This window comes from Staurois parvus, unplaced genomic scaffold, assembly GCF_062004578.1.
Source record: "Staurois parvus isolate SC_StPar_1 unplaced genomic scaffold, SC_StPar_1.0 ptg000024l, whole genome shotgun sequence".
NCBI classification, from domain to species: domain Eukaryota; kingdom Metazoa; phylum Chordata; class Amphibia; order Anura; family Ranidae; genus Staurois; species Staurois parvus.
In genome coordinates, this window is record NW_028317820.1 from 102,961 (window position 1) to 224,856 (window position 121,896).

Genomic DNA, 121,896 nt, shown 5'->3' on the forward strand with positions numbered 1-121,896 from the left:
ACATAAGGGGGGATAAGATCTCCATGTATAATACATAAGGGGGGATATGATCTCCATGTATAATACATAAGGGGGATATGATCTCCATGTATAATACATAAGGGGGATATGATCACCATGTATAATACATAAGGGGGGATATGATCTCCATGTATAATACATAAGGGGGGGATATGATCTCCATGTATAATACATAAGAGGGGATATGATCACCATGTATAATACATAAGGGGGGATAAGATCTCCATGTATAATACATAAGGGGGGATATGATCTCCATGTATAATACATAAGGGTGGATATGATCACCATGTATAATACATAAGGGGGGATATGATCACCATGTATAATACATAAGGGGGATATGATCTCCATGTATAATACATAAGGGGGATATGATCACCATGTATAATACATAAGGGGGGATATGATCTCCATGTATAATACATAAGGGGGGGATATGATCTCCATGTATAATACATAAGAGGGGATATGATCTCCATGTATAATACATAAGAGGGGATATGATCTCCATGTATAATACATAAGGGGGATATGATCTCCATGTATAATACATAAGGATGGATATGATCACCATGTATAATACATAAGAAGGGATATGATCTCCATGTATATTACATAAGGGGGGATATGATCTCCATGTATAATACATAAGGGGGATATGATCTCCATGTATAATACATAAGGGGGGATATGATCTCCATGTATAATACATAAGGGGGGATATGATCTCCATGTATAATACATAAGGGGGGATATGATCTCCATGTATAATACATAAGGGGGGATATGATCTCCATGTATAATACATAAGGGGGGATATGATCTCCATGTATAATACATAAGGGGGGATATGATGTCCATGTATAATACATAAGGGGGGATATGATCTCCATGTATAATACATAAAGGGGATATGATCACCATGTATAATACATAAGGGTGGGATATGATCTCCATGTATAATACATAAGGGGGGTATGATCTCCATGTATAATACATAAGGGGGGATATGATCTCCATGTATAATACATAAGGGGGATATGATCACCATGTATAATACATAAGGGGGATATGATCTCCATGTATATTACATAAGGGGGATATGATCTCCATGTATAATACATAAGGGGGGATATGATCTCCATGTATATTACATAGGGGGATATGATCCCCATGTATAATACATAAGGGGGGATCTGATCTCCATGTATAATACATAAGGGGGATATGATCTCCATGTATAATACATAAGGGGGGATATGATCTCCATGTATATTACATAGGGGGATATGATCTCCATGTATATTACATAGGGGGATATGATCTCCATGTATAATACATAAGGGGGATATGATCACCATGTATAATACATAAGGGGGGGATATGATCTCCATGTATAATACATAAGGGGGGATATGATCTCCATGTATAATACATAAGGGGGATATGATCTCCATGTATAATACATAAGGGGATATGATCTCCATGTATAATACATAAGGGGGATATGATCTCCATGTATAATACATAAGGGGGGATATGATCTCCATGTATAATACATAAGGGGGGATATGATCCTCATGTATAATACATAAGGGGGATATGATCTCCATGTATAATACATAAGGGGATATGATCTCCATGTATAATACATAAGGGGGATATGATCTCCATGTATAATACATAAGGGGATATGATCTCCATGTATAATACATAAGGGGGATATGATCACCATGTATAATACATAAGGGGGGGATATGATCTCCATGTATAATACATAAGGGGGGATATGATCTCCATGTATAATACATAAGGGGGGGATATAATAACCATGTATAATACATAAGGGGGGATATGATCTCCATGTATAGTACATAAGGGGGGATATCATCTCCATGTATAATACATAAGGGGGGATATGATCTCCATGTATAATACATAAGGGGGATATGATCTCCATGTATAATACATAAGGGGGGATATGATCTCCATGTATAATACATAAGGGGGGATATGATCACCATGTATAATACATAAGGGGGATATGATCTCCATGTATAATACATAAGGGGGGATATAATAACCATGTATAATACATAAGGGGGGATATGATCTCCATGTATAATACGTAAGGGGGATATGATCTCCATGTATAATACATAAGGGGGATATGATCACCATGTATAATACATAAGGGGGGATATGATCTCCATGTATAATACATAAGGGGGGATATGATCACCATGTATAATACATAAGGGGGGATATGATCACCATGTATAATACATAAGGGGGGATATGATCTCCATGTATAATACATAAGGGGGGATATGATCACCATGTATAATACATAAGGGTGGATATGATCTCCATGTATAATACATAAGAGGGGATATGATCTCCATATATAATACATAAGGGGGATATGATCTCCATGTATAATACATAAGGGGGGATATGATCTCCATGTATAATACATAAGGGGGGATATGATCTCCATGTATAATACATAAGGGGGGATATGATCTCCATGTATAATACATAAGGGGGGATATGATCTCCATGTATAATACATAAGGGGGGTATGATCTCCATGTATAATACATAAGGGGGTATATGATCTCCATGTATAATACATAAAGGGGATATGATCACCATGTATAATACATAAGGGTGGGATATGATCTCCATGTATAATACATAAGGGGGGTATGATCTCCATGTATAATACATAAGGGGGGATATGATCTCCATGTATAATACATAAAGGGGATATGATCACCATGTATAATACATAAGAGGGGATATGATCTCCATGTATAATACATAAGAGGGGATATGATCTCCATATATAATACATAAGGGGGATATGATCTCCATGTATAATACATAAGGGGGGATATGATCTCCATGTATAATACATAAGGGGGGATATGATCTCCATGTATAATACATAAGGGGGGATATGATCTCCATGTATAATACATAAGGGGGGATATGATCTCCATGTATAATACATAAGGGGGGATATGATCTCCATGTATAATACATAAGGGGGGTATGATCTCCATGTATAATACATAAGGGGGGATATGATCTCCATGTATAATACATAAGGGGGGATATGATCTCCATGTATAATACATAAGGGGGGGGGGTATGATCACCATGTATAATACATAAGGGGGATATGATCACCATGTATAATACATAAGGGGGGATATGATCTCCATTTATAATACATAAGGGGGATATGATCTCCATGTATAATACATAAGGGGGGGTATGATCTCCATGTATAAATACATCAGTGGTTCATATAGTGAACTCGGTGTAGAGTTATTCCCCCTGAGGTCATCACAGAGGACAAGGGGCGCTCTTTATGTCTGGAGGAAAAGAAATGTAATCTCCAAACATGGAAAGGTTTCTTCACAGTAAGAGCTGTGAGAATGTGGAATAGAGTCCCTCAAGAGTTGGTTGTGGCCAGCTCAGTGGATTGCTGTAGGAAAGTCTTGGATTCTTTCTTGGATACACAGAATATAACTGGATATAACATTTATAGGTAAAGTTGATCCAGGGAATATCTGATTGCCTCTCAGGGGATCAGGAAGGAATTTTTTCCCAGCAGGAGCAAATTGGATCGTGCTTTGTTGGGTTTTTTGCCTTTCTCTGGATCAACTGTGGCTGTAGGATTATAACTTTTGGACTTTTGTCTTTTTCAGTCAGACTAACTATGTAACTATATAACTATGCAACTCACCTATGGACATTCTTAGGCACGGTAGTTTTTCACCATTTCATGATTGGGTGCCATTATAAGGCTTGATATGTATCTACTACTTTTATATTTTACCCAAAACATGACTATTATATTGTGTTTGTTTACACCAACATTCTTTTCAGTTTATTCTTTCCTGATAAAATGTGTTTGATAAACAGGTGCACAAATATTGTGAGAACATCATTGTAACTGATGTTAAAAAAGATGGAAAAGCCAAACAATTCTTCCATTCATCATGTTGCTTGTTTCTCTTTTGGGGAAATGGTGACACCCCCCTCCTTTCATTCTCTATTTTGCATTCCTACGGCATATTTTTCATTGCAATGTTTTGTTTGTGACAACTATTCCCCTTTCCCTTCATTCCAAACGTGACTTTGAACTGGTTTGGTGAGAAAAGAGTGACGATCCATTTGATCTGTACAATACCTGATCAGGGGCGGACTGACAACTCATGGGGCCCCCGGGCAATAGAGGATCATGGGGCCCCTTTGTCCTTGCCCAAACTCAAAAAAGCCTATGAAAAAGGTACCAGGGGCATCTCATGGGGCCCCCTACTGACCTCGGGCCCTCGGGCGGTGCCCAAGTTTCCAAATGGTCAGTCCGCCCCTGTACCCAATCTATTTATGGATCAATAAACAAAGATTTAACAACAAAGGCCCCTTTTACACTGACAGTCCGACCGGTCAGTTTTTCAGGCGGGCCCATTCAGACCATCTGTCAGTTTCTCAGGCGGGCCCGTTCAGACCATCTGTCAGTTTTTCAGGTGGACCCGATCGGACCATCTGTCAGTTTTTCAGGCGGACCTGATTGGACCATCTGTCAGTTTTTCAGGCGGACCCGATCGGACCATCTGTCAGTTTTTCAGGTGGACCCGATCGGACCATCTGTCAGTTTTTCAGGCGGTCCTGATTGGACCATCTGTCAGTTTTTCAGGAGGACCCAATCGGACCATCTGTTAGTTTTTCATGCGTATTCGATCGGACCATCTGTCAATTTTTCAGGTGAACCCGGTCGGACCATCTGTCAGTTTTTCAGGCAGATCCGATCGGACCATCCATATTCCCCTATGGGCCGGCAGGTGTAAGCGGACAAGTGTCTGCTGACACCCGCCAGCATCCGATCCTGTATGCCAAAAACAGATGGATGGGGATCTATTCTCCATCCATCTGGTGGATCGGATTGGATGGCAGTCGGATGGAAATGGACAGGTGGCCCGTTTCCATCCGACTGCCCCGTAGAAGACAGTTGGCTGTGTCTGCTCTGCACCAGGTCGGCTACCCAAGTCAGGGAGAAGGGGTTAATGCAATGATCTCCAAATTGTGGCCCAGGGGCCAGATGTGGCCCTTTGCTTACCTTCATTCGGCCCTCAGGACACCACTCCTCCCACTGATACAAGACGCTATTCCTCCCACTGACACCAACCATGGGGCCTATTTCCTGCAAGTGACACCAGTACCAACATTGGGACTCTATTTCTCACACTGGCACAAACAAAGGAGAACTATTCTACCCATTGACACCAGGGATGGGGTGCTATTCCTCCCTGTAATGATAACTCCTTGCCCCCCTTCCTGACCAGGCCATTTTTTGCGTTATGGCGCTGCATTACATTGACAATTGCGCGGTTGTGCAAAAAACACGTTTTTCTTTGTTTCTGTTATAAAAGTTTACAAATAAATAATTGTTCTTCATAAATTTAGGCCGAGATGTATTCTGCTACATGTCTTTGGTGAAATAACCCAAATTAGGATGTATTATTTAGTTTGTAGGAAAGTTATAGAGTTCACAAACTATAGTATAGATCTGATTATTGATCAATCCTGAAGTACTGACAGCCAATCTAATTTCTTGAGGTCCAAGAATGTCAGAACAGTACAGATATTCCCAAATGACAGTCCGACGTACTTCATAAGAGGAATGGCGAGTTTTTTGAAGTTGTATTTTTTTTGTCATAATTTTCTGGAAAATGAAAAAATTAAAAAAATTATTTTCACAATTTTTTTTTTACATACTGTCACCAGTGCAGTACAGCATCATCATATAACTGGCATGGCGGTGAACAGGGACACTGACTGGTGACAGTATAAAAAAATATATATATATATATTTTTTTTATTTTTTTTATTATTTTTAATTTTTTATTACATTTTTTTTATTTTTTTTAAGATTTTTTTTTCATATTTTACTATGACCAAAGTAGTACAATGTTACCATAGTAACATTGTACTACTTTGGGGAAGTGATCAGTATTTTTTTTTTTTACACAATTTGCTTATAGCAAAGAATTACTTTGCTATAAGCAAGCATTTACCAGAATGAAATCGATTCATTCAGTTTTTTTTTTTTTTGTGCTTAGCTGTGATTTGGTCACAGCTAATCACATGACATGTGCATGTGACCTGCTGTGACTATTCACAGCTAGGCACTAGTATACAATGGATGGTATGAATGAAGCCATCCATTGTATACAACTGTCATGTGACCTGCTGTGATTGGTCACAGCAGGTCACATGGTACCAGCAACGGGAGCCGGTACTCGGATCTGTCATCGGCCGTGCCCGAGGTACCCGGCCGGTGACAGATCGCGCTGCTGCGCCGCTCTGCAGTTGCGCGAACTGAGCATGTGCGGGAGCACGCCAAATGGCGTGCACCCGGCATGCAGAAGCACTTTTGCCGCCGCCAAACGGCCATTGGCCGGGCGGCAAATGGTTAATAGCAAAAAGTCAAAAATATTGTTTTTTTTCTCAAAATCGTCGGTCTTTTTTTGTTTATAGCGCAAAAAAAAAAAATGCACAGGCAATTTAATACCACTGAAAGAAAGCTCAATTCATGGGGGAAAAAAAAGACGTAAATTTCATTTGGGTGCAGCATTGCATGACCGCGCAATTGTCAGTTAAAGTAACGCAGTGCCATAACGCAACAAAAAGGGCCTGGTCAGGAAGGGGGGGGGGGGGGGTAAATCCTCTGGAGGGCGAGGGGCTAAACATTTCCCTTTGCCATGCATATCAGCCACATTTTAACATCACATGTTATATTAGTTATTTCACAGCTGGTCAGAAGTGTCTTGTTTCACAGACAGACATTCTATTGGAGGGGGCTGAGGGGGGATCTGGAAACCGCTCTTCTCTCTCTCTCTCACACAAGCAGGATTTGTCAGGATATGTCCAATGTCCATCGAGGAGCAAGGGAGGGGTCACATACACACAGACGTCCAGGGATGGACTGACAACTCACGGGGCCCCCGGACAATAGGGGATCATGGGGCCCCTGTGTCCTTGCCCAAACTCAAAAAAGCCTATGAAAAAGGTACCAGGGGCATCTCATGGGGCCCCCTACTGACCCTGGGCCCTCGGGCAGTGTCCTAGTTTCCAAATGGTCAGTCCGCCCCTGCAGATGTCCCAAACCTGCAGCCATCTCTGCCTCAAATGATTTTAAAAGTTCTCACTTTCCTCATGTACAACTTTACAGAGCTTTTACTTTAACCCCTTCCAGTCCGGACACTTTTCCCCCCTTCCAGTCCGGACACTTTTACCCCCTTCCAGTCCGGACACTTTCACCCCCCTTCCAGTCCGGACACTTTCCCCCCCTTCCAGTCCGGACACTTTCACCCCCTTCCAGTCCGGACACTTTCCCCCCCTTCCAGTCCGGACACTTTCCCCCCCTTCCAGTCCGGACACTTTCCCCCCCTTCCAGTCCGGACACTTTCACCCCCTTCCAGTCCGGACACTTTCCCCCCTTCCAGTCCGGACACTTTTACCCCCTTCCAGTCCGGACACTTTCCCCCCCTTCCAGTCCGGACACTTTCCCCCCCTTCCAGTCCGGACACTTTCACCCCCTTAAAGTCCGGACACTTTCACCCCCTTCCAGTCCGGACACTTTTACCCCCTTCCAGTCCGGACACTTTCACCCCCTTCCAGTCCGGACACTTTCCCCCCCTTCCAGTCCGGACACTTTCACCCCCTTACAGTCCGGACACTTTCACCCCCTTCCAGTCCAGACACTTTTACCCCCTTCCAGTCCGGACACTTTCACCCCCTTCCAGTCCGGACACTTTTACCCCCTTCCAGTCCAGACACTTTTACCCCCTTCCAGTCCGGACACTTTCACCCCCTTCCTGACCAGGTCAATTTTCAGCTTTCAGCGCTATCACACTTTGAATGACAATTGCGCTGTCATGCAACACTGTACCCATATGAATTTTTTAGCATTTTTTTTAGACAGATAAAACTTTATTTTGGTGGTATTTATTCACCACTGGGATTTTTTTTTTTTGGTATATAAATGAAAAAGTCCAAACATAGTTACAGCAAGGCAACGTTTCGGAGTCTCGTAGGACCCCTTCACCAGACATTTGGCTTTCTTCTCCCAGAAGATGAGTCAACCAGACAAAAACTATGACGTAGGGGACTGCAAATTACTAGCCATTAAATCAGCCTTGGAGGAGTGGCGCTTTCTATTGGAAGGGGCTGCTCACCCCAGGGGCGGACTGACCATTTGGAAACTCGGGCACTGCCCGAGGGCCCGGGGTCAGTAGGGGGCCCCATGAGATTCCCCTGGTACCTTTTTCATAGGCTTTTTTGAGTTTGGGCAAGGACACAGAGGCCCCATGATCCCCTATTGCCTGGGGGCCCCATGATCCCCTATTGCCCGGGGGCCCCATGAGTTGTCAGTTCGCCCCTTATCTTAGCCCATTTAAAACGAAATGGCACAGAACCGCTTGTGCAATTCATATGATGGAAACCGGCCCTTAGGCTTTCTTTCCCCTATTTTCATCTGGTAGTCCAGACAGCAAGTCTGTTGTTTTTAACAGCACATGCTCTCCAGCAGAATGTATCAGTTTACATGGATGAGACAAACCGCTTAGACTAGGTTCACACCTATGCAGGTTGAGTTTGACGTGTTTCTGCATTGAGTTTTGTGTTGTGTTTTTGATGCATTTTGAGGTTTGTTTGTTTTTTCTTTTTTTAATTTTTCTTGTTGCTAGGCAGACTTAAAACACAAAATGCAGCAAAACGCACTACATGCTTTTCTTCATCTTTTCCTTTGAAGTCTATAGAACCAAAAACGCAAAAAAAAAAAAAGTATTTTAAATGGAAAAAGAAACCACATCAAAAACACGGCAAAAACGCAATGCAGAAATGGCTCAAATGCAACCTGCGTAGGTGTGAACCTCGCCTTAGGGGCACTGACGGGTCTTGCAGAGGAGGAAGATCACAAACAGAAGTGTTTTTATTGTCAACCTTTCCATGAAGCTTAGTCCATCTTCCTTAAGGCGAGGTTCACACCTAGGCAATTTGCGTTTGATCCGTTCCTGCAGTGCGTTTTGCATTTTTTGCATATGTGTTGTTGATGCGTTTTGCATTTTTTTTCTTGTTGCTAGGCAGATTTGAAATGCAAAATGCAGCAAAAATGCACTACATACTTTTGTGCAGCGTTTCCATTGAAGTGTATAAAACCAAAAACGCAACTTTTTGCTTTAAAAAAAATAAAAAAACACGCATCAAAAACGTGGCCCTTTTGGAAAGGTTCAGGGACTTTTTTATATGCAAAAAGTTGCGTTTTTTATTCAATAGACTTCAATGGAAACGCTGCAGAAAAGTATGAATTGCGTTTTTGCTGCGTTTGCGTTTCAAAGCTGCCTAGCAACAAGAAAAATTGTAAAAATTGAAGAAAAAAGCATCAAAAACACGGCAAAAGCACAATGCAAAACGCAATGCAGAAACGGCTCAAACGCAACCTGCGTAGGTGTGAACCTCGCCTTAGGGGCACTGACGGGTCTTGCAGAGGAGGAAGATCACAAACAGAAGTGTTTTTATTGTCAACCTTTCCATGAAGCTCAGTCCATCTTCCTTAAGGCGAGGTTCAGACCTATGCAGTTTGCGTTTGATCCGTTCCTGCAGTGCGTTTTGCATTTTTGCACATGTGTGTTTGATGCGTTTTGCGTTTTTTTCTTGTTGCTAGGCAGATTTAAATGCAATATGCAGCAAAAACGCACTACAACTTTTCTGCACACACACCAGTGCCCCCATAACAAGCAGCTTCCTATGGGGGGCGCTGCTCGGGGGGGAGGAGCTAGAAGCACTGATGAGGGACCAGAGAAGAGGAGGATCGGGGCTGTGAAAAACCACTGCACTGAGCAAGAAAGGATGACATGATTGATATTTAAAAAGAATTTAAAACAAGGCTTTCCCCTTGATTCACACCGATGCGTTTGCCACAGCGATTTGTAGAAACGCAGTACAGTCCATTTAACATGATTTCCTATGGGACATGTTCACATCTCTGCGTTTTCACCTGGTGCGTTTTTTGGAAAGGGTCAGGGACTTTTTTAAAAGCAAAAAGTTGAGTTTTGGGTTCTATAGACTTCAATGGAAACGCTGCACAAAAGTATATAGTGCGTTTTTGCCGCATTTTAAATCCGCCTAGCAACAAGAAGACAAACCTCAAAACACATCAAAAACGCATGTGCAAAAATGCAAAACGCACTGCAGGAACAGATCAAACGCAAACTGCCTAGGTGCGAACCTCGCCTTAAGGAAGATGGACTGAGCTTCATCAAAAGGTTGACAATATAAACACTTCTGTTTGTGATCTTCCTCCTGTGCAAGACCCGTCAGTGCCTCTATGGCGAGGTTCACACCTACGCAGGTTGCGTTTGAGCCGTTTCTGCATTGCGTTTCTGCATTGCGCTTTTGCCATGTTTTTTTTTTTCATTTTTTACAATTTTTCTTGTTGCTAGGCAGCTTTGAAACGCAAAACGCAGCAAAAACGCAATTCATACTTTTCTGCAGCATTTCCATTGAAATCTATAGAATAAAAAACGCAACTTTTTGAATATAAAAAAGTCCCTGACCCTTTCCAAAAAACGCAGCGAGTGAAAACGCGGAGATGTGAACGTGTCCCATAGGAAATCATGTTAAATGGACTGTACTGCGTTTCTGCAAAATGCTGCAGAAAACGTTTAGGTGTGAACCTGGGGTTACCCAATTTTGGATTTATACTGGCAAAAGTATGTAGTCATAGGACACGCCCCCCTGCCACGCCCCTCTTAAAGGAGAATTGTAAAAAAATAAAAATGATAGGTTAAACCCACAAGTGCTTTTTTAACCTCTTCTATTCCTTTATATTGTCTTTGAGGTATTTACAAACGCAGCAATTTAGAAACTGAAGGAAAGGTTTAGCACGGGGAAACACATTTTGATAGATACGTAGTGAAGCCTTACATATAATATATGTAAAAATGTTAAAATGACTTTTTTATATGTTAAAAAAATCCGAAGAATATATTTTTAAAAATATAAACACAATTCATACTCTTCTGCAGCATTTCCATTGAAGGCTATAGAATAAAAGATGCAACTTTTTGCATATAAAAAAAGTCCCTGGCCCTTTCCAAAAAACGCAGCGGGTGAAAACGCGGAGATGTGAACGTGTCCCATAGGAAATCATGTTAAATGGACTGGAAAGACCCATCCAACGCTCTTAGAAGCGTCAGCTTTTTTGCACCCAGTGAGATGCATGGAAGGGAGGATCCGATGTTGTAGATTGTCAAATTCTGCTGCAGACGGATCTCAGTTCACTTTCACTTTCACTTTTCCCAGCAGATCTTGCAGTAGAGGATGGTTGGGAAGAAATAATCCGAATATGAGGATCAGAATATTGGAGTCCACCAAGGACGGGGTGACCGGTGTCCTCCTCCTGCTCCTCTACCACACATGTGAGTGATAGGTTGTAGACTATCCCTTGTCTTTGTGATTCCTCCAGCAGAGAAGTCCTGCTCAGCCCCTCCCTGTTTAATGTCTCTGTCCCTCTCCTCACTCTCCTCATCTTCTTTCTTCTGCTCTTCTCCTCTGCGGGAGATTCTACAACTCCATTAATTCCAGTTACCGATGGCTGGATTGCATCTCTCTAGAGAGTCAATCGAGAGTCAATCCAACCATCGGTAACTGGAATTTCTGCAGACACTGCGTACGATGGAGGGAAGAGGACGACACCGGTCTCCCTGCTCTGTCCTCCTCCCATGTCCATTGTGTATTATCGGCTCTATCCTTCCTAAACCTCAGCTAGGATAGACCATAGAATCATTGTCCGGGGTCGTCCAGCCGACAATTTCCATCATGGAGGACACTGATGGACAGAATAGACCCACCCATTCCATTTCATAGACCTCTTGGTTTGGGTTATGTAAGCATGTAAACTGGTTGCTTAGCTCCTAACTGTATCTGATTTCGAGGGACTATCCCTCATTTCGAGGGACTATCCCTCATTAGGAACAAAGTCCCTCTGCCCCTCTTTCCTCCTCGTTTGTCCCTCCTTTTGGTCTGATCTATATAGTTGTATATTTATTTTATTTATAACAGGTACTTATATAGCGCCGTCAGTTTATGCAGCACTTTACATATATATATTGTACATTTACATCAGTCCCTAACCCTCAAGGGTAGATATGAATATGAAAAATATATGAAAAATATGTTTTAAAATGCATTTCAAATATACTGTATGTCTTTAAAAATACAAATCTACATTTTTGGAATGCATTTACAAATATATGTAAAAATATATGTTAAAATGACTTTTTTATATGTTAAAAAAAATCTGAAGAATATAGTTAAAAAATATATATTTAAAAAAATTAATTCTAAAATAAAAATTAAATATTTTTTTTTAATATATTCTTTGGATTTTTTTTAACATATAAAAAAGTAATTTTTAACATTTTTACATATATTATATGTAAATGCATTCCAAAAATGTAGATTTGTATTTTTAAAGACATACAGTATATTTAAAATCCATTTTAAAAAATATTTTTTATATGTTTTGTAATAAAAACGCATTTCAATATGCTATATATATATATATATATATATATATATATATATATATATATATACACAGTTGCAAGAAAAAGTATGTGAACCCCTTGGGATTACGTGGAGTTTTGCATGAATTGGGCATAAAATGTGCTCTGAACGTCATCTAAGTCACAACAATAGAAGAACACAGTCTGCTGAACATAATACAACACAAACATTAGATGTTGCCATGGTTTAATTGCACATAACATGTAAACATTCACAGTGCAGGGAGGAAAAAGTATGTGAGGCCCTAGCTTAATGACTTCTCCCAGAGCTAATTGGAGCCAGGAGTGAGCCAACCTTGACTCCAATCAGTGTGATGATATTGGATGTGTTGCTGACAGCTGTCCTGCCCTTAAAAAACACACACCTGTTTTGGGTTTACTGGTTTCAAGAAGCACTGTCTGATGTGAACCATGCCTCGCAGAAAAGAGCTCTCAGAAGACCTACGATCAAGAATTGTTGACTTGCATGAAGCTGGAAAGGGTTACAAAAGTATCTCCAAAAGCCTTGATGTTCATGTGTCCACGATAAGACAGACTGTCTACAAATGGAGAAAGTTTAGCACTGTTGCTACTCTCCCTAGGCTTGGTCGTCCTGTAAAAATGACTGCAAGAGCACAGCGCAGAATGCTGCATGAGGCAAAGAAGAATCCCAGAGTGTCAGCTAAAGACCTACAGAAATCTCTGGCACATGCTAACATTTTTGTGGACACATCTACAATAAGGAAAACATTAAACAAGAATGGAGTACATGGGAGGACACCACGGAGGAAGCCATTGCTGTCCAAAAAGAATATTGCAGCACGTTTAAAGTTTGCAAAAGAGCACCTGGATGTTCCACAGCACTACTGGCAGAATATACTGTGGACAGATGAAACCAAGATTGAGATGTTTGGGAAGAACACACAACACTATGTGTGGAGAAAAAAAGGCACAGCACACCAACATCAAAACCTCATCCCCACTGTAAAACATGGCGGAGGGAGCATCATGGTTTGGGGCTGCTTTGCTGCCTCAGGGCCTGGACGGATTGTTGTCATTGATGGGAAAATTAATTCCAGAGTTTATCAAGACATTTTGCAGGAAAACGTACGACCATCTGTCCGCCAACTGAAGCTCCGCAGAGGATGGGTGATGCAACAGGACAATGACCCAAAGCATACAAGTAATTCAACAAAACAATGGCTGCAACAGCACAGAATACGCCTTCTGGAGTGGCCCAGTCAGAGTCCTGACCTCAACCCGATTGAAATGCTGTGGCATGACCTTAAGAGAGCGATTCACACCAGACATCCCAAGAATATTGCTACACTGAAACAGTTTTGTGAAGAGGAGTGGTCCAAAATGACTCCAGATCGTTGTGCAGGTCTGATCTGCAACTACAGGAAACGTTTGGTTGAGGTTATTGCTGCCAAAGGAGGGTCAACCAGTTATTAAGTCCAAAGGTTCACATACTTTTTCCTCCCTGCACTGTGAATGTTTACATGTTATGTGCAATTAAACCATGGCAACATCTAATGTTTGTGTAGTATTATGTTCAGCAGACTGTGTTCTTCTATTGTTGTGACTTAGATGACGTTCAGAGCACATTTTATGCCCAATTCATGCAAAACTCCACGTAATCCCAAGGGGTTCACATACTTTTTCTTGCAACTGTATATATATATATATATATATATATATATATATATATATATATATAGGAAATATTTGGAAATAATATTTTTAAAATATATTTCAAATATATTTTTTCTTCCATGTGGGGGTCTTTGGAGGGTGGGAGGATACCGGAGTACTCAGACTTCACTACTTATCTATCAAAATGTGTTTCCCCGTGCTAAACCTTTCCTCCAGTTTCTAAATTGCTGTGTTTGTAAATTCCTTAAAGACAATATAAAGGAATAGAAATGGTTAAAAAAGCACTTGTGGGTTTAACCTATCATTTTTTTTTTTACAATTCTTCTTTAAGAGGGGTGTGGTAGGAGGCGTGTCCTACGACTACATACTTTTGCCAGTATAAATCCAAAATTGGGTAACCCCAGGTTCACACCTAAGCGTTTTCTGCAGCATTTTGCAACAATGCAGTACAGTCTATTTAACATGATTTCCTATGGGACACGTTCACACTGCATTTTCACACAGTGCATTTTTTGGAAAGGGAAAGGGATTTTTTTTGAACGCAAAAAGTTGCGTTTTTGTTTCTATAGACTTTATTGGAAATGCTGCAGAAAAGCATGTAGTGCGTTTTTGCTGCATTTTGCTTTTCAAATCTGCCTAGCAACAAGGAAAATTTTAAAAAAGAAAAAAAAAGCATCACAAACACGGCAAAAGCGCAATGCAAAAGCAATGCAGTAACGGCTCAAACGCAACCTGCGTAGGTGTGAACCGCGCCTTAGAGGCACTGACGGGTCTTGCAGAGGAGGAAGATCACAAACAGAAGTGTTTTTATTGTCAACCTTTCCGTGAAGCTCAGTCCATCTTCCTTAAGGCGAGGTTCGCACCTAGGCAGTTTGCGTTTTATCCTTTCCTGCACTGCGTTTTGCATTTTTGAACATGCCTTTTTGATGTGTTTTGAGGTTTGTTTTCCTGTTGCTAGGCATATTTAAAATGCGGCAAAAACGCACTATATACTTTTGTGCAGCGTTTCCATTGAAGTCTATAGAACCAAAAACGCAACTTTTTGCGTTTAAAAAAGTCCCTGACCCTTTCCAAAAACCGCACCGGTGAAAATGCAGAGATGTGAACATGTCCCATAGGAAATCATGTTAAATAGATTGTACTGCTTTTCTGCAAAACGCTGCAGAAAACGCATCGGTGTGGATCGAGGGGAAAGCCTTGTTTTTTAAATATCAAACATGTCATCCTTTCTTGCTCAGTCCAGTGGTTTTTCACAGCCCCGAACCTCCTCTTCTCGGGTCCCTCGTTATTGCTTCTAGCTCCTCCCCCCGAGCAGCGCCCCCCATAGGAAGCTGCTTGTTATGGGGGCAGTGGTGTGTGTGCTCGCTCTTGAGCCCTGCTTTCTGCATCCACAAGACACAGCAGAGTGGGACTCTTCCGCGCCCCTACTCCCTTCTCACAGGCTGTGATTGACAGCAGCGGGAGTAAATGGCTCCCACTGCTGTCTCAGCCAATGAGGAGGGAAAGACCCAGGAGAGCTGGGACTCCTGTGCACATCGCTGGACCAATATCAGGCTGAGGCAGGGGCGGACTGACCATTTGTAAACTCGGGCACTGCCCGAGGGCCCGGGGTCAGTAGGGGGCCCCATGAGATGCCCCTGGTACCTTTTTCATAGGCTTTTTTGTTTGGGCAAGGATACAGGGGCCCCATGATCCCCTAATGCTCGGGGGCCCCATGAGTTGTCAGTCCACCCCTGGGCTGAGGTATTAGTGGGGGGGCTGGGGAGGGGGGCCGGGGAGGGGGGCCACTGAACACTGAAGGTTTTTTCTACCTACATGCATACAAAACCTTCAACCTTTACAACTGTTTTAACCCTTTCACTGCCATGCATGTCAGACTAAAGGTGGGAATACACGATTAGAAAATCAACTGATCGGTTAACCGACGACTGAGAGGCGTTTGTTCGTTGGTCGAAATCGTGGCCCACATTAACCAATCTAAAAAAATCGTTTGTCAGGCAATACGTAGTGTTGACATCTTCCGTACAAGTGGAAGTGATGCGGCGTGCGTGTGACCTTGTAGCCACGCCCTTCCGGCCAGAACGATCGATATACACAACGATGACCAGCAATGAGTATGATATGGTTTATTATATGACCTATATACATAAATAGTGATACATAAAATATAATCTGCAGAATTCTGGTCTCATCATCTCATTGGGCCAATCTACTTTTAACATTTGGATTTTTCGTTCGTGTCTACGAAGACATAAACCTCCGGGTCATCTTCTGTTTCCACTTATGCGTGATAGCGCTTGAGATTTTTTTTCGTACGACCGTCATACCACCACATAGAAAATCGGTCGTTCGTATGCGAAATGACAACATTTTTCACTGTTGTTCAACCGGATTTTTTCATTCACAATATTGTTATTGGTTAAAACATCCTGCTCATCAACAAAGAGAAAATCGTTCGATCAGCAGTTCCGCAAAATTTTTCGTACAATTTTCTTATCGTGTGTATGGGGCATCGTGTCAGAACAGAACTGCTTCCGGCTGGCCAGTTCAGAATCGGTACATTGATGGCAATGTCAGGCGTTCAGTGAACGAACACGTACATCCATCCGAGGTCCAGAACTCCCTGCGGCGATGAATGAATGCGGTCCATGGCTGTGGATGTAAACTGTTGTGGCGGTTGTGCCATCTCACTTATTCACTTGATGATAAATATAATAAGGGATTACAACCAGGGGCGGACTGACCATTTTGAAACTCAGGCACTGCCCGAGGGCCCAGGGTCAGTAGGGGGCCCCATGAGATGCCCCTGGTACCTTTTTCATAGGCTTTTTTGAGTTTGGGCAAGGACACAGGGGCCCCATGATCCCCTATTGCCCGGGGGCCCCATGAGTTGTCAGTCCGCCCCTGATTACAACCTTTTGTCTAGACATGAATTTAGCCAATCCTCATGCGGCTATTACCAATGATGTTAATACCAAATGATAACAACTATGCAAAAAATAAAGATCGAATTTATTTACCCAGAAAAGAAGATGACTACTAATCAGTTATAACAAAGTATAATGTAGCCGGTATAACTTTACAAGTAGTGATACTACGATGCAAATACAGAATGTTACCAATACATAGAGGTGACTACGGGAAAGAAACAGAGGATGATGGTGGCACCTTACGCAGACATCCTGACGCCTGGGCTCCAAGAGAGAAGTGGGGGTCTTGCTTTGGTGTTATGTACTCTTAAAAGTCACACCCTTCCACATATCTAAGGCTAGGTTCACATCTGTGCGGGGGGGGGGGGCAGAGCTGCTGCGAATCCGCACAAAAATCCATGCAGCAGCTCCACCCACACAGAGGAATGCAGACCAGCGGGAGGGCTCGTGAGGAGAGGAGAGCTGGTAATTGGCATTACTCAGAGGGGACATTTACACTGATCATCAGTGCACTGATGATCAGTGTGCCTTGATGACTAGTGTAGCCCCAGCAGTGCCACCTGTCAGTGCCGATCAATGCCACCTGCCAGTGCCCATCAGTGCCACATCAATGCCGCATATCAGTGCTTACCAGTGTACATCAATGCCACATATCAGTACCCATCTGTGCTGCCTTTCAGTGCCACCTATCAGTGCCAGTCAGTGCTGTCAATCAGTGCCGCCTATCAGTGCACATAAGTGCCGCCTATCAGTGCCACCTATCAGTGCACATCAGTGCTGCCTATCAGTGCCGCCTATCAGTGCCATATGAGTGCTGCCTTTTAGTGCCCATCAGTGATGCCTGTCAATGCCCATTGTAGCAATTGTACGTACAAATATGGATGCGAACCTCCATTTTGCCAAAGGTCCTCCATCTTGTATCATTTCTCACTCCAAATCAGCTCCCCCCTCCCTCTCTGTTGAGTGACACATGGTCCCTGTGTGCTGGGTTCAGAAGTGCACAGGACACAGTTGGATATCCTTCATGGTTGTAAACCCAATTAGCTGATGCCAGGGTGTCTGGCAAACTCTTGCTCTGAAGCTAATCATAAAGCCATAAACCCGTCAGTCACTGGACTTCAAAAACATTCCAGAATAACCGTAAAACATACATCCCATTTAAAAAAACACTTTTCCATATAATTTCATATCTTAAGATAGGGCATACTTACAATGAAGCAAAGCATATATTCAAATAGCTCAGTTTAATGCGAGTCGCCTGATATCTTACACCCCTAGTTAAAGTCTACAGGAGAGCAGAAAGCCATATAGTTCTAGCTGGAATAGTAAGATATGGCATATTTGATGTCTGGACATTCAGGATATTATTCTGCATATTAATCTACCAGTGGATAGGATGCTACATGTCCCTATGGAAGGTTATTGACCATGATATAAACTGGAAGGGACTTGGTCATAGCCTGAGTTCCCCGTCTAAACACCCCTCCCCAAATAAAGCGATTGGTTCTCTGCTGTAAGGAGACACCCTGCTGGGTTCCTAGAAAAAGGCTGTTATGCTTGGGGAAGAAAGTTGAAAGAGATCTCCCTTTTAAAACCAGGAACCAACTTTGGGAGAAAAGGCACCCTTTTGCTCAGGTCCCTTGAAGCTGCTTAAACCAAGGCTGACAGCAAGTATTCTACCTTTCTAAACTTCTTCTGTTATCTCTCTGTTGTGTTATTGCTCTCTGTATTTATATATATATATATATATATAAGTGGGATCCACACTGGATGCAGAGTCCAAGGAACAGCCAGTATTTACCAGAACCCCTGAAGGTAGGGATGGCCGATGATGCATGCTATTGCCAGGACTCAGTCCCTGGGTTCTCCCCACCCGCTCACAGGGCTGGGATTGAAGCCATAGGCAGATTGATGGATGTCTGTAGGAAGCAATTGAAAGCAATTAAAAGCCTGTGGATCCTTGCCGAACTCTTGAAGCTGTGTTGGGCCAGAGCGCCAAAGCCTTATAATTCACAGCTCATTCAGCTTCTAGTTTTAAGTTATGCAAAAAGAACAGAAGAATAATAAACAAGGAAAAAGAAAGAGGGAACAGTAAGAAAAGCAAAAACAAAAAAATGAAAGAAAATAAAAAAGGTACAGATTTAATGCTGCTCCAACTACTACTTTTACTTTACATACAGTATTACACTTTTGGTTGTTAAAGAGCAATCTATAGTCATAAACCAAAAAAATAAAATGAAAAAAAATAATAATAATGAAACAATAAATAGTTGCCCTGAAAACTATTGCTAACTGCATTATTATTATTATTATTATTATTATACAGGATTTATGGCACCAACAGTGTGCTCAGCGCTTTACAATATAACGGGAGACAATACAGCAACAATAAAGTTCAATACAAGAGGATTAGGAGGGCCCTGCTCCTGGACAGGGGTGGACTGACAACTCATGGGGCCCCCGGCAATAGGGGATCATGGGGCCCCTGTGTCCTTGCCCAAAAAAAAAAGCCTATGAAAAAGGTACCAGGGGCATCTCATGGGGCCCCATACTGACCCCGGGCCCTCGGGCAGTGCCCCAGTTTCCAAATGGTCAGTTTGCCCCTGCTCCTGGAAGCTTACAATCTAGGATTAAAAAACAAGAAAACAACAAAAAAAAAAACAAAACAAAACATTGCAGCAGTTACTTGACAAAAGGCAACTCCTCCCCCGTACTAGTAATCAACAGTATACATTTGTAGGTCAGGTACACAAAAAATGGAGAGAGTAAATAAAATTGATTGAAAAACTTTTAGAATTCTAGATAAACCTGACTGCACTTTATTACTCCAATTTAGAGGCTTCTCCCTAAAACAAAACAAACCAAAATACAATAAAAACAGCATGGGGGAGGGCGGAAATGATCACATCCATTCAATTTGCAGAGCTGTTCATCTGGTGAAACTGCATCTACATTTGTTCAGTTCAATGGAGGGGGGGGGGGGGGGGGCAAAAACAAATGTTATTAGGCTGTTCTCTCTCCAAGATTTGCATTTATGCAGATTTTTTTTTCAATCTATATTTATTTCAGGTACTTATATAGTGCCATCAATTTCCGCAGAGCTTTACATATATATTGTACATTCACATCAGTCCCTAACCCTCAAGGGGTGTACAATCTAAGGTCCCTAACGCTCAAGGGGTGTACAATCTAAGGTCCCTAACCCTCAAGGTGGGTACAATCTAAGGTCCCTAACTCACATTCATACATACACATACTAGGGACAATTAGGCAGGAGCCAAATAACCTAACAGCATGCCTTTGGAGAGTGGGAGGAAACCGGAGTACCCAGAGGAAACCCACACAGGCACAGGGAGAACATGCAAACTCCAGGCAGGTAGTGCCGTGGTTGGGATTCAAACTGATGACCCTAGTACTGCCAGGCGGAAGTGCCGACCACATAGCAGATAAAGTGAACCAGAAAAATACCCCTTTACGGACAATAGATAGAGCTGGTGGGAATGAATACTTAGTTACTATTATCGTTAGCTCCATCTAGTGGCCATAATGCAATACTTTCCTGATTCACTCTACCTGTATGAATGAAAAACATTCCACCTTATCAAAAAATAGCCTAATAACATTTGTTTTTTTCCCCCATTTTCATGAATAAATGAACATCCTGTTTCCAAAATAGCTTTGCAAATTGTTTTGTAAATACACCCGTTAAACTGAAAACTTTCTGCATTAATTGATGGCTAACACGGTGCAAGATCCCACTATAGCTAGACTGTGAAAAGGAGACTAGGGTCTCTCTTGCTGACTGAGTAGAGGACTGGGTAAGGTTACTGAAGGAAGGAGATGAAGAGCCGGCAACTCGTTCTTCTGAATATAGTGGTTTATTAACACAGCTGGAGTACGGAAGATACAGCGGCTTACTCGTTTCGGCTGTTAGCCTTACTCATAGTCATGGCTTTTGTAGCACCCTCTAGTGTTAGGAAGAGTGAGGTAAACTTATGGCTTACTCATAGTAGCTATGTGAGTCTGAATTTACTGTGTGTTCAGTGTGAGGTCAGGCTGGACGACCAGGCCTCTATTGCCTTCCCCTGGTTCTGGAGGTTCATGGAAACTTCTAGAAACTAGTGGGCGGAGGTAAGGAGGCAGGATCTGAATACTTAAGGGAATCTGGCCAATGCCCAGGCAGGATGCCTGGCAAGGTGGCTAGGTCAGCTCTTAAATATGAGAGGGCCCTGCCAGCAGGGGAGATGGATTATTGAGTTGCTGAACTGTGGTCTGGGAGGGGGCCCTGGGGAAGGGGGGCTCTGCCTCCAGACGGGAGGTTGAAGGACTGGAAGCTGAAAGAGGGAGCTCCACTATCCCACAGTCTACTGGAAAAGGAAAGCCTGCTTAGCCTGGAGGACAACTAACCCAGCAAAAAGCCTGAAAGCACTTTTGTCCACAGCTGCAGGACACAAGGGACAGTGTGATTACCTCTACACCCCCGGGGCTTACAAGGGAGAGGACTGCCAGGTACAATACTCAGCAAGTTCTCCCTGGGACAGTGCTAAGGACTGTTCTGGAATCCCTTGCTCTGGGATACTCTTCAGGGCAGCCAGGTGGGTGGGTAGTGTCCAGCTGTGGTCTGAAGAGATTCATCCAAGGGGACTTAGTGCTCCTTAAAGAGACATGGTAACTGATCCGCTAAGAGACTGATGCCTCTCCGGAGGGAGTAGAGTCCAGGATCTATCATTTGTTTTTGTACAGAAAACAGGAAGTTGTCCTCAAAGTTTGTGTTCTACTAGTCAAGTTGGACATCCCACATACCCCTAGACCCTATCCAAGTTGTTTCCCCTAAATAAAATAACAAAACAAGGCCGTGGATTGGTTACTGTCTCTGAAAGAAAGTGGGAAAAATGCGTGTTGCCTGGCTGTGCAGGGAGTAGGGGGACCCAATATTCAGCGACTCCTTAGGGGGTAGCACTACACTACGATTGAGGATAACAGTCAAAATGCGCAAGCTGCTGTATCTTCTGTACTCCACCTGTATTAATAAATCACTATATTCAGAATAACAAGTTGCCGGCTCTTCATCTCCTTCCTTCATGTTGTCCCTGGGTGTTAGGAAGGCACCATGACCTAGCGAACAGTCTGCTCGCCGCCTCTGGGAATCCATCTGGGCGTTGTCTTTCTTTCTACATGTCTGGGTAATATTATTATGCAAAATGTTATATTTACCTGGCTAAAAAAAAAGGGAGAAAAATTTTCTAAAAAAGGATGTTCTTTTGTCCCGGACCCATTTATTCCCTTTATAGCAATAGAAGAGGAATGTATGAGATACCTCCTCTTCTGTATATGTGTGTTTATGGTTGTGAATAATATGTGTTCTTTCGTGCAGAGTTTCAGAGTTCAATTCGTATTTATTCCTATTAATATATAACACGTTGCTGTGCTGTACAGTGAGATCTTTGTATATTTTGGCAGTAAAGACAACCCAATCTAAAAGATAAGAGGATTATTCAGCCTTAATCTAGCTATTGTAGCAAAACATTGACCTTTGTCCCAAATGATAAAAAGTACTGGAAAGCAAAAAGAAGAAGAAAGAACCCTAATCTGTAAACCCATATATATAAAATATATTTTTCATGATCTTCTGATTCGATGACATCCACTTTTCAGGTGCCAGTTGGTAGCTCTTCCTGTTGGAATGAGTGGAGCTCTTCTGCCGACATATGAATGTTCAATGCTGTAGTACTCTAAGCCCAGGCTGCGTGATGAGGTCACCTAATGGAGCCTGGAATTTAGGTATCTGAGTTGAATGGCACTGGCTGTCCTTTAGCCCAGAATACTACATCTAGTGGAGGAGAAGTATTGAAAGGGGGGAGGGCAGATCTGGATTTAAGGTGAATAATATTGCAAAAGCTGCAATAGACAGTTTTCTATAGGCCTAAGATGTTAGATCAGTCGTTCTCAACCCTTTTACTCCAGAGGAACCCTTGGAATAATTTTTAGGGCCCAGATAACCCCTGGTAAGATTAATCCATTGGGGGTGGATGGGAAAATGCCCCCTACATTGGTTGTGGTAAGAGGGAAGAATACTTCCCTTAAAGGGCTTTGGATCTGGGACTGTGCAGGCACCATCAGATGGGAGGTCAGTTAGTCACAGTTCAAGGAACCCCTAGCCACCACTGGAGGAACCCTATGGCTTCATAGAACCCTGGTTGAGAATAGTTGCATTAAATGGTGGTTGGGTAGAAATTAGAGAGTAGTTGGGTACAAGATAGAACTGGGCTGAGGTTAGCGGGGGCATTTGCCTCCAGGCCAGTCATAAATAAATGTGTTTGGAGAGTGGCCCCTGGGTGGAGATGCTTCGCTATTTAGACATCAGAGTAGAACTCTTGGTAAGATTAGTCCATCGGGGGTGGAGAGGGAAAATGCACCTTACATTAGTTGTAGTAAGTGGGAAGAATGCTTCCCTTACAGGAGTGACCAGAATGACACACTTGAAGTCATAGTGCTTGCTCCGCTAAGTGGCTTTGGACCTGGGACTATACAGGCACCATCAGATGGGATATCAGTGAGCCACAGCTCAAGGAACCCCTAGCCACCACTGGAGTAACCATATGGCTTCATAGAATCCTGGTTGAGAATGGTTGCATTAAATGATGATTAGGTAGAAATTAGAGAGTAGTTGGGTACAGGATAGAACAGGGCTGAGATTAGCGGGGGGCATTTGCCTCCAGGCCAGTCATAAATAAATGTGTTTGGAGAGTGGCCCCTGGGTGGAGATGCTTCACTATTTAGACATCAGAGTAGAACTCTTGGTAAGATTAGTCCATCGGGGGTGCAGAGGGAACATGCACCTTACATTCGTTGTAGTAAGTGAGAAGAATGCTTCCCTTACAGGAGTGGCCAGAATGACACACTTGAAGTCATAGTGCTTGCTCCGCTAAGTGCCTTTGGACCTGGGACTATACAGGCACCATCAGATGGGAGATCAGTTAGCCACAGCTCAAGGTACCCCTAGCCACCACTGGAGTAACCCTATGGCTTCATAGAATCCTGGTTGAGAATGGTTGCATTAAATGGTGATTGGGTAGAAATTAGAGGGTAGTTGGGTATAGGATAGAACTGGGCTGAGGTTGGGGGGGGTGCATTTGCCCCCAGGCCAGTCCTAAATAGATGTGTTTGAAGAGTGGCCCCTGGGCTGAGACACTACTCTATTTAAACATCAGAGTAGGACCCAAAGTCAATGACACATGCTGGGCATTATATAGCTACCTGCTGCATGTTCAGACCTGCAATTACAATGCCCACACTGACTTCCTTTTGTGCTTTGAGATGTCATGTGACCAAATGCAAAGAGCTGCAAAAAAGGTTGATGCTGAAAAATGTGAATCTGTACTGTATCATGAAAGGTCCACTTGCTTGTATTTGCCCCCAAGCCAAAGGGTTCTCTTAATCCCTGGTTGGGTGTGCAGGCACAATAGATGATCAACTGATTGCTGGGTTAGCTGGCTAGTATTGTCCAGCAATGGACAGCCAACATCTCATGTCATTGGGTACCCTTAGGTTTTTCGTCCTTTATTAATATTGTTCCTGCCCAAGCCCCTTTCACACGATCATAGATTTTACTTTATTTTGTTGGGAGGGAAGACAGCAACATATTTTTGGGCAGTTGGCCGGGGCTTGTTGTAATAGTGTGATTCCCAAAAGTTATCAAAAAAATGATGCTTTATTGCAATTAGCACATATTTAGACATTTAGGTAAATACCACAGTTAGCCATCACCACAAGATGAGACAATACCAAAAACCTAAAACAAAAATAATAAAAGAAAGAAGTCATGACCGGCCATGTACAGTTGTGACCAAAATTATTCAACCCCCAATGCTGTAAAGGGGTTTAGGGACTATAGTGTACATTTGGAATTGTATTCAGAATCAAATCCTACAAGGACGTTGTAACTACCCAAATGCAACTAAAATGACATCAATTGTTTATGTAATACAGTAGTAAATGGTTCTTATGTGGTTTCTTCATTGCCACAATTATTCAACCCCTTAAAGACTACCACTCTGAAGAACAGAGGTTCATACAGGTGCTTTCCATCAGGTATTGAAAACACCTGTGGATGTCACCGAGCAGCAATCAAGCATAATAAGCACCAATTAGGCAGCTTTAAAATGACTGTGATACTCAGCTCCTTCTAGACATTTACTGGTGTGGTTACAAACATGGTGAAGGCAAGAGAATGGTCCAGGAAGACAAGAGAAGAGGTGATTTCTCTTCACAGGAAGGGCAATGGCTATAAGAAGATTGCAAAGATGTTAAACATACCAAGAGACACCTTAGGAAGCATCATTCGCAAATTCAAGGCAAAGGGCACTGTTGAAACGCTACCTGGTCGTGGCAGAAAGAAGATGCTGACTTCGACTGCTGTGCGCTACCTGAAGCGTAGAGTGGAGAGAAGTCCCCGTGTGACTGCTGAGGAACTGAGAAAAGATTTGTCAGATGTGGGTACAGAAGTTTCAGCCCAGACAATAAGACGCACACTGCGTAATGAAGGCCTCCGTGCCAGAACTCCCAGGCGTACCCCCTTGCTGTCTCCAAAGAATAAGAAGAGTCGACTGCAGTATGCCAAAAGCCATGTGGACAAACCACAAAAGTTGTGGGATAGTGTTCTGTGGACTGATGAAACAAAATTAGAACTGTTTGGGCCCATGGATCAACGCTATGTTTGGAGGAGGAAGAACAAGGCCTATGATGAAAAGAACACCTTGCCTACTGTGAAGCATGGTGGAGGGTCAATCATGCTTTGGGGCTGTTTTGCTTCTGCAGGTACAGGGAAGCTTCAGCGTGTGCAAGGTACCATGAATTCTCTTCAGTACCAGGAGATATTGGATGGAAACGTGATGCAGTCCGTCACACACCTGAGGCTTGGGAGACGTTGGACCTTTCAACAGGACAATGATCCCAAGCATACCTCCAAGTCCACTAGAGCATGGTTGCAGAGGAAAGGCTGGAACATTTTGGAGTGGCCATCGCAGTCACCAGACTTAAATCCGATTGAGAACCTCTGGTGGGACTTAAAGAAAGCAGTTGCAGTGCGCAAGCCTAAGAATGTGACTGAACTGGAGGCCTTTGCCCATGAAGAATGGGCGAAGATACCCGTAGATCGCTGCAAGACACTTGTGTCAAGCTATGCTTCACGTTTAAAAGCTGTTATAACTGTAAAAGGATGCTGTACTAAGTACTAAGATTGAATGTCACTTGGGGGTTGAATAAAACTGATAATGCTGTGAGCACAGAAAAGACATTTGTGGTTATTTCATTATAACTGTTATGTTATATTTGTCTGACCTACAAGTGCCTCTTTAATGTAAATGTAAGCAAGATGACTGAATGATCAAAAGCAATGTCAAACTGGCCAAAACACTCAATTTCAGTGGGGGTTGAATAATTTTGGTCACAACTGTATATGTGTGTGCTGTAAAGACAACGACATAAGGTCTTATGTATATACAACACAGGCACATTGGAAACACCACCATGTAGGGGATGTACACGAATAATCAAAACATATGAGGCTGTGCATCAAAATTGCTATGCAAAACATTAGTACTAATGGAATATATGGACTGAGAAGCCCAGCTAGACAATGCTAAAATACTGGTATAGAATCCAACTCAGACATGAATCAAAAAGGGGGATCTATGCAACACATAAATGAACATGTAGCTGCTAATAGGTGCACCTTATCGACAACACTGTCCTCAGACAAATATTATTGCCTTCTAGAATAAAGGTAGATTGTAACTGATGGACTGAATGCAGTGTCCAGACATGAAAAAATGGAACTATTAGAATGAACTTGGTAACACTAGTGACTTCTCCATAGGACATCCGTCATCTGTAGTTGGAATGGCAGGGCCCTGCCAGTATGGTATGGGGATTCTTCACCGTCAGCGTACGGACTAAATGCCTCCCTTAATGTATGGTTGACGTGGAGGCAGTATGGATATCCACACAGTATAGCAGGGTGGATTTGATTTAAATCAAACTGATTTAAATCACGATTTAAATCACTAGTCAGTAAGGCTTGATTTAAATCCTAGTTTTCTACGTAAAGACTAATTCTTGCTGGTATAACTTTAATATGCAAGTAGATGATTTTTAGAATAACAACTTTTCATATTAGTTTTTTTATCCCCAGTTTAATAGGTTAATCATTCATATTTGGACAACTTTTCTGTTGTACTTAGGAAGGAGAAAAATAATCATTACCTTAATAATAATTTAAATAGATTTATTCATCTGAAACAATAACATTCCAGCAGATGTGATTTGCTTAAACATCCATGTTTGTTAACTAATTCAGCTAAACAAAATATATATATTTTAAGAAACTTAGACTGTCAGCCCCTTCCTCCTCACACTTAGTTTCACTTTCTTCTTGTGCAGATCTATTCCACTCCAAACAATCAGAAAAATATTGTTTCTATTCTATTCACTGAACTTCTTGAAACTTAGCACTGAAGGGGTTGATTCTGTATTCATAGGTTTGTAGAAGTTAGGATGAAGGTCTTTTTCTTAACTCTGTTCATGTTATAACATTTTTGCTGTGAAGAAGAGGCATGTGATCTCCGCTGAGTCAAATTCAGTTTTGAGAACTGCAAAAGTAAACCAATCATCTGTGATAATATCTTGTAGGCAGAGAAACTGCCCAATAATCTTACAAACACCTCTGGAAGAGCCTGACATTGTGAATGGATTATCGGAATTTATTTACCAAAAAAATTAAACATATACAGCCTTATTCTACATAATTAAAAAACTAATCTTTATTTCATGATGGAATAACCTTTGGATGGTAATATATTTTCAGCAAAAAGCATTTTATTTAAAAAAATCCGATTTAAATCAAAAAAATCCAATTTAAATTAAAAAAAAATCCGATTTTTTTGATTTTTTAAAAAAAATCATTGATTTTTATCCACCCTGCAGTATAGTAAAGGTAGGGTGCTGCACACCATCTAGGAAGTGTGGGATAATGTAACCACCCTGTGATAAATAAGTGACATGAGAGAAAGTCAATATGGCAGTCATTATGTAACCTCAAATAGAGGAGGCCCTAGGGCCATAATTCCTTTTCAGTATAACTAGTGTTCCACTCACCACCCGTACAGTGAATAAGGAACGGTGCACAATGTCTCCTGTTATTAGATTCAAGCCCGAAGTCCTGGAGGCAGCCGCCAGCATCGGGACTGTTAACAAGCGGGCTCCACTTCCATCCCAGGACACGTGTGGATTGATGAACACCCAGCAAGAGCGTGTGTTTCCGTGTCCCCTGCAGGATCTGGTGTATGGCGCCAATGCACCGGCCAGTAGTGACGTCACTGACGTGTGACGTCAACACGTTTTGCCGATGGGCGTATCTTATTCAGCTTTATCAGGACCGATAGAATGCATAGCTGGAAGTTCTACTATATCAGGCTAATCTCCACCTTTATATGCAAATACAAACTCACCAGAGCATTCCATTGGTAAACAGATAAAAAACGGTCATTGTAATAATAACAATTATGCATACCTGGCAGTAATCACGGATGAAGTCAATTTAGTTATAAATACTGTACCTTAGATCTAAATATATGTAGGGAAAACCTAAAGATGCCCTGTTAATGGAGAAGGAAATACTTTTTAGTCTAAATCCAATCTCTTTTGTTTCCCTATTGGTGCAGAAACACTTGGAGATCAAGTTCAACATTTAACCCTTTAGAATGTAAAGTGTCAAGCTTATAGATCCAATGTTTTTCATGTTTTAAGAGCTCCTTATCAAAATCACCTCTTCTCTGTGGGAAATTAAGGGCATAGATTCCTTTAACCCTAATATATTCTAATTTATCTCCATGGTATCTTGAGAAGTGTTGGGCTAGATTACTTTCTGGTTCATTGGATTTAATATCTCTGAAATGTTCTCCTATACATTCTTAATGTTGCCTTTTTGTTTTCCCAAAGTCCATTTTGTTACATGGGCAGGTTAGCATATATAATACTCTTGATGTAGAACAATTAATAAGGCTTTGGACTTCATACTGGGCCTTATTATCAGAGTCATAAAACCTATCTGTACAATCTACAGATTTACAGTTCTACCACAGCTAAACATCCCTTTAGTGCATGAAGTAAGCCAAGTAGATTGTTTTAAAGGTTGATAGTCAGAATGAATAAGTAAGTCACCAAGATTTGATGCTTTTCTAGCTCCCATTTGCAGACGATCCCCTACAATTCTACCTAAATTGGGACACTGTGTAAGAATCTTCCAATGTTTTTCCAAAATCTGTTTAACTTCCTTCCATTGTGCTCCATATTGGGTTATCATCCTAACTGGTTGAGGATTCTGTTTATCCACATTGCCGTCCTCCTTTGGGGACAGCAATGTTTTCCTATCAACATTATATGCTCGTTTTCTTGCCTTCCTGATCTGAGAATTAGAATATCCACGTTCCCTAAATCTCTTATTGAGGTCCTGTGCCTCCGTTATAAAATCATTAATATTTGAACAGTTTCTCTGACATTGCAGAAACTGTCCAATAGGTATACCCATAATCAGAGAACGTGGATGATGACTTCTTGCCTTAAGTAATGTATTAGCCACAGCAGGTTTTCTAAAAGTTTTAGTAACTAATCTGCCGATCTCAAGACCAATATTAAGGTCCAGAAAAGAAATTTGCCATCTGTCATGGACGAATTTAAGTTTAATATTCAAGACATTATAGTTTAACTCGTCCGTGAACCGATTCAAATCCTCAATAGACCCTTTCAAGACAAGGAACACGTCATTAATGTATCTCAACCAAATCTGTACATGAGTGAAAAACATTTGTGACCTATATAAAAATTGTTCCTTCCAAAATCAAAGATGTTAACATGCACACACTGGGGCCCAAGGTGCTCCCATACTTGTGCCTCTTATCTGTTGCTAGAAGCTATTTCTGAACTGGAAAAAATTATGATGCAATGTGAAATCCAATAGATCAATCATGTACTCATTCTGTCCACCCATTTTTGGGTAGAAGGTATCCAGAAAGTGACCGGCTGATTTAAGACCACACTCATGTGGGATGGACGTATAAAGTGATGCAATGTCCACCACAACAAGGATGGAATTTTCTTCAATTTCCAAATCCTGGATCTTGGCAAGGACATCCTTGGTATCTCTCACATAAGAGGATAATTTAGGAACCATATCTTTAAGAAAGAGATCAATATATTTACCTGTTCTTTCTAAGGGGCCGTGAATCGCAGAGACTATTGGGCCCCCTGGTGGATTAAGTAGATCCTTATGAATTTTAGGGATTATATAAAAGGTTGGAAAGTTTATTTCCTCAACCCTGAGGTATTCATATTCTTTCTTAGTTAACAAGCCCGCTTCTCTTCCTAAGGATAATATAAAATTTAAGTTTTTTAACCAGAGTGGGAATAGGGTTAGTATCTAAATTACGATATGTACTATGGTCACCTAGTTGCCGTTTAACTTCTTTCACGTAGGTCTGTTCTTTTAGGATTACAATATTTCCACCCTTGTCACTTCTCTTAATGATAATATCCTTAGCTTCTTTCAATTCTTTAACTGCCTTCCTTTCTCTCTTGATGAGATTATCACCCAGAGGCATTTTCCACTCAAGGCATTTTAAATCTGCTGACACAAGCTCAAGAAATGCTGCAATCCTTTTATTACTGTGTATTTTTTGGCATTTTTGTGGATCTAATTGTTAAAACTACCTTTGTAGTTGCATCCTGGTGGCCAATCTCATCATCTTCTTCCTGCTCACAAGATCCTCCCTCCTCTGCTAGGGAAACAAGCATTTCCAATTTCAAAGAACATACAAAATTAGTTATAAAACATCTGAATCGGAAATGTGATGTATGTTTCTTAGAAGCCTACATCAAACAAAATATTATTCTTCGTGGTTTAAGAAGTAAAGTTGTGCCTGCTGAACATTTACATAATGAAAGATTTCTGAGCAAATGGAAGGCCTTGTGCATTGACCAAGGGATTAGTGGTATGAAATTGATTGTGGAAGAAGAGAAATTGCAATTGGAGGAACTTGATATAGCTATTAAGGAAAGTGTTAATGGCTTAGATCCATTTAAAACCACCGAAAGCTTTGAGAAACAAAATTAACAACTTAGGAAAGAAGTTGAGAGGGTACAAAAAATCTTAGAATAAGGAAACAAACTAAGTTTAAACGAGATCTTAAAGATTGGGAAACAGGTGAGATATTTGTTCTCACTATAAAAAGAGGAAGAAGTGGATCTAAGGGTTGATTTTCCATTCTCATTCTAGATCTATTGGAGAAACTCCATCTAGTGAAAGTGACTCAGAGATCCTTGGTAAATCGGTATCTTTTTTTTAGATCAACGAAATGGGGATTTACCTTCGGTAGATCAATCCCAGACAGGCAAATGAATCCAAAAAAGAAAGGAGGAACAGATAAAAGGGAGGCAAAAGGAAGGCAAGGGCAGAACAAGGACTCAAAGAAGATAGTAGGTAGTAATCCTTATGATCAAAAGGTCATTAATTTAACTGACTTTCCACTCAAACAGGAACATATGTTATTAAATAAAGGGATGTCCTTTTCTCCTATGACCCCCATGGATGAATTTGAGGTCTTTAAAGATGTCAACTTATTTCTAAGGAAAGTGTTTCTTAGATTGGTACATGAAAAATCTGAGATTGCCTGTGAATCTGACTCAGATACATCCAAGGCACTTAAAGAATTGAAGGAAGCTAAGGATATTATCATTAAGAGAAGTGACAAGGGTGGAAATGTTGTAATCCTGAAGAAACAGACCTACGTGAAAGAAGTTAAACGGCAACTAGGTGACCATAGTACATATCGTAATTTAGATACTAACCCCTTTCCCATGCTGGTTAAAAAACTTATTTTACATTATCATTAGGAAGAGAAGCGGGCCTGTTAATTAAGAAAGAATATGAATACCTCAGGGTTGAGGAATTAAACTTTCCAACCTTTTATATAATCCCTAAAATTCATAAGGATCTACTTAATCCCCCAGGGTGACCGATGGTCTCTGCAATTCACGGTCCCTTAGAAAGAACATATAAATTGATTGATTACTTTCTTAAAGATATGGTTTCTAAATTATCCTCTTATGTGAGAGATACCAAGGATGTCCTTGCCAAGATCCAGGATTTGGAAATTGAAGAAAATTCCATCCTTGTTGGGGTGGACGTTGAATCCCTTTATATGTCCATCCCACATGAGTGTGGTCTTAAATCAGCCGGTCACTTTCTGGATACCTTCTACCCAAAAATGGGTGGACAGAATGAGTACATTATTGATCTATTGGATTTCGCGTTGCATCATAATTTTTTCCAGTTCAATTATAGCTTCTATCGACAGATAAGAGGCACAAGTATGGGAGCACCTTGGGCACCAGTGTATGCATGTTTACATCTTGGATTTTGAGAGGAACAATTTGTATATAGGTCACAAATGTTTCTCAATCATGTACAGATTTGGTTGAGATACATTGATAACGAGTTCCTTGTCTGGAGAGGGTCTATTGAGGATTTGAATCGGTTCATGGACAAGTTAAACTATAATGTATTGAATATTAAACTTACATTCCTCCATGACAGATGGCAAATTTTCTTTCTGGACCTTAATATTAGTCTTGAAATCGGCAGATTAGTTACTAAAACTTTTAGAAAACCTGCTGCGGCTAATACATTACTTGAGGCGAGAAGTCATCATCCACGTTCTCTGATTACGGGTATACCTATTGGACAGTTTCTGCATTGTCGGAGAAACTGTTCAAATATTAATGATTTTAAAATGGAGGCACAGGACCTCTATAAGAGATTTAGGGAACGTGGATATTCTAATTCTCAGATCAGGAAGGCAAGAAAACGAGTATATAATGTTGATAGGAAAACATTGCTGTCCCCAAAGGAGGACGGCAATGTGGATAAACAGAATCCTCAACCTGTTAGGATGATAACCTAATATGGAGCACAATGGAAGGACGTTAAACAGGTTTTGGAAAAACATTGGAAGATTCTTACACAGTGTCCCAATTTAAGTAGAATTGTAGGGGATCGTCTGCAAATGGGAGCTAGAAAAGCATCAAATCTTGGTGGCTTACTTATTCATTCATTCTGGCTGTCAACCTTTAAAACAATCTACTTGGCTTACTTCACGCACTAAAGGGATGTTTAGGTGTGGTGAATGTCAGATCTGTAAATTTGTAGATCGTACAGATAGGTTTTTTGACTCTGATAATAAGGCCCAGTATAAAATCCAAAGCCTTATTAATTGTTCTACATCAAGAGTATTATATATGCTAACCTGCCCATGTAACAAAATGGACTTTGGGAAAACAAAAAGGCAACATTAAGAACGTATAGGAGAACATTTCAGAGATATTAAATCCAATGAACCACAAAGTAATCTAGCTCAACACTTCTCAAGATACCATGGAGATAAATTAGAAGGTATTAGGGTTAAAGGAATCTATGCCCTTTATTTCCCACAGAGAAGAGGTGATTTTGATAAGGAGCTCTTAAAACATGAAAAACATTGGATCTATAAGCTTGACACTTTATATCCTAAAGGGTTAAATGTTGAACTTGATCTCCAAGTGTTTCTGCACCAATATGGAAACAAAAGAGATTGGATTAGACTAAAAAGTATTTCCTTCTCCATTAACAGGGTATCTTTAGGTTTTCCCTACATATATTAGATCTAAGGTACAGTATTTATAACTAAATTGACTTCATCTGTGATTACTGCCAGGTATGCATATTGTTATTATTACAATGACCATTTTTATCTGTTTACCAATGGAATGCTCTGGTGAGTTTGTATTTGCATATAAAGGCAGAGATTAGCCAGATATAAGTAGAACTTCCAGCTATGCATTCTATTGGTCCTGACGAAGCTGAATAAGATACGCCCATTGGCGAAACACATTGACGTCACATGTCAGTGACGTCACTACCGGCCAGCGCATTGACACCATACACCAGATCCTGCAGGGGACACGGAAACACACGCTCTTTCTGGGTGTTCATCAATCCACACATGTACTTGGATGGAAGTGGAGCCCGCTTGTTAACAGTCCCGATGCTGGTGGCTGCCTCCAGGACTTCGGGCTTGAATCTAATAACAGGAGACATTGTGCACCGTTCCTTATTCACTGTACGGGTGGTGAGTGGAACACTAGTTATACTGAAAAGGAATTATGGCCCTAGGGCCTCCTCTATTTGAGGTTACATAGTGACTGCCATATTCACTTTTTCTCATGTCACTTATTTATCACAGGATGGGTACATTATGCCACACTTCCTAGATGGTGTGCAGCACCCTACCTTTACTATACCGTGTGGATATCCATACTGTCTCCACGTCAACCAGGGGCAGACTGACAACTCATGGGGCTCCCGGGCAATAGGGGATCATGGGGCCCCTGTGTCCTTGCCCAAACTCAAAAAAGCCTATGAAAAAGGTACCAGGGACATCTCATGGGGCCCCCTACTGACCCCGGGCCCTCGGGCAGTGCACGAGTTTCCAAATGGTCTGTGCGCCCCTGACGTCAGCCATACATTAAGGGAGGCATTTAGTACGCACGCTGACAGTGAAGAATACCCATACCATACTGGCAGGGCCCTGCCATTCCAACTACAGATGACGGATGTCCTATGGAGAAGTCACTAGCGTTACCAAGTTCATTCTAATAGTTCCATTTTTTCATGTCTGGACACTGCTTTCAGTCCATCAGTTACAATCTACCTTTATTCTAGAAGGCAATAATATTTGTCTGAGGACAGTGTTTTCGATAAGGTGCACATATTAGCAGCTACATGTTCATTTATGTGTTGCATAGATCTCCCTTTTTGATTCATGCCCTGAGTTGGATTCTATACCAGTATTTTAGCATCGTCTAGCTGGGCTTCTCAGTCCATGTATTTCATTAGTACTAATATTTTGCATAGCACTTTTGATGCACAGCCTCATATGTTTTGATTATTTGTGTACATCCCCTACATGGTGGTGTTTCCAATGTGCCTGTGGTGTATATACATAAGACCTTATGTCGTTGTCTTTACAGCACAATCATATACATGGCCGGTCATGACTTCTTTCTTTTATTATTTTTGCTTTAGGATTTTGGTATTGTCTCATCTTGTGGTGATGGCTAACTGTGGTATTTACCTAAATGTCTAAATATGTGCTAATTGCAATAAAGCATCATTTTTTGATAACTTTTGGGTATCGCTTTCTGTCTATAATGTAACCGCTTTCTTCTTGTGAATTCCTTTTTCACATACCCCCCTTTTTTCCAGTCTGTTTTTGGTTACTTGGCAGATAAAATACGTCTAGCGATATCGATAAACATTTATGGCCTCATGCTCCCTTGTAGTTATTCTTGTTGTAATAATGCCTAGGTGAGAATGACGTAGACCAAGGGTGGACTGAAAACTCATGGGGCCCCTGGGCAATAGGGGATCATAGGGCACCTGTGCCCTTGCCCAAACTCTAAAAAGCCTATGAAAAAGGTACCAGGGGCATCTCATGGGGCACCCTACTGACCCCAGGCCCTCGGGCAGTGCCCGAGTTTCCAAATGGTCAGTTCGCCCCTGATGTAAATGGTCAGTCCGCCCCTGGCGTAGACCTAGTTGCCTGCAATCTCCTGGGACTGCATGTCAAGCCACAGTGCGCATGCTAAGCATGCTCCATCAGAAGACCTGCTGCAAGGACCTGATAGAGACAGCCAGTCTCCTGATGATAGTATGAAAAAATAATTAAGCTGCACTCCAAAGCTTAGCTCTTCTTTCTGTGTTTAAGTCATCAAAAAAGACTGCATATATTGATGTCTCCACTAGAAACCAACCTTCCTTGACACGATTAATCACTGCTGGCTTGATCACAAGGATAGGGACTTCCTATAACATTGTGAGCAAGCCAGCAGTGTGGCTTATATCTTTTATACTTTTGATTTAGAGTGCAGCCAGCCCCCGGGTTGTCCATGTGGGATCAAAGAAGCAATGTAGAGTGGAGCCACTTCGGTATAGCCTCCTGATGACGTAAACAGGAACATGGTGGCACTGAACCCAGGGTGTGGCAGGGGATCTGAGGATCACAGCAGGACAACACTGTAATTGTTGGGGCGGAAGTTCCCCCCAAGAGAGTACCTGTCATTTTGTCCACCAGGTTCTGTTGCTAGACCAACTCAACCCTCTGATGTTTGCTTTCACCACGCTGCCATGCAATTCCTCACTGGGAGCCCTTGGAAAATACACTGCTCAAAAAAATTAAAGGCACACTTTTTAATCAGAGTATAGCATCAACTTATTGAAACTCCTGGGATATTGATCTGGTCGGTTAAGTAGCAGAGGGGGTTGTTAATCAGATTCTGCTACTTTGGTGTTAATAAAATTAACAGGTGCCCTAGATGAGTAACAATGAGACAACCCCCATAACAGGAATAATTTACAGGTGAAGGCCACTGACATTTTTTTTCCCTACTCATCTTTTCTGACTGTTTTTCATTAATTTTGCATTTGGCTAGGGTCAGTGTCACTACTGGTAGCATGAGGAGATACCTGGACCCTACAGAGTTTGCACGGGCAGTCCAACTCCTCCAGGATGGCACATCAATATGTGTCATTGCCAGAAGGTTTGCTGTGTCTCCCAGCACAGTCTCAAGAGCATGGAGGAGATTCCAGGAGACAGGCAGTTACTCTAGGAGAGCTGGACAGGGCCATAGAAGGTTCTTAACCTATCAGCAGGACCGGTATCTGCTCCTTTGTGCAAGGAGGAACAGGATGAGCACTGTCAGAGCCCTACAAAATTACCTCCAGCAGGCCACTGGTGTGTATGTCTCTGGCCAAACAATCAGAAATAGACATCATGAGGGTGGCCTGAGGGCCTGACGTCCTCTAGTGGACCCTGTGCTCACTGCCCTGCACCATAGAGCTCAATTGGCATTTACCATTGAACACCAGAATTGGCGGGTCCGCCACTGGCACCCTGTGCTATTCACAGATGAGAGCAGGTTCACCCTGAGCACATGTGACAGACATGAAAGGGTCTGGAGAAGCTGTAGAGAATGTTATGCTGCCTGTAACATGGTTCAGCATGTCCTTTTTGGTGGTGGGTAAGTGATGGTCTGGGGAGACATATCCATGGAGGAACGCACAGACCTCTACAAGCTAGACAATGGCACCCTAACTGCCATTTGGCATAGAGATGAAGTCCTTGGACCCACTGTCAGACCCTACACTGGTGCAGTGGGTCCTGGGTTCCTCCTGGTGCACGACAATGCTCAGCCTCATGTGGTGAGAGTATGCAGACAGTTCCTGGAGGATGAAGGAATTGATACCATTGAATGGCCCCCACGCTCACCTGACCTAAATCCAATAGAACACCTCTGGGATGTCATGTTTCGGTCCATCTGACGCCGCTAGGTTGCACCTCAGACTGTCCAGGAGCTCAGTGATGCCCTGGTCCAGATCTGGGAGGAAATCCCCAGGACACCCTCCGTGGTCTCAGGAGCATGCCCCGATGTTGTCAGGCATGCATAGAAGCACATGGGGGCCATACAGACTACTGAGGACCATTCTGAGTTGCTGCAATGAAATTTCAGCAAAATGGACTCGCCTGCTGCATCATTTTTTCACTTTGATTTTCGGGGTGTCTTTGAATGCAGTCCTCTGTAGGTCGATCATTTTCATGTCCATCAAACGATGGGGAATCCTTACATTCCTAACACATTACCCCGTCCATGTCAGTATAGAGGTCCAGCAGGAGATTTTTCCCCATTGAGATCTGATGTGTTTTCAAAGTGTTTTTTTTTTTTTCTTTTTTTTTGAGCAGTCTGTATTTTTCACATATGAAGGATCATGTGACCTTGTAATGTAATTTCCTGTGTGACTTCATACTGAGTTTGCAGAGTTATCCATTTGGCTGTCTTTTCATCGTACAGTTTATTCCTCACATGTTTCCTGCCAAGTGTTTCTGTTTTCCTGCTCATGGCTGTATATCTAAAGTTCTCATTATTCCAAAGAATAGGAAGGTTTAGTAGAAGGGAAGCAGGAAAAAGAAAGAGTTAAACCATTCAGCCCTTCAGACATGGAGGCCCCAGCCCGCACATTCCTGGCAGACCTCATGGCTGTATCCCAGTTACCTCACATATTTTTTTTCCACTACTGAAAAACAAGTGTACACCCGCACAGGCACTCCCTTTCACATAGGGAATAGTACAGAGTATAACCCGAAATGAGGCGTGGAACTCACAGCAAGCTATCAGGACTCCATTTACACGTACGGATTTTAGAAATGTATGTAATAACTAAGGGGATCATTCTGGTGTCCCAACAATGTAATGAACAAGTATCACTAATGTGAACACTCCCAAATATAAATAACTACAATAAAGAAAAATAAAAAATAAAAACTTTCACCCTTGAAAGTGATATAATAAACAAATGACTCTTTTTCCTTTTTTTATCCCTAAATTTTCCCTTTTCAAATAAAGTCTACATAAATAAAGTAAAACGTAGACCTACAACACAACTGTGCAATAACAATCCAAAATAAATAAAATTATATAAAAAATAAAATAAATAAAATAAAAAAAGGGTCCCAAAATGTCTCTCAAACAATTCCGATCACTTCCTTTCCACCTTTACAGCTTTTTCTTGTGATATTGTATACGAAATATTATGATATTGTATCGTGAAAAAAAAATAAAAATTTATATAATAAATGTGCACAAATAAAATTACTCAAAATATGTGTAATGTATTTGTGACAGTGAACTCAAAACACTGCCACCACTACTATCATGCAACCAAACACATATGAATCCACGTAAAATTACCCAAAATACGTGTGATAAGTTTTCTTCTTTTTCTTTCCAATAGAAGATTTAATAACTGCTTCTCACAGGTGTGAAAGAATCCTTTCCACTCCTTATTTTTTTTTTTCACGATTTAAACACCGGTTAGGGAGTGTGCATGACACATAGTGCACAATTGTATGTAATTAAGATAATACACTATTTGCGGTTTATGTTTTTTTGAGGTTTTTCTACATTGGAGTATCATATTTGGAATTTCGTATACAATATCACAAGAAAAAGCTGTAAAGGTGGAGAGGAAGTGATCGGAATTGTTTGAGAGACATTTTGGGTCACTATTTTATTTTATTTATTTTATTTTTTATATAATTTTATTTATTTTGGATTGTTATTGCACAGTTGTGTTGTAGGTCTACGTTTTACTTTATTTATGTAGACTTTATTTGAAAAGGGAAAATTTAGGGATAAAAAAAGGAAAGAGTCATTTGTTTATAATGTAATGGACAAGCCTTGGTAGACTGCTAAATTTATTGTCATAGATTGCACATGTTGAACTTTTCTTTGCCATTTTAAATAAAAACACCTGAAAAGACCCCTCTGGCATGGAGTAAACTCACTGTTTTTGGATCAACTGTTCCCCCCTGTTTTTAGTATATTTTAGAATATAGTGGGTTGGGAGAGGCAGACCCTGGGCTGAAAATGCATACAGCCTCAGCCAATCCCTGGTCAAGGGGATGACCAGCCGGAGGCTTGGATGTATAAAAATAGTATGGGGCCTTCGAACAACAGGTTACTTGTCTTGGTAGAGAGAGATCCAGCCAATAGGAGCTGTCTCCCCTCCTAGGGTGCTAATCTGAAGACTACAGGAGGTTCATCAAGATCCCAGCTCAGGGAGAGCTGGGGGAACTGCTTTTAAAAAGGAGCTGGAATTATTTCAAAGGGAGTCAACTGTGGGTCTAGCCTGGAGGCTCACAATACAGGGTCTGGCTAGTATTGGAAAGAGGCATCCATGCATACAAGGACACATTGAGTAAAGACCTGAGAGAGAGATCTTAATGACTGTTGCTGCTTTAACCCTTTGAGCACCTGCTCCAGAATAGCTAATGTTGGACTGTGTTACTGTCTGAAGTTGCAGAGTTGCAGCTCTTTAATTCTTAAGCAAGAAGAGAGCTAAAAGAGTAGAGAAAAGGCAGACCTTGTCCTCGGCTACTCTGGGCACTACAAATTGGAGAGACTGCTCCAGAGTTGCTGGCTCAGGGCTGCTTCCAGAGTGGGAATCCCCTGAGTTGTATGTTCACAATCTCTTGTACAAGAGATCAATCCTGAAAAGTTTAGCTGCTATCAGAAAGTGTTCTCAGTTTGCTGTAACTTTGGAGTATCCCAAGACTTATCCTACCTCCAACCAGGTTTAACCAGCATTAAGCTTCAAAGAGAGATTTTCAGCCTGGTTATTGTATTGAGAGACAGGAAAACTGCTGTGTGCCTGGCTGCTTGCACTTACTAGAGAATAGAACTCGGGACAAACAGTGGGAACTGCCAAGACTCTGTGCTCTATATTAAGGCTCGACAAATCCCAGGCACCAGGTCGCCATAGACAGGGCTGTCTTTAAGGAGGGGCAAAAGGGAAACTGCCCTGAGCCCAGTCATTGTTGTGGAGCCCAAAGCAGTTGCCCCATACTTGCCAACTGTCCCACTTTACATTCCCTTTAAGTCTTCGTCCCACACTGTGCCCCAATATGTCACTGAGAAGTGCTGTCACTTATGCTACCTAGCTCTGCCCTGTTGCCATGACTCACATGCAGACCATGTCATCATTCACATGGAAATACATGGTATTGATATGTAAATAGGGTCGTTGGTTCAAATGGAGTCTGTATGTTCTCCCTGTGCCTGCGTGGGTTTCCTCCGGGTACTCCGGTTTTCTCCCAAACTCTTAAGACATGCTGGTAGGTTAATTGGCTCCTGTCTAAATTGTCCCTAGTATGTGTATGTATGAATGTGAGTTAAGGACCTTAGATTGTTTGCCCCTGGAGGGTTAGGGACCTCAGATTGTATGCCCCTTGAGGGTTAGGGACCTTAGATTGTACGCCCCTTGAGGGTTAGGGACTGATGTGAATGTACAATATATACACACACACCTGTAAAGTGCTGCATAAATTGACAGCATTATATAAGTACCTGTAATAAATAAAAAAATTGGAAATGGATGCTGACCAGGGGCATTGATATGTAATAGCGGGGCCATTCATATGAATATTATGCCCCCCCTGGGGTTCCAGCCACCATCACCTCTACTGAATGCTGCCCACTGGGGAGGTAAACAGGGGCATGCTTGAAAGTCCTGCCTGCAACTGTGGTCACTGAGCCTACCATCAGCCTGTTCTACAAAGGTAAGCAAAGTGTTGTGTGTGTGCGCGCGTGTGTGCGCATGTGCGTGTGTACAGAGGTAGGCAGAAAGGGAATTACAGTTTGAGGTAAGGAAGGTGGGTGCATAGATGAGCAGAGGAGGCATGTGGAGTTAAGGTGGGGGTAGGTTAGATTGAAGAGGATAGGTTTGGGGTACAGAGGTTAGCAGGGAAATTTAGGATGCAAAGGTATACTGACGGGTCGGATAAAGATGTATGTCACATGTGGGGCAGCCCAATTATCTCAATGGGCTGCTCTATGCGCTAGAAATGTGGAAATAATGCCCCCGACCCTTTTTCAAATCACACCAAGCCACAGCACCTTGAATTTTGGTGCATGTGCAGATGCTCAAGGGTGTCATTAGATCTGCTAAAGGGCAGCACATTTCTGTGGTGTCAGGAAACTGAATTTGCATGCATTTCCTAACTTGCATTTGTGGTCAGTGTCAAATCCTCCTTTACATTGGTGGTCCATGTAGAGGAGCCCCCCCTTAAATTCATGGTCAGTGTAAATTCCCCCTTACTTTGGTGGCCAGTGTAGAAATGTATTGGTTGTTGGTGTAAAATCCCTAATTACATTGGCCGTCAGTGCAACTTCCCCATTACATTGGTGGTCTGTGTAAATTTCCCTTTACATTGGTAAGTGTAGAATTTCCCATACACTGGTGGTCAATATAGATCCTGTCTTACATTGGTTATCGATGTAGAAATGTCACCTCCCATCCCCATCCAGCACTGCCACTGATCCCATCCACTCCAAGCTCTGCCACTGATCCCATCCCCCCACCACTGCCACTGATCCCATCAACCCCCCAGCACTGCCACTGATCACACTTTCCTCCCAGCACTGCCACTGATTCCAGGAGTCCTAGAATCCCTAGAAGTTTTCTGTCTATTAGTGGGTGCCATCACCTTCCCAGTCCATGGTATGCAGGCAGTGAGGAGAGGATGTACTGTAGCCTTCAGCAACCAATTAATGAGACATAATTAAGTGCTGTACCTTCTGGCAACCAATCAGTGAGCTGTAATGATGAGCTTTAACCTCTAGCAATCAACAAGTAAGTCGTAATGATGCACAGTAAACAAAAGCAACCAATCAGAGAGCAGTAATAATGTTCAGTACTCTCTAGCAACCAGTGAGCAGTAATGATGTGCAGTAACTTCTAACAACCAATCAGTGAACAGCAGCAATCTGCTGTAATCTCTAGCAATCAATCAGTGAGCAATAATGAAGTGTAGTAACCTCTAGCAACTAATCAGTGAACCATAGTGTGTGCTGTAACCTCTACCAACCAGTCAGTGGGCTGTAATGATATGTCCTCCGGGAAACAATTGCAATTGCTGCCTGATCTGCTAAATAAACTGATGTTGAGTCTAGTTGCTACTTATTGTATGTCTCAGAGCAGGTGAGAGCAAAATTGCATGGGGGCCCATGAAAATGTTTGTCCACGGTCCAATCAATATTAAAGACGGCCTTGGCCATAGAGAGTAGAAATTGCAGCCTGGCACCTGGATTCGAACACTGCCTCTCATTGACTTCAATGCAAAATTGTGTCCCATTGACTTCAATGCAAGAACACCTCCTAGTGACTTCAATACAAAATCACTTAAAAATGGAAAAACGCCTCCCATTGACTTCAATGGAAAAACGCCTCCCATTGACTTCAATAGAAAAACGCCTCCTATTGACTTCAATGGAAAAACGCCTCCCATTGACTTCAATGCAAAGACTCCTTTCAATAGCAATCTTATGTGAACAATTATCTTTGCATGCCACTCTACTCTAATATTTACGAATCTGGAACACACCCTGTTTGTAATGGCACTCAAAACACAATGCATGTGGATCGCATCTATGTGAACCACCTCAAAAGGAACACATAATATCTACTCTGTCATGCAAATTTGTAAGTTTGAAAGTGCATCCAGAATCGCATATGTGTGAACCAGGGTGGCTCCATTCACACCTAGGCATCATGGCAGAATCACTATGAACACAAAACGTAAGTCCAGGTGTCATTATTTTCAATGGCGCCTATGTGGTGTGGTTTTGCCGTGATTGTTGCATGGCAAATCGCATCACATGAAGCTTGTTGCCCAAAAGTTGCTTTTTCTCGGGTGCCAACACCCATGCTACACTAAAAAAAACCTACCTCTTAACTTTTTTTAGCTGGCTTCTAGATTCAAAGCAAATTTGTCCAGTGCTGCTGCGCGAAATATCTATATCTATCTATCTATAAAAAGAGAGATAGATTCCTAAAGCATTATAGTTTTATCTAAAGCAACATCACAGCAGTAGATCTCAAAACGTCAGATGGGGGTCATCAGATAAGGGCGGAGTCAGTACTCTGGTTAATTCACTTGTGCTTAACTCTCCTCTTGAGCTATTGTGGTCTGTTAACAGGCTGTAAGGAGATTGAAGAAAACATGCAAAAAGGAGCCAAGAGCTCTACTTGTTGGCTAAATGAATACAAAATTTTCATATGCAAAGTTTCATATTTGCCTAATAATAAATATTCTTAAACATTTTTTAGTCCTGGGCACAAGTAATATATAAAATATTTACGACAAACACTATACGTTTTATTTTCCAGGTTCTGGGCTGGAAGTGACCGCTCCCCCTTCTCAAACAGCTGTATATAAATCTCGTGCTGTTCTACCATGTACTTTCCGTGTGAATAGTCCCCCTATAAACCAGCAGTTCCTGGCGATAATCTGGTCTTTTGGAACAAAAGAACTGCTGAGAGTTGACAATAAGGAGAAAATGGTCAGTGACGGGGTGTCTTTCGACGAGCAGGCGGCCAGAAAAGGAAATGCCTCACTGACCATTCACAGTGTGACCATCACCGACCACGGAACCTATAAGTGTTTAGTCATCTACAGTCCGGAAAGATTGTCCAGGGACATTCAACTCAATGTTCGGGGTAAGGACCAAAATATCTCATATTCTCTACAAACTGTTGCACCTTCACATATTAAGAGAAAGGGTATTAACTTCCATGCCTTCTTCAGAAGAGAGACATGACAGTTCATGCATGACCCCTCAACCTAGTCCATGATCAGCTACCTATCTGTTTCCTCTCTTCAGTCCATGAGCAGATCCTCCTCTCGGAACGTGTTTGGTTGCTTCTCCTTTCTACTCTCCACACATCAGCAATACTCAGTTACTGCTCTGCCTTATGTGTGTCCTCTGTCCACAGTTAACACCCACTCCACCTCCTTCTCCTACATCCACAATCATCTCTGCCCCCAGGTTTATTCAGATTCCATCTACTTCTTCTCCCGGAGGTCTATAATAAGGTAACATCCATTATCCCCCTACTACAATCAGGTCTCACTGCCTTTTTTCTCTAACCTATCTGATCCTCTACTTTACTGAGTTTATACTCTAACTACTCCCTGCTCAGCTGCTACTCTGCCTTCTCCGCTCCTTCATGGTCAACTGCCACTTTTCACTGCTCACCCACCACAAAAGCTTTTTTACCAGCTCTATGCCAAAGGCTCAAGGTTGATTGATAAAGCCCTCCTAGTCCACAACCATTTGCTACTCTACCATCTTTATCCTCCTTCCCACTCATACACATTCAGTCATTGTTTTACCTCCTGTTTCTCCTTCATGGTCCACGAATGGCTCCTCCTTTACCCCAGTTCCAAGATCAGCATACTCTCTCCCCATGAACTATTAAGAAGATACAGTTGCAAGAAAAAGTATGTGAACCCCTTGGGATTACGTGGAGTTTTGCATGAATTGGGCATAAAATGGGCTCTGAACGTCATCTAAGTCACAACAATAGAAGAACACAGTCTGCTGAACATAATGCAACCAAACATTAGATGTTGCCATGGTTTAATTGCACATAACATGTAAACATTCACAGTGCAGGGAGGAAAAAGTATGTGAGGCCCTAGCTTAATGACTTCTCCCAGAGCTAATTGGAGCCAGGAGTGAGCCAACCTTGACTCCAATCAGTGTGATGATATTGGATGTGTTGCTGACAGCTGTCCTGCCCTTAAAAAACACACACCTGTTTTGGGTTTACTGGTTTCATGAAGCACTGTCTGATGTGAACCATGCCTCGCAGAAAAGAGCTCTCAGAAGACCTACGATCAAGAATTGTTGACTTGCATGAAGCTGGAAAGGGTTACAAAAGTATCTCCTTGAGCCTTGATGTTCATGTGTCCACGGTAAGACAGACTGTCTACAAATGGAGAAAGTTTAGCACTATTGCTACTCTCCCTAGGCGTGGTCGTCCTGTAAAAATGACTGCAACAGCACAGCGCAGAATGCTGCATGAGGTAAAGAAGAATCCCAGAGTGTCAGCTAAAGACCTACAGAAATCTCTGGCACATGCTAACATTTTTGTTGACACATCTACAATAAGGAAAACATTAAACAAGAATGGAGTACATGGAAGGACACCACGGAGGAAGCCATTGCTGTCCAAAAAGAATATCGCAGCACGTTTGAAGTTTGCAAAAGAGCACCTGGATGTTCCACAGCACTACTGGCAAAATATACTGTGGACAGATGAAACCAAGATTGAGTTGTTTGGGAAGAACACACAACACTATGTGTGGAGAAAAAAAGGCACAGCATACCAACATCAAAACCTCATCCCCACTGTAAAACATGGCGGAGGGAGCATCATGGTTTGGGGATGCTTTGCTGCCTCAGGGCCTGGACGGATTGTTGTCATTGATGGGAAAATGAATTCCAGAGTTTATCAAGACATTTTGCAGGAAAACGTACGACCATCTGTCCGCCAACTGAAGCTCCGCAGAGGATGGGTGATGCAACAGGACAATGACCCAAAGCATACAAGTAATTCAACAAAACAATGGCTGCAACAGCACAGAATACGCCTTCTGGAGTGGCCCAGTCAGAGTCCTGACCTCAACTCGATTGAAATGCTGTGGCATGACCTTAAGAGAGCGATTCACACCAGACATCTCAAGAATATTGCTACACTGAAACAGTTTTGTGAAGAGGAGTGGTCCAAAATTACTCCAGATCATTGTGCAGGTCTGATCTGCAACTACAGGAAACGTTTGGTTGAGGTTATTGCTGCCAAAGGAGGGTCAACCAGTTATTAAGTCCAAAGGTGCACATACTTTTTCCTCCCTGCACTGTGAATGTTTACATGTTATGTGCAATTAAACCATGGCAACATCTAATGTTTGTGTAGTATTATGTTCAGCAGACTGTGTTCTTCTATTGTTGTGACTTAGATGACGTTCAGAGCCCATTTTATGCCCAATTCATGCAAAACTCCACGTAATCCCAAGGGGTTCACATACTTTTTCTTGCAACTGTAGCTCAGTTGACCAAATAACACAATAAAAATTTTGATTGGGCGGCAATGCACATCTGTGTGTCCAACCACTCACCATTCAACTTTAAAGCAGGACTGCACTGCATCTGAGCACCACAAACCAAAAATGATATTTAATTCATTTTTATTCTTCAAATCAACCCCCTCCCCCCACATCCACGCTTCCACGCTTTATTGTGCTAAGAAATCACTTTGAAAAACACCTCCTATTAAGGGCAGATGATTCATTTACTTCCTGGAATCCGTCTGTCCTTAGCTCAAGCATGCAGACAGGAGGGAGTCCTTAAGTGCTTATCTGAGAACACCCCTCCTCCCCTTCTGAAGACTGCTGGGATGGATGACATTACCTGTCTAGGCCTGGAAACCAAAAAGTAACTGAAGAAATGTAAATAAAAGTATATATATATATATTATATACACACATACAAAATATATATATATGTTGACTGAGAGTGAAGTTCCACAAAGAGCACACAATTGCTTGTGATTGTAAAGACTATGGGGGGGGTAATTAACAAAGGGTAGTTATGATGGGGCAGGAACCTGGCCGTTTGTTGTATGCCCACATTAACTAAGCAGCTGGACTTATTTTAGGTCTCTCTGCAATACCCTCAGGAGTTTTTAGAAACTGGTACAGGGACCATTCCTAATTAGCAAAAGGATTGCAGTAGTTTTCAATGAAGAATACTTTCAAACATCCCCGCCAGGTCAAACCTGGAGTACAGGATGTGAGCTGTCTGCAGAGAGCTCACATCCCTCTCTCTGTCTATCTAGTAATTACACTACATGAGCAGAGCCAGTGAAGTTAACCTTCTCTTCCCTCCCGCACTCAGCTGAGTTCACTTGCTGCCTAATATACCTCACTGACTTTCAGAAGCCATTGTAAGGAGATAATCAATGTTATTCAGTTAGCATTAAATATCTAAGGGGAGCTAGTATTTTTTCAGTTAGAAAAGCTGAGCAGCAGCCTGGGGAATTAGCTGGGCCAAATTTGGGTCAGGGCTGAGAGGCTCTGCAGATCGGTTCCTTGATACCTCCCCCTGCTCTAGAATTTGGAGAAGATTCTAGAAGCAGTGGGAGGGGGTGAGAAGGGGCTGGTCTGCATACTCAGGGGATTCTGGCCAATCCCCAAGCAGGAGAGGCTTGGCATGGGACTAGAGCAGCCCTTAAGTATGACTGAGCCTGGTCAGCAGCAGGAGAGTTCTGGTGGAAGATGTAGAGAAGACTGAGATGCAGGAGTCTGGTAGGGGGCCAACTGGGAATGGGCCTACCTACAGGCTGGGACTTGGACAGCAGTATTGCTCAGCATCACTGGCCCTCAAAGTGAGGATCACCTGTGGAGCAAGGAAAAGAGCCAGCCCAGCAGAAGTCCTGAAGGCAGCCACCTATCTAAACCAGCTCACAGGAAAGAGACTGAGTGAGTAATCCCACACCCCCTGGGCCAGAGAAAAGAGCACTCTGGTGAAAAACATGATGAATTCCTTACCTGGGACTGTTATACCTTAAATTGGCAGGCACTGGATCCCCTTTTCCAGGGATTCCTCCAGAGAGCTGGATAGAAGAGGGCTAGCTGGGGTTTGGGGGTGGTACACCAGGAGGGGCTAGAGAGCTCTACAAAAAGAGAAACCCTTCTATGGACTTGTACATAGTTGCTAAGGAGTTTGTCCTCAGTTACAGTTCCCTTGAGAATCCCATAAACCTCTCAACCCCATCCAAGTTCAATACCCCAAATGGAATAGAAAAAAAAACAAGTTTAAGGACTGTTTACTGCCTCCTGTATGCAAGGTGAAATACAAGTCTGTAGAAAAAGTTTGTTGCCTGGCTATGCAGGACTATAGGGGAACCCAAATCTTTAGTGACTTCTAAAGGGGTAGTGCTACATTTCTATATATACACTCACCGGCAACTTTATTAGGCACACCTTGCTGGTGCCAAGAAAATCTCCCCCACTTTACCATTACACTACCATCACTAGCCTGAACCATTGAAACAAGGCAGGATGGATCCATGTTTTCATGTGTTTTACCCCAAATTCTGACCCTACCGTCTGAATGTCACAGCTGAACCAGTCTGCCTATTCTCCTCTGACCTCTGACATCTACAAGGCATTTTCATCCACACAACTGGCGCTCACTGGATATTTTCTCTTTTCCGGACCATTCTCTGTAAACCCTAGAGATGGATGTGCATGACAATTCCAGTAGATCAGCAGTTTTTGAAATGCTCAGACCAGCCCGTCTGGCACCAACAACCATGGCACGTTCAAAATCACTTAAATCCCCTTTCTTTCCAATTCTGATGCTTGGCATGAACTTTAGCAAGTTGTCATCACCAGGTTTAGATGCCTAAATGCCGGTGGCCAATATATATACTGTATGTATATATATATATATATATATATATATATACTGTGTATATATATATATATATACATACTGTATATATATATACATTTTTTTTTTCATACTTCACTACTTGGAAAGTTCTTCTCATGCCATGTTATTTTATATCCTTCAATCTTTTTTGTCTTACAGCTACACCAACGATCAAGATACACAAAAAGGGTTTTCTTAAGAATGAGAAAACCACGGTTGATTGTTCCATTACAGGTTTCTTCCCTCAAGAGACTCTAGTAGTCACCTGGCTACGGAATAATATTGAGGTCCAAGATGGACCAAAAATGGGGACATTTCAGACGAATGCTGATGGGACTTTCAGAGTCAACAACTCTATAGTCCTCACTCCTGTCCAGATCCAGGATCGTCCAACTATTACCTGTCGGGTGGCGCATGTGTCCCTACAAAAGTCCATCCAAGATGAATTCCCAGTGATATATAATGGTATGAGTAAGCTTGTGGACTTTATGTTGCCTGTTCTTTTCTCCTTCTGGGCGAGGTAACATATTGGTGTTACCTTGCTTCTGCTGTTGGAACTTCAGTTTTGTTCACTTTCTGGGTTTTCTGTTCACCTGACCCCCCCCCCCCCCTTCTCCCACCATCTACTATGTCACTACAGAACACGGTAGTGTTGTAACGGATGGAATTACTATTGGTGGACCAGGTATCTGATACACCCTGACGTATGATAGATGTTGAAGATACTTTGGCAGCCATAGCTCTTCAAGAGAACGATAATAGGAGGCAATGGCGGCCAAGTGGTAAGCATTAGTACTCTTCTTTTGCAGGATGGATTGCTGCTACATTTTTATTCCAAGGACAGTCATACCTAAAAACTTTTTGAAATTTTTTAGATGTCTAAATAAGGGATCAACCTAAGGTAAGAAATGTTATTACTGTATGTTAAGGTTGATACCCTAGTTTCGTATGTATGGTTCGTAATTTTATATGTACATCGGGAGGAAACCATTTTTTGTGTGAATCTATTGGATTTTTGCTTCCTGTGAAGTAAGACATTAGTATTTGTGTTTTGCTGCTCTACTGCTGGGTAGAATGGGGAAAGATTAGACCCTCTGTCAAGTTTTTATTGCTGTCTTTGTCTTCCTTGGGGAGATTCATCCCTCTCTTTGTCCTGATGACTCCTGTCACCGAAGAAGAAAGTGAATTAAAATCCCAAGTTTTGGCAATGCCTCAAGAACAAGAGGTAAGAGTAAATCTTGCAAAGGGGACACCTGATCCAGGGATAACTGCCTAAGACCGGAGTTCCCCCCTTTGGGAAATTTATTCTAGCTTCCGGTTGTGTTTCTGAGACAGGAAGTGAAGGGAAATTTCCCCAAAGGTACTCTGGAAAGAATTTTAAGCCTTCCTTACTCTATCCAAAAATGTGTGTGTGTGTGTGTGTGTGTGTGTATGTGTATATATAATATATATATACATATATCCATCTATATCCATCTATATCTATCTATCTATCTATCTATCTATCTATCTATCTATCTATCTATCTATCTATCTATCTATCTATCTATCTATCTATCTATCTATCTATCTCTCTATCTATCTATCTCTCTATCTCTCTATCTATCTATCTATCTATCTATCTATCTATCTATATATAAAGTTTTGGCTATACATACATTCTAAATCCAAACTTTTCAAGTGCTTTTATCTAGGGGGAGGCTGGTGGGGTCTGGTCAACAAACGTCCCATGTCTATTATGAGCTTAAAGCGTATCTACCCCCCCCCCCCCTCAAATTAAATGTAATATGATTCAGCTTACTAGATCTGGCGGCTGCATTCTTTTTTTCTTTACTGTTCTTTCTTTTATTTTCACTTGGTGATCCTGCCAGTAACACATATAGAGTGACTCACTCAATATCTATGGAGGAGCAGCCTCCTCACCTTAGGGCAGGAAGTGTGGTAGAACTACAGAGCACCTCCCCTTCCTCATTTCTATTACGTAGATTGGAGACATTCTGTTTCAGAGAAGGCTGTATTATTGGAATGTTCAATTTAATATTAAAGCAATACTGGATTTCTGGCAGGATCAAGATGTATTTTTCAGTACTTGCAAAGAAATGTTCTAAAAAAAAATAAAACAAATACAGACACCACATCTAAAATCTGCTACGCTGCAATACAGTACATTTTCATATTGGGGGGGGGGGGAGTTAGATATAGTTGACATGTCTTAATTTTATCTCACTGGGCAAGTCTGCTATTTGCACTGCTCATAAGGAAGACTCTAACTTATGAAATATCTTCAAAAACATATGGAGCCGCAATCATATCCAATATAAAAGAAAATCTTTTTCAGATAGACTGCTCTGTCTCTCCAATCTAAGCATTTAAAGTGTGATCTCTGTAACTTACAGTTGTGGTGAGATAGCGATAACTCCAATTTTAGTTGAATTACACAGGCAGTGACTCAATCCAGATGACACCTTGAAGATCTTGTGAAGTTTATTCCATAAACTGAGAGAATCTTACAACAATGAACATCGGATAGGTCAAAAGATCATAATGTGATCTGCTTCATGACATGAGGCTTGAAGCTGAAATGCATTACTGGGAAAAGGGGTGGAGCTATCTATACAGTATGAACTAAACTAGAAGAAAGAGAGAAGCAGAGACAAAATACAGAGAACACTTAAAAACATATAACAGTCATGTGAAACATGACATAGACTGTACAATAATGTAAAATGTGTTCGCAATTTAATTTTCTTTACATTTTTTTTTTAGTGGTCCCAAAAGTGCAGCTCACATCTTCAAGGACAGCGGATGGCAACGAGTATTTCTACATATGTGAGGCGCGAGGATTCTCTCCGGAACCGCTGTCTATAAATTGGATGGTGGATGGGAAAATGGCAAATCTGTCCAGAGGAAGCGAGGAAGGCCTTTTTAACAAGGAAATTTATTATCGGATTAATCTCAAGGAAGGCAACGTACCAGAACGGATCTCCTGTAATATTCAACATGTGGCCTTGGAGAGTCCATTCACTGAGACCCTGGAGGTCCAAGGAAACAGTAAGTCAGTTAATAACATTTGTAGATTATTATTGATTGATTGTAGGCAATAATCTCGGGAATATGGATGGTATCTGCATGAAAGACAGTTGTAAGCTGGCCACACACATTACAATCTCCTTTAGATTGACCAAGAACTAGTTTATGCTGATTAATGCATGTTCTTTCAGTACATGATTGTGGGTTCATTTAAAGTGCACTTATCCTTTTAGCCCCCTACACCCCGACCTAAAGTACCAACCATCTCCAGATTTACAGTTCCCACCATTCCACAGTCATGGGGTGTTAAAAACCAGTTGCCGACCGCAGGTAGCCGAATGACGGCTGCACTGCAGCTGACCAGTACTGGGAGGCCGTCATAGGATGTCCTCCCAGAACGCGCTCTCCTGCGCACCCCCGGGGTGCGCACCCGGGGATCTCCGTGATCGATGTTTCCTACAGACACAGCTGATCACATGGTGTGGTAAAAGGCCAGTCACAGTAGCCTTTCACCACGTGATCAGCTGTGTCCAATGACACGCTGATCACCGGGAAATGCAATTGCCTGTTCTCGGCTGCACTTTCTTTATGCTTTCAGAGCGTGAGGAAAGTACTGCCGAGAATCGGCAGTTGTCAGAGGAGGGATCGGCACCGATCATCAGGGCACCATATATCACACGCACACACAGTATATATTGTACTACATCACTCCCTAACCCTAGGGACACAGATAAGGGGGTTCCACCAGGCCTCCTGTAGGGGGCCTAGACCCCATCAATTAACGGGGGGGGGGGGGCCCGGCCAGCTGGCAGCTTTCACACCCCCATCTCTTACCCCCCCTCTTTTCTCACCTCCTTCTCCCCCCCCCACCTCAGGGGGTGGGACCAGGGGTGGGGCTGGGGGCCCCATCTATAGGCTGTATGGGGGCCCCATGATTTCTAACAGCAGCCCTGCCTATGGGTACTGTCTGAGGAGACTACAGCATACCCGCAAAGGTGAAAGGCTCTTGGAAGGTCCGAGTCACAGAGTTTAAGGAACTGCTGCTACTGTGAACAAACAGCCAATAAACAAATAAGAATCACATTCAGTGCCGATTCATTCTGCTCAATCCGCAGGGCACGTCTCTCTCAATGGACAGCATGCTTGCTGTGCGCATGCGGCAATGACATCTCCGGCGCTGCTACAGTAAATATCTTCTAAATGGTGAATGTATAGGAGATATTTATAGTACCTAGATGTAAGCCTTATTAAAGGCTTACCTGTAGATAAAACATAAAGAATTGGGTTTACTTCCACTTTAATGACCATGGTTTTGGAATGGGACGCCCACCAAGCTCATATAGGTGTGATTGTCAGGTGTCCACAAATGTTCAACCAAGCATGGAACATGATGAAAGGTGTACAACATATTGACTTTTTTCTGCTCGCAGAGGAAGATTTCCTGTCTCATTAGTCTACCCTGATGGTAAGGGTTGGTGACCACCATTTGAAATATTTACTGACGTTTTCACTATTATTAGCAACTTTTTCATCAGTTTAATTATCAGTATAATTGCTGTATTCTTGAAGCATTATTAATATGTGTTTTTTTGTCTTTCCCCTTGCAGATTATTGTGAACGACACTGCCATTCCGGGCTCATTGCTATATTTTTTATCTTACTACTCATATCACTTGCAGCCATTTCTTACTTTGTATGGTATTTCATCAAAAAGAAGAAATGTGAGTGGGTGACAATATAACTCTCTCTTTATATACAGTATATGTGTAGTATTATACTTTGTATTGTAGCATATGGCTTACTGTGCTAGGCAGTAAATATATATATATGCTATATATATGCTATTCTATCTCTCAGTGTTACAATACACTGAACATTCGATTTTTAGACTGATCATTTCTTTGTGAGTGGGCAAACATTCAAAATCAGCCGGGGATCAAATACTTATTCATATATACAGTGGGGATCGAAAGTTTGGGCACCACAGCTAAAAATTTGTATTAATGTACATAAAGAAGCCAAGGAAAGATGGAAAAGGCATCAAATTACAGATTAGACATTCTTATAATATGTCAACAAAAGTTAGATTTTATTTCCATCATTTACACTTTCAAAATAACAGAAAACAAAAAAATGGTGTCTGCAAAAGTTTGGGCACCCTGCAGAGTTAATATCTTGTACTGCCCCCTTTGGCAAGTATCACAGCTTGTAAATGCTTTTTGTAGCCAGCCAAGAGTCTTGTTTGAGGTATCTTTGCCCATTCTTCCTTACAAAAGTCTTCCAGTTCTTTGAGATTTCTGGGCTGTCTGTCACGCACTGCTCTTTTAAGGTCTATCCATAGATTTTCAATTATGTTGAGGTCAGGAGATTGTGAAGGCCATGGCAAAACCTTCAGTTTACGCCTCTTGATGTAATCCCCCGTGGATTTCGAGGTGTGTTTAGGATCATTATCCATTTGTAGAAGCCATCCTCTCTTTAACTTCAGCTTTTTCACAGAGGGCATCAAGTTACCATCCAAAATTTGCTGAAATTTTATTGAATCCATTTTTCCTTCTACTCGTGAGATGTTCCCTGTGCCACTGGCTGCAACACAACCCCAAAGCAATGATTGATCCAACCCCATGCTTAACAGTTGGACAGAGGTTCTTTTCATTAAATTCTGTGCCCCTTCTTCTCCAAACTGTATATACAGTTGCAAGAAAAAGTATGTGAACCCCTTGGGATTACATGGAGTTTAGCATGAATTGGGCATAAAATGTGCTCTGAATGTCATCTAAGTCACAACAATAGAAGAACACAGTCTGCTGAACATAATACTACACAAACATTAGATGTTGCCATGGTTTAATTGCACATAACATGTAAACATTCACAGTGCAGGGAGGAAAAAGTATGTGAAGCCCTAGCTTAATGACTTCTCCCAGAGCTAATTGGAGCCAGGAGTGAGCCAACCTTGACTCCAATCAGTGTGATGATATTGGATGTGTTGCTGACAGCTGTCCTGCCCTTAAAAAACACACACCTGTTTTGGGTTTACTGGTTTCAAGAAGCACGGTCTGATGTGGACCATGCCTCGCAGAAAAGAGCTATCAGAAGACCTACAATCAAGAATTGTTGACTTGCATGAAGCTGGAAAGGGTTACAAAAGTATCTCCAAAAGCCTTGATGTTCATGTGTCCACGGTAAGACAGACTGTCTACAAATGGAGAAAGTTTAGCACTGTTGCTACTCTCCCTAGGCATGGTCGTCCTGTAAAAATGACTGCAAGAGCACAGCGCAGAATGCTGCATGAGGTAAAGAAGAATCCCAGAGTATCAGCTAAAGACCTACAGAAATCTCTGGCACATGCTAACATTTTTGTTGACACATCTACAATAAGGAAAACATTAAACAAGAATGGAGTACATGGGAGGACACCACGGAGGAAGCCATTGCTGTCCAAAAAGAATATTGCAGCATGTTTGAAGTTTGCAAAAGAGCACCTGGATGTTCCACAGCACTACTGGCAAAATATACTGTGGATAGATGAAACCAATATTGAGTTGTTTGGGAAGAACACACAACACTATGTGTGGAGAAAAAAAGGCACAGCACACCAACATCAAAACCTCATCCCCACTGTAAAACATGGCGGAGGGAGCATCATGGTTTGGGGCTGCTTTGCTGCCTCAGGGCCTGGATGGATTGTTGTCATTGATGGGAAAATGAATTCCAGAGTGTATCAAGACATTTTGCAGGAAAACGTACGACCATCTGTCCGCCAACTGAAGCTCTGCAGAGGATGGGTGATGCAACAGGACAATGACCCAAAGCATACAAGTAATTCAACAAAACAATGGCTGCAACAGCACAGAATACGCCTTCTGGAGTGGCCCAGCCAGAGTCCTGACCTCAACCCGATTGAAATGCTGTGGCATGACCTAAAGAGAGCGATTCACACCAAACATCCCAAGAATATTGCTACACTGAAACAGTTTTGTGAAGAGGAGTGGTCCAAAATTACTCCAGATCGTTGTGCAGGTCTGATCTGCAACTACAGGAAACGTTTGGTTGAGGTTATTGCTGCCGAAGGAGGGTCAACCAGTTATTAAGTCCAAAGGTTCACATACTTTTTCCTCCCTGCACTGTGAATGTTTACATGTTATGTGCAATTAAACCATGGCAACATCTAATGTTTGTGTAGTATTATGTTCAGCAGACTGTGTTCTTCTATTGTTGTGACTTAGATGACGTTCAGAGCACATTTTATGCCCAATTCATGCAAAACTCCACGTAATCCAAAGGGGTTCACATACTTTTTCTTGCAACTGTATATACGCAAACACTGTGTATATATATATATACAGTCATGGCCGAAATTGTTGGCACCCTTGATATTTTTCCTGAAAATCAAGTATTTCACACAAAAAAGGTATTGCATTAACACATGTTTTGCTATACACATGTTTATTCCCTTTGTATGTATTGGAACAAATATAAAACAGAGGCAGAAAAGCAAATATGACATAATGTCACACAAAACCCCAAAAATGGGCTGGACAAAAGTATTGGCACCCTTAACTTAATATTTGGTTGCACACCCTTTGGAAAACATAACTGAAATCAGTCGCTTCCTATAACCATCAATAAGCTTCTGACACCTCTCACCCGGAATTTTGGACCACTCTTCCTTTGCAAACAGCTCCAGGTCTCTCTTATTGGAAGGACACCTTTTCCCAACAGCAATTTTAAGATCTCTCCACAGGTGTTCAATGGGATTTAGATCTGGGCTCATTGCTGGCCACTTCAGAACTCTCCAGCGCTTCTTTGCCATCCATTTCTGAGTGCTTTTTGACGTATGTTTGGGGTCATTGTCCTGCTGGAAGACCCAGGATCTTGGACGCAAACCCAGCTTTCTGACACTGGGCCCTACAGTGCGACCCAAAATCCTTTGGTAATCCTCAGATTTCATGATGCCTTGCACACAGTCAAGGCACCCAGTGCCAGAGGCAGCAAAACAACCCCAAAACATCATTGAACCTCCACCATATTTTACCGTAGGTACTGTGTTTTGTTCTTTGTAGGCCTCATTCCGTTTTCGGTAAACAGTAGAATGATGTGCTTTACCGAAAAGCTCTATCTTGGTCTCATCTGTCCACAAGACGTTTTCCCAGAAGGCTTTTGGCTTACTCAAGTACATTTTGGCAAACTGTAGTCTTGCTTTTTTATGTCTCTGTGTCAGCAGTGGGGTCCTCCTGGGTCTCCTGCCATAGCGTTTCATTTCATTTAAATGTCGACGGATAGTTCGCGCTGACACTGATGCTCCCTGAGCCTGCAGGACAGCTTGAATGTCTTTGGAACATGTTTGGGGCTGCTTATCCACCATCCGGACTATTCTGCGTTGCAATCTTTCATCAATTTTCCTCATCCGTCCACGACCAGGGAGATTAGCTACAGTGCCATGGGTTGCAAACTTCTTGATAATGTTGCGCACTGTGGACAAAGGCAAATCTAGTTCTCTGGAGATGGACTTGTAACCTTGAGATTGTTGATATTTTGCCACAATTTTGGTTCTCAGGTCCTCAGACAGTTCTCGTCTCCTCTTTCTGTTGTCCATGCTTAGTGTGGCACAGACAGACACACAATGCAAAGGTTAAGTGAACGTCTCTCCTTTTTATCTGCTTTCAGGTGTGATTTCTATATTGCCCACACCTGTTACTTGCCCCAGGTGAGTTTACAGGAGCATCACATGCTTGTAACATTCTTATTTATCCGCAGTTGTGAAAGGGTGCCAATACTTTTGTCCAGCCCATTTTTGGAGGTTTGTGTGACATTATGTCGAATTTGCTTTCTTTCCTCCCTTTTTTTGTTTTGTCCCAATACACACAAAGGGAATAAACATGTGTATAGCAAAACATGTGTTAATGCAATACGTTTCGTGAGAAATACATGATTTCCTGGAGAAATATCAAGGGTGCCAACAATTTCGGCCATGACTGTATATATATATATATTTATATATATATATCGCTCCCCCCCCCCGTGTACACCAGTCCATACACAGGGGCTCCAATAAATTAGTCTAGGGGATGTCTTTTTGAAATGTATTGCTTGAAGAACTTTAAACGGGAGATGGGTTTATGGTCACAGGGTACTCCAAAATGATCAAAAGCAATAACGGGATGTAACAAAGAACGGCCAGTATATCTAAGACTTTTTAAGAGCAGCCCCAGTCCATGTAGCAACCTCTTGCACTTAGATCTTTTCTAGCACAAACACATTCAAAGTCCACAACAAGGTCATTACTCACAATGTCCTAGGAGCTGTCTGCTACCCAGCATTTCCAGGTAGATCCTCATTGAAGGAGATAAAAAGATCCTTTTCCAGACCTGGACTTCAGAACAGTGCCCTCCAGCAAACACTTCCCTGGGTGGCCACACACTCTGTGCCACCTATATCCCCATGGTGTCCTACTTCTATGCTCCAGGGGTGGGGGTAGGTCCCAAGGCCAACATTGCAGCCAGTCACACTCCAGCCAACTCCTGGCCTATCAACCAAGGGGCCAAGGGAGAGATAGATTGTGATGTGGCCACGAAGATGCAAGTTGCGCAGCTTCCACTTTAACGGGGCCATTCGAAAATATTCCCCAATACACTCTTCAGCCAGTCAGCATGACAAGAAAATCGAAACTGTTTTAACAACTTGAGTTAGAAACAGAAGTTTCTGTTGAATACATTTGCACATTTTTGTGAAGCCACACTGCTGCACCAAATTGGCAAAGTGTGGTCCCAAGCTCTAGTGCATTCATAAGGTAGACAGGGGTTGGAGTTCATACAGACAGCTTTATTGCATTTCACACATCAACAAATTAGGCAACATTACCACAAATAAAAAATGCAAATGATAGAAATACATCTTAGTCTGGATCTTACACTATTCAATCCCCCCCAACACAGAAAATGTCCAATTCTGCAAAACAAAAGCTTTTTCATAAATAAATAGACCCCATATGTAAAAAAGATAGATTACAAAATATATTAAATCAATATTTTGGCCCATTTGTAAGGACAGTAAATTTTATTATAAGTACAAAGCTACAGTTATTTACAAATGAAATGCATTTTTTGTAATTTTATGTATAAATGGTGAAACATGAATGAAAAACATTTTTAAATTAAGTGGTCCTGTAACTGGAGGGTCACCTCTAGAGAAAAATCCCCTGTAAAAGAACAGGCAATATACTTACTTTTCCAGTAGCCTGTCTTGAAATGCCGACACTTTGCTGTTACCTAACTGCACCATGTGTTCGACACTTCAGGTCCCGGAAAGTCCAATAGTAAATGGAAAAGAAAGCAGCACTAAATCAACCTTCAACAATCTATAAGTAAAGCACTTTACAGTCTTCATAAAGTACTTCACAATTTAACCATCCATGAACATCACTAAAAGGGTACATGGAGCAGCTTTCCAGGAATGCATACCTCTAATTTACCCATTAACTAATTTAACCCATAAAAAAATATTAAAATAAGTAGTAAAAACATACGTTAAACAACATCCAGAAACGGCACCCCATGTCACTCTTGTTGGCTCTACTCTATGCGTTTCTGACTATGGTCATCATTGTATCTATAGCATGGTTTGCAGGCATCATGTACACTTGTTCTTAACTGTTTAAAGAAACCTGTACTATTAAAAAATGGAGGTTCCCATTGATGACCTCCTTTGAAAAATGCTGCTTGCCTGGTTCTTTTTTGTAGTCCTTGACCCAGAAAAATATGCAGCAAGTGAAGTAAGCACTCCTGATTTCCACTTTTGTTCTTGGTCAGTAAATCAAAAACTCCCTGAATCAGCTAGCCAGCAAGATAAATACCATTTCTCAGAAAGAGAACTGCTTTGTAGTGCTCTCATTTTCTTTACACGACTCTTGTTTTTTTCTTGACATTATTATTATTATACAGGATTTATGGCGCCAACAGTTTGCTCAGCACTTTACAATATAAAGGGAGACAACACAGCAATAATACAGTTCAATACAAGAGGGTTAGGAGGGCCCTGATCCTGGGAGCTTACAATCTAAGAGGGAAATTGGATTATGATTCTTAACAATAGTGATGGACTGAACACCCCCGTGTTTGGTTCCCGGTCGAACGTTTGAACCCAATGAACATTCGACCGCGTACTTCAAACTCGTTGCAGGTCCATGGGACTTGAACTTGTAAATTCAAAAGTGCCCATTGTGAAGGCTTATATGCAAGTTATTGGCCATAAAAGGGGTATGGGGACTCGGTTACTGCCCTGGGGGACATGATTTAGTGAAATTTGTTTTTTAAAAAGTACTTTTTTTTTAAAAGGGGCAGTCATTTTTCATTGAATAAAAAGAAAAAACCTGAAAATTATTTTAAATATCATGCCTAGGGGTCCCCTTAACCTCCTTAGCGGTATTCCCGAGTGTAGCTCGGGGTAAAATTTCAGTACCAAGAGCGGTAACCCCGAGCTACACTCGGGCTTACCATGCGGCGTTGCTCAGGGATTCCCTGCAGCACTTACCTTGTCCTTCGCTCCCGCGATGTCTCCCCTGCAGCATCCCCGCCCATCTCCTCCGGCCGATGCCGGCATCTGGCTTCCGTGTTCGTCGGGACGTACGGGCGCCGGAACCGGCGGCAAATTTGAAATTTTTAAAAAATGTCATTTTTTAAAAAATGATTATTATATACTGTAGTAAAACATTGCTGTTTCAATGCATTTCACATACATTTTGTCCCAACTGCTTTGTCCTGCGCCCTGCCTGCATTTTTACTGTTCTTTCTGCCTGGAAACTTAGAAAAGTCCATGGCGTCCAAAAAGCGTCCCTTTATGTAAAAAGTGGACCGGCTAGAGAACAGCGATAGTAAATCAGAACCACTTGCAGAATTGAGTGATAATGATTCGTGGGGGAAATTCGTCATCAGACACTGAAAACGATTTTGCGACTTTGCTCAGCGATGTGAGAACTTGGCGCTATATTTCACATTTCAGTGTTTTTGGTTTGATTATATTATTGAATTAAATATATTATTGTTATATTATTATTTTTTATGATTATTTATTAAATTATAATTTATGATTTCGTGTTTCAAGTTTTATCATACCCAGGATGTTTACTAGACTCTTGTTCGGACAGATTTCAGTGAGTTATTCCTAAAAATTACAGGCCTACAATAAAAAACTACATATTTCCATGCAAAAAAATGTACCGCTTTCAGCACAAAAAATCGGAAATAATCATACCGCCAAGGAGGTTACACTACTTGCAAAGTTGCACATCTGTACAATGTATAGAATCTACTGCAGCAGGACTGACATTTTTTTTTTTAATTACATTTTTATTAACAAGAAAACAAAAAATGAAAAACGAAAAATAAACCAGCGTGGGTTTACCCCTAAAAGCCAAACCAGGCCCTTTAGGCCTGGTAGGACTTTTAAGGGGAATCCCACCCCAAAAAAATGGGGGTAAAAAGCACTGGGTCCCCTCTAAATTCTTACCAGACCCTTGATCCAAGCCCAGGCCTCGCAGGGTAGGAAGGGGGGGGATCGAGCCTCCTAACCTCCCTGTGGCTTACCAGGCCATGTGCCATTGGCATGGGGACATTTTCCCCATGCTGATGGGGATAAGGGCTTCTTCCACTCTTCCCACTGGGCCAGGATTGTGGGGGTCTGTGGGGAAGAAGCCCTTGTCACCATCGACATGGGGATGCTGTCTCTATGCCGAGGGCATGTGGTCTGGTAAGCCATAGGGAGGGGGGGGGGCACTCTATCGTTCCCTCCCTCTTCTTGCCCTGCCAGGACTTTGCTCGGATCAAGGGTCTGGTAGGAATTGAGGAGGGGGACTCCACGCTTTTTTCCCCTATTTTGGGGGTGGGGTTCCCCTTAAAACTCCTACCAGGACTAAAGGGCCTGGTATGGTGTTTAGTGGGAACCACATGCACATTTTTTTGGAGGTGGTGTTCCCCTTAAAGGTCCTACCAGATCTAAAGGGTCTGGTATAGCTTCTTAGGGGGTACCCCACGCAAGTTAAAAAAATAAAAAGACTGTGGGGCCCCTCCTAACCTTCCTACCAGACCTAAAGGGCCTGGCATGGATTGGAGGTGGGGAAGGGGGGTGGTTCACCCACGCTGTTTCTTTTTTTATTCTATCTTTTTTTATATTTTTATTTTATTTCTTTTGTTTTTTTGGGGGGGGGGGGCAGAGCATTCTCGACACTGTCTTCAGCAGTGTCCAGCAGCACACTACACAAGGCTGCTGTGTAAGCAGCCTTATATAGTGTGGGGCGTGGACTTAGCCATGAGCCATGATTGGCCAATCATGGCTCTCACAGTGCATTGTGCTATGATTGGCCAAAGCATTGCACCTGACCTGGCCAATCATGGCTCTCAAAATGCACTGTAAGAGTGCAGTGCATTGTGGGGCGCTCAGGGGTCGAATAGCCTGCGGAATGCCCTTACCATTCATGTGTTCGGCAAAGTCGAACATCAAGACCAACACTAGTTCCCAGTATCTTGTATTTCTCAATAGAGTAGCAGAAGTGAGCAGATCCAAATCTCTTTGTAAGGTCCTAACTAAGTAGGCAGATGCTGTGTAAAGTCTTGCACAGGCTGCTCTCCAACAGACAGTAATGTTCAAAGCAATTGAGCGCTCTCCAATATAGCAGCTGATACACTCAGGTAACCAAATGAAACCTCTAAAAGTGCAATATAAATAATAAAGTGCAGCTCTAAAATAAATATAATCACAATAGAATCCAAATGCGAATATGTCTATGAGTATGTAGTGAGATGTATCCAGAAGTGAGCAAATATCAGTATGCTGATGCTTTGAAGAAATGATAGGATTGCGCACTTACCAGATGCGCATAGGGTATGCGCATTAATATATCCACCTCAGGGCACTTAGGTTATGAGGTATGGTAGGTGTATGTAGAACATCCGTCTAGGAATGGGCAGCACAGCGGTCAATGGATGATGTCTGCTTACTCCAGAGGTCCCCTTTAGGATGGATAGGGTCAGCCACCTGCTTACAGGGATTCCCTTCCTCTGGATAATGGGTCAAACTTGTAATCTCCACTGGCTCTGCAAACTTAATGGCTCCATAAAGAAGCCATAAGAAAGGTGCCCATAGTGTAGTACTTTTAAGTAAATTTATTTAATCCAAGAAATGACAGTACAGTAGTATAAAAACAGGTACACTGACCATGAGTAAAGATGGCCGCCGGACCAACATGTGGCTCCGCCGGCGTGACGTCACAGCGTGTTGATTCCCTTAGGCCTTTCATGCGAAGCACGTCTTCCGAGGGAAAATCAAACAGAGAGAAGCCCTAGTATGTGTATGCAGTGACATTTTTTTCTCTTTTTTAACAGACTTAGAGCAGTTTCACGTGAGTCACATCCACAAGGAACATGTGCGGGGAAATGAAGAGAAGGTCAATTTTTATTGTATGGCATCTAAGTGCCCAGGCGTGGTTCAGGTGACCTGGATGGTTAAAGAACTAGGTGAAAAGCCGATTATATTACTGGAGAGTCAGACGATCAAAGATGAAGAAGCTGGACGACTAATAAGCCATGAATACTCTGTAAAAACAGACCAGACAAAGGTTGAAAGGGAAAATGCTACCACTGTATTGAGCTTCAACCCAACCATATCCAGCCACAAGAACACTGAAATCAAATGTAAAATCCAATGTGGTGGGAGATGTGAGGAAAGAACGCTGAACTTCAGTTTCTGCTATAGTAAGGAAACCTTATTAGTATATTTGCTGCAAATGCTTTTGTTTTTGAGTACAATATAAAGGAAAATTGGCACAAACCAGCCTCTATTCTAGAGGGGAGAGACCGTTAAAGGGAAACTATGTGGTTTTATGTCCATTTTATTTATTAATTTGTTGAGATTCATTAGTTAGTCAAATGATGTTTTGTACCATTTACCTGTATGCCATGTTAAATGGGAGGGCTCAAGCGCACATTAGAATCAGGTGAAACACTGGATTAACACTGGATTAACACTGCACCAATGCCACAAAAAAGCCCAGCTACAATATGGCTGACAACACCTTGACATACTGTACCTCACAGTAAATGTACTGATTCAGTAAATGTTTTTTATCTGATAACTCAACCATGCAGCTCATTTTTGTTCAAGTATCGTCGTATTGTGCTCCCTAAAAACGACTATACCGTCTTTTTCCAGAGCAGCCTGCATTTCTCCTGAGGTTACCTGTGGGGTTTTCTTTGTATCCCAAACAATTCTTCTGGCAGCTGTGGCTGCAATCTTTCTTGGTCTACCTGACCCTGGTTTGGTGTTAAGAGATCCTCAAATTTTCAACTTCTTGATAAGTGATTGAACAGTACTAACTGGCATATTCAAGGCTTTGGATATATTTTCATATTTTTCATCTTTATAGTTCCATTACCTTGTTACGCAGGTCTTTTGACAGTTCTTTTTCTGCTCCCCATGGCTCAGTATGTAGCCTGCTCAGTGCATCCACATGAAAGTTAACAAACTCATTGACTATTTATACACAGACACTAATTGCAATTTAAAAAGCCACAAATGTGGGAAATTAACCATTAATTGCCATTTTAACCTGTGTGTGTGCATCTTGTGTGTCTGTACCAAGACCAAACATTCCAGGGTATGTACATTGAGAGAGAGAGATTTTTAACAGTTTTATTAGCAGAGCGAACAAGAACTACCCCTTTAGGAGTTGCTGAAGTTTTGGGTCCCCCTATTGTCCTGCCAGGCAACACACATTTTCTTGCAGACTTGCACTCCCGAGACTATAAACAGTCCATGAATTAGTTTTTTTATGTTTTATTAGGGGAATTGATAACTTGGATGGGGATGAGGGATACATGGAACTGTAAAGCTGAGGACAACTTCCTGGAACTATGTACAAGTATACAGAAGGGTTTTCTCCTTGGAGAGCTATCCAGCCTCTCTTTGTCTGCCTCCTCAGACCCCAGATGAAATCTCCTCTTCACCCAGCTGCCTGAGGGAATCCCTGGTCAAGAGGTCCCAGAAGCTGGCACTTTAAGTGAAAGCAGTCCCAGATGGGAGCTATTGAGGTTTGCCACCTAATTGCCCTTTCCCCAGGGGGCTACTTACTCTTCTGCAAGCTTGTGGGTTTGTGGCTGCCTTCAGGCTGGCTCCTTCCCTGCTTCCTAGGCTGTCCTCTCTCAGGGGACTGATTCTCCCTTCCAGCTCCTCTACCTGTAGGTTGGCCCCTCTCCTGGACCAAATCCCAGGCTCCACACTCCATCCAGCTCACTCCATCTTCCACCTGAACTGTCCCTGCTCTTGAGCAGGCTCAGTCACTCTTAAGGGCCGTCCTGACCCCATCCCAAGCCTCCCGCTTGGGGATTGGTCAGAATCCCAATAGAGTGCAGACCAGTTTCTCCTCAGCCCCGCCCACTGAGTTCTAGAGACTTCTCCAAGTCTCTATATCAAGGGGAGGTTTCAGAGAGCTGATCTGCAGAGCCTCTCAGTCCTGACATAAATCTGACCCCTCTAGCTATTGCTCCTGACTGCTATTCAGCCTCCTACTGGAAAATAATTTACCTAGTTCCCCCTAGCTATCTAGGAGGTGCAACAAAAAAAATAATGGTCCAATGAGCAAATTTGTTTTGGCTTTTGCTGAAATTGCTGCAGGGAAAATGATAACTTACCTGCCAAATGATTCAATTTAGAATCTGGAATCACTTTGCATGTTAGTTTGTGCCATATTCCATGGTATCCAGTGGTTTTTGAATGTCCATATTGCTGTACTTCCTCAATTCCTCACGTAGAGGCAGAAAGCACAGGAAGTTACAAGCTCACTAGATTTCTGGCGGGATCACAGGTACTATATTTTCTGCATTATTGAGGAGATATAACAAAATGCTATACATTTTATTTTTAGCAGACCAAAGGGAGTTAACACATTATTTGTATATTTTGTTTTTTATTTGTTTTTATTTATTGTTCTGTCCTCCTTATGTGTGAAGGTACATAGCTTGACAGACAGCTAAACCTTTCTCGGCAATGAGTTGACAAAGAAGCAACGTCCAACTTTGTCTTTATTGCAAAGATATAAGAGGTGAAACGACGATGCTATTGTGAACCTGAATGTGAGGGCTGGATCCTACCAGCATACCGCAGGAATGGAGTCTGTGATGAGGAAATGGCTGCTATGCAGGGCTGATGATGTAATCAGAGTTCATAGGCTACAAGCTATGGAAGCTGAAATGGGTCAAACTTCTACTGTGAAAAGATGCAGTGTATACAAACAGCCACTAGATGGAGCAGTTACACAATGAACAGAGAATTACAAACTGATAAGGCATACTAATAATGCCTAATTAACAAAGAACAAATTGCTAAAGGCATGACACTCCCCGTCTGGTATCTAAAGGATACCACATTAAATCACCCCTGGAGAGAGCAACAAAACCAGTTCAGTAACGGGTCTGAGGAAGAGTTTGGGCTCCTGTTGTCTGCAGACCTTGACCTCCACTTTTCTGACTTTCCCATCTTCACTTGGGAACACCTTGGTTATCAGTCCCAAAGGCCAGTCATTTCTTCTTGACTGAGAGTCTTTGACAAGAACAACATTACCAACCTCCATATTGGGTTTGCTGGTTTGCCATTTATTCCGGACTTGTAGAGTAGAGATGTATTGTTTTCTCCATTTATCCCAGAAGGTATCTGCTAGAGTCTGCACTCGTCTCCACTGACACTTGTACAAGTCTTTAGCACTAAATTCTCCAGGAGGAGCCGATGCTGTACCGACTTTTTGGGTGAGAAGAGTGGAAGGGGTGAGCAAGAAGGGATCTTCTGGATCACTGGATATTGAAGTCAAAGGTCTGGCATTCATGATCGCCACTACTTCGGCCATGAAGGTTGAGAGGGTTTCATGGGTGAGCCTCGAAGTTCCCAGCTGTAGAAAAACAGAATCAAGGATCCGGCGAGCTATGCCAATCATACGCTCCCAAGAGCCTCCCATGTGAGACGCATGTGGGGGGTTGAATGTCCATTTACAGTCTTGGGCGGCAAGATATCTCTCTACATGGTCACTGTCAATGTTTGAGGGGATATGCAGTTCTTTGCAGGCCCCAACGAAGTTGGTACCTCTATCAGAGCGGATTAGTTTAACTGGGCCTCTGATGGAGATGAAACGTCTGAGAGCATTTATAAAGCTGGATGTGTCTAAAGACTCAATAACTTCTATATGCACAGCCCTGATACTCATGCATGTAAATATAACTGCCCAGCGTTTGCTGTTTGCCTGGCCTCCTCTAGTGTGCCGTGTGGTGACAGACCAGGGACCAAACACGTCAAGACCAACATTAGTAAAGGGAGGTTCTATACTGAGTCGGTCCGCAGGGAGGTTAGCCATCTTCTGTGACTGAAACATACCACGTAGTTTTTTGCAAGTGACACATTTGAAAATAAGACAACTCACAAGTCTTTTCGCTCCCACTACCCAAAATCCAGCTGTACGTAAAGCTCCTTCAGTGAACAAACGTCCCTGATGTTTAGTCTTCTCATGGTAGTGTTGCACAAGTAAAGATGCAATGTGATTGCTTGGAATTATTATGGGATTACATTCTTTACTCTCGAACTTTGCATTTGAAATACGTCCCCCAACTCTCAACAGTCCATTAGCATCTATGAAGGGGTCAAGCCTCTTGAGGGAACTGTCTTTAGGAACACTCTTTTGATTTTGGATGAGTTCAAATTCTTGAGTATAAACCTCTTGTTGGATACAACGGATGATAACGTCTCTGGCCTGTGTGAGCTCATCCACTGTATGGGCCTTGTGACAGTAATGCCAACCTTTGCAGTGATCTGATCCTGTAGGTGTGGCTCTAAAGGATCTGGCTATGTGGATCAAGCTGGCTATAGCACTGTTCAGTGATTTCCACGTAGAAAACTTGTTGAATCGTTTGGATCCAAGCTCTTTGTGAGAAACTCTTGTGGTGAGTACAGAAATATGAGGACGAATCTCTGCATCAGCATTTGGTTCTAATAGCTGAAATGAGTATTTCTCCAGGGTGTCAAGTACAGGTTTGTAGAGGAATGGTGGCCCTGTGAACCACGTAGTATCTTTAAGGTGAGCTGCTGGAACAGCTCTTGTAGCATGGTCTGCTGGGTTGAGGTCAGTTGGTACATAGCACCACTGGGTAGGCTGTGTTGACCTCCTAATTCTTTGAACTCTGTTATGAACATAGACATAGAATCTCCTAGTCTCATTGTAAATGTAGCCCAATACTACTTTGCTGTCTGTATGAAACATTGTACTGACAAGTTTTATATCTATTTCTGACACAATGAGATCTGCCAGCTCTACTGCCAGAACAGCGGCACAAAGTTCCAGTCTTGGTATGGTAATCTCAGGGCTTGGTGCCAGTTTTGCCTTGCCCATTACAAAGCCAATTTGGACTTGACCTTTAATGTTTATAGTTTTAAGGTAAGCGACTGCAGCGATTGCTTTTACCGAAGCATCACAAAATATGCACAGCTGCCTAGACTGAACTTCTGCAGGGGAGAAGTGGGCATATGGCCTATAGATATGTAAGTTAGATAATGCCTGTAGAGAGTTTCTCCATGCTATCCATAGTGCTTCTTTCTCTGAGGGAAGTGGCGAATCCCAATCACACGTATCTGTGGTTAACTCTCTGAGCAGAGTCTTACCTTGGATGATCACAGGAGCTGCAAATCCAAGTGGATCATATAGACTGTTAATGGTAGATAACACTCCACGTCGTGTGAAAGGCTTTTGCTCTTGGTCGACCTGAAAGGTAAAGGTGTCAGATTTGAGGTCCCAGCTGAGCCCTAGGCTGCGCTGCATGGGTATCGGGTCTGTCGCTAAGTCTAGATCTTTCAAATCACTGGCATGATCTTGAGTAGAGAAGGCTTCCATAACAACTTTGCTGTTTGAAGCTATCTTATGAAGTCTGAGGTTTGAACAGGAAAGCATACTCTGGGTCCTTTTGAGTAGACTGATTGCAGCCTCTGGTGAGGGAAGCGACTTTAAGCCATCATCTACATAGAAGTCTCTTTCAACAAACTTCTTAACGTCTTTCCCATAGTCTTTTTCACCTTCTTGAGCAGAGAGTCTGAGTCCATAAATAGCGACAGCTGGAGATGGGCTGTTGCCAAAAACATGGACCTTCATGCGATATTCTATGATGTCTTGAGTAGGGTCATTGTCCTTGAACCAAAGAAATCTCAAGAAGTTCCTGTGCTCTTCTTTTACTAGGAAACAATAGAACATTTGTTGTATGTCGGCAACTATAGCGATGGGTTCTTTACGGAATCTGATGAGGACACCGAGAAGTGTGTTATTGAGGTCTGGTCCTGTCAAAAGGACATCATTGAGAGAGACTCCCTCATACTGTGAACTGGAGTCAAATACCACTCGGATTCGTCCTGGCTTCTTAGGGTGGTAAACGCCGAAGATTGGTAGATACCAGCATTCTTCTTTTTCTTTTAGGGGTGGAGCTACTTCTGCATGATTGTTCTCAAACATCTTTTTCATGAATAAGAAGAAATGTTCCATCATCTCTGGTCTTTTCTGAAAGTTGCGTCTAAGTGAACAGAAGCGTTTTAAGGCCTGATACCTGTTGTTGGGAAGATGACGTCTCTGTGTTTTGAAAGGTAGTGGTGCAACCCAGGTGTTTGTTTTATCCTTGAAGAATCCTTGTTCCATTATGCCCAAGAAGGCCTCATCTTCGATAGAGGGAGCTATCTTGTGGTCTTCCTTTGTCCTCTGGAACACCGTGCACCCCAAGTGATCTTGGTCTTCACTGCAAGAGTGGTTCTCGGTTTCTGTAAAGTCAGGATATAGCACACTTGCCGGCTTCTCTCTTAGAAGGAATCTGTTAGGACAAGGCTGAAAGAGGGATGGACGTCCATTCTCCAAGGTATTTGTGTAAAGAGAATTCACTGTGGTTGGCTTGTGAACATTTCCTAGGCAAACATCACCTATGATGACCCACCCCAGGTCAAGCTTCTGAGCATATGGAGAACTATGAGGACCATTTATTTGTTTTCTTACCTTGTGGACTCTTATGATATCTCTCCCAAGGAGAAGTACTATTTGGGCCTTTGGGTCGAGTGCAGGTATGAGATGCGCTATGGTCTTTAAATGTTCATGATGTAATGCTGCCTCAGGTGTAGGAATCTCTTCTCTATTGTTTGGGATCTGATTGCATTCAATCAAGGTAGGTAGCTGCAGGGATGCTTCACTATTTATGGATTCGACTTGGAAACCAGTAGCTCTTCTGCCTTTTTCTTCACTCACACCAGCGCAAGTTTTAAGTGAATATGAAGAGCAGTGTCCTTTAATACTGAAGATATCAAAGAAGGCTGAGTTTGCAAGAGATCTATTGCTTTGGTCATCAAGGATGGCATACAACCTTACCGCTTTCTCTTTATGACCGATGGGGTAAACTGTAACAAGACAAATCTTGGAGCAAGATTTGTTACTAAGACCTTCTCCACAGACTTGGGTGCACTGGGGTGTCACTTCAGGAGGTACTGTGTCTCCCTCCTCCCCGCCGTGCTCTACAGCCTGGTCTGGGGGTGTGAGAGTCCATGGGGCTGGCCCAGGGTGTAAAGCTGTATTGTGCGCTTCACTGTTGCATTCTGAGCATTTGATGTTCGCTGTGCAGTCCTTTGCAAGATGAGAGGTTGAGGCACAACACCTGTAGCAAATGTGGTTTTCCTTGAGGAAAGTTCTGCGATCCCTGAGAAGTTTTCCTCTAAATCCTCTGCATTTCAACAATGAGTGTGGTTTCTTATGTAGAGGACATTCTCTGCATGGGTCCTTTGTGGAGATCGTCTCAGACTCTGTAGTACTGTAGGTTTTGTTTGAGGAGTCTTTAAGAGACACACTGGTTTTGTGTACTGCAACTGGTGTACCTTTCATGTTACGAAGTGAGATAGGTTTACCTGATTTGGGGTAAGCGGTGTCAAACATCGAGAAGTTAAAGCTGGGATCATTCCTAGTTTTTGCTTGTTGGTGCACGAAGTCCATAAAAAAAGAGAATGGAGGGAACGAGACATCGTACTGTTGCTTGTACCTGGAGCCTTGAGCAATCCACTTCTCTTGCAGGTTGTACGGTAATTTTTGTACTATGGGGTTTACACCACGTGCAGTATCTAAGAATGCCAGACCTTGTAAGTCTCCTTCAGTTTTGGCAACTTGTAGCTCTGTTAACAGATCACTCAGTTCTCTTAGCTTCTGGGAATCTTTGTTTTGGATCTTAGGGAAATCCTCAATTCTTTTGAAAAGTGCGTTCTCTATCACTTCTGGTGAGCCGTAACACTCCTCAAGTCTCTCCCATATCATGTTTAACCCTCTGATTGGGTAGTTAATATTAATGTCTCTAATCCGCCTTGCATGCTCTGTCGACTCATTTCCTAGCCACTTGACAAGAAGATCTATTTCTTCACATGCAGACAGATCCAGATCTCTGATATTATTCCTGAATGATGATCGCCATGACCTATAGCTTTCAGGTCTGTCATTAAACTTGGAGAGTCCCTTGGTTATTAACTCACGTCGGGCAAAGAATTTTAGAAAATCTGACATACCTGTATCTCTGTTTGACAGATTGTTGCTGTAATAGGCACCATCTACTTGTTCTTCCTTAAAGGGTTTGACCATACTGCGATCATTTGTGGGTTTGAATGCAGGTTGCATTGAGGGTTGATGTTCTATGGAACCGTCGACTTGTTCCATGCAGGGTCTTTGGTTAACTGAGGTCGCTTGTTGTATGACTGGAGTCTGTTGGAGCTCCTTAGCAGGGGTTGATGTCGCTCTTGGACCTGGATTTAGGCCGTCTTCTGACTTAGCATGTTGCAGTACGTAATCTGAAGTGCGTTGCAAGTTATTGTGAAGACTGCTTTCGGGCCTACTTATGTAGCTGAGTCTATCGCTTGTGAAGTTTGCTGCTTCCTCTAAAGCCTCTGCTTCTGCTACAGCAGCTGCAGCTTCTTTTTCCACAGTTAGCTTTTCTAGAGCTGCTTCCGTGCATGCTTTCTCTATTTTTAATTGTCTTTCTTGTTCGGCAAATGTCGCGCGGGTTTTGGCGGCTTCGGCCTTCGCGCGGGCAATGGCGACGGTGGAGCTGCTCAAAGATCTCCCTGAGCCTCTGGAGTTAACTGAGATGCGAGACCTTGTCTCGAACTGTCCGGATTCCCTTGCTGACATGATGATGCTGTGAACGGGTTAGCACACTTGCAACCGCTGCGGGTGGCGATGCTGCGTAGTTCCTCTTATCCAGCTTGTGAGAAGCCACCGTTTCGCTGCAGTCAGGACTTCAGGAGTCGCAGTCCTCGTATCCAGCTTGTAAGAAGCCGTCGTTTCACTGCAGTCAGGACTTCAGGAGTCGCAGTCCTCGTATCCAGCTTGTAAGAAGCCGTCGTTTCACTGCAGTCAGGACTTCAGGAGTCGCAGTCCTCGTATCCAGCTTGTAAGAAGCCGTCGTTTCACTGCAGTCAGGACTTCAGGAGTCGCAGTCCTCGTATCCAGCTTGTAAGAAGCCGTCGTTTCACTGCAGTCAGGACTTCAGGAGTCGCAGTCCTCGTATCCAGCTTGTAAGAAGCCGTCGTTTCACTGCAGTCAGGACTTCAGGAGTCGCAGTCCTCGTATCCAGCTTGTAAGAAGCCGTCGTTTCACTGCAGTCAGGACTTCAGGAGTCGCAGTCCTCGTATCCAGCTTGTAAGAAGCCGTCGTTTCACTGTTCTGTCCTCCTTATGTGTGAAGGTACATAGCTTGACAGACAGCTAAACCTTTCTCGGCAATGAGTTGACAAAGAAGCAACGTCCAACTTTGTCTTTATTGCAAAGATATAAGAGGTGAAACGACGATGCTATTGTGAACCTGAATGTGAGGGCTGGATCCTACCAGCATACCGCAGGAATGGAGTCTGTGATGAGGAAATGGCTGCTATGCAGGGCTGATGATGTAATCAGAGTTCATAGGCTACAAGCTATGGAAGCTGAAATGGGTCAAACTTCTACTGTGAAAAGATGCAGTGTATACAAACAGCCACTAGATGGAGCAGTTACACAATGAACAGAGAATTACAAACTGATAAGGCATACTAATAATGCCTAATTAACAAAGAACAAATTGCTGAAGGCATGACATTTATATTTTTTCACTTATTTTATTTATCTTTGGCTATTCTGGTTATGATATTCACTTATGCATTTATTATGTAATATAGATAACGCTACATCATTTACTGTGCAATTTGTCCATAGATCATTAGGTATATGATTGGATGTTGGCAGCTTTATTAGTTTATTCATTTATTGGTCTAGTTAGGAGCGCAGGAGGTACTCATTTTCATTAAAATAAGAGGAGTTCGTTGTTAGGGTTTACCTAGTAATATAGACTGCCTGTTATATCATTTATTAATAAATGCCTCATTCACTTAATTTTCCAGAAAAGCCATCAGTAAAGGAGCCGATTGATCTGTCCCTAGGTAACTCAGGAAATGTTTTGTGTCTTTTGACCCTGGAGAACTTTTATCCTAGAGATGTCCAGATAAAATGGAGCTGCGGAGTTGGAAGTAACCAAGAACTGCCGTCTACTGAGAATATATCAAATGACAGCGATTACACATTTCGGTGCAACAGTGACTGTAGGATCCCCTGGAAACACTTCAAGGATCCTGATTTTAAAGTACGAGTGACCTGGACTCACGAATCTCTGGATCAGCCGGGTTATCGGGAACTGTCTTTAAAAGGTGACATTTTTTCCTGTTTACATCTACCTTGCACCTGTTGCCATACTATGAATATTAAAGTAGCTACATATTCATAACATTCAGTTAAAGAGTTTTAAAGCAAACTATTATTGACTGTCATTGACTTCTGTAACAGCATGTGCTGCAGAGTAATTAATTAATTAATTGGCTGAGTCAGAGAGGTGGGCTGATGATGTCACAACCTCAGCCAATCCGAGCAGGCTTTGTATTCATTAGTAGAATACATCGCTCGCTGTGATTGGCCCAGTGTATACTGTATGTAGCCGCAGCTACCGTACATACACGCATCCAGCGGGCTGATTACCGTTCGGACGTACCGGAACGTTTTGAAACCGCTTGGCTCAGTATACTGTATATACTGCACATCCAGCAGGCTGTATATATATACGGTATACTGTATGTACATTACTGCACATCCAGCGGGCTGTATATATACTGTATACTGTATGTAGCCGAAGCTGCTGTATTACCGCACATCCAGCAGTAACATCTGATTTGGAATTTGATCCATATGATGACTGTCTTACAAATGTATCACAAGATGTCATTCATGAACTTATGATGCCAGAGGATGAACATGAGGATTTTGAAAGATTTTAAGTACCAATAAGTCATAACCATTTCAATTAAAAAATCTGATGTTTTTAAATGGTGTCGCCTCGGAAGGGGGGTAGTCTTATACGGCGAGTATAGCCCAAAACCTATGTAACTGGAAAATTAGGGGGTCGTCTTATACACCCAGTCGCCTTATACGCCGGAAAATACGGTAATTGCTAATAGGTTGAAGGATTCAGTGACGGAACTGATACATCTAGATCAGGTTGGGTTTATACCGGGGAGGGAAGGTAGAGATAATGGACCGAGACCGTTATAGCTCTTACAAAAAAGCAAGAAAGAGAAATCCCCAGTGGTACTCCTGTCGATAGGGTAGATTGGGGATTTATGATGAGTACCCTAGACGCAATAGGGCTTGGGCCCAAAATGTTTCAATGGATAAAATCTTTGTACTGTCACCCATCAGCAGCAGTAAAGATCAAGGGTTTGGAAAAATTGTAATAAATTGTAGATTGTTCGCATGTTTTGTAAGCTGCAATTAATTAAAAAAAAATGCAAATAGACGTGAAAGCCATAGCACCTCGCCAAAGTCTCCCCTTTATACTGTGGTCCTAACTATGTAGTTTTGAGAGTCTCCAGGTCGTAGCATACATAGCAGTGGATAAATTAAGGGCAGGTGTGCCTGTAGTTAGCCCAATCCTCCTTAGTGCCGGTTCACATATTTGAACATATAATCCCGTTTTAAATAGCATCCGATTCGCATGATATGTGAAATAACATTGGTTTCTATTGAAGCTGTTTACAGATATGCAGCGCATCCGCACTGAGAATTGAAAAAAAGTCCTGTGCGGTTTCTGAGCACTGTAGTGCTTCCTCCTGTCCTGTGTTATAGCTGGTGGTTACATGCCCTCAACATGGGGAGGTGCTTTGTGGTAGGGGGGCTCCCCCCCAAAGCACCTTGTCCCCACATGTTAGTGTTAGTACATGTTAGTGGGGACTAGGGCCTCTATCCCACAACCCAGATCGGTGGTTCTGGGGGTCTGCGGGCGGAGAGCTTATCGGAATCTGGAAGCCCCCTTTAACAAGAGGGCCCCCAGATCCCAGTCCCCCCCTATGTGAATGAATATGGGGTACATTGCACCCCTACTCAATCACCAAAAAAGTGTCAAAAATAAATAAAAACAAGTCCTTTATTTAACAAAAACACAAAAACAATGTCCCCCAAAATAAATCCAGCTTCAATTACGATGAATGCTGCCAGCCTGGAAAAAAAAAACAGGTCTCAACCCGACGCTGGCTTCCGCCATCTGACAGCTCCACTGCCTCCCACCACTACATAAACTAAGGGGCAAGGCACCCGGTGACGTCACTGTGTGGCCTTCCCCCTTGTGAAGTCACCAACTGGGGCATGCTGGGTTGATGAGGTCACAAGAGGGTGGAGTCACCCGTCATTAGTAATACCTCATCTGGAATATGGAGTTCAGTTTTGGGCACCAATTCACAAAAAGAACATTGGGGAACTGGAGAAAGTACAGAGAAGGGCAACCAAACTGATAAGAGGCATGGAGGAGATCAGCTATGAGAAAGATTAGAGGACTTGAATGTATTATCTCTTGAGAAGAGGGGCGTTTAAGAGGGGGGGTATGATCTCCATGTATAATACATAAGGGGGGTATGATCTCCATGTATAATACATAAGGGGGGTATGATCTCCATGTATAATACATAAGAGGGATGTGATCTCCATGTATAATACATAAGGGGGATATGATCACCATGTATAATACATAAGGGGGATATGATCTCCATGTATAATACATAAGGGGGATATGATCTCCATGTATAATACATAAGGGGGGATATGATCTCCATGTATAATACATAAGGGGGATATGATCCCCATGTATAATACATAAGGGGGGGATATGATCTCCATGTATAATACATAAGGGGGATATGATCACCATGTATAATACATAAGGGGGATATAATCCCCATGTATAATACATAAGGGGGATATGATCACCATGTATAATACATAAGGGGGATATAATCCCCATGTATAATACATAAGGGGGATATGATCTCCATGTATAATACATAAGGGGGATATGATCTCCATGTATAATACATAAGGGGGGATATAATCCCCATGTATAATACATAAGGGGGGATATGATACCCATGTATAATACATAAGGGGGGATATGATCTCCATGTATAATACATAAGGGGGGATATGATCTCCATGTATAATACATAAGGGGGGATATGATCTCCATGTATAATACAAAAGGGGGGATATGATCTCCATGTATAATACAAAAGGGGGGATATGATCTCCATGTATAATACATAAGGGGGATATGATCTCCATGTATAATACATAAGGGGGGATATGATCTCCATGTATAATACATAAGGGGGGATATGATCTCCATGTATAATACATAAGAAGGATATGATCTCCATGTATAATACATAAGGGGAGATATGATCTCCATGTATAATACATAAGGGGGATATGATCTCCATGTATAATACATAAGGGGGATATGATCTCCATGTATAATACATAAGGGGGGATATGATCTCCATGTATAATACATAAGGGAGGGATATGATCTCCATGTATAATACATAAGGGGGATATGATCTCCATGTATAATACATAAGGGGGATATGATCTCCATGTATAATACATAAGGGGGGATATGATCTCCATGTATAATACATAAGGGGAGATATGATCTCCATGTATAATACATAAGGGGGATATGATCTCCATGTATAATACATAAGGGGGATATGATCTCCATGTATAATACATAAGGGGGGATATGATCACCATGTATAATACATAAGGGGGGATATGATCTCGATGTATAATACATAAGGGGGGATATGATCTCCATGTATAATACATAAGGGGCGATATGATCTCCATGTATAATACATAAGGGGGGATATGATCTCCATGTATAATACATAAGGGGGGGATATGATCTCCATGTATAATACATAAGGGGGGATATGATCTCCATGTATAATACATAAGGAGGGATATGATCTCCATGTATAATACATAAGGGGGGATATGATCTCCATGTATAATACATAAGGAGGGATATGATCTCCATGTATAATACATAAGGGGGGATATGATCTCCATGTATAATACATAAGGGGGGATATGATCTCCATGTATAATACATAAGAGGGGATATGATCTCCATGTATAATACATAAGGGGGATATGATCACCATGTATAATACATAAGGGGGGATATGATCACCATGTATAATACATAAGGGGGGATGTGAAATTTGAAATCAATGGTGGCGCTATCAGATTACAAAGTACTGGCAGAGGTGCCTATTCTTCCCCATATGCTAAAGATAATAATTGAGAGGTTATAAAATAAATTATCGTATCACCCAATATTTGGTCTCCATTCAGTAGCCAAAAAAGGCATGCAAAAAGGAGGATTTGTGAAAAGAGATTCACAGAAAAGCGGCTACATTATGAACAGAATGTGACACTCAGAAAAATTTCCAAAAATTATGCTTTATTACACTTATAAATATGACATATGGGCAGTCGCCCTGGTTTACCATCACCTCAGTATGAGACAATACACACAGACCTAAAACCATTAAAATAACACCAAGACCGGTCTAAATGCATGTGCAACAGAGAAAATGACTACAAGAGTCTAATGTCCCTGTGACACAAACACATAGGTGAACACTTCCCAAAGGAGGTGTATCCAAAAATTATACCATAGGTATACCATAATACATGTAATAATATCAGAATTCGGCAATTGCCATAATGGTAATATCCCAAACAGGGAATCCAAAAATTATACTATGGATATGGATATCACATGTATGCAATGCAGCAAGCACAATATGCGTCAAGAGGAGAACAATGAGCCTCAGGCCTGTATGAAAAAAGACAATAATGTCATATGTATAATACAATACATTCCTATGCCGGCACAAGTGGTTGGGGCCCATTCATCTGTATAAACAGCTGTTTCCTAGAGCTCTTAAATGAGAATATGCCCCATTTATTCCCAGGATGGAAGAAAAGATGCAAAAAGCAGCACTCTGCTTGAAATGGTTTCTTCACCACTACATGTGGACTACACACCACTTTCTGTAAGAAAAACAAGACACATCCCAAAAGATCTTCTGCCTGTTGAAATGCATGTGGTATATCTTGTTTCCCATAAAAAGCACCATGATGTCCCCATCCTGTAGTAAAACAAACAATATGTGGAAGAGTCACTGACAGAGCTTACACTCTATGTAGGATATATAGGTCATATAATCACAGAGGACCATATATCTAATGTCCTGTAACAGTCCACTCACCACCTGTGCAATAGATAATAGGAACGGAAAGGATGTCCTTCATAGGTATTGCCATACAAGGCCAAAGAGGCCAAGGAACCACCGCTGACATCCGCCGATATACCGCGGGTTCCAGCCCCCTCTTGGCGCCTGTGCTGCTTAGGCTTGCCTCATGGCATGTGAAGATGGCTTCCTCCTAATGGGTCAGCGTGCGTTCCACCTAGTGCGCATGACCGGAAGTGACGTATCTGACGTATGACGTCAACGCGTTTCGCCGAGTGGGCGTATCTCACTCAGCTTCGTCAGGACCAATGAAACAACCACATCTCAATTTCCTATTTATAGTGGGTTACACCCCACCCATTTATGCAAAAAACCAACCTAATGGAAGAAGAAAGGGGGCTAAATACTTAGCACAGCTGCTGGTCATTGTTAAATATAAAAAATACAGACAACTGGAGACATCAGAGAGGGAAGAGGCTTGGCAATTTTTACAATGCATATATAAATCAAAAGATCATGAATCAAATATACTGATCAGTTAAAACATTATCACACTCTAACCAGAAGATGGCGATATTAGTAAAAGAATCAACAGGTCCATTCATTGAATCGAATTCTTAAAAGAGCAATGTAAATTACCACAGCACACCACAAGATGGCAATATCACCTAAATATTCTCATTATGGATTGTTTCAACACAAAAACCCCAATTTTAAATATCCATCTTATGGTATAATTATTATTAAGGGAAAAAGAAGGGGGGAAAAAAAGGGGGAAGAAAGGAGGAAAAAAGGAAAAGGGGGAATAATTAGCTCAACGGTCAATCCTTCTATGTTTTTCTAGAGCTATATTTAAATCCATAACGTAAGATCATACATATTGTCATTATTATTCCCAAGTACAAAGAGGTTTACCTTGATTATTTAGCATATGCTCCAACTATTATTGAAAACGGAGAAATGCCATAGATTAGCTAACGTGTGGCAATATAAAGGTACCTAAACATATAAAACTATTTATCCAAAAATACTTGGAGATCACATTCCACATTTAACCCCTTTGGGTACAGTGTATCAAGTTTATATATCCAGTATTTCTCCTTTTTAAGCAGTTCTCTATCAAAATCACCTCTCCTTTGTGGAAAATGCAATGCATAGAAACCTTTCACTTTTGTACCATCCAGTTTACCTCCATGATATTTAGCGTAATGCTGAGCAAGATTACTCTCAGGATCATTTGATAATATCAAATCATTTGATCAATATCTCTAAGATGTTCACCTATTCGTACTTTAAGTTGTCTTTTGGTCTTACCAATATACATCTTTTTACAGGGACAGGTTAAGATGTATAGCACTCTCACTGTAGAGCAATTTATGAGGCTTTGAATTTTATAGTGAGTGTTATTTCCAGAGTCATGAAAGGAATCCGTACGGTCCACGTATTTACAGATTTGACATTTTCCACATTTAAACATCCCCTTGGTACGTGATTTTAACCATGTTGTTTGTTTTAATGGTTGATAATCAGAATGGATAAGAAGATCACCAAGATTTGGTGCTCTTCTTGCTACCATCTGGGGGCGTTCACCTACAATCCTACTCAACTTGGGGCATTGAGTTAAAATCTTCCAATGTTTTTCTAATATTAATTTTACATCTTGCCATTGGGCTCCAAATTGGGTTATCATTCTAACAGGTTGGTCACTTAATTTGACCTTCTCATCCATTTTGGGAGATAATAAGTCCTTGCGGTCAGTTTGATATGCCCGTCTCCGAGCATTTCTAATTTGAGAGTGGGAATATCCCCTTTCCCTAAATCTTCTGTAGAGGTCCTGAGCCTCCATCCTAAAGTCATTCATGTTCGAACAATTTCTCCGACATCTCAAAAACTGTCCCACTGGAATCCCTGAAATCAGTGAACGCGGGTGGTGGCTTCTAGCTTCTAATAGGGTGTTAGCAGCAGTGGGTTTTCTATATGTCTTGGTGAGTATACCTATGGTATAATTTTTGGATACACCTCCTTTGGGAAGTGTTCACCTATGTGTTTGTGTCACAGGGACATTAGACTCTTGTAGTCATTTTCTCTGTTGCACATGCATTTAGACCGGTGTTGGTGTTATTTTAATGGTTTTAGGTCTGTGTGTATTGTCTCATACTGAGGTGATGGTAAACCAGGGCGACTGCCCATATGTCATATTTATAAGTGTAATAAAGCATAATTTTTGGAAATTTTTCTGAGTGTCACATTCTGTTCATAATGTAGCCTATTCTTCCCCACTCTATACTCATTGGCTTGTGTTCTGATTATTCTTTGTTTCAGATCTTCCTTGGCGTCCAACGATGGATGAAATTCAAGTCCCATCTTTAATAAACAGCAGAGAAGCCAAGCTACAGTGTGTGATTTGGGGGTATTTCCCTGACAATCTGGAGGTGAAGTGGTTATGGAAAGAAGCAGGAAATCCGGAGCTGTATGCCGTGTCTCCCAGTGATAAATACAAGATTCCGGAGTTGGTGGTCACACAGGGGTCTGATCAGACTTACACCTGTACCGCCTCTCTCATCGTAAATGTGTTGCTGAAAAAAGAGCGCAAATCAGAGTTCATCTGCCGGGTGACACACCCAAGTCTGGAGGCCCCTCTGGAGAAGGGGACCGGAGAGCTCACAGTAACAGGTATTACTTTAGAATTTTAATAGGGGCTCTAAAATGCAGACACTAGAAAATTCTGTGAAAATGTACTTTCCCTGGGTACACTGCTGTAAATGATGAAAAGATTTACACCAGGGGGTCTACTGCCTCATCATCCACACATCCATCAGACATTTTCTCTGTAATGTGGCTAATATGTGTATGATGGCAATATGATCATCAGCTCCATCTAGTGGCCATAAAGCAGTCTTTTCCTAATTGCAGCATTTCAGGAAAATACAACATTATGGCCACTAGATGGAGCTGATGATCATAAGAAATACACATATTAGACATGTTACTGCCGTTGTTTCTCTTTTTTTGTTGCAACGGCTGAAGATTACTTTTTTTAATAGAGACTATTAAGGGAAGGTTACACCTTGGATATATTTTGGGGGTTTCACCGTCATATATGATTTTGCATTTTCATGTGTATTCTATTCTATATATATTTTGATATTCATTAGTCACCAATTTAAGGTGCATTTAGGTTACACTCTAGATCTAGTACTTTGGGGGTCCCACGGTTATATATGATTTTCATGTGCATTTTATTCTATATTAATTTTGAGATTTATATGCTCTTTCTGTGAAATTTTCTGTTTATTTTTATTTCAAAGGATTAATTATTAGCGCAGCACCAAATACTATATTTCAATACTGTCCTAAGTGAAGGCCTAACCACTTGCCCTTCTGAGGATTCCCCCCCGCCCCACCTTCCTGACCAGGCCATTTTTTTGAGATACAGCGCTGCATTATTTTAACTGGAAAAAGGAGTATAACGAGCGCTGGACAGTTTTTAGAGCGAAATAGAGAAGCAGCTGGCATGAAAGGCAAGCCTCCAAAACGCCTCGTGGTGGACAATCATATACAAAAACATGCAGCGCTAGAGTGAATAGATCTATCTCATAATACGGAGTGACCACTTAATAAGATATAAACGCAGCTATCATAATAGTCTTATGCAACTAATATTATAACATTCTCATGGTTAAGAAGGTATAAATGGTGATAAAGGTGTCAAAGTCAATCTATCATCGGAGTGACGTAAATCTGTGACATCTGTGGTAGGAAATATGGCTGTGGAATGCACTAACCAGATAGCGCAAATAAAAGCGCATTGGAGTAAAATGACCTACTCCTGGTCACTGGATCAGGGAACCTGCCGGAATGGTGGTCGTCTCTACTATGGTCACCAGAGTCATCCGTGTCCTCTCCAGTAATGGAATTCCCAGGTATCCGGTGGAGTAAACGTTCATCCGGTATGCAGTAGAATCCTTGTGTCAGCGACCTCCCGGGGTGCGATGTGCGCTCAAGGACCAGGAATCACCTTCAGGGCTCAGTAATAACCCAAAAGAGAGGCTTCCGATAGTGTGATAACTTTTATTATGGAGTAGTAAACAAAAAACGCACTTACATGGTGCAATATACACTTCCAAAGATGGCCGCCCGTGTCAAGGTGTGGACCAGTTTAACTGACAACTGTGCGGTCATGCAACGCTGCACCCAAATGAAATTTATGTCCTTTTTTTCCCCACAAATAGAGCTTTCTTTTGGTGGTTTTGATCACCTCTGCATTTTTTATTGTTTGTGCTATAAACAAAAAAAACCAATAATTTAAAAAAAAAACAATATTTTTGACTTTTTGCTATTAAACACGTCCAAAAAAAAAAATTTCTCATAAATTTAGGCCAAATTGTATTCTGCTCCGTGTCTTTGCTGAACAAAATCCCAATATGTGTAAATTAATTTGTTTACGTGAAAGTTATAGCATCTACAAATGGCGGTACATATACTGGAAATTGTTTTGTATTTCAATGTTTTTATTAATTTATAAACAGTTTAAGACAGGAGCAATAAAACACGCCCACGCAGGGCGTGCACATAAAAAAAATTATAAAAAAACAGTGCTCTAACACCAACAGTGCAAAAGGTGGGCCCACACAGGAGCTATCAATGGCACATAAATGACAAAAACAGTATAACACCAACAGTAACTCAAAGTAAAGGCAGCTATCCACCGCCACACCAAAAACAAACAGAAAAAGGAAAGAGGAGTACAAAAGGAAAAAGATAACAAAACCAAGAGCAGGGGTCTGAGAACGCCAATACCAATCAACATCACAACTCCAGACTAGCTGGAATTTTTTTTTTAATACTAGTAATGGCGGCGATCAGTGACTTATAGCGGGACTGCGGTGGGCATTCTGACACTGAGTGGTAACTGACTAACTGCCACTGACATCCGATCAGTGCTAATAAAAAGCACTGACACTGTACTAATGGCACTGGGCAGTAAGGGGTTAACATCTGGGGCGATGCTGTGTTGTGCTTACATTGTGTGCTGTTTTACTAGGAAGACATGCTGCTTTCCCTCTCTTTGCTGTGCATTGTGATAGAAAGCAGCATGTCCATGCTGACAGGAGAGAGACCTGTGTTGTTTACACACAGATCTCTCCCCTGTCAGCTTTACCGGCGATCACCGAGTCCCAGCCGAGAATCGTCGGCCGGGACCCGGTGATTGACAGCCTCAGCAGGCAATAGTGGTGCAGGTAGGGTGACAGTTTGGGCTATGGGACTTCTGATTAGTCAGCACTGTCACATGGACGTTGCTGCCCAATCAGATGACGTCTAACCCGCACTGTCATCGCTGCAAAGAGAGAAAAAATTATAGAATTTATTTTGCTAAGAGATTATGCTAATTAGAACATTAGAATTGGATTTGATTGTCTCTAATTCTTTTTTTTTTATTTGAATTTATATTTTGCATTTAGGGATCCCTATTGTGACTAGAAAACATGATTCCAAACTTTTAACAGTAGAGATTTCACATTTCTACCCAAAGAAGATTGACGTAACATGGAGTCGATACAAAGCAAAGTCTAAGCTTTTTAAGCCATTTGACAAGAAAGATTATGATGTATCTGAGCTGAGACAAGAGGAGAGTGATGGTACTTTCACTTTAAGCAGCTGCGTCTCTAAGACGAAAGATAATAAAGAGTATAAGATCACAATCGAACATGAGTCTGTCAAACCACCAATGGAGAGAAGCTATATAAAAGTTAAAGGTAAAGAAATCCTCGCAGTTTTTTTTTATCCTACATGTCAAGTTTTAATAAGGGGTCTATGTAAAAAATCTTCGTACTAATGTGACACTCATGCAGCCTCAGTGAAACTTCTTGTGTTTTGTGTCTAACTATTTCTAGTAATTTTCCTCATTGAGCTATTTAAAAAAAAAAAAAAAAAACATACTGCACTATGGCCACTAGATGGTGCTTACGATCATAGGAGATAACTATATTATCCAAAAAAACGGCAAGTTGTGTCACATTCGCACAGGAAAGTTTTTATTCACAAACCCCTATGTATATTATTTATTTATTTCAGGTACTTATATAGCACTGTCAATTTACACAGCGCCTTACATATATATTGTACATTCACATCAGTCCCTAACCCTCAAGGGGTGTACAATCCAAGGTCCCTAACCCTCAAGGGGCGTACAATCTAAGGTCCCTAACCCTCAAGGGGCGTACAATCTAAGGTCCCTAACCCTCAAGGGGTGTACAATCTAAGGTCCCGAACCCTCAAGGGGTGTACAATCTAAGGGCCCTAACCCTCAAGGGGTGTACAATCTAAAGTCCCTAACTCACATTCATACATACACATACTAGGGCCAATTTAGACAGGAGCCAATTCACCTACCAGCATGTCTTTGGAGAATGGGAGAAAACCCACACAGCTGATTGGTTGCTAGGACACAGGGAGGTCTTAGCAACCAATCATCATCTTGTTAATATGAAAAGTTAACTCCAGCAGCTCCAGAAGTGTCCTGCTTTCCACTCTCCGCTCTGTTTTATCCATATAAGTAGAAGAGTAAAGGGGCAGAGAACACCACTGTAGGGGCTGTGATGTGAAGGGGGGAGGCAGAGAACATCACTGTAGGGGCTGTGATGTTAAGGGGGGGAGGGGGGTGTCAGAGAACACCACTGTAGTGGCTGTGATGTTAAGGGGGGAGGGGGGTGTCAGAGAACACCACTGTAGGGGCTGTGATATTAAGGGGGAGAGGCAGAGAACACCACTGTAGGGGCTGTGATGTTAAGGGGGGGGGGGTGTCAGAGAACACCACTGTAGGGGCTGTGATGTTAAGGGGGGGAGGGGGGTGTCAGAGAACACCACTGTAGGGGCTGTGATGTTAAGGGGGGGAGGGGGGTGTCAGAGAACACCACCGTAGGGGCTGTGATGTTAAGGGTGGGGGGGCAGAGAACACCACTGTAGGGGCTGTGATGTGAAGGGGGGGAGGGGGGTGTCAGAGAACACCACTGTAGGGGCTGTGATGTTAAGGGTGGGGGGGCAGAGAACACCACTGTAGGGGCTGTGATGTTAAGGGTGGGGGGGCAGAGAACACCACTGTAGGGGCTGTGATGTGAAGGGGGGGAGGTAGAGAAAACCACTGTGGGGGCTGTGATGTGAAGGGGGGAGGTAGAGAACACCACTGTAGGGGCTGTGATGTGAAGGGGGGAGGTAGAGAACACCACTGTAGGGGCTGTGATGTGAAGGGGGGGAGGTAGAGAACACCACTGTAGGGGCTGTGATGTGAAGGGGGAGGCAGAGAGCACCACTGTAGGGGCTGTGATGTGAAGGGGAGAGGCAGAGAACATTGTAGGTGCTGTGATGTGGGGGGAGGCATAGATCACCTCTGTAGGGGCTGTGATGTTAAGGGGGAGAGGCAGAGAACACTACTATAGGGACTGTGATGTGAGTGAGGAAAGGGGGGAGCAGAGAACACCACTGTAGGGGCTGTAATGTTAAGGGGGGGCAGAGAACACCACTATAGAGGATGTGATGTGAGGAAAGGGGGGGGGGCAGAGGACACCACTGTAGGGGCTGTAATGTTAAGGGGTGGCAGAGAACACCACTATAGAGGATGTGATGTGAGGAAAGGGGGGGGGGCAGAGGACACCACTGTAGGGGCTGTAATGTTAAGGGGGGGCAGAGAACACCACTATAGAGGATGTGATGTGAGGAAAGGGGGGGGCAAAGGACACCATTGTAGGGGCTGTGATGTGAAGGAAGCACATCAGGTGGGCAGAGGCATGGCTATAGAAGCATATCAGATGGGCAGGGCGTGGCTATAGAAGCACATCAGGTGGGCAGGGCGTGGCTACAAATGCACATCAGATGGGTGGGGGTCATAACTACAAAGGCATTGGGTGGGCAGGTGCGTGGCTAGACACTGACCATGGAAGGCACTTGCACAGCCTGCCTGTAATTCAGAATAGGATAAAAGGGGATGCAAACTGACCGTGCTAGCAAGGATCGGCTTCTGTTCTTAGTGGACAACTGGCAGGATCAGCAGAATTACACGGACAAATAACATGTATAAAATAAAAAGTACATATAGGACACTTAAAGAGACAATTGTAATACATTCGAATTTTATGGCTACAAATAGGGATGCAGGTAGGTCTATGAGGACCTTAAAGAAGGAGATACATGAGGGCCAACTGGTGGATATATGGAGAATAACGCATGGAAAGGAAAGAGACTATACCTTCTTCTCTAATGCACACGAGACTTATTCGAGATTGGATTATATAATGGTAGACCATTAACTTATTGAGAGGGTGGTTAAAGTAGAAATAGAGACAATGACTATCTCAGACCATGCCCCAGTTATAATGAAGGTAAGATGGGGGAGGCAGTTGACAAGGGGGGTAGGATGGAGGTTAAATGAGGCCCTTTTATTAGATCAAGAGATCGATCAGCAGATCAGAAAAGAGATGGAAAGATACTTTCAAGAGAATGAAACAGGGGATGTATCAGTGGCCACTGTCTGGGAATCCCATAAGGTATATATTAGGGGTATATTGATCGCGCTAGGGGCAAAAAAGAAAAGGGAAAGGAGTAAGAAACTGACGGGGCTCTTAAAAGAAATATACGACCTGGAACAGATCCATAAAAATAGAACAACAAGTGAGACAAGGCAGAAGGTAATAGGAAAGAAGAAGGAGTTGGAGATATTAATGGAAGAAGAAAGGAGGAGAGTACTCAATAAAGTAGCAGTGGAGAGGTATAGATGGGGAGATCGACCAGGAAAACACTTAATGAGAGCCCTGAGAAAAAAGAAAAATAGAAACTATATAGAAAAAATAAGAAATCCCAAGGGAGAAATGGCTCACTCTACTAAAGAGATCGGGAAGGTATTCAAGGAATATTATAGCAAGCTGTATAATATTAATTCCCAGAATTTAGCAAATAATAGTGAAAATGAAAACAGAGAAAAAAGAAGGGCATATTTAAAAAATGCAGGACTACCAAAGATAGATGAAGATCTATTGAGATCCCTGGAGTTGGAAATTACGCAGGAGGAAATAAAGATAGCGTTGAAAGATACTAAGGTGGGGAAAAGCCCTGGCCCAGATGGATATACCGTGAGGTATTATAAAAAATATAGTGAACTGTTAATACCTAAATTGAAGGAGTATATGAATGCCCTGGGTGGAGAAATGGAGATTAGACAGGAATCCCTACAAGCCCATATAACACTTATACATAAGGAAGGGAAGGACGCTACTCAATGCTCTAGTTATAGGCCAATTGCACTTCTAAATATAGATACAAAGTTATATGCAAAGGTCTTAGCAAATAGGATGAAAGACTTGATGCCAGAATGGATCCAGGGGGATCAGGTTGGTTTTGTATCGGGGAGAGAGGGTAGAGACAACGGAATCAGAACTTTGTTGCTGATCCAGAAAGCTAAGAAAGGGAAAACCCCGGCAGTGGTGCTCTCGATCGATGCCGAAAAAGCTTTTGATAGAGTAAACTGGAGCTTTATGATGGATACCCTAGAGATCATGGGAGTAGGTGGTAGAATGAGGGAGTGGATAGGAAAGTTGTATAAAATGCCATCCGCGGTTATTTTGGTTAATGGTGAAAAGTCTGAGCCCATAGGGATGTCAAACGGGACAAGACAGGGATGCCCACTGTCCCCATTGTTGTCTGTGTTATCATTGGAACCCTTGTTGGAAACAATTAGGAAGACCGTAGATATAAAGGGAATACAAATAGGGGAAACTGAACATAAAGTGGCAGCTTTTGCAGACGACCGGTTGTTTTATGTGGGAAATCCTAGGATAACACTCCCGAATTTAATAAGAAGTTTAAAAGAGTATGGGGAAATATCAAACTTAAAAATCAACCCGACAAAAACTGAGATCTTAAACGTAAATCTTCCAAATGGTGAGAAAGAAAAGATACAAAAAGAATTCCCTTTTATATGGAGAGATACAGAGATAAAATATTTAGGGGTTAAACTTACTGCTTCATATACAAAATTGTATAAATTAAATTATATTGCTCTTCTAAATGAGATCAAAGAGGAACTGAAGATACTGGGAAGAGGAATCCCCTCTTGGTTAGGACGAATAAATCTGATAAAAATGATAATTGTACCCAAAGTCTTGTATAAATTTCAGATGATCCCAATAAGACTCCCAGAGGCCTTTTTTAAAGAAATTAAAAAGATGATAACAAAATTTATATGGAAAAATAAAAAACCTAGAATATCCTATGATCTGATGAGTAGAGGTAAAGAGAGAGGGGGATTGGGAGTGCCAGATTTTAGGAGATACTATAATGCTGTAGTTTTAACAAGAATTTATGACTGGACACACAATATAAGGGGGAAAAGGTGGGTTAAGATAGAGAACGAACTGAGTGGAGTTGACCTGAGTAGAAGCATATGGGCACCAACACAATATAGAGGTTTAAAAAATACCACGAGTGTGTATACACTGAATGTTTTAAAGGTTTGGGATAATTTACATAAACGTATGAAGTGGGATTTTAATTCACAATTAATGTCACTAAGAAATATGGAGTATTTTCCACCAGGTATAGAGGGGATTATGGGAAAATGGATTAAAAAGGAAGACATTCAATTAAGGGATATTATGGATGGACAGAAATTGAAAACATTAAAAGATTTAAAGAAAGGTGGAAGGGAACTTTTTATTAAGATTGATGAGTGGAAATATCACCAATTAAAACACTTTGTTGAGAGTCTTCTGAAACCTATGAGAGGGAGAAAGGATAGGAACCTGTTTGAGAAGTTGTTGGAATCACGGGGAGAGGGGAAACGGGGCACGGCAAAAATATATAAAATTCTCACTGAGTTAGTCACGGAGGTAAAACCAATGTATATAGAAAAATGGGAAAAGGACTTGGGGATAGACATAGATGAGGATAAACAGAGGAAAATATATAGACTCACACATGAAAATATCAGCATGAGAGAAGTGGAGGTAAATTATAAAAGTTTGGTAAGATGGCACATCACACCAAAGGTGGAACATAAAATGGGTATAGAGAGAACACAAGAGCGCTGGCGTGGGTGTGGAGGGATTGGTACGTGGTTTCATATTTGGTGGGAGTGCCCAAAGATTCAATGTTTTTGGGAGAAAACGGTCAACTTAATAGAGAAAATCTCAGGGATAAAGATAGGATTAGATCCAGAAGTGTGTTTGTTACATAAGACAGATATACCAGTGAATAAATACAAGGATTCGGGTATATGGTACTATGTGAATGCAGCAAAGGGGTTGATACCTAGATTCTGGTATAGTTTAGAGGTTCCGAGAGAAAAGGATTGGGTAGAGAGAGTAAATCAGATTATTAAAATGGAGAAATTATACTATATCCAAGAAGGTAAGATGGAGATATATAATAGGAGATGGGAGAAATGGGAAGATTTTGTACATCAAAAGAATATATATGAAGCAATAAGAAATGAGAAGAGAAGTTTCTTGATTTTATAGGGAAGGAGAAAAAGAAAAAAATGCAGAGTGGGAGGGTGGAGGGATGTGGTAGGGTGTAGGGGTAGAGGCATGGGATATAAATAGGTGGCAATAGAAGGAGATAGGATTAAGAATTTTATATATGATATGAGAACGTTGATGAAATGTATTGTTATGTTCTTTTTTTCCTCTCCCTTTTACTATATATGTATTTATAAATATGAAAAATCAATAAATATTTGAATTAAAAAAAAAAAAAACAAATAGGGATGCACGATATTGGTATCAGTGCTCATCCCAAGTATTTTCACAAGTATTCCTGCTCATGAAAATGCTCCAGAAACTGATAATTTTTGGTGCAATTTACGTCCATACAACATGAAACTGCACTGCCAAGAATTGCATACGATTCCTGTTCAAATCATATGCTATTCTTTGCAGTGCGATTTGCTCCAATTTATTTTGTATGAACGCAAATCGCAACGCAAAGTATCGGCAGTTGCCCCATACTTGCCAACTGTCCCACTTTACATTCCCTTGTCCCCTGAAGTCTTCGTCCCACACTGTGCCCCGATATCTCAGTGAGAAGTGCTGTCACTTATGCTCCCTAGCTCTGCCCTATTGCCATGACTCACATGCAGACCTTCATCATTCACATGTAAATACATGGTATTCATATGTAAATAGGGTCATTGGTTCAAATCCCAACCACGGCACCACCTGCCTGGAGTTTGCATGTTCTCCCTATGCCTGTGTGGGTTTCTTCCGGGTACTCCGGTTTCCTCCCACACTCCAAAGACATGCTGGTAGGCTAATTGGCTTCTCTCTAAATTGTCCCTAGTATGTGTATGTATGAATGTGAGTTAGGGACCTTAGATTGTACGCCCCTTGAGGGTTAGGGACCTTAGATTGTACGCCCCTTGAGGGTTAGGGACCTTAGATTGTACGCCCCTTGAGGGTTAGGGACCTTAGATTGTACGCCCCTTGAGGGTTAGGGACCTTAGATTGTACGCCCCTTGAGGGTTAGGGACTGATGTGAATGTACAATATATATGTAAAGTGCTGCGTAAATTAATGGCGCTATATAAGTACCTGAAATAAATAAATAATTAAGGGTATCGGTGCATCGCTAGTTTAAACTGAATTTTGTTCCAGATTTTTCACATTAGGTACATTATTATTATTATACAGTATTTATATAGCGCCAAAAGGTTTGCTCAGTGTTGTACATTATAGTGGGGGACAGAACATGAGACAATACAGTAACAATACAATACACGAGGGGTGCGAGGGCCCTGCTCTTTCGAGCTTACAATCTAGGAGGGAGGGGGTAGAGGTACAGGAGGAAGTGGCTGAGGGGGATGGAGTGGTAGGAGGAGTGGAGGAGATTGGCTGTTAGGTGAGGGCGGGGTAGGCTTCCCTGAAGAGATGGGTTTTCAGGGTGCGCCTAAAGGTGAGGAGGGTAGGTGACAGTCTGATGGATTGGGGTAGTAAGTTCCAGAGGATGTGGTAAGTCCTGGAGAAGTCCTGCAGTCAGGCGTGAGAGGAGGAGACCAGGGAGCTAGAGAGTAGGAGGTCTTGCGAGGAGCGAAGATTACGGGTTGGGTGGTATTTGGGTATCAGGTCGGTGAGGTAGTTTGGGGCAGCATTGTGAATGGCTTTGTATGTCAGTGTTAGTAGTTTGAATTTAATGCGTTGGGCAATCGGGAGCCAGTGGAGGGATTGGCAGAGGGGGGAGGCAGAAGCGGAGCGGTTGGTGAGGTGGATGAGTCTGGTCGCTGAGTTCAGGATAGACACATAGGTACATTTGTTCACATACACTTTATATCATAGACTTTTGAACTGTCACGCATACTGTACATTTAATAACATCATCTCTCTTGTACCTACAACAGATACGTTTCAGGATGTCAATGAAGAACTAGAGGAGACTGCCCAGGGAGAAATGTCTGACTCTGAAGTCGGAGCTCAGGGTGGAGGTAAGTTGGAATGTTTTTTGTTGAGGTCCTATTTTATGGCCAGTTTAGTATTTTTGCACCCACCTTCCACTTCAGTTTCTGCAAGGCGGGGCAACACCAGAAATATACAATGAAGGAAATGCGTATTTAATCCCCTGCTGATGTTGAATGTTCGCCCCTCAAAAAGAAATGATCGGTCTATAAATCGAATGTTCGGTGTATTGTAACTCTGAGGGACAGAATAGCAACAACAAATTCAGCAGAAATGCGTCTAACAAATGATGACTGATCTGCATGTTCATGAGGGAAATAAGTATTTGATCCCCTTCACAAAACATGACTTAGTACTTGGAGGCAAATCCCTTGTTGGCAATCACAGAGGTCAGACGTTTCCTGGAGTTGCCCCCCAGGTTTGCACACATCTCAGGAGGGATTTTGGCCCACTCCTCTTGGCAGATCCTCTCCAAGTCATTAAGGTTTGGTGGCTGACGTTTGGCAACTTGAACTTTCAGCTCCCTCCACAGATTTTCAATTGGATTAAGGCCTGGAGACTGGCTAGGTCACTCCAGGACCTTAATGTGCTTCTTCTTGAGCCGCTCCAGGACCCTAACCACTTCAAGTCCAGACACTTTCACCCCCTTTCTGCCCAGCTCAATTTTCAGCTTTCAGTGCTATCACACTTTGAATGACAATTGCGCGGTCATGCAACACTGTACCCATATGAATTATTTAGCATTTGTTTTAAACAGATAAAACGTTATTTTGGTGGTATTTATTCACTGCTGGGATTTTTATTTTTTTGCTATATAAATGAAAAAGTCCAAAAATTAAAAAAAAGTGTTTTTGCAAATAAATAATCTTTCTTCATAAAACTTGACCAAAATGTATTCAGTTATCTTTTTAGTAAAAAAAATAACCCAAATCAGTTTATAACTAAAAATTATAATTTTTTTTTTTACATTTTTATTTTATTCTTTTATATTATTTTTTTTAACATACTGTCACCCTAGCAGTACAGTGTCACCATGGTGACACTGTACTACTTGTGGGGGGTGTTGAAGATTTCTTTTACACTTACTGCTTTTACACCCATAAAGTCTGTAAAAGCAATAATTTCTCCTCTCTCCCTGCATTCTTGCAGCCATTGAGAAATACTGTGTGAGCTGTGATTAGTCACAGCTTGTCACATGGTACAATTCTGTTGCGCATAGGCTTGTACCATGTGACCTCTGTGATCATTCACAGATTTCACATGTAGTAAGCAATGATGTCAGAAGTGACATCTTGCTTACTACTCTTCATGTGATCACTGATTGGCCAATCAGTGATCACATGATCAGGACCTCACACAGAGGTCCTGTACAGCGATCGGTGTTCTGCTGTGTCCGGAGGACACAGCGGGCACCGGATCACGGTGCTGGGAGTGCGCACAATCCAAAATGACAGCACCATTTATGAACCCGCCCCTGCGCTGCCACCGTCCGGCCGTTTATATACAACGGACGGACGGGAAGTGGTAAAATGACAGAGACAGAATATCAACCAAAAATCCAGGAAAAAAAACACATGATACAAAGGGTATAAACTGAGTTGCAATTCAGTTAGTAAAATAAGTATTTGATCCCCTTCACAAAACATGACTTAGTAGTTGGTGGAGGAACCCTTGTTGGCGAGCACAGAGGTCAGACGTTTCCTGTAGTCGGTTCCCAGGTTTGCACACATCTCAGGAGGGATGTAGGTTCGCTCTTCTTTCCAGAACTTCTCTAAATCCTTGAGGTTTCTTGCATACAATCCACAATTGCCTCCTGATGGAAAAAAAATTCATCTGCAGTGCAGTAAGTAAAATGGTCAACCTCGTGCTTCCGGCGTAATGACGTTGTGTAACCACACCCCTGATGCGTCGTTAGGGGTGTGGTTACGTGCAGCAGTATCAACCGGTGGAGGTGCACTGAGGTGTAGCAGCACGTGGATATCGGGAGCACTTTAATATTTTATGTGTGGACATTGTATTTATTCCACAAAGCTGGAGCACGGGCAGTTATACTTTTTGAGGACTTTTTTCATTTGCAACTTTTTTTTTTGTTGCACTTTGTTACATAAACTGTATTTTGCTACCAGACATTTTTTGCACTTACATTTTTTACTTTTTTACTGTTTTGAATGTAGATACATTGGTGAGTTACGCTTTTAGGTTTTTTTTTTGGGGGGGGAGCACTATTTTGGGTAGTGCAAAAAAATAAAAGGGGTCTATTTATAAAGCATTTGTCCTATCACTTTTGTATTGAACTGTATTGAACTGTATTGTCTCCCATTATATTGTAAAGTGCTGAGTAAACTGTTGGCGCGATATAAATCCTGTATAATAATAATAATAATAATAATTGTACAAATGTCAAACATTTGTGCAAGCTGAACTAAATTTCACCATGTGTTATAACAGATTCATTCCTGCATCTTCAGCTCCATCTGGTGGCTAAAATGTAGTAGTTTTCTAAAATACCACAATGAGTAAATGTACTCCATTTTTGCCACTAGGTGGCACAGATGATCCAGGAATTAAAGCGGAGTTCCACTCACCTGTCAAAAAATAAAAGTCAGCAGCTACAAAAACAGCCACTTACCTGTCCCTCGGTCTCGCGGTGTGTCCCCTGCAGCCCGTTTCACCGGCTGTCCTGTCTTCCTTGAGGCATCTTCAGTGTGGGCACCCGGCTGTGACAGCTTGCGGCTTCACAGCCGGGTGCCCACTGAGTAGCGCTGTGCTTCATGAATGGTCCTGTAGTCTTCTGGGACCTGTCACGTGTCCCACAAGACTACAGGAAGAGAGGGAGGACACCTTCCACTTCCGATCGCCTAGGACAGTGGTGGGCAACCTTTTTTTTCAACTGAGCCAAATCTCGCCAAAACCACGATTGAAATTTATTTTGAGAGCCACATTTTTAAAACTGAAAATACATGGTACACTGTTTTTAGTTTCAATAAGTTTTTATAGTAATTCATCCCCCATATAGTAATTCATCCCCCATAGTAATTCATCCCCCCTATAGTAATTCATCCCCCATATTAAATCATCCCCATATAGTAATTCATCCCCCATAGTAATTCATCCCCCATAGTAATTCATCCCCCATAGTAATTCATCCCCCATATAGTAATTCATCCCCCATAGTAATTCATCCCCCATATAGTAATTCATCCCCCATATAGTAATTCATCCCCCATAGTAATTCCTCCCCCATATAGTAATTCATCCCCCATAGTAATTCATCCCCCATAGTAATTCATCCCCCATAGTAATTCCTCCCCCATATAGTAATTCATTCCCCATAGTAATTAATCCCCCATATAGTAATTCATCCCCCATAGTAATACATCCCCCATATAGTAATTCATCCCCCATATAGTAATGCATCCCCCATAGTAATACATCCCCCATATAGTAATTCCTCCCCCATATAGTAATTCATTCCCCATAGTAATACATCCCCCATATAGTAATTCCTCCCCCATATAGTAATTCATCCCCCATATAGTAATTCATCCCCTATAGTAATTCATCCCCCATATAGTAATGCATCCCCCATAGTAATTCATCCCCCATATAGTAATTCATCCCCCATAGTAATTCATTCCCCATAGTAATTAATCCCCCATATAGTAATGCATCCCCCATAGTAATTCATACCCCATATTAATTCATCCCTCATATAGTAGTAAGTAAGTAGCAAGTAGTAAGTCAAGTCCCCCCTGTGTCAATTCACTTACCTTTGCTCCGCGCGTTCCTCTCGCCGTGTTCCCGCGCCGTTCCGGTCTTCAGGGCGGACTGTGAGAGGAGCCTAGCTCCCCTCACGTTCGTCACGCTGCCCCGCCTACACACATCCTGACAGCCAATCACTAGCTATCAGGATGTGAGTGGCAGCGAGACTGGCCAATCATTGCTGGGCTAGCTGCAGAATCCTCGGCCACCCGAGAGGAGGGAGGGGAGGGGAGCGGCCGCCCGAGAGGAGGGAGAGGAGGGAGGGGAGGGGAGCGAGCGCCCGGCACACAGAAGAGCCGCATTAAAATGTGTAAAGAGCCGCATGTGGCTCGCGAGCCGCGGCTTGCCGACCACTGGCCTAGGAAATCGGACCGGAAGTGGGAGTGGGCATCTGTCAAATTCGGGTACCCGCTCCCCCCCACCCCCCAAAAGGGCCAATCCTTAATGGGGAGCGGGGCAGCAGTCCTTAAAGCAAAACTTCCCCTTTTGGGTGGCGCTCCGCTTTAATATATTGGAAAACACGGTAGAATTTAGTTCGGTTTGCAGTAATGTTTCTAACAATCGTACAAATAATTGTTTATAAATAGACCCCATAGGGCTTGCTTTGGTTTACGGATTTGGGGGGGGCATTAAAAATTTGTGGTTGGGCATCTTTCTCAGCTCCTTTTGACCCTCGTATCAGTAAAGGCAGCAGATGGGGGTTTTGCACACAACTGCGGCGCTTTGGTGCTGCATTCAGGGTGGTGAAAAGGCGTCATAATGCCTGTCAAATGCTTCAGAAAAGCATTCCAAACACAGATTGCTTTTCAGAGGCACAGACCCCCTGATGTTGTAGACGACTAGTCAGTACAAATGGGTCTATGCTGGATTCTGCTTGCTTTCTTATTTTGCCTTGGGCTCAATAATACAGGATACCCAGCATGGTGTGTCGGCAATGCTAGATTTTGCCAATGGTTTCCAATGCACTCCAATGCACATGCATAAACAGTGTATTGCAATGTGTAAGGCTAAGTTCACACCTATGCAGTTTGCATTTGATCCATTTCTGCATTGCTTTTTGCGATGCGTTTTACGTTTTTGCTGCGTTGACGTGTTTTGCCTTTTTTTGATGCTGGGCAGAATAAAATGCAAAACGCACCAAAACGCGCAAAAATTGCATCAAAAATGCACTACGTGCTTTTCTGCAGCGTTTACATTGAAGTCTATAGGACCAAAAACACAACTTTTTGAGTTTATAAATGTCCCTGACCCTTTACAAAAAACGCACCGGGTGAAACTGACCCATTGAGAATCATGTTAAATGAACTGCTGTGCGTTTCTGGAAAAAGCTTTAGGTGTGAACCTAGACTAATAAAGAAGACATTTGGGGGAGATTTACTAAAAGTGGAGCACTCAGAATATGGAGCAGCTGTGCATGGGAGCCAATCAGCTTCTAACTTCAGCTTCAGTTCAAATAATGTGGTTGTAAACGTCGGGCATGAAATATGAACAAAGCATATCCCTCTATAGTGTGTACTTGTCTCAGTTAGGAGTACTGAGTGTCATTTCTGTCTAGACATGCAGAATGAAAACATTTGTTCAGTTTCATTTAGATTTGTTATGTTACTAATTTAGTCTAGTTGCATTTGGATGATTCAATTCAAGTGTTTTGATGTGCATTTTTAGAGCATTTTTCTGCTCATATTTAAAAAAAATAAAAAATAATATATATATATATATACAGGTGAAACTCGAAAAATTAGAATATGGTGCAAAAGTTCATTTATTTCAGTGCAGCAACTTAAAAGGTGAAACTAATATATGAGATAGATTCATTACATGCAAAGCAAGATAGTTCAAGCCGTGATTTGTCATCATTGTGATGATTATGGCTTACAGCTCATGAAAACCCCAAATCCACAATCTCAGAAAATGAGAATATTCCATGCAATCAGTAAAACAAGGATTGTACATAGAACAATATCGGACCTCTGAAAAGTATTAGCATGCATATGTACTCAGTACTTGGTTCGGGCCCCTTTTGCAGCAATTACTGCCTCAATGCGGTGTGGCATGGAAGCTATCAGCCTGTGGCACTGCTGAGGTGTTATGGAAGACCAGGATGCTTCAATAGCGGCCTTCAGCTCTTCTGCATTGTTCGGTCTCCTGTCTCTCATCTTTCTCTTGGCAATGCCCCCTAGATTCTCTATGAGGTTCAGGTCAGGTGAGTTTGCTGGCCAATCAAGCACAGTAATCCCACGGTCATTGAACCAGGTTTTGGTGCTTTTGGCAGTGTGGGCGGTGCCAAGTCCTGCTGGAAAATGAAGTCAGCATCCCCATAAAGCTCGTCTACGGAAGGAAGCACGAAGTGCTCCAAAATCTCCTGGTAGACGGCTGCATTGACCCTGGACTTAATGAAGCGCAGTGGACCAACACCAGCAGATGACATGGCTCCCCAAATCAACACAGACTGTGGAAACTTCACACTGGACTTCAAGCATCTTGCAGTGTGTGCCTCTCCATTCTTCCTCCATACTCGGGGTCCTTGGGCCTCTCCATTCTTCCTCCATACTCGGGGTCCTTGGGCCTCTCCATTCTTCCTCCATACTCGGGGTCCTTGTGCCTCTCCATTCTTCCTCCATACTCTGGGTCCTTGGGCCTCTCCATTCTTCCTCCATACTCGGGGTCCTTGGGCCTCTCCATTCTTCCTCCATACTCTGGGTCCTTGGGTCTCTCCATTCTTCCTCCATACTCTGGGTCCTTGTGCCTCTCCATTCTTCCTCCATACTTGGGGTCCTTGGGCCTCTCCATTCTTCCTCCATACTCGGGGTCCTTGTGCCTCTCCATTCTTCCTCCATACTCGGGGTCCTTGGGCCTCTCCATTCTTCCTCCATACTCGGGGTCCTTGGGCCTCTCCATTCTTCCTCCATACTCGGGGTCCTTGGTTTCCAAATCAGATGCAAAAGTTGCTCTCATCAGAAAAGAGAACTTTGGACCACTGAGCAACAGACCAGATCTGTTTTTCTTTAGCCCAGGTAAGACGCTTCTGACGTTGTTTGTTGTTCAGGAGCGGCTTGACAAGAGGAATACGACATTTGAAGCCCATGTCCAGGATCCGTCTGTGTGTGGTGGTTGTTGATGCACTGACTCCAGCCTCAGTCCACTCCTTGTGAAAGTCCCCAACACTTTTGAAAGGCCTTTTCCTGACAATCCTCTCCAGGCTGCGGTCATCCCTGCTGCTTGTGCACCTTTTTCTTCCACACTTTTCCCTTCCACATAACTTTCTATTAATGTGCTTTGATACAGCACTTTGGGAACATCCAACTTCTTTTTCAATTACCTTTTGAGGCTTTCCCTCCTTATGGAGGGTGTCAATGATGGTGTCAGGTCAGCAGTCTTTCCCATGATTGTGATTCCTACTGAACCAGACTGAGAGACCATTTAAAGGCTCAGGAACCCTTTGCAGGTGTTATGGCTTAATTATCTGATTAGAGTGGGACACTTTGAGCCGAGAATATTGCACCTTTCACAATATTCTCATTTTCTGAGATTGTGGATTTGGGGTTTTCATGAGCTGTAAGCCATAATTATCACAATGATGACAAATCACGGCTTGAACTATCTTGCTTTGCATGTAATGAGTCTATCTCATATATTAGTTTCACCTTTTAAGTTGCATTACTGAAATAAATTAACTTTTGCACGATATTATAATTTTTTGAGTTTCACCTGTATATATAATAAATTAATAAATTTTAAATAATGAAATACATACACAAATAATAAATAAATCAAATAAATAATATGGAACAATAAATACATAATAATGAACCCCTAACCTTAACCCCCCCAAAACACAATAGCAATAATAATAATAATAAAAAAAATAAACACTTTAACCATAACAAATAAATAACAATGAACCCCTAACCTTAACCCCCCCCCAAAAAAAAATACAAATAATAATAATAATAAACACTTTAACCCTAACAAATAAATAAATAACAATGAACCCCTAACCTTAACCCCCCCCAAAAAAAATACAAATAATAATAATAAACACTTTAACCCTAACAAATAAATAAATAACAATGAACCCCTAACATTAACCCCCCACAAAAAATAGCAATAATATTATTATTATTATTATTATTAATAATAATAATAATAATAATAATAAAAATAAACACTTTAACTGTAACAAATAAATAACAATGAACCCCTAACCTTAACCCCCCCCCCAAAAAAATACAAATAATAACAAACACTTTAACCCTAACAAATAAATAAATAACAATGAATCCCTAACATTAACCCCCCCCAAAAAAAATACAAATAATAATAATAAATAAACTCTTTAACCCTAACAAATAAATAAATAAATAATAAGCAGATAATAACATATTAACCGCTAATCCTAACCCTAATCCTAACCCTAATCCTAACCCCTAATCCTAACCCCTAATCCTAACCCCTTGCCCCAACAAAAACAAAATTAATAATTAATGATGAATAATAAAAAATGCAATAAAACCTGATGGAAAAGCTAATAAAGTTGAAAAATCTAGCAACAAATGATAAAACATCTTTTTCTTCTATTGGCTACTAAAAAATGCCAAAGCTCAAAAATGCCTGAAAAACGCTGTATGAAAACATGCAAAAATTGAGCTAGAAAACGTGCGAAAAGCACTCATAGAGTATAAATCCAGCCCAATGGCTGTGGTGTAGAGTAGAGGTGGAAATGCCAGTGAGGACATCTTCACCACTGGAGGCCCAGAGATATATAGGAAGGCTGAGGAGGAACCTGCTCACTTCAGACCATTCATGTCGGAAATTCAGTTTTGGTTGAAGTGACTCTCTAAAATGATTTGTGTTTTATTGGGTCTGGATCACTGTCATCATCTAAGTAGTGTGGAGTTTGAAGGCTGATTTACTAAAGGAGTTGAGAATGTTCACACACAAAGAATGCATGTTCACTGCAAATATCCAATTATGGGCAAGAGAAACAAATTAAAGAAGAATTCACTTTGTACATTTTAATGGAATGGAAGCTTCACTTTTATGTAAATATTCTCAACTCCTTTGAGAAATCTGCTTCATGGTGACACGTAATGATCTCATTGAATGACCCTTCACAGAATCATATAAAATGATCTGATTTATTAATGATCAAAAAAAAAAAACCTCCTGCCTAGGGGGTCCATTTATAAAGCATTAATCAGCTGAATGTTGACATTTCCCGCAATTTTTTAATAATTATACCGTATTTTTCGCTCCATAAGACGCACCTGACCATAAGACGCACCTAGGTTTTAGAGGGGAAAAACAAGAAAAAAAAATATTCTGACCCAATGGACTGCAGACACAGTACAGGAGATGACCAGAGACTGCGGACACAGTACAGGGGATGACCAAGAGACTGCGGACATAGTACAGGAGATGACCAGAGACTGCAGACACAGTACAGGGGATGACCAGAGACTGCGGACAGTGCAGGAGATGACCAGAGACTGCGGACACAGTACAGGAGATGACCAGAGACTGCGGACACAGTGCAGGAGATGACCAGAGACTGCGGACATAGTGCAGGAGATGACCAGAGACTGCGGACACAGTGCAGGAGATGACCAGAGACTGCGGACACAGTGCAGGAGATGACCAGAGACTGCGGACATAGTGCAGGAGATGACCAGAGACTGCGGACACAGTACAGGAGATGACCAGAGACTGCGGACATAGTGCAGGGGATGACCAGAGACTGCGGACACAATGCAGGGAATGACCAGAGACTGCAGACAGTGCAGGGAATGACCAGAGACTGCAGACAGTGCAGGGAATGACCAGAGACTGCAGACAGTGCAGGGAATGACCAGAGACTGTGGACCTTTGGGGAGGGAGGGGGAGCGGGTACCTGAATTTGTCAGGTACCCGCTCCCACTTCCGTGGAGTTGTCCTTCCTTCCTTCTTCCCGGGCTGGCTTCTGTGACAGCCGGGTGCCCACTGCGCATGCGCGAGAAGTGCTGCGCTTTGTGAATGGCCCTGCGCCTTCTGGGACCTGTCATGTGTCCCAGAAGACACCGGACCATTCACAAAGCGCAGCACTTCTCGCGCATGCGCAGTGGGCACCCGGCTGTCACAGAAGCCGCCGCGGGAAGACTGTGCAGCGCTGGAGCGAGGAACAGGTAAGGCCCTGCAGGAGAGAACAGCTGAGCGGCCGGCCCGGTATTCTGACATGGTGGCAGCAGAAAGACCGGACTGGCCGCTTTATATTCGCTCCATAAGACGCACTGACATTTTCCCCCCTTTTTTGGGGGGAAAAAAGTGTGTCTTATGGAGCGAAAAATACAGTAATTAATTAAAATAGAATAGAATATTCTTATACTATCAACTCCTTCACACGGTATACCTCAATCAGCAAATAAACTGCCTTTTTCCCATAGATAGAGCTGATGATATAGAAATGAATCTATTAGAAAAAATACAGAGACATCTTTATCAGCTTGCCCACATGTTTCTGACAATGAGCAAACAAATGTTTTAAAAATAGATTAACTTAGTCCAGGGTGGATAAAAATCGATGATCTTAAAAAAAAAAAAATGGGATTTTTTATTTAAATCAGTTTTTTTTTAATTTTTATCAATTTTATTTTAAACAAATGCTTTTGGAGTAAAAATTGATGTAAATATAGTTTTCTATTTAAGATTTACTAATAATTTAATTTATTCAGCAGGAAATGGAGCGTAGTTATGTACCATGAGGCTGTATATTCTGCAATGTTTACATTTTTGGTAAACTCATTCGATGAATCCGAGCTCTGCAAGCTGAGATGACATGCACTGCATTGATACATTCACACAATACACAGTAACCACGAGAATAAATATGAAATAAAAGAATTTTAGTATTGCTCCAGCTACGTGTGATGAACCTATTATCCTAAAATCGGTTCTGAGATCGATGTTTTACTAACCTGACAGCTTATTATTCTAAAAAGAAAACCTTCATTTGGTTTGTAAATATTAAAGATTCTAACTACCAGCAAGAATAAGTAGGATTCCATACATCTAAAGAGCACCTGTCATTTCAGATCCATCATGGCAGCACCTGTTAGTGGGCATCCACTTCCCTGCTGCCACCACGTCCCTCACCTTGTGTCCCTGCCGCATCACCAGCTATCCCATTGCAGTGAATGGGACTGTCGGTGAGCCAACAGCGGGGAGGAGGAAGAGACAGAGATGGCAGTCCCTATTTAACCACTTCCCATCCACCCTATAGCAGAAGTATTGCTACAGGGCGGCACGGGTGCGCAAAATCACGTATATATATATATGTGGTTTTGCAGATCTGGGTAGGCTGTGCGCGCTTGCCCTACTTGCGCTGCCATTCACGGCCTCGGCTGTCAATCACTGGGTCCCGACCGGTGATTACTCACCGGCCCCCGCTGATTGCTGAGCATCTCCAACGGTGGGGGGAGAACTGTAAACATTTCAGTTCTCTCCGCTGTCAGCTCCTGCACACTGCTTTGCATGGCTGTGCCCCAGATGTTAACCCCTTTCTGTCCAGTGCCATTAGTATGGTGTCTGCGCTTTTTGTTAGCACTGATCACTATTGGTGTCACTGGGGATGTCAGTGACACCAAATCAGTTCCCTCCAGTGTCAGAATGCCCGCCACAGTCCTGCTATAAGTTGCTGATCGCCGCCATTACACGTAAAAAAAAAAAAAAAAATCCCAGTATTTATACCGCCATTTGTAAACGCTATAACTTTCACGTAAACCAATTAATTTACACGTATTGGGATTTTTTTTAGCAAAGACACGGAGCAGAATACATTTTGGCCTCAATTGATGATGAAATTAGATTTTTTTACATTTTTTTACTGGACATGTTTAATAGCAAAAAGTAAAAAATACTGTTTTTTTCTCAAAATTGTCTGTCTTTTTTCTTATAGCAGAAAAAATTAAAAACCGCACAAGCGATCAAATACCACCGAAAGAAAGCTTAATTTGTGGGAAAAAAAGGACGGAAATTTCATTTGAGTGCATGACCGCGCAATTGTCAGTTAACCTCTTCACACCGGCCGAACGCAAATATGCGGCCTCCCGGCGTGTGGTACTAGATGCCGAGCGGCCGCACATTTGCGTTCTTTAAAAAAAACATATGCGCTGAGAGCGCGCGCCCTGCACGCTCCCAACACACATGTTCGGTACTCATGGAAAGGTCCTGATCTCCTCTTTCAATGGGACCTTTCCCAATCATGTGACGGCGTGTCACAGCGGTCACATGACTCTAAACTCCGCCCCCCTCCCAGCTTCTGAAACTCTTAAAGGGCCGGGATGCACCAGCGTGAAGGGGTTAAAATAACGAAAAAAAATGGCCTGGTTGGGAAGGGGGGGGGGGGGGGTGTAATTCCTTTGGAGGGGGAGGGGTTAAATATTATGATTTAAATCTTTAAATCAAATCCACCCTGAGTGAGTCAAGATGATTCTGATCAGCTTCGGTAGGAAAGTCCAATCATAGGAAGGTTGGATCATTCGAAATGGTCGTTAAGTGTTTGGGGCATTAACAGATCTTTGATCGTATTTACAATCGAACATAACTCCACTGACAATACAATCGTATATAAAATCGTTTCCGTGCTCGGCCACCATTAATATGTCCGATGTATTATTATTCCCACTGTAATATAATGCGGGGTTCATGTAAGGAACGAGGTTTGATTGTGAATGTGTTCTTCATATTACAGGAGAAGAGACGCACACCGTTGTATTGATGCAACAGGACAAGAAGAATACCAGTCTAAAAGACAAAATTCGTTCAAAACTTAATTCCAGAAATAAAAAATAATGTTCTGGGTTTTGCAAATGTAACATATTCCCCATATCTCTGTACAAGTAGAATTCTTCGCCTAATTCACTCACCAGTTCTTAACTGCGCTATAGCCGAAAAATGTCCAGTTCTGGGAGGGCGTCAGGCAATTCCTGCAGAACTGGCCAAAATTGGAATCTGGATGGCACAGTCGCTACCGCCCGGCTCAACAAAAGTTGGTTTAAAATCCAGCCAGGTTGGGTGGGAGATTATCGGCTGGACAGCGACTGCATCCTATCACATACAATCATTGTTCAGGTATTCAGGCAGCTGCTGGGGCAGTCTGAATGCAGAAGGTGAGATTCCTTCATCTACACCACTGGTCTCCAAACTGAGGCCCGTGGGGCAAATGTGGCCCTTTGCTTGCTTTTATCTGGCCCTTGGGACATTTATTTAATTCACTGACACCAATGAAAGGCATTATTCCTCCTAATGACACCAACGGTGGGCAAATTCCTACCAATAAGATAAATGATGGGACGTAGTTCCCCCAATGACACCAACATTGGGGCCCAATGACACCAATGAAGGGGCACAATACCTCCCAATGACACCAATGAAGGGGTGCAATACCTCCCAATGACAACAATAAAGGGGCTCGATATCTCCCAATGACACCAATGAAGGGGCGCAATACCTACCAATGAAGGGGCACGATACCTCCCAATGACACCGATAAAGGGGTGCTATACCCCCCAATGACACCAATAAAGGGTCACAATACCTCCCAATGACAGAAATGAAGGGGCACAATATCTCCCAATGACACCAATGAAGGGTTGCAATACCTCCCAATGACACCGATGAAGGGTCACAATACCTCCCAATGACAGCAATGAAGGGTCACAATACCTCCCAATGACACCAATGAAGGGTCACAATACCTCCCAATGACACTAATGAAGGGGAGCAATACCTCCCAATGACACCGATAAAGGGGCGCAATACCTCCCAATGACACCAATGAAGGGGCACAATATCTCCCAATGACACCAATGAAGGGGCACAATATCTCCCAATGACACCAATGAAGGGGTGCAATACCTCCCAATGACACCAATGAAGGGTCACAATACCTCCCAATGACACTAATGAAGGGGCACAATACCTCCCAATGACACCATTGAAGGGGAGCAATACCTCCCAATGACACCAATGATGAGACACAATATCTCCCAATGACACCAATGAAGGGGCACAATATCTCCCAATGACACCAATGAAGGGGTGCAATACCTCCCAATGACACCAATGAAGGGTCACAATACCTCCCAATGACACTAATGAAGGGGCACAATACCTCCCAATGACACCATTGAAGGGGAGCAATACCTCCCAATGACACCAATGATGAGACACAATTCCTCCCAATGTCACACAATGATAGGGGGTGGTTTACTCCCACTCATGCTGGGAAATTTTGTATTCCCATTGGCCACAGTCCGGCCCCCCTAAAGACAGAAGGACAGTAAACTGACATTTTGTTTAGAAAGTTTGGAGACCCCTGATCTACACTTTAGCCATAAAAAGGGCCTTAAAGGGGATATCCCCTCACTTCATAAGCTGGCCATACATACTTAACGGATTCCCCCATCCACACAGGCAAGGTGGATGGAGGGATCCTCCCTTCTTTGTTATTGTATTCTGAGATCGGGGACTCCTCTGCTGTCTATTTATGATTTTGTTAATAGGAGTTCACAATTAGGACTGCTGCTATACAGGTATTATATATATAGTGCATTTTTCATACATCTAATTTTTTCCTAAGCGCAACAGCACCCTCTTTTTTTCAATATAATCCTAATTTGCCTAGCATGTTTATTTCCTGTGATCGGCAGTTCCATCTAGTGGCCATAATGTGGTCATCTCCTCATTGAGGTATTTCAGGAAAATACAGCATTGTGGCCACTAGATGGAGCTGACGATCATATGAAGTAAACCTATTAGGCAAAATCTAGGGATTATTCATGATGGCTGTGTGAATGCTTGAGACATTCGCAGAGCAAATTTTTCAGAGGCCCCTTTAACATGATGCATTTGTTTTGGTATGGCTGTAGATTAGAAAATGAGCTACTCGTGGGAATGAGGCCTAATTCAACTATGATGCAAACAAGAGAAGCTCCACTTTCAGATGCAGGTATTTAGTGTATAGCTTCCTATATGTCTGAACTATCATGCCACTGGTGTCTATATCCTGTCTTGTAACAATCCGGAGCCTCTTTATAAAAAGACCAGAACTGTCATTTATACCTATAAAGCGGAGGGATGGCGGCACCTATAGTCCTTGTCATTGGTCACTGCCTTCCAGGGACAGATTGTGAGGATTTGTCCTGGGGGTCCACATTACCAATCCATGATTAGAAGTAGCAGCTGCCTGGTGTGATTCAATCTGTTTTCTGTCTGCATTGCATAACGACTCGCTGACCTCAGAGGTCTGAATTAGGTGAACATGGAAATAGGAGACTAGAACTCCACCTGCTGGCTGGATAGAAGAATGCATAATATTAATTTTCAATATTTTATATTTGAGTTTTAAAAGAAAATTTTCTTAGACCTTTCCTGAAAAATAATTAATATGTTCTAAAGCCATATACACTGCCTTTTGGGGCTTGGGTTCAGTTTATGGGCCCGCTCTCACTCATTTTTTTTTTTTTTAGCAAAAGACATGGAGCAGAATATATTTTTTCTTAAATTTATGATGAAATTTTATTTACATTTTTTTTAACTGGACATGTTTATAGCAAAAAGTAAAAAATATTGTTTTTTTTTTTCAAAATTGTCGGCCTTTTATTTGTTTATAGTGCAAAAAATAAAAAATGCAAAAATACCACCAAAAGAAAGCTCTATTTGTGGGGAAAAACATTTCATTTAAGTACAGCATTGCATGACCGCGCAATTGTCAGTTAACCCCTTCCAGTCTGGACACTTTCACCCCCTTCCAGTCCGGACACTTTCACCCCCTTCCTGTCTGGACACTTTCACCCCCTTCCAGTCCGGACACTTTCACCCCCTTCCTGTCCAGGCCAATTTTCAGTTTTCAGCGCTATCACACTTGAAATGGCAATTGCGCGGTCATGCAACTCTGTACCCATATGAATTTTTTTAGCTTTTTTTTTTAGACAGATAAAACTTTATTTTGGTGGTATTTATTCACCACTGGGATTTTTATTTTTTGCTATATAAATGAAAAAAATCCAAACATTTTGAAAAAAAAAGTGTTTTTCTTATAAAATTTTGCAAATAAATAATCTTTCTTCATAAATCTTGGCCACAATTTATTCAGCTATCTTTTTAGTAAAAAATAAATAACCCAAATTAGTTTATAACCAAAAATTACAGTTTTTCACAAATTTTGTTTACATTTTTATATTGTTTTTTTGTGCATACTGTCACCCTAGCAGTGCAGTGTCACTCTAGTGACACTATACTACTTGTGGGGGGTGATGAAGATTTTTTTTTTTTTTTTTACACTGATTGCTTTTACACCCATAAAGGCTGTAAAAGCAATCATTTCTCCTTTTCTCTGGCTGCATTCTTGGAGCCATTGAGAACTACTGTGAGAGCTGTGATTGGTCACAGCTTGTCACATGGTACAAGGCTGTTGTGAATGGCCTTGTACCTTGTGATCTCTGTGATCATTCACATATTTCACACGTAGTAAGCAATGATGTCAGAAGTGACATCTTGCTTACTACTATTCATGTGATCACTGATTGGCCAATCAGTGATCACATGATTGGGACCTCACACAGAAGTCCCGTTCAGTGATCTGTGTTCAGCTGTGTCCGGAGGACACAGTGGGCACCAGATTGCGGTGCTGCGCGCTCCCAGGGAGCACGTACAGGCAGTGAATGCGGAGGCCGTTTATAAACGGCAACCTGCCCCTGCACTACTCCCGTCCCGCCGTTTATATACATGGGCCGGTTTGGGAAGTAACGCAGCACCGTATCGCAAAAAATGGCCTAATCATGAAGGGGGGTAAACTCATTTCAGGCCATCAAGATGATGCCTCTATGATCTCCAGTTCTCCGTGCAGCCACTTCTTATTCCTATCAGTGTTCTCTCTGCTGTATCAGTCCTCCTTTTTCTGTAAAAAGAGTGACACCATTTATCTGAGCCTCCAAGTATTCCTTGCTTCATCTCTGCCTTCTAAAGTGAGCTGATAATGCCAACTATACATCTATATGGGGTGTATTTACAAAGCATTCGTCCTGAGAAACTGCACATTTGTACATTCGTTCTGTGGGAATGGAGCTATAAATGAATGTTACTAGGCTATTTACTCTCTAGGTCGAATGTTTTTTCTTTCATCCTTACAGAAGTAGAACAGAAATGATATGCAAGGCAGTCAGTAGATGGCGCTAATGATCATTCTAAAATGATTATTAATTATATGATTATCAGCTCCATCTAGTGGCCATAATAGGGTATAGTCCTGATTCAGTCTATAATTACAAATGACAAACATTCAACCTGAAGAGAAAATAGCCTGATAACATCCATTTTTTTTTTTTGCCCCCATTTGCACACAATAGATGTACATGAAGTTTCACAGGACAAATAGCTCTGCTTTGTTTTTTCTATGAAGACAACCGCAAATGTATTTGTAGGACTGTGTTTACATGCTTTTATATCTAATATTTGTTGTACTAACTAGAATGTTGTATCATCAACAAAAAAAGTGTTGCATTAATTATGATATCACCATTTATTTTTCTATCATATTATTATGTACACAGAAGGGATTGACAGATGAAAGTGTAATAACATTCGTTCCATGCCGTTTAGTATTAAAGCAGAACTCCAGACAAAGAGTTTATTCCATATATGTGAAGTGCATTGAGTGTCGAAGGATCTGACGTTCTGTTTAGCCAGTCTTGTGATTGCCACACTGTAATATTCAGTTCTGAATGTTGTAACTTCCCTGGCCCCAGTTTCCTTATTGCTAGCAAGGTCCACCCCAGGGCAGGATGAAGAGGGATGCTGGGGTGGGCTGTGCCCCTCCAATATTTAGCTCTGCCCCTCCCAGGTCTCAGAGTGCATTCCACTAATCCATGAGCCAGTCTGATGCACACAATTGATGTGAGAAGGCGCTCTGATGGTAATAATCCATATAAGGTGGAACTCTGATTTGGACACCTGATGTAAAGGGGAACTCTGATGGGGGATGAGGACACCTGATGTAAGGGGGCACTCTGATTGGGACACCTGATGTAAGGGGGAACTCTGATGGGGGATGAGGACACCTGATGTAAGGGGGCACTCTGATTGGGACACCTGATGTAAGGGGGCACTCTGATTGGGACACCTGATGTAAGGGGGCACTCTGATTGGGACACCTGATGTAAGGGGGAACTCTGATTGGGACACCTGATGTAAGGGGGAACTCTGATGGGGGATGAGGACACCTGATGTAAGGGGGACCTGGATTTAGACACCTGATGTAAGGTTGAACTCTGATTGGGACACCTGATGTAAGGGGGAACTCTGATGGGGGATGAGGACACCTGATGTAAGAGGGAACTCTGATGGGGGATGAGGACACCTGATGTAAGAGGGAACTCTGATGGGGGATGAGGACACCTGATGTAAGGGGGCACTCTGATTCGGACACCTGATGTAAGGGGGAACTCTGATTTGGACACCTAATATAAGGGGGGGGGGTCTGATTTTGACACCTGATGTAAGGGGGAGCTCTGAGTTGGACACCTGATGTAAGGGGGAACTCTGATGGGGGATGAGGACACCTGATGTAAGGGGGAACTCTAGTGGGAGATGAGGACACCTGATGTAAGGGGGCACTCTGACTGGGACATCTGATGTAAGGGGGCACTCTGATTTGGGACACCTGATGTAAGGGGCCCACTGATTGGACACCTGATGTAAGGGGGAACTCTGATTTGGACATCTGATGTAAGGGGGCACTCTAATGGGAACCTGATATAAAGGGGGACCTGGAAGTAAAGGGGGCTTTTATGGGGGATGCTGATGGGGACTGTGATGTATGGGGACACTCTGATTTGGACACCTGATGTAAGGAGGAACTCTGATTTGGACCTCTGATGTAAGGGGGCACTCTGATGGGAACCTGATATATAAGGAGACCTGGAAGTAAGGGAGGCTTTGATGGGGGTCTCTGATGGGAACTGTGATGTAAGGGGGCACTGTGATGGGAACCTAATATAAAGGGGGACTCTGATGAAGACTGCGGATATATACCTAATATAAAGGGGGACTCTGATGAGGACTGAGGACTCAAAGGGGGACATGGCCCTCTGATATAAGGGGGCACAGGTTCTTTTTAATCACCCTAATCTAAAACAGCCTAATGCATACTAGTAATTCCCAGGTTGTGACGCTGTGTAAAAGGCAATCAATAGCTCACACAGTGTGGACACAATGCCCCCTTACTTGGTTACTGCACCCCCAGATTGGATAGGCTAGATCTGGCCCTGACCCACCCTGCACACTCTCCATGCTCAAGCCCACCTAAAGGGGCTGCTCTCCATCGTGCCTTATCAATGATGATTCACATAGTCTTTGTGCAGTTGCTAGCTATATCTCAAGTAAAGTAAACCTGTCAACCATATTTAAAAAAACAAAATTATTAAAACCTAAACTTTCTGTACGAAAGCAAACATGGCAAAGCGCCGGACCGCTCCTTACCACCCGCCCACCAGGGCCCTTAAAGTGGTTGTAAGCCTCAGACTTAAAATATGAACAAAGCACATCCCTCTATAGTGTGTACTTGTCACAATCTAGAGCACTGTCATTTCTGTCTGCTGCCTCCTTCCTCTGTTATCAGCATGAGTCACTTCGGATGAGTTTTGCTGACACCAAGCAATAAAAAGGTGACAGGGGAGGGCACAGCCTGTGATTGACAGCCTCAGATGTGTTCCTGTGTGTTGTGTGGAGGGGGGGGGGTCTCTTCCCTCCAATCAGCAATCAGAGCTCTCCTTACTTCAGCTCCTTGCCCCCCTGCTATTCAGAGCTGAGAAATCTTGCGTATGTTCTGCACTTTCGAAGGATGCATGGGACAGATGGCTGCAGATAAACAGGTACAACAAATGTAGGAGGATTTGTTTAATCTCTGTGTATCACCTGAGGCCAGTCACTTCACTTGGTATATGGAAGGGTTTACAACCACTTTAAGGCAGGGGGCAGTACAGACATATATGGGTGGTATGTGGTTTTTCAGGCCTACCCCCCTATGCATTACATGGTTGGCAAGCTACCCCTCCTGTGCACCTCCCAGATGTTGGTTTCTGTCGGGTACTAAGGCCTTGACATTCCCAGACTTGATGATCTCTTCCTCCAAAGCTCCAACCACCACCAGACTTCTGTCCAATGAGATCTTTATGGTCTAAAAAGGCAGGTTTATTGGGGTGGGGCTTAGACCAGTGAAACCCGAATCAGAGGGGCACACAGCTGTCCTGGCCCATTACAGTAATGCCAGTGGGCTCTCAGGCTTTCAGTGTAAATGATGACAGGTTCACCTTGGTGATATGTGAATTATTATTTATAATTGCTGATATCTGAATTATTACTGAATAACTGCATGGATATTTTTAATTCTTACATGTAATAAAGACTGATATTATCATGTATGTGTTTGTTATCATTGACATCTCTAAATCTGATCATCCCAATAAAGAATACATGAGCAGAGGTGATCCAGAGATACAGATTCAGATCTCCCAGACATAATTCCCAGCTCTGATCCTGTCCACCATTGTATGTTCCATCTCCTCCTGGAACATTGTCCAAAATATGAAAAACTAAAATCCAGCAGGGATGGTGGTAACCCCTCATAAAGGGCACAGCAGGTGTATAGACCCAGAAACCCAGCACAGGGATGGTGGGAACCTCTCATAACGGGGACCAGCAGGTGTACAGACCTAGGAACTTAGCACAGAGATGGTGGGAAACCCTCATAAAGGGCACAGCAGGTGTATAGACCCAGAAACCCAGCACAGGGATGGCGGGAACATCTCATAATGGGGCACAGCGGATGTACAGACCCAGGAACTCAGCACAGGGATGGTAGGAACCCCTCATAATGGGCACAGCAGGTGTACAGACCCGAGAACTCAGCACAGAGATGGTGGGAACCCCTCATAATGGGCACAGCAGGTGTACAGACCTTAGAACTCAGCACAGGGATGTGGGAACCCCTCACAATGGGCACAGCAGGTGTACAGACCCGGGAACTCAGCACAGAGATGGTGGGAACCCCTCATAATGGGCACAGCAGGTGTACAGACCTTAGAACTCAGCACAGGGATGTGGGAACCCCTCATAATGGGCACAGCAGGTGTACAGACCAAGGAACTCAGCACAGGGATGATGTTGTAGCACTTACCCTTGAAGGAGCCACTGATGTTTGGGTACCTGGATTCCTGTTAAGGACCCTTTCAGCTATGCCACACCCTATGCCACACCCTATGACACACCAAGGCTCAAGAGGGGATATTTATTTGCACAACACACCCAGCAACTCAATAAACAAATGGCAATAACAGTGAACAATAACAAATGCCATAAATAATTAGAGGACCAAACATCTCTGCCCCTGAACCCTAAAGCCAGGTCCTAACTAAGGGGTGGTTCTGGGAACTAAAGGTGTGTTAGTCTCCCTGGACTCCTCCCACCAACCAGTGTATTTGTATTCAATGGGACCCAATGTTCCGGTGTTTGAGTGCTCGGATTTGAGTGGATAGCACAATACCAGGTGTAAGTACACCCACTGTATCCTAAAGGATGTCATGGTCCCATTACGAAAGGGGCGTAAAGTTAGGAACTGTAAATACGCCTGATCATGTCGGTGGCAACTCTGGACTCAGGAATGATGATCTACCAAACAACCGCAATGACTCAGAACCTGACAGTGGCGATCTTCCACAGCGGTGACCTCCAAGTAAACGTGGCAGCAGAGTCTCTATCTCCAGCACAGCACCCCAATCAGATGGTCACCTCTCACTGTCCTCCATGCAACTGTGCCAAGCCCCCGGCTTCCTTACCTTTTTCCTTGTACTCCAGCTCACTGATCTCCTGGGGCCTGAATTCCCATCCAGCCTATAGCTTGATAAAAAAAAAAAAGCCTCAGCCAGGGTCGGATCTAGCTTGTCCAATGTGGGGGTGCAGTAATAAATGTCAGGGGGGGCAGAAGATGGGAGGTCAGCAGGGGGTCACCAGGACAAAGAGTAGGGACCTCTCTTTGTAGGGAACAGAGGCCATTAACTTGTAGAGCAGAGGACAGGAGTCCACAGGGCAACGAACAGGGGTCAGCAGGAAGGAAGACAGAGGTCACTGCTGGTAGGGCAGAAGATAGGAGTCACCAGGGGCGGACTGACCATTTGGAAACTCGGGCACTGCCCGAGGGCCCGGGGTCAGTAGGGGGCCCCATGAGATGCCTCTGGTACCTTTTTCATAGGCTTTTTTGAGTTTGGGCAAGGGCACAGAGGCCCCATGATCCCCTATTGCCCGGGGTCCCCATGAGTTGTCAGTCCCCCCCTGGGAGTCACTGTTGGCAAGGCAAAAGGCATAGGTTAGGGGTCACTGCTGGCAGGGCAGAGGACAGAGGTCACTGTAGGGAGAACTCAGCAGAGGTCAGGGGTCACTGCTGGCAGGGCACTCAGCAGAACTCCTTTTCCCATCCCTGCACTGCACACAGGCTGGGCACAGGCAGCAAATCTTTTTCTCACCACACATTACACATAGCTAAGATTGGATTCTCTTACACACAACCTTGATCTGCACAGTGTGTAGCTGGCTGCTGCAGCTGCGCTACCATACTGGCCATGGAATTTCACAGGTCAGAACTGCAACATAGTAGCCAGTTACACACTGTACAGATTGTGGTTGTATGTAAGGGAATCTGATCTCAGCTATGTGCTGGGTGGGGAGCAGGAGTTCTGCTGCCTTTGCCCAGGTTGTGTGCAGTGCAGATAGGAGAAGGAGCTCAGCATAGTTGCCAATATTTTAAAAACATTTCCAGGGTCACCTTTTTTTGCTATGCACCCAGAAAGCCCCTGTAGATGAAGAACGTACTTAAATTAGGGATGAGGCATTCATTTAAGAGAGGCGTGGTTTTGAAAGCAGCATATCATTAACCCAATGTCATACTTTAATCACAAATATATAACAGAGATGTGGTTATGCTAGTTCAGCATAGTGGCAGGCTAGAGCAGTATAGTGGCAGATTGGGGCAGTATAATGGTGGTAAAGTGGCAGGTTAGAGCAGTATAGTGGAAGGTTAGGGCAGTATAGTGGAAGGTTAGGGCAGTATAGTGGAAGGTTAGAGCAGTATAGTGGAAGGTTAGAGCAGTATAGTGGAAGGTTAGAGCAGTATAGTGGAAGGTTAGGGCAGTATAGTGGAAGGTTAGAGCAGTATAGTGGAAGGTTAGGGCAGTATAGTGATAGGTTAGGGCAGCATAGTGGCAGGTTAGAGCAGTATAGTGGAAGGTTAGAGCAGAATAGTGGAAGGTTAGAACAGTATAGTGGAAGGTTAGGGCAGTATAGTGGAAGGTTAGGGCAGCATAGTGACAGGTTAGGGCAGTATAGTGGAAAGTTAGAGCAGTATAGTGGAAGGTTAGGGCAGTATAGTGGAAGGTTAGGGCAGTATAGTGGAAGGTTAGAGCAGTATAGTGGAAGGTTAGGGCAGTATAGTGATAGGTTAGGGCAGCATAGTGGCAGGTTAGAGCAGTATAGTGGAAGGTTAGAGCAGAATAGTGGAAGGTTAGAGCAGTATAGTGGAAGGTTAGGGCAGTATAGTGGAAGGTTAGGGCAGCATAGTGACAGGTTAGGGCAGTATAGTGGAAAGTTAGAGCAGTATAGTGGAAGGTTAGGGCAGTATAGTGGAAGGTTAGGGCAGTATAGTGGAAGGTTAGGGCAGTATAGTGATAGGTTAGGGCAGTATAGTGGAAGGTTAGAGCAGTATAGTGGAAGGTTAGGGCAGTATACCGGAAGGTTAGAGCAGTATAGTGTCAGGTTAGGGCAGTACAGTGGAAGGTTAGGGCAGTATAGTGATAGGTTAGGGCAGTACAGTGGAAGGTTAGGGCAGTACAGTGGAAGGTTAGGGCAGTACAGTGGAAGGTTAGAGCAGTACAGTGGAAGGTTAGAGCAGTACAGTGGCAGGTTAGGGCAGTATAGTGGAAGGTTAGAGCAGTATAGTGGAAGGTTAGGGCAGTATAGTGGAAGGTTAGGGCAGTATAGTGGAAGGTTAGGGCAGTACAGTGGCAGGTTAGAGCAGTATAGTGGAAGGTTAGGGCAGTATAGTGGAAGTTTAGGGCAGCATAGTGGAAGGTTAGGGCAGTACAGTGGAAGGTTAGGGCAGTACAGTGGAAGGTTAGAGCAGTACAGTGGAAGGTTAGAGCAGTACAGTGGAAGGTTAGAGCAGTACAGTGGAAGGTTAGAGCAGTACAGTGGCAGGTTAGGGCAGTACAGTGGAAGGTTAGAGCAGTATAGTGGAAGGTTAGGGCAGTATAGTGGAAGGTTAGGGCAGTATAGTGGAAGGTTAGGGCAGTATAGTGGATGGTTAGGGCAGTATAGTGGAAGGTTAGGGCAGTATAGTGGAAGGTTAGGGCAGTATAGTGGAAGGTTAGGGCAGTATAGTGGAAGGTTAGAGCAGTATAGTGGAAGGTTAGGGCAGTATAGTGGAAGGTTAGAGCAGTATAGAGGAAGGTTAGAGCAGTATAGAGGAAGGTTAGGGCAGTATAGTGGAAGGGTAGAGCAATATAGTGGCAGGCTAGGGCAGTATAGTGGCAGGTCAGAGCAGTATGGTGACAGGCTAGGGCAGTACACAGGGCAAAGGGTTCCGGGCAGACTAGGGTTAAGTCCAGCACACAGGGCAAAGGGTTCCGGGCAGAATAGGGTTAGGTCCAGCACACAGGGCAAAATCCTTGGCACAGGGTGGCACTCCAGTACTCCAATACGGGCCCAGGGAGTAGCAGGCCACACAGAGATACGGCAAAGTCAGCAAAGTCAGGCACAGGGCAGCAATTCAAGGACTCACCAGCCAGCAGTGGCCTCAGCAGAGGACGTCTAGGCAGATAAGCATGGAGAAGCCACACAGACAATGTAGAACTACAAATCCCTGCCATGCAAAAGCAAAGAACAGCCCATACAGATCTGGCTCAGCAGTTCAATGCATCTCCTAGCAAGGTCTGCAGCCATGAGCTCTTCTGTCCATCGCTGACTTAAACTCTGCATGTTTTTTCTGACCCTTTCTGCCAGCATAGGGACATTATATGGTCCTTTCAATTTTACCAAACCAAACCCCTGGCTTTTCCCAGCTGCAGGACACCATGCTATTTGTGCCTCCCGCTGAGGTCAACCTCATCTCCCAACTCCTTGCAGGGCACAGGAACTCAAAGATTTAATTAAGCAGACAAGCTGACTGCTCCACACTTGTTGATTTCAACAAAACACAAAAATAAACTAATGCTACTAATTCTGGGGGTACTATTACTGTGCCCACTGTGACAGACCCAACCAGGACAGGGCCTTTTGAAGGGGACTAGGGGCTAGCCTTCTACCCACTGATCATGGTCCATGGACAGAGCAGATCATTCTCTAATGATGGACAACAACGTGATGAATGCTGAGAGCGAGGCTTGGATTAATTGTAAAGACAATACAGCTTCCCTCCTGGAGTGGATGGAAAAGTGTAAGGTCTTAAGACAGTACCAGAGAAATGTTGTCTCAGCAGCCAGATGAGGGTACGGGAGATGGAGCAACCGCCTTACCTACCCAGGGGAAGATCCACAGTCCGGGAGAGGAGGTGGTCATCCTCCCTCCCCAGTGGCAGATCCACAGTCCAGGAGAGGAGGTTGTCGTCCTCCCTCCCCAACAGTCAGCAGGAGTGGAAGTTGTGGGGTCCCCAGCTAAAGCACTGGCAACAGGGCAGAGTACTGCTGGCCTCTGTCTAGCACCTACCCTGTCTACACAGCCCCAGGTTGTTGGCGCAGCCAGCCCCTCTCCCCAGCATAAGACCGAGCCCCGGAATTGTAAAGACCTCCCAGCTGAAGCGCTGGCAGACGGACATAGGGTCCATAACCTCTGCTCCACATCTACTGATGAGAATTCTTCCCTGCGGGCAAGAATGGAGATCATGTTGATCGACTATGTGGGTTAACTCTGCCCTATTAACGCATGTCCAGACCCGGAGAAGGTCTGGGATCTGGTTAGTCTTCTTTTGGGGGGGGGGGATGTGACAAACCCAACCAGGACAGGGGCTTTTGGTGGGGGGCTAGTCTTCTACCCACTGCTTATGGCTCATGGCAAGAGCAGATCATTCTCTAATAATGGACACCAGCGTGATGAACTTTGAGAGCAAGGCTTGGTTTAATTCTCAGAGTAAAGACAATACAGCTTCCCTTCTGGAGTGAATGGAGAGATGTAATATTAATCTTATACAGGTCAATGGTCAGAGAAAATATGGGGCCCTCCTGCAGACTGGGTTGGAGAAGCTTCTCTCCTTGGGTCAGAAATATTTATCAACAATCTCCCTCAAGAAATCTTTTTGAAGATAGATTAATTCCACTTTTTCAGTCTGTTGGATTGTTGTATGAGTTATACAAGTGAAAGCAAATGCTTGAAAGACAGCATATGTAATGTACTTCGTGTATTCAGGGTGGGAGAAGCTGGTCTGTCTGCATTCTGTGCATTATATTCTCCTGAACCCTGCATTCTGTGCATTATTTACTCTTGAATCTTGTGCTTTTTGTGTTACTTACTCCTTTCCACTGAACTCTGGGTGTGGCGCACTCTTGACCAACAGCAGAGTAGGTTCAGGTTTAAAGTTCACCTTTGGGAAAATGTTACATGTTCCACCCATTTTTAGGTGGACCATGTTCCCATAGCCGCAGTCGCTGCTAGCCGCCCCCCCCCCCCTCTCTGACAGATAGTACAGGGAGAAGTTTCCCCGTATATCTGTAAAATTTGAAAACAGTGCAGCCGTGCAGGGCTCTACCCAGGGACGGACTGACCATTGGGGAACTCGGCCACTGCCCGAGGGTCCGGGGTAAGTAGGGGGCCCCATGAGATGTCCCTGGTACCTTTCATAGGCTTTTTTGGGTGTGGTTTGAGTGTGGGTGAGGACACAGGGGCCCCATGATCCCCTATTGCCCGGGGGCCCCATGAGTTGTCAGTCCGCCCCTGACTCTACCCACACGGCCACGTCACTCATTCATGGACTTCCATGAATTAATGAACTGAAAGTCCCTACAGAATTAGTGGCTGTCAGCTTGTAGTTTCCAATGAACTACCATGGCACTGTGGAGCTCTGTGGTAGTCCATTGAAGCTGCCTGTCAGAATATCTGCTTGCTCGTGCACCCCGTATACCCCGTACATCCTGTACATCCCGTACACCCCATACATTTCGTACATCCTGTACATCCCGTACATCCCATACATTTCATATATCCCGTATACCCTGTACACCCCATACATCCCGTATACCCCATACACCCTGTACACCCCATACATCCTGTATACCCCATACACCCTGTACACCCCATACATCTCGTACATCCTGTACATCCCGTACACCCCATACATCTCGTACATCCTGTACATCCCATACATCCATACACCCCATGCACCCCGTATACTCCGTACATCCCGTACACCCCATACATCTCGTACATCCTGTACACCCCGTACATCCCATACATCTCATATATCCCGTATACCCTGTACACCCCATATATCCCGTATACCTCATACACCCTGTACATCCCATACACCCCGTACATCCCATACATACCGTACACTCCATACATCCCGTACACCCCATACTTCCCTTCCCCCCGTACATCCCGTACACCCCGTACATCCCGTATGCCCCATACATCCCATACATCACGTATATCCCATACACCCCATACATCCCATACACCCCGTACATCCCGTACACCCCGTAAATCCCATACATCCCATCCCATACATCCCGTACACCCCGTACATCCCATACATCCCATACACCCCGTACATCCCATACATCCCGTACACCCCATATATCCCATACATCCCGTACACCTCGTACATCCCAGACATCCCATTCATAGCCTACACCCCGTACATCCCATACAGCAAGCAGATATTCTGACAAGTCTGCAGGAAACCTGCATGACATCAGCGATCTACTGATCGCTGGTGCAATGCTTTCCAGGCTCCTGTAGACAAAAATAAATGCACCTGCAAATGTAAAAAAAAGTGAACTTATCCTTTAATTTAACAATACAACTTTTGCTCCCTTCTACTGTTTGTGCAATTTTGTGGCAGTATGCTACTTATGCCATGATTAGCACCATGCCACCCATTACCCAATCTCTCCCTTATTTTGCATGAACAAAGGTGACAACCATAAAAACAAGTGAGGGAGTGAGCACCAGATATCAGTACAAACCAGAGTTTCTAATCTTGCCTACATTTAGTGGCTGGAGATTATCAGCTTTAATTAAGCTCTTGTCAGATAAGAACTAGTCCACTGCAACAGCTTGTCAACATTCAAGTAAATGTTCAAAGATTAATCGATTTGCACTGAATAAATATTAGCAATACAATACATTTTAGGTTAACTGTACTTCCCAGATGTTACACATCCTGATGTTTCTCACCATCTCACCAACTTGTCCTCAGCACCTGGTGCCTGCATAAAACCTTCTGTTCTGTTCTGAACAATCACTTATACATTATTGAACATCTCTGTTTTTTTATTCCCCTTTTTTTTTCCCTGTATACACTGCACAAAAAAATTAAAGGAACACTTTTTAATCAGAGTATAGCTTCAAGTCAATTACATACATAGTTACATTGTTAGTGTGGCTGAAAAAAGTCCATCCAGTTAAAAAAAAAAATGTTATAATCCTATATCCACAGTTGATCCAGAGGAAGGGAAAAAGTCCAGCAAAGCATGAACCAATTTGCTCCTGCAGGGGAAAAAATTCCTTCTTGATCCCCCTGAGAGACAATCGGATATTCCTTGGATCAAACTTGCCTATAAATGTTAGTATAATTAAACTCCTGGGATATTGATCTGGTCAGTGAAGTAGCAGAGGGGGTTGTTAATTAGTTTCAGATGCTTTGGTGTTATTAAAAGTAACAACAGGTGCTCTAGATGGGCAACAATGAGACAACCCCCAAAACAGGAATGGTTTTAGAAGTGGAGGCCACTGACATTTTTTTCCCTACTCATCTTTTATGACAGTTTTTTACTAGTTTTGCATTTGGCTAGGGTCAGTGTCACTACTAGTAGCATGAGGCCATACCTGGACCCTACAGAGGTTACACAGGCAGTCCAACTCCTCCAGGATGACACATCAATACGTGTCATTGCCAGAAAGTTTGCTGTGTCTCCCATTACAGTCTCAAGAGCATGGAGGAGATTCCAGGAGACAGGCAGTTACTCTAGGAGAGCTGGACATGGCCGTAGAAGGTCCTTAACCCATCAGCAGGACTGGTATCTGCTCCTTTGTGCAAAGAGGAACAGGATGAGCACTGCCAGAGCCCTACAAAATGACCACCAGCAGGCCACTGGTGTGAATGTCTCTGACCAAACAATCAGAAACAGACTTCATGAAGGTGGCCTAAGAACCCGACGTCCTCTAGGGGGCCCTGTGCTCACTGCCTGGCACTATAGAGCTTGATTGGCATTTGCCATTGAACACTGCTGCTCTGGAGCTCCACAATCCCTTGTTTACGATCCTGGTCAGATGACCACTCCCTGGAGATCCTCCTACATGCCGTCAGGGAAATAAAAAACAGAGGGACAGCTCAATAATGACCACAAACTACCTGCTCAGGACAAAGGAACTGTGCAACATGGCAGAAGATGGCGCCAAAGGAGCCTCCCCATCCCAGCTAAATTAGCCACTAAATTTCAGTACAAATGTCCTT

The 121,896-nt window shown here is 42.7% G+C and overlaps 1 protein-coding gene across 1 annotated transcript; it reads left to right on the forward strand.

The window, feature by feature from the left end:
* The first annotated feature begins 11,371 nt into the window (after positions 1-11,371).
* On the forward strand, positions 11,372-112,603 carry LOC149472046 (uncharacterized). The gene is made up of 11 exons (XM_089693229.1): positions 11,372-11,522; positions 44,109-44,438; positions 49,382-49,687; positions 51,989-52,273; positions 53,860-53,973; positions 63,628-63,996; positions 73,708-74,010; positions 81,274-81,624; positions 84,414-84,707; positions 92,333-92,416; positions 104,875-112,603. Exons 1-11 carry the CDS (start codon positions 11,450-11,452, stop codon positions 104,973-104,975), a joined length of 2,610 nt encoding a protein of 869 aa, XP_089549355.1. The 5' UTR covers positions 11,372-11,449; the 3' UTR covers positions 104,976-112,603.
* Positions 112,604-121,896: the final 9,293 nt, after the last annotated feature.

Bases quoted from the DNA above. Each gene is read 5' to 3' on its own strand.
- LOC149472046 (XM_089693229.1), top strand. From the start codon at position 11,450: ATGAGGATCAGAATATTGGAGTCCACCAAGGACGGGGTGACCGGTGTC. The intron at 74,011-81,273 runs GTGACATTTTTT...TCTTTGTTTCAG, and splicing joins TCGGGAACTGTCTTTAAAAG to ATCTTCCTTGGCGTCCAACG. The intron at 84,708-92,332 runs GTAAAGAAATCC...TACCTACAACAG, and splicing joins AAGCTATATAAAAGTTAAAG to ATACGTTTCAGGATGTCAAT.